Source organism: Bactrocera dorsalis, chromosome 3 (assembly GCF_023373825.1).
Source record: "Bactrocera dorsalis isolate Fly_Bdor chromosome 3, ASM2337382v1, whole genome shotgun sequence".
Lineage (NCBI taxonomy): Eukaryota > Metazoa > Arthropoda > Insecta > Diptera > Tephritidae > Bactrocera > Bactrocera dorsalis.
The window spans coordinates 50,465,125-50,582,999 of NC_064305.1; the positions used below are offsets into that span (position 1 = coordinate 50,465,125).

Sequence of the window (117,875 nt, forward strand, 5' to 3'; positions counted from 1 at the left end):
CCGCTCGTTTAGGCTGTTTTGTCTAGTCTTAGAGAATTTTGCTGGTGTCGTATAAACTTTTAAGCTCAGGGCCACTATATCGATTGACATTATACCTGATATAACGCTAACAGCTTCGTACGATACTATCCGGAATGCACTGACTGCTCTGATGGCACTTAGTCTGAATAGAGAGAACACCATTTTGACATATATTTTATAGATTAACGCCAGCGCCCATACCTGTGCCGCATATAACATAACTTATTTCAGCTTTGGCTAAAAGCGACCGTCTGTCTTGGTTTGGTCCACCTATGTTGACCATAATTCGGGATAAGGCCGATATGACTCGTGCAGCTTTTCACAGTTTTTTTCAATGTGCATCTTGTAGTTGAGTCTCGCGTCAATTATTACACCTAGGTATTTTAGTGATGGCTGTGTTGTAATTGTATACCCGTCAATATTTAGATTAATGGTCTAGTTTAGCCACAATATTCGTTGGACAATATATTCCATATAATTGGGTCCAAAACGGACCCTTGTGGTACCTCACCAGTTACGGTATATCTTTTGATTTCTTCGTCAGCGTCGTATAATAGCAGCCTGTCGGGCAAATATTTTTTTATCATCCGCAAAAAATATTCCGGAGTTTTAAGGTTTGTAACGCTCGTATTACGTGAGGCCAGTGCGTAGAATTGAATGAAATTTTCACATCAAATGTGATAATTGCACCATCTTTTTTGTACCTTCAATAGCTTTATCTGCTAGCTTTTTTATTGCGTCGACAGTGGAGCGCTTACGGCGGAAACCATCTTCAGCTTCTTTCCGACGCGTGAAGCAACATTTATGACCTCCATGTCTGTAATTATCGGCACAGCCATAGGCTCTGATTCTTCGGGAAAACACGAACTTCCTCCTGCATGTCCTGCGTTAGAAAAAGTGTTTCCACAACATTTTGTACAAGTGCTGTACAGGTCAGCGTTTTCCTTTTGGGACCTCGAACATTGGACATGACCAGCTTGTACGCACCGCCCCACGGATTTTCATCGAGTTTATTACAAATCTCTTTGAAGCACATAGCTTCAGTATTTTTTATAGCTTTTTTCAGTTCCTTGCGCTTGGTCGTGAAGTTTTCACGTAAACCCTCATGTTCTACCGTACCTGCTTAGAAGCTTTAAACAATCGATTTTTTTTTTGCTTAAATCTCTTTAAAAATTATCTAAAAATATTTCCCCAAAGTTAGAGATTGGAATTCGAAATATTGTCGAAACTAAAAGAGAAATAGTGACCGAGCGTCTAACAGATATATGAGCGCTTGGGCAAAAAGCAAAAAGTTTTACATTTTTACGATTATTCTTAATTGGCGGGCAGGATAGAAAAAAAACTAAACATCGTATGGAATTAGGGCAACGTTTATTATCATTGGCATAAAATTATCTTCTATTCAAACTAAAAAAAATTAAGAAAAGTCAAGTTTGAACATATTTTTAAACAACATAACGTACAATTTTTTTGGTCAAAAACCACTTTTTTTCAATTTAAAAAAAATTGAAAAATTTTACACTTTTTTTTGAATTTTCTTAGTTTAACTAGAAGATAAATTATTAAAAAAAATTAATCTCTTTGAATTTTTTGTTTCCGAAAGAAACTTATCGGGCAATTACTTCCCAAAGGCAGAATATCAAAGATTTCGTATCCAAAAAATTTTGAAAAGATGTTCAAATATATAACTATAAAGCCTAGAAATTTCGATTGAATCAATTATTTCTTTCCCTCCCAAAAAAATCCTCGAAAAAATTGATTTTTTGAAGCCTCTAAAGCGGGCTCTCCCCTTAACACTTGCCATTGTTCGTCCGCGATCTTCACTGTTCGGCGACACGAGAGAAATGAGGTTTTGTACGCAGACAACGCAAATCCAACATTTTCGCGAACATGGATCGGTACGCGCACAAGCCCATACATGAGTAAACCCCATGTGTACGCATTTGTGTGTCGTGTATGGGCTCTATTACGGGAAGGCTTACATCTATAACAATTTAGAAATGGTCACTGGGTGTGCACGTGTCACACTCCTGCCATTCTGCTGTTCGAGCCAGAGATTTGCTAGCAAACGTAATACGAGTATCAATAATAGAACCGCGACCGTTTTTTGTTCAAATGCATTTTACATCCTGTGTTTAGCAAAAGCAATATCGAGTAGCCCGAAGGCTTTGAGTAATGCAAGCCCTCGCTGATTTATGCTTTTATTTCTCCATTCTAAGGCCCATGCGTTGAAGTCTTCTGCTAGAATACAGTTTTTCAAAATCTGTCTGTTCGAATAGAGTTTTTCAAAATCTGTCTGCGGAAAGCTCGGTGGCAAGTAACAACTGTAGAAATGTATTCCACAGATTTTTACGCTCGTGTAAAAAGATTTGTGTGTCAGTGGTTCATTTTGAATAGTTTTAGGCCTTGCTTTTTAGTGTTATCAGAAATCCACGTATTTGAACTAAGGTTGTGTACTGCTCACATATTAATACGACATCTATTTTCTTTTCATCTACGGATTGCGTTAAGAGTTCTTGCGCGGCTTCGCAGTAGTTTAAGTTTATTTTTAATATTTTTATTATTTCTTCTTTTTGCAGGCTTCAACGAAAAAGGAACATTTTCGATTGCTCATTTGACAATTTGGATTTGTTCCTTATTTGCTTTTACCCAGGACGCAGATTGGTTCTTTTCGGAAGTTTCTCCACTTTCTTCGAGAATTCTGCAAACTACCCAGCCAATCTTAATATTTCAAGCGCCTGGAAAAGGCATTGAATGCTGTACTGGGAGACTTATTTCCGCCTTTTGTGTACATGCGTATGCCTTTTTAAAGTGTTTTATATTATCACCGCAGAAGAGGTTCACCTCTTTGTAATTTCAATCGCGAGTTTCAACAGTCAGCTCATGGGTCAAAGTTCTTATCTGGGCTTGATCTCCTAATACCCTATCTATAACATCACGGTATTCATATGTACATACGTACTTCCTGTTTGTATTCTTTTTAGCTCGAGCAGGATCTCTCCCTTTGCAGTCTTTCTTATTCGCAATACGTTTTATCCAAGCTGCTTAAGGCTCTCCTCCTATTCACTGTAGGACATGTCTCCAGTTTTTGCTATTACCAGAGCATCCGGTCGCGGCGGCTGTGGTGGCTTGGCTTTTCCTTCTTCACCATCTTACTTTTAGGAGTTTTGTGCTTAACCGTAACCCAGGCTTCATCTCTCGGCCTTTCTTTCCTTCTTAAAATAATCGGAGTTTCGCCTGTCCTCTCAATCCTTTCTGCTTATTTTGAAATTCTTTCTCCATGCGACCTTTTGGTCTTTTTTAGTAGATTTTTCGGCAAGCTTGCCTGTCATCATGTAACCTCTTCGGTATGGCTTCTACAACACTCAGTAAGACTTGGTTTTGTGGACCGAAGTTTTTGAGCTGAGTGAAGTCCTTTTAAGCGCTCGCAGGCAGCTTCGCGATAAAGTAAGGAGTTCTCTCATGGGGTTATTTATAGAGCGCTGTTGGAGACTCATTATGTTTACTAACTTCCTTATATTTTCTCCCAGTTCGAGCATATGATCTTATACACTTGCAGTATCAAGATTTTCATTTGCAGTGCGGGTAGAGATAACTGTGCCCGTACGTGTTTTTCAACAAGCGTTTTCTCTGGCGATCGAGCTAACTTTGGTGCTCACATAAAGGGATCAATATTTGCACATTTGCTTGTACTTGTGGTTTATCTGATGCATATCATTGCGGTCGCTGGATATCGATGGCCGGGAGCCGGGAACCTCACCCCCCAAAACCGACGGCACTGGGCTTTTTACACCCTGCACCTTAACTTTGTATTTTTCTGCAGTGTTCGCCACGGCTTATTCTTCCGGGATCCTACCCCTACCATTTTATACGTACTGGGTGGTGTTTAATTCAGCCGCTCCCCTGCCAACCACGGCTACCCATTTTTGTCAAATATTTTAATACTACTATACATTTTTTTTCTATGCACTAACACCAACGCACATTTTTGGGTTTTTTTGTTTACCTAAATGCGATGAAAAAAATTTCTTGATTTATTTGAATGAGTGCGAAGGAGAAAACATAATTGTCAATAGTGCCAAAAGAAAATCCCAAAAAGGGTAATAAAAAACGATTGAAAGACGCATGTCGTTCGTGATCGTAACAACATAAAGGAGGCTTGTACAACAAGAAGGTAAGTAAGTAAATTTTATGTGATTTTGTTTCAATAATTTGCAAATAATTACTTCATTTGTTTATATAGCATTGGAAATCAGAATGAATTGGAAATAGCAGTTGTTAAGTAAGTATGTGAAAAAAAGTGTGTGTACTTTGAAATTGAACTGCGCAGTTTAATATAATACGCAAAAATAAATACATACAAATGTACATAAGTATGTATTTTATGCGTTTAAGGCGGCCTGCACAATCCAATATAATATGTGAAAACAAATATTTGTTTTATATTTTAAATGATCAAATAATATTTATCTTTTCTTTCAGATTTAATTAATTTTTGCTTGCAGAGTATATTCTATTTGTATTTAATTGTGCAATTCACAAGTCTCATAAAGTTGTAAGTTATAACGATTCGAAAACATAGCATTGAAAATTGTAAATGTGTAAACTCATTTTTGTATGAAATCCAACAACAATTTTTTTAAACAAGTGTAAAAATTTATAATTTTACGATTTTACGATGCTTTACGACAGGTTGTGAGTACCCCAAATATATTTTATTTTTTCAGATGATAATTATTATTTTTTAATAAAATATATTGTGTAAATAATAATGTTAGCTTTAATTTATTTAATTATATTAAAATTTATGTAAATATGTATTAAAAATAATAAATAAATTAATAATTAATTATTAATTAAATTAAAAAGTTTTGTTTGAAATTATAAGAAATTTTTAAAGTAGGAATCAAAAAATGCAACCCTGCATCAGCCGTCGATTGGGGATATTAGAGCAGGACAGACACACTTTTTTATATGACACTGCTGAATGAGCGCAACATGTATACCTACGTATAAGGGGCGAAGTGGGTAGAATCTTCACGCGACTTGTGGCAATACGCGTTTACCCACTAGTTTACTCACTGGTTTTTTACCCGCTTATGGTTGGCAGGGTCACTGAGTCAGACGCCTGCGGGATGTTGCTGATTTGACACTTAATTATGGGTGGTGTTCACGGGGGGTTGATGTTATTAGAGCAACTTCATTGAGCAAATATAACTTTTTACGTTACACCCCCTATCTCTGCTTCTTTGGTCGGGGACTGCTTATTCAATATTCGCAGCTAACCTGTATATCTGGAGGCCGTTCAGCTATTCCTCACCTGCTGACCCCCATAGTAGCTCAAGCTAGCCCTGTGTCCATAAGAACGTGTTTATATTTGACAGATGTCGCTTGAAGTCTGTCGCCTCCTCATGTCGCATATACAAGTTAAATACAAATAAGTTTAACACTTGTACAATATCCAAGTGGCTGTTACACTTGAATATTCTGAAAAACAAGAACTAAAATTGTAAAGAATTGCTGCCGCTTAAAACTACAAAGAACTGCTGCCAACCCCAAGGAATTCCTAGGAATATAACACATTCCAGGAATGTCCACAGTTCTGCCACCTTCGCCAGCAAAACCAACGTCGCTGCCGAAAACCCACTGTTAGATCAGGGTATTGTTAAGAATTGTTAAGAAAAGAAAGATCAGTTCTGACAGAATATTCAATAAAGAAACTTCTCAATTTTAAAAGTTTTATTTTAATTTTAAAAATATTAACTGGCGCCCGAGCAGGGACCAACAGAGTGTGAAACAATACTGTTGGCCAACCAAATTAATTATTAGGAATGTTCTAAATATTGGAATGGAGACATATTAAAGGTCGGTAACCAACAACTACTGACCCATCGGTGGATTGCACGTTTTGTCAGGTCAGCCCGCAGAACATCCTCAACTGAAGTGTGTGTTACAGGATCCCAAGTAGAAAGCGAAAAGGAAGACGTCCGGACCACCAGGCGGAGCAGCCACATCAATAAGTTAATATAAGTTAGTGAATAAAAATCCAAAGTGAACAAAATTAACGTAAATAATTTAAGTGCAAGAGTTACAGCAAATAATTGAATAATAGAAAGAAATTTGATAGTGAAGTGACCAAAAGAATTTACTCAAATTTAAGCAAAGTTATTTTAATAAATAAAATATTTTGAAAAAAATACACTGAGAAAATTTGCAAAATCTAGGTAATAAATAAATTCTTTTAATGATCAAACTTAACATTAATAATTTTAAAAATTAAAAGAAAACAGAAAAAGATAAGCAATTAAATTTGTAAATTTCAAATTACATAATAATTTTTACATTACAAATAAATTACAATATTCTCAATTATTACTAAGTGTAATCCTCAGAATTTACGATATAAGCCATTTAGTGCGCGGACTAAAATTAAAATTTCGACCTTCAAAAATTTTAAAATCAATGCCTAACACAGTTAACTCAATCAGGCAGGCTTTTTTAAAACCACAAAAAGCTCAACAACAATATAGAGTAATACAAAGGCAGGAAGTTCACCAACAAAATAGAAATATGGCAAATGCTGAAATTCAAGAAACTGTTAGACAAATTTTGGTCGAACAGCTGCCAAATTTGTTACGTCAGACTCAAACCAACACTTTTGATTTTACTAATACAGAGAGTCAGGGCATTAATGTTGAACATTTAAGAAATTTAGATGACTTAGAAAAGCCTAAGCGAATTTTCAGGCAACCCAGCTGAATTTGGGTCGTGGAGAAAGGGAGTAGATAAGATTTTGCAAACATATGAGCACATTATTCGCACATAATTCGCAATAAAATGTTCAGCAATACCGATACTGCCTTAGAATCTTACAATGTTCCCTTAAGCTCAACTGCCATATCTAAATGCCTCACACTACACTTTGCAGATAAAAGAGATTTGAGCACTCTAGAATACCAAATGACTACAATAGTTCAGGGCCCTAACGAGTCTGTTGAAGACTTCCACCAAGCCGTTTATAAACATCTGTCATTAATATTAAATATAATTAGTTGCATGGACTTAAATTTAGAATCTCAACAACTCATGACCAAGATAAAGAGATAAAGCTCTAGACACCTTTGTCAGAGGACTACGTGGAGACTTGTCACGACTTTTGGGTATGAAGGAACCTACAGGCTTACCAACTGCACTACATCTTTGCTTGAAATTAGAAAATCAAGCTTCCAGGTCCAATTGTGCTATGAATACGAGTAAAGAGCAACAATTAAATTTCCATCAAACGCATCAATCACCACAACGACCCCTACCAATGCACAGGCAAACCCATATCCATAGTAACCCAAATTTACAACCCAGACCATTTTCCTCATCAAATATGGCTCCTCAGCCAATCCCATTCTTATTGCCAAGATAAAAAAAAACTAAATTTGGACATATTCAACAAAGACCATTCTTTCCGAATGTAGGCAGTCAATTTGGACCGATTCCTCCATACCAACAACCCCATCCTTTTACACCTAAACCACAACCAAGGCCAGAGCCGATGGACATTGACAAGAGCATTCACACTAAACGAATCAATTATATCAATAGACCACCTCCCTTAGAGGCCGCTAAAAGACCCCCTATATCACTAATATCACATAACGAGCTGAATAAAAGGCAGAGAAACTTCAATATCGAAACATCCCAGACAGACTCGACTTCAGACATAGAAGAACTAGAAATGTCTGAGTATAAACAGAATGTAGCTGCTCAAGAAGACCAAACTGACTTTGACCAGACGTTAATTGAATACACCGAGCTAGTAGAAAACAATGACAATGAATACCAATACATATGTATATCAATTTTTTCGATTAACGGACTCCTCACTTCCATATTTTGAATGTAAGTCGAGGAGTGGGCAAATTTTAAAAATTTTAATTGACACTGGGTCAACCAGAAATTATATTCAATCAAAATTAGTTTCCAATCCAATTCTTAATAAAAAATCTTTCGATGCTGTCTCTGTTGGAGGTAACACTTAGATAACCCATCATAAACTAGCTAACTTGTTTGGCGACTCCAACTCAATAATAAAATTCTTTTTACTACCCACTCTTAAAACATTTGACGCGATACGTTATTGGGAAATGATATTTTGAAAGAGCTTGGTGCTGTAATTAATATACGTAATAAAACAATGTCTTTAAAAAGTGGTAAAATAATTTCAATTAAAGAAAAAAAAATTTGAACAAGTAAATGTTATAATTCCCAGAATAGATCATCTTTCAAGCAATCTAAAAACAGAACTAAATAGTTTACTAAAGATATACCCAAGCCTATTTTCCGAACCTAATGAAAAACTGACCTACACCACAAACGTTAAAGCAGAAATTCGTATAAGTACTAACACTCCTGTTTATTTAAAATTTTATCCATACCCATTGTCCTTAAAAGACGAAGTAAATAAACAAATAAAAGAACTATTAGTCAATAATATTATACGACCATCCCGGTCACCGTACAATTCTCCTGTGTGGATCGTACCAGTGATGCCATTGAAAAATTTTTTTTGTAAACATACAAATTCAAAAAAGTAAGCAAAATGGGGAAAAAGTGCACAACTTAACATTAAGAAAAAAGGTAAGCACTTTTGCTTACAACTAAGCAAAACGGCAACACTGGATCGTACCAAAGAAATTGGATGCCTCAAATATAAAAAAACATACAAATGGTAATCGACTACAGGAAACTATATATCTATCACAATAGCAGACAAATATCCCACACCAGACGTACATACATGGAGTACTTTCACAACTAGGAGATAACAAGTTATTTTCCGTGTCGGGCCTCAAGAGTGGGTTCCATCAAATTGTTTTAAAAGAAAGTGATATTAAGAAAACAGCATTTTCGATAAATAACGGAAAGTATGAATTTACAAGACTCCCATTTGGACTTAAAAATGCTCCTCCCATTTTTCAACGCACTCTTAATGATATTCTCAGAGAACTTATAGGTAAAATTTGCTACATCTACATAGACGACATAATTGTTTTTAGTAAGGACGAACAAACACATTGTAAAGATCTTGATGTAATATTCCAAACATTAAACTCAGCAAACATTAAATGTCAATTAGATAAGTGTGAATTCTTTAAAACTAAAGTTGAATTTCTTGGATTCGTTATATCAAACAAGTACATAGAGACAAATCCCAACAAGCTAAAAGCCATAGCTAATTACCCACGCACCAAGACCCTTAAGGAATTAAGATCTTTCTTGGGGTTATCAGGATATTATATGAGATTTATTAAGGGGTATGCAACAATTGCCAAACCGCTCACAGCATTGCTGAGAGGAGAGACGGACGAATATCAAAAGGGGCCTCATCAAAGAAACTAATACAACTTAATGACGAAGCCTTAAAAGCGTTTGAATAGCTGAAAAATATTATAATTTCTGACGATGTAATCTTACATTATGCTGATTTTACTAAATAATTGATACCCCGATTAATGCATTTAAAAATCAGATATTTATTCATAAAGAAAATCCACCCGACTACAAGTTTACACTACCCTTCCCAGCATTTCACAGACACGTAATTTCCAAACCAAACTTTTCTGACACTGAATTAATTGAAATATTTAAAAAAAATATCTTAATCCGTCCGTCATAAATGGAATCTACACAACAGAAGATTGAATGGGCAAAATACAGAGAAACTATATCCACACTTCCATTAGAATAAGATTCACCCAATCCAAGGTCCAAGATTTAATAACAGAAACAGAACAAGACGAAAGCATTATAAAAACCCACAATAGAGCCCATAGAAATGCTGAAAAAAACAAGATACAAATCTCAGAGAAATATTACTTTCCTAAAATGAAACAGAAAATAGCCACTTTATTGAAACAATGTCAAGTTTGTGAAGAAGAAAAATATGATAGAAAACCACATAACCCAGATTTGAAAGAAACCCCAATACCAGAATATCCAGGACATATAATTCATATTCACATATTCTCTACTGAAAAAAATTATTACTCACAGCAATAGATAAAATTAGCTCAAGCCAAGATTATAAAATCGAAAGCAATAGAACATATTAAGAAACCCCTAAATGGCTTACTCTTTCACCTTTATGATGAAAGATCAGTTAGGCATAGAAATCTTTACAGCTCCGCCTTATAAAAGCGCGGTCAGTGGTCAAGTCGAGAGATTCCATTCTACCCTGTCCGAGATAATAAGGTGCTTAAAAACTATGCTACAGCATCGTACGTTTGAGGACTTACTAGATAGGGCTGTCTGTGAGTATAACTATACAGTGCACTCAGTAACAAAAAAAAAAACCATTGGAAGTATTTTTTGGCAGAAATATTACCACCGATCCCGAACAATACGGGAAAAGTAGACAGAACAATATCGATAGACTTAAACAGAAACAACAACAAAGCCTAAAGACCCATAACAAGGAACGTAAAGAAATCAAGACATACACACATACTTATGTGCCAGGGCAAGAAATATTTGTTAAACAAAATACAAGATTAGGTTCCAAGTTATCCCCACGTTATAAAAAAGAAATATGTACATAGTTAAAGAAAATAGAAATACAACCATCGTTACAGAAGCAGATCGAATTGTTCACAAAAGCAATATAAAAAATACTTAAGTCCGAAAATTGCCAAGGGAGACATGTCAGTCTGAAAAAACAAGAAAAAAAAATTCCTTTAATATCATTAAATAACAAAAAAATCTTCCTTTAATATAAAAAAAAAATCTCCTAACTCTAATGAAATACTCGTAGCAACAAGTCTATAAAATCAACTTAGATTAATGCAAGAAGAAATAACAAAAAAATATGTTATTTAATGGGCAAAGCTTAACCCAACAAATATCATTCTTTGAAATGAAATAGAAATCGATGAAGTTAAAAAAAAAACACTCAAATGGTTTATATCGAAAAAATTCCGGAATTATATCCAACCAACCATCACTTTTTTTTAATAGAACCTATTGGAAAAATAAATGAATATTTCATTTTGAAACAACTGAAAGGTTTGTATCAAAAAACGAAATGTTTAATGTACCAAAGAATTGTTAAACTGAAAATGTATAATATAAGAGAAACAAAATGTATTGTAAAACCAGTTCAGGGAAAGGAATCGCTGTGTGACTTCAGAAAGGTAGGACATATTACAGCAATAGAAGAAATAGATAAAAGCTTAACAATTATTTAACGGCAGTATATTCCCAAATAATAAAACATGCATATAATTTAAGCCAAATCAGAAAAATGACTATATATTAATAACATTCCTTACTTCTAACGCCTACTTGAGGACAAGCAGGAATTTGAGGGGGGGGGAGTTAAATACAAATAAGTTTAACACTTGCACAATATCCAAGTGGCTGTTGCACTTGAATATTCTGAAAAACATGAACTAGAATTATGTATAAAGAATTGCTGCCGCTTCAACACATTATAACACATTCCATCAATGTCCACAGTTCTGCCGCCTTTGCCAGCGAAGCCAACGTCGCTGCCGAAAACCCTCAGCTAGATCAGGGTATTGTTATATAAGAATTGTTAAGAAAAGAAAGATCAGTTCTGACAGAACATTCAATAAAGAAACTTCTCAAATTTAAAAGTTTTATTTTAATTTTAAAAATATTAACTTATGTACATATGCACATCAGTTGTAGGCAAAAGCGAACGCACTTGCACAAAAAAGAAATCGATGTCGCTTTGTTGGGTGTTATTAGTGTTGTTTTTTGTTACTTTCACATCGCAAAAGCAAATACTGATGGTTTGAATCGTTAATTACCATTAAATTGAAAGTGTATTTTGGGAAATCACCGAACTATGCAAGTTACAACTGGAATCATTGCCATTTCTCACATTTCTAGCAGTCGCAATCAATTCGCTGTTGAGGATATTGACGAAGCAATGCTGAAATGGGTATTCACCGCACGTGGTAGGAATCTTCCTTTGTCAAATTCGCCACTGAGTATTTGAAGCAAGTGTAGGCTCGCTTGAAAAACTTAAAAATCGTCACGTCGCACATTGGGATATCTGTGGCCGAAATTCAAAAATTTCATGTTGTCTGATTTGAATGAAAATTTCACAGTTTGTTACCAACTATCTATACATTATTTTCCCAAAGTATTAGGATTCTATCTGCATTAGTTTTTTGTCCAGAAATACCCAAAGTTGGTGAATGTAGAGAACATCAAAATTAGCAAAAAATTTACTCAAAAGTCAAATCATTGATAGAATAAAACAACTATTGAAATTCAAGTTTATTATTATTTTTCATTTATAATATGTATCAAAGAAAAAATTTGCATCAAAATCCATTGAAAAAAATAATGCATACAAAATTTTGTGGAACAACATAATTTGGACGTCAAAATTTCAATGTTCTTCAAATTCAAAGTGGTGCATCTTTTTAGCGCTGTCTACCGCTGTCGACATACATATACCGAATTAAAGCCTGAAGTCTCAGCTAAACGATAAAAAAAAATTCAGCTGCCCCAAATTGCCCCCCTTGAAAAAAACAATATCAGAATGTCACGAAGATGTAAAAAAGTTGCTAAAAGAGACTTGATAAAAGAGAATTTAGTTGTATGGGAGGTGGGCGTAAAAGTGGGCGGATATTATTGAAATTTAACACCAACATATATAATGTCATAAAAATGCTATGTACCAAAAATCAGTGCTCTAGGTCAAAAATTAAGTTTCACCTTATATGGGAGGAGGGCGTAAAATAAAATTTTTTAAAAAATTTTTTTTCATTTTTTTCTTGATTGGAATCCAAAACAATGATGTACCAAATGTCATTGTCCTGCGACAACTCCTTATATTTTTAGCCGCAGTATGCACTAGCAGAAACCTATGCATGTGCGTCGTCTTTTTAGAGTCTTCATTTAAAACAGTTGCTAATAAAGGGTGATTTTTTAAGAGCTTGATAACTTTTTTTAAAAAAAAAACGCATAAAATTTGCAAAATCTCATCGGTTCTTTATTTGAAACGTTAGATTGGTTCATGACATTTACTTTTTGAAGATAATTTCATTTAAATGTTGACCGCGGCTGCGTCTTAGGTGGTCCATTCGGAAAGTCCAATTTTGGGCAACTTTTTCGAGCATTTCGGCCGGAATAGCCCGAATTTCTTCGGAAATGTTGTCTTCCAAAGCTGGAATAGTTGCTGGCTTATTTCTGTAGACTTTAGACTTGACGTAGCCCCACAAAAAATAGTCTAAAGGCGTTAAATCGCATGATCTTGGTGGCCAACTTACGGGTCCATTTCTTGAGATGAATTGTTGTCCGAAGTTTTCCCTCAAAATGGCCATAGAATCGCGAGCTGTGTGGCATGTAGCGCCATCTTGTTGAAACCACATGTCAACCAAGTTCAGTTCTTCCATTTTTGGCAACAAAAAGTTTGTTAGCGTCGAACGATAGCGATCGCCATTCACCGTAACGTTGCGTCCAACAGCATCTTTGAAAAAATACGGTCCAATGATTCCACCAGCGTACAAACCACACCAAACAGTGCATTTTTCGGGATGCATGGGCAGTTCTTGAACGGCTTCTGGTTGCTCTTCACCCCAAATGCGGCAATTTTGCTTATTTACGTAGCCATTCAACCAGAAATGAGCCTCATCGCTGAACAAAACACGCGCGCGAAACACATTTCGAACCGAACACTGATTTTGGTAATAAAATTCAATGATTTGCAAGCGTTGCTCGTTAGTAAGTCTATTCATGATGAAATGTCAAAGCATACTGAGCATCTTTCTCTCTGACACCATGTCTGAAATCCCACGTGATCTGTCAAATACTAATGCATGAAAATCCTAACCTCAAAAAAATCACCCGTTATTAATGCCACACTAAAAGACTACATCAATGTTGACCCTGTACTAGAAAACCCTGTATTAGAAAAATATATTGAAGAAGAATAGTGGAAAAATGTACTGCAAACCAAAATAACCGACTACTACAAATAAAAATGTTAAAAGAAAGAAAATTGTTTTTTGTTTCTATAGAGCGAATTTTCTTTACGTCGAAGTAAATATCCAGCCCCTTGAATTCGTAATAGAGGGTTTCCACTATAATTGGAAAATGTCTTTTTTGGATCTGAACTGTATAATTATACAACAACTACTGATATGAAAATATAAATTATTGTTTAAAAAAAATGCGTTCAGAAATTACTGGTTTGACGCAGACAAACCAATTTTATCGGGTTTTCTATCAGAAACAAAGCAAGAAGATAGTCGATGTGTAAGTAAAGAGATCAATTTATTTTATTGTTACGAATTAGTTCATCTTTATTTCTATAGCTCGCCTATAACATAAAAATAAAAGACAAAATGTCATAATTATAGAGTTTATGAAAAAAAACAGATATTTTAAGATTTTAACGATGAGCTGCGCGGGATATACGATGACATTGACATAGTTTAGGGAAAGCAGAGGAAGACGTCCACTCCGTTCGATAGAGAAGAATCTGGCTACACTTGGATTCTCCAATTGGCGCCAAACAGTAAAAAGGAAGAAGCGACTGGCGCGCTGTTGTAAACTCAGCAATAACCGCGTTAGTGGTGTCTACGGCATTATAGAAGAAGAAGAAGCATGTACACGAGAATACAAGTGCAAGCTATGATCTTCTAAAAGCTTCCCTTTAATTTTTTCCTTGCTTTCTTCTTCCAATAAAGTTAAAGCTAAAATAACGGAACTCATTACAAGTTGTATTAGAATTGCTCCCAAATTTATTACTTCGCAAGTATTGTGTCACTACTAAACAGCTAATTCGAATATTGGTCTATGCAAATCTGTCTTAGATCCCACATCACTCCTGTACAGCTTTGCATAAGCTTTACTTTCAAAATAATCTTAAATTCATTGCTTTCAACACTTTTCAACAGGAATGAGATTTAATTAATAAAAAAATGTGTTTGAATAGTGAGTCCAACCACTAACAAGAGGGACTCGGCGCGGAAATTTGAAATTTTACGTTTCAATTTATTTCGATTTGTCGTTAGGTTCCACGGCTGATGCTCGAGACTTTTGCTACTTCATTTACTCCTTTGTAAAGCCATAAGAATAGAACAACTGCATACGATCTTTTAAGGCGAAAAAGAGTCCTGAGGTTAAAAAAATGTACTACTTCTTTACTGGTGTAGGCACCGCATAAGCGATTATAGTCGAGTTAACAACAGCACGCCAGTCGCTTTTTCTTTCTGCTACGTGGCGCCAATTGGAAATTCCGAGCGCAGCCAGGTCTTTCTCTATCTGGTCTTTCCAAAGAAATGGACCTCTTCCTGTGCTTCCCGCAGCGGGTACTGCGTCGAATATTTTCAGAACTGGAATGTTTTCGTCAATTCGGACAACATGACCTAGCCAACGTAGCCGCTGTCTTTAATTCGCAGAACTATGTCAATGTCGAATCCGATACGCACAAAGGGCCGTAAATCTTTCGCAGAACTTTCCTCTCGAAAACTCACAACGTTAACTCATCAGTTCTTGTCATCGTCCAAGCCTCTGCACCATATAGCAGGACGGGAATTATGAGTGACTTATAGAGTTTGGTTTTTGTTCGTCGAGAGGACTTTATTTCTAAATTGCCTACTAGGTCCGAAGTAGCATCTGTTGGCAAGAGTTATCCTGCGTTGGATTTCCAGGCTGACATTATTGGTGGTGTTTACACTGGTTCACAAATATACGAAACTATCTACAACTTCAAAGTTAAGACTGTCAACAGTGACGTGAGTGCCATGTCGCGAGTGCGACTGTTTGTTTGATGACAGGAGATATTTCGTCTTGCCCTCGTTCACTCCCAGACCCATTTACTTTGCTTCCTTGTTCAGTCTGGAGAAAGCAGAACTAACGGCGCGGGTGCTGAGGCCGATGATATCAATAACGTCGACATACGCCAGCAGCTGAACACACTTATAGAAGATTGTACCTTCTCTATTTAGTTCTGCAGCTCGAATTATTTTCTCCAGCAGCAGGTTGAAGAAGTCGCACGATAGGCAGTCGCCTTGTTTGAAACCTCGTTTGATATCGAACGGCTCGGAGAGATCCATCTCGGTTCTGACGGAGCTTTTGGTGTTGCTCAACGTCAATTTACACAGACGTATTAAATTTGAGGGGATACCAAATTCAGACATCGTGGCATAGAGACAGCTCCTTTTCGTGTTGTTGAAATCAGCTTTGAAATCGACGAAGAGGTGGTGCGTGTCAATTCTCCTTTCACGGGTCTTTTCCAAAATTTGACGCATTGTGAATATCTGGTCGGTTGATGATTTTCCAGGTCTGAAGCCACACTAATAAGGTCCAATCAGTTTGTTGACGGTGGGCTTTAATCTTTCACACAATACGCTCAATAGAACCTTATACGCGATGTAAAGGAGGCTTATCCCACGGTAGTTGGCGCAGATAGTGGGATCTCCCTTTTTGGGGATTGGGCAGAGCACACTTAAACTCCAATCGTTGGGCATGGTTTCGTCCGACCATATTTTGCAAAGAAGCTGATGCATGCTCCTTATCAGTTCTTGGCCGCCGTGTTTGAATATCTCGGCCGGCAAACCATCGGCCTCCGCTGCTTTGTTGTTCTTCAGACAGGGAATTGCGAATTCGAACTTCTACATGGTCGGGCAATGGAACGTCTGCTCCATCGTCATCGATAGGGAAATCGAGTTCGCCTTCTACTGGCGTTGTGCGTTCACTGCCATTTAGCAGGCTGCGGAAGTGTTCACTCCATAATTTAAGTATGCTCTGGGCATCAGTAACTAGATCACCTTTGGGGGTTCTACAAGAGTATGCTCCGGTCTTGAATCCTTCAGCCTTTTCCAAGATTAGGGGCATGGTGAAAATGTGGTCAATTGCAGATTTTTCAGGTATAAAGCCACAATGATAAGGTCCAATCAGTTTGTTAACATTGGGCTTTAGCCTTTCACACACTATGCTCAATAAAACCTTATATGCCATATACTTATACCAAGGTAATTGGCGCAGACAGTAGGGTCCCCCTTTTTGTGAATTGGGCAGAGCAAACTTAAATTCCAATCGTCGGGCATGCTTTCGTCTGAATATATCTTCAAAGAAGCTAATGCATGGTACTTAACAAATCTTGGAAATTCGTCATGACCGGACATTAGAACGTTTTTTCCATCCTTATCGATTGGGGGATCGGGTTCACGATTTCCAGGTGTTATGCTTTTACTGCCGTTCAGTAAGTTGGAGAAGTGTTCTCTACATAATTTCAGAATACTTTGAACTTCAACTACTAGAGCACCACTTTGGGTTCTACAAGAGTATTCTCTGGTCTTAAAACCTTCCCTTAGTTGCTGCATCTTTTCGTAGAATTTTCGAGCATTACCCCTGTCGGCCAACTTATCAAGCTCTTCATGCTCACGCATTTCGGTCTGTTTCTTTTTCTGTCTGCAAATGCGTCTCGCTTCCCTTTTCAACTCTCAGTATCTATCCCATTCCGCACGTGTTGTGATCGACCGTAACGTTGCGAGATAGGCAGCCTATTTTCTCTCCGCTGCAACACGGCACTCCTCTTCGTACCAGCTGTTCTTTTGCATTTTCCGAACACCAATGGTTTCGGTTGCAGCTGTACATAAGGAGTTTGAAATGCGGTCACACAGTTCCCTTATCTCTCTCAGAGAGCAGGAGTGCAAGTCGAGTAGAAAATCGTTCGGCTATCTATTGTGATTCCAACGCCAAGCACGAGATCGTGGCGGGGGCAGCTCTCGTAGGTGTGCTCCAAACGCTTATAGAAGGCATCTTTGGTCACATCGTCCTTCTCTTCCGTCAGGGCGTGGGCGCAAATCAGCGATATGTTGAAGAACCTCGCTTTGATGTGGGTTGTGGCTAGACGTTCTTTCACCGGAGTATATGATAGTATCGACGGATTCTCTCTCCCACCACGAATCCAACACCAAACTTTCGCTCCTTTATATGGCCGCTGTAGTAAAAGCCACAAGGACCTACTCGTCTCAGTCCTTGTCCCGTCCATCGCATTTCCTTCACTCTAACGAGGACATCAACCAGCTGGGCAGCGGCACCTTCCTTCCTAAGGGACCGGACATTCCAGGTGCATGCCCTCAAATCATAATCCTTAATTCGTTTGCCATGGTCGTCATCAAAGGGGGGGTCACTCATCCGAGGATTGTTGTTTGGAAGTGTTTTTTAACGTGGCGGGTTCCGAACCCAGCGCACAACCCTATGTTGGGGATGTTTCGCCTTCTCACTTTAGCTCGCTTTGAAACGGATGTTCTTAGGCTACCCAGAGGATTCTTGGTCAAAGACCGGAAGTCGTGAGCTGCTTGAGCCATATGTAAAAAATCGTTTCTGGCCACTCCCAGGTGAATGTCGATCAGAGAACTCTACTCACTTGCGTGAACTTCTACACAGAACTCCATCCTCTGCACTTTAAGAGTTTGGTTTTTGCTCGTCGAGAGAGGATTTGAATTCTCTAATGCCTACTTAGCCCAAAGTAAAACTTGTCAGTAAAAGTTATTCGGCGTTGGATTTCGAGGCTGACATTGTTGTTGCTGTTAATGCTGGTTCCAAGATATAACTGTCAACAGCGACGTGGCGCTGCTTGTTTGATGACAGGAGATATTTCGTATTGCCCTCGTTCGCAGCCACACCCATTTTTTTTGCCCTTATACAGTCTGGAGAAAGCAGAACTAACGGCGCGAGTGTTGGGGCAGCTTTGAAATCGGCGAAGAGCTGGTGTGTGTCGATTCTCTTCTCACTGGTCTTTTCCAAGATTTGGCGCATGGTGAATTTCTGGTCAGTTGTTGATTTTCCAGGCCTAAAGCAACACTGATAAGGTCCAATAAGTTTGTTGACGGTGGGCTCTAATACTTCACACAATACGCTCGATAGAACCTTATATGCGGTGTAAGAAACTTATCCCACGGTAGTTGACGCAGATTCTGGGGTCTCCCTTTTTGTGGATAGGGCAGAGCACACTTAAATTGAAATCTTTTTATGCTTTCGTCCGACCAAATTTTACTAAGAAGCTGATGCATGCTCCTTATTAGTTATGCGCCGCCGAGTTGGAATAGCTCGGCCGGCAATCCTTCAATCCCCACCGATTTGTTGTTCTTCATGGTCGGGCAATGGAACGTTTGCTCCATCGTCATCGATTGGTGAAATTAACTTAGACATTTAATTTATATTCCCACCAACTGAGTGAAAGTGTCAACTCCTAAGTGCTTAAGCTTTAGTCTCGCCAAGGCGGGACAGTAAAAAAAGAAGTTTTGAGCATACTCGCACCTCTACATCGTAAACGTCGTTAGGGCAATAACCTGTTAGAACTCCCACAACTCGGGAGAGACTATCCTTACTGATGGGAAGAGCTTATTAGATACGCTGTGGCCTTTCACCCACACAAATCCTATCACAAAGTGACCGCATGAAATTGAGCTTTGATTAATGATCTAATAGCGTTTTCTTTTCTCAACGAAAATGTTGCTTCATTATATGGCAAAATTGTACAAATGTTCCCATACAACCTGCAAAAATGTTGCACTCTAAATCAGGTGTTGCATTCTTTTTGTTCATAATTAGTACATGCATACAATACAATACATTTTTTAAAGCGTAATTTACGCTTCTCTTTTACTTCACTTTCCTTTCCCCTTTACGTCTAAGTAAACATTCACAACGTCTTCTATGAATTATTTCACCTTGGGTAGGGAATCTCTTTTAACAACTGTAACCCGCATTCCATTTTCTGATGATGATGATGATAATGAATCGAAAACTCATTTGCAATTTTCAATAATGATTTTACTTTGTGCAAAAACATCTTTAAAATATTTTGGAACCTTCAGAAACCATAAATAAAATTTCACGGGGCAATTGACACTCTTTCATAATGAAAGTGGTAGAAAATGTTGCACTTTTGCCTATTCAGAAGACAACCCTTTGAGAAAAGAACTATTGAACCTGAAAAAATGTTGAGAATAGAACACCCATCTTTGACAGCCCGGGCAGCATAAATGCAACATATTTGTGAGAAGAGAAATCGCTATAAGAAAGCTTTCCTTCATTACCCCTTAGTCAAGGTCTTTTACAGCAATAACGGAGGTTGCTAAACCTCATCGTCGTGTGGGATCCTTTAATTCATTTGGAACCAACAAACAGGTTGTTTAGGAGAGTAGGGTTAATTGTGTCTAAAACAAGGCAATTTTTATGAGTCTTTTAGATGAAACAGTTAAAATCAATTTTTTAACAAGGAAGGAAGATCTAAGTTCGGAAATAACCGAACATTTAGCTTTAGAATTTGATTGTTATAGACGGATGGACTGACAGACAACAGTCAAATTCTCCAGCGTTACCTCTTAATTTATGTATAAAATAATAAACAATCGGTGCAGTAGTTTTGAAGTTATGAGGGTCCTGGTTTTGGAAAACGTGAGTTATGGGGAAAACGCTTTATTGTTTTGAAATCTGATGTAAAATGTTCATAAAACAGGTATTCTCGTTTTTAATGCTTCCATGATGCGGCTTGCCTCATTCAACTGATTAAAAACAGTTCAAAATTATTTACATTAGTTTATTTTTGCGTTCTCCATATCGCATTAATATATTTAATTTAAATAAACTGCACGACTATGAAAAAATTGGTATAAAGCATTGGAGCTCTTTATATACTAGTCAAGTGGCAGTGACAGTCAGTGTTGCCACTGACAAAATATTTTCTGTATCCAAAAGTGTAGCAAACCGAAACTTAATGTAGCCATACATTTTTACACCTAAAAATTGTAAAAGACAGTTATTTTATAGAATTTCTTTATTCATATAATTTTATTGAACTCAAAAAAATAGCCACTTTGTGTTAACATTGTTTTCTATGTATTTAAAAATTATTGTATTAAACTTAAAGGAACACATTTGGTGATAAATATTATATAATTAAATATCATTGTTATTATAAAAATAATAAAAAAAACAATTCTTGTGTTTAATTGACAAAGTTATAAAAATAATGAAAATCTTTTTTTGCTGACCAAACAATATTTCTATTCGTTAGTTCTTTACAGGTCATTATCGCATGTAAAGTACTTACTTCCAACTTATTTCTAATGCTGGTTTTAATTAATTTAAGAGAAGAGAATTTTCTCTCTGCCACTGCAGAACTGTGAGGCAATGACAATAAATTAAATACAAAGCCACTTAGATCTGGAAATTTTAAGTCGCCCAGTCCATCTTTCATGGAAGCGACTTTCTCCCAAAATAAGTCTATATCCAAATTACTATTTAAATTGTGATAACTTAATTTAAATAAAGTCCATTGCGTAATGATTTTATCACAGTCACATTGAAATAAGTCTGCTTATTCCAAAACTAAATCTAAAATATTATTGTCATTTGCTGACATCACCTCCTCAGGTGTTATTAATTTTAAAAGTTCTAAATCCTTCCTGGAGAAATCAAATCTTAATTTTGTTTGATCTAAAAGCTCTATGTAAAATGCCAGGATGTTACCTTTCATTTCATTTATTTCATCAGCTGTTGCCTTTTTTTTAATAGAACTTGTGCTTTTGTACCAATAAATATTGTTGGTAGTTCAATATGATTACAAGTGCTTTTATAGTTAATATTTACGTGAAGTTCTTTGTTCTTTGCAATAAAATTATTTAAAATTAACAAGAAATATGATTTCATACTCGAATAGAGATATGGAAGACGACTTTTTTCTGACTGAAACTCTTTGTTCAAATTGTTAATCAAAGGCAACGCATACGAAAGAAATAGGAAATAGGATTTTGTTTTATTATCTTCCATTTTTTCTGCCAATTGGTTTGATTGAATTGCATTGACTTCTAATTTTGCATATATAAAAAAAAAATATTAAGGCGTCCCATTGCTCATTTATTCGGGAAACAACTCCCTCTAAAAACAGCCATCGTGTTTGACAAACACCTAATATTTTATGTGGTTTCACGGAGCAATACTCCTGAAATTCCTTAAAGTCATGAACTCGTTTAGGGCTATGCGAAAAGAAGCTATGTATATATACATATTTCGACATAACCAATGGACATCTTCGGGTATTTTTTTAGTGGCATAACTCACACACAAATGCAAAGAATGGCAAGTACATTTCAAATAAAAAATATTTGTTTCTGACTCCAGTAACGCCTTTACGCCATCTGTTGCCATACCTATAATATTTTTTAGCGGAATATTGTTGTCTAACAAAAACATTTTTACAGCTCCAAATACTGAAGCTGAATCACACTTTGGTAGCTCAATAAGTGCTAAAAATCGATCCTTTGCAATAAAGTTCACAACGTATCTCACGACCATTACCAGACATTTTTTAATTGAGATATCCGTGGTTTCGTCAATGATTATTGAAAACTTACAGTTCTTTAACGTTGAAACAAGCCCGGATGTTGTTTTGCTAGCAATTTCCTTGGTTATGTTTGTTACTTTAGTTCTGACAATTTGCAAACGTTTGGCCACTTCAGAGTCCGGGCAACATTCAGCTAACAGAGCAGATAAAACATCCATTAATAAAAACGGCAAGTTGTGCGTTATAAGAAACATGACGAGTGTAAATTCTGCATATTGAACCTTTTTGCTCATCTGGTCTTTTTCGGTATCCAAAAATGTCTCCATCGATAATTGACTCTTTTTGGTTTCCATATTTTGTACATAAGAAGAACAACTGGCGTGTCTGTTAAGATGTGACAATATATTTAAAGAGTTCTTGTTGCACGCGTTGCAATAAGCGAGACCATTTTTGTTTTCCAGGGGAACTTTTTCAGCCACTCAGTTCTGAACTTTCTCGTTCTTTTGCTCTTTTTACTAAATAAAACAAAACATTTTTAATAAAATTCTGGGTTTGGCAAAATTCTAATCACATACGGCTCATTGTTATTTCCTTGTTCTTCTTCTTCAGTAATGTCTTCTTCAGTAAAGTTTTCTTCATTTTCCTTTTATCAATCCGTGACTTTTTTACTATAAATCTGAAATATAACATTTTTAATAATTCCTTCTTATAATTATTAACATTAAAATTAGCTTACCTATCCATCATCAATGGCAACACTGGTGACAGTGCAGAAAACCGTAATACTACAAAAAAGTTTGACAACTCTGCAACTGAAAATCTTCCGATTGAGTTGATATCGATAATACCGAATTTCAAAACTTCAAACAAAATCCAGTATTTGAGGTGCAAAGTAGAAATACATTTTTATCCGTTTTATGGAATCCATTATTTGGGATTAAGTTTTTTGATTGTTTCTAAATCCCTACTTGGTATTAAAATATAATATTTTTGGCGCCTTAAACAAAGAGTCGCCGAACATCATAGATAACTTGATCAGAATCTCTTTTCTTGCTCTCTCGCTTGTCATCTGGCAGGGCACCCTGATCTGTTTTCTGAGCTGGCAACAAAACACAATCAGGGTGCCGTCAACCAGCAGTTAGTGAAAAAGGCGGGATGCCAGAAGAGCAGCGGCATAATTACTTGACGAAATTAGTGTGAAATTAATTTTCATTGAACTGTGCGAAAATATATTGACAAAATAAATATTTATGTAAATTAATTAATGATTTTGCATTTTAGAATTTATATATCTATGCATTTTCACAGTGTGTGGCATCATTGGCAAATGTTATAAAAAATGCGAGTTTTGACAGCTCTCTCTCGAACCAACGAGTCTCGTATCAAGTTATCTATGGCCGAACATAGACTAATTGTCACATGGAGATAAATTTTTACACGAACATGAGTCGGTTTGCGCGTGCATTTGACCAGTCATCGTCAAATTTTATACAGAGGTACATACGAGTATATGTCATAAATAAAGACTTCATAAAGATGAAACAAAAGAAATATAACATAGGTTTCAGAACGAACCACAAACAGTAGCACTTTTCGATTTAATAGAAGTATCAACATTTATAATTACATAAAATTTAGTTTAGTAATTTAATATATTATGTATTTTATAAATAAAAATACTTGAACGAACCATTTCATAATGAAAAGTTAATTGTTCGTAGCCAAGTAGTATTACGAAATAACATATAGTATGTGTATTTACATATACGAGTGTAGAAAAATATAAATTACAGATAAGTAACAGTTTTTATTAAATCATTTCGGAAATGCAAAACATGTTTTACAAATTTCTTAAATTGTAAGAAGGATGCAGCAATTCTAAAACAACCCAACAATCTTTATAACTATTTATTTAACCAAGAACATGCTTATTAATTTTTTACAAATGCGCCAGTATCTCGATATGGTCTCTACTGCATGAGTCTCTTTGCGAGGAACCATCACTTTTAGATATCGTGATAATTGTAATCTGCTCCTTCTGTGCCTTTGAGCTTACAGCGTTCGTATTTTCCACTTTATTTGTTTCTTGATAAATTTTGCCATAATTTTGGCTTCCATCGTTATTTGAGGCCTCTATTTCCACAATCGCCGAGGTCCACGCCTGACTAATTTGTGAATGGGTTGGCTGTTCAGTGTTTTGGGATACCTCACACACACTCCTGTTAGGTTCTGATAAGGTTAAAATTGTTGGGTTGCATCTGTTGCTGTCCAATTGTTGCGTGGTGGACTGTTGTGGAATGTCCTCGCTGGACAGCAAACGATTCGATGTGGCAGTGTCTACGCTGCGTTCACTGCAAATCATAGCTGACGTATTGTTCCGTGATCTATAGCTTGGCGGGAAACTAAATTCGGAAGTACCAGCAATGCTGCCGCTCGGACCGGCACATCTACTTGTTGTTGTTAGCGGTGCTCTGAAAGAAATATTTGAGTTTTTTAATTCAGAAAAATACAATTTGTTTGCATCCAGTTTAATTAGTCAAAAAGTTCTAATTTCAATAATAATTACAATATTGTTGATAATTAATAAATAATAAATTGTTCTTGTCCGCTTTAATACACCGTAAAGAGTTCACCAAAAATGAAATTTATTACCTTGAGTTTATAAGAAATGAGGCAACCAATGCAAAGATTTTGACAAAGTCATTTTATTGGGCTTGCGAGGGGTAGGAAAGTTTTAAGTCGATTTTCCGATCTAAACCGTTTTTATTTTTACGTGTGAATTATTATTTGTGCATTTCATTTCCAACAAATTTGTTGTGCTGTATTAGATATACATACATATGTATGTATGCAGGGTCGGATCCAGAGTAGAATTTGGGGGGAAAACTATATAATTTTGTATTTGCAACTCAAAGTCCTTCTCTTCGCGGAGTGTCACTTATGATTGATAAAAGTTTTGAAGGGAAAACACTCCGCAGTTATTATTTCTTTTTAATTTCACAGAAAACCTCTATCAATGTCAATGTGCGAGAAGGTTTTAAATTAAGTTCAAAGAGGTATTCTGTTAAAAGTTGTAAATAAATTTAGCTATATGTTTAATTCTTTTCATCACATTCTGGGTAATAATTCGGTCATATGTTTGTTTCTTCTCTTTGTGCCCGTTATGAGTAGACAAAGTCATAAATTTGGAAAATACAAAAGGTTTACTTGGGTAAACAAATAGGGTTTGTTAAAAATGTAGGATATGCTTAAGATGACACTTTTATGTACAAAGTTTACAATTTCCATAATATCATAAAACAAATGTTTCTAATTAGAAGCCATTATGCGATCAAAGCGGCAATTATCATTCAAAAAGTAACTCATTTCTGGTTAGAAATAAAAATTAATTACATAATATTAGGTTGTCAAAAAAGTCTTGCGGTATTTTCGCTAGTTGGCGCTGAAAGCGCGTAGTTCTGTTTGTGTTTGATTGATTGTCGTTTCTTTTAAGTGGTTCGTGAGTTATAGCGTCGCAAACATGGAGCAAAATAAAGAGAAAATACGGCATATTTTACAGTACTACTACGATAACGGCAAAAATGCATCTCAAGCCGCCAATAAAATTTGTGCAGCTTATGGACCCGATACAGTTTCCATTTCCACCGCACAAAGATGGTTTCAACGTTTTCGTTCTGGTGTACAGGTGGTCGAAGATGCACCACGCTCCGGAAGGCCTGTCATCGAAAATTGCGATAAAATCGCTGAATTGGTCGAAAGAGACCGGCATAGTAGCAGCCGTAGAATCAGCCAAGAGCTGGGCATGAGTCATCAAAAATTCATTTCAATTTCAATAAAAAAAAAAATCAATAAAAATACCGCAAGACTTTTTTGACAACCCAATATGTCACAGGCATCGCAAATTATGCTATCTACCTTCGCCATTTGAAAATTAATGTACTCAACAGAGAGCTGCAACGAGTATGATAAAATCAGAACAAACACTCGTGCCAAAAATACAATCAAATCAATTCAGTTCAGCATAAAAAAATATTGTTGATCAATTCGAGTACCGTCAACTGATCTGATGCAACACGACAATCACGATCGAGTAAACGGTATGGCTAGCTTCGGTTCCAATCGTATCATGTCAGTTCATAGCGTTGCGACGATTGTTTAAATCGATGTGAAACTTCGGGTAAACTATAAGTAAATCTATGAGTTCAGCAAACAACAACAATTTTCTGCTGGACTGATTTGAATAGTGTGTGGCAAAAATGTATCAGCTTTGAAAATGTGCGCTATTCTATGGAGTACGTACATACATATGGGGTATTCCATACCAAATCGACCACTTTTGAACCCGACCCGACCCGGAGTGGGCCGATTTTTTTTATATTTTTTGTATTTAAAAAATGAAAAAATTTTTTAAATAAATAAAAAAAAATATTAAAAAAAGTCGGCCCACTCCGGGATTAGCAGGGATAGTTGTCATTTTAATTAAAGTTTTTTTTTTGAGAACAAAAAATGGCGAAATTCCAAAAAAAAAAAAAATAATATGATTTTACTTAAAAAACCCGTTAATTGATCGCGTTAAATTTTTTTTTGAGTATTTTTTGAAAAGTTCATTCAAAACAAAAAATTAAAAAAAAAATGGTCCCCAAAAGTTATGGCTATTTGAATATAAAAAAGCCATTTTTTAGCAAAAAATAGCAAAATTCATAACTTTTTTGAAGTTGGACAAAAAATTTTGAAAAAATTGTCAAAAATGTTTTTCAAAAGGTAGAAAAGGATAGATAAGTTTCAGCAAAATCTAAATGGGTAGGGTTCAAAAGTGGTCGATTTGGTATGGAATACCCCATATACATACATATATGTACATACATATATACATTTGTTGTTTGTATGTACTCGATGGAATTTCCATTATACATATAATATACATGTATGTATGTACATATATACAAATATATGTATTTGAAATAGAACAGAAGTGCACGACTAAATCAGTGTTTAGGGGGTGACAAACCGAACACTGTCGATCATTTCAATCATTGAAGCATGAGTTTGCATCACTCCGGGTATTTTCTGCTGATACGAACGTTCGTAAACAAATCCGGTATAAGCTAATCGCTAGTGATTCAAAGTTGTTCTCTATAGCTGATTTGAAGACAAACGGTTTGCTTCGTATACATGAACAGAACTGACAGAATCAGACAGAGTAACGGTTCAGTACTTACATAAGTATAAACAAAAATTTATTACTCGTTGCAGTTCTCTGGTATTCAACTAACTAACCAACACTAATTCATGCTGCAATCGATTCAGCTGGTTTTTACTTTAAAAATTAATATAATATTACTAATATTTTTCAATAGGAGTGGTATGATTTCCAACTGTCGTTTCGGCCATTTTTAATATGACATGTTCTGTAATTTTTATACTCTTGTAACGAACGGTACTGTTAAAAAGTACTAAAAACGCGATAAATCAATAACTAAATACGCAGAGACATTCAATTTTACCAACGAGATGGTAGAAGATAGCTTTATGGGAGCTGGTGTGGAAATTAAACCATGGGCGTGGCACCGCCCACTTTTTGGTGAAATCCCACATCTCCGGACCTGACCTACCAGTTTCGACAAAATTTAAAACGTGACATTCATCTTACATTTTTTGTCACATCGGACACCAACCACCTACTTCCTAAATAGCACAATTTTAAATTCCACTTGATTCGTTCAGTTTCCAGAACACAAATCAAGAGGCAATTAATATAACGGGATAAAACTTTGTACGAATAATGCTTTAAGTGGTTGCCATGTTATAATTTCAAATTAATTTTGTTTAAATCTAATAAAACCTGTTCAAGGCCCTAGGTATTTAGACCCCAGTACCCAAAGGTGACTTTTGATCGAAAATGTCGGTCAATATGAGATCATTCCCTTATAACGGTATGTCTGTGTATCAAAATTGGGTTGAATCGAACCAATACTTTTCTTAGTTCCCATATACTTAATATAAAGGTTTTAAAACTTCGGGGTGACTTTGTACCGCATATATCGGCCAATATGTGAGTTATCCCAATCTAAATAAGAGAGCATGCTTTATTCATAACAATGCATCTTTGTGATTAAAATAAATAAATTTGATCGAAAACTTGGCCTAGTCCCTATATAACAAATATCAGTACCGGCTGACTTTACTCCGTTATATTGGCTTTACACCCTAAAGTATTTCCCTGGCTTTGATTCTTAGCCCTTCCTTACTTGTTTTTCATTGTATTCAGCAATGTTTAAAATTTCATCAACGTTTACAAATTATTTAATTCTATTATCAAAAGTATCTATTTCCAATATCTAATAATCTCACAAAATAATCCGAATGGTGTGGTAAATTAACAAAACTGTCGATTCTGGTGCGAAGAAAATCTACAAATTATTTAAGAACAACATTACATTCACCTAAATGGACAGTTTGGGCTAGTGGAATTATCGGTCCGTACTTCTTTCGAAGTGGAGCTGGTAGGACAACGTTACTGTCAATGGAATCAAGTATACTCAGATCGATGATAACCAACTTTTTATGGGCCCAATCAACAGGACAGGGGCACGTGCAACAACCGCATTATTTCGGGAAAAGTTTGCAGTTATTTGAAGGCATTGGTCTTTTCTAATATAAACCAGACTCTTTTAAAGCTTTAGAAGTCAAGACTGAACGTGCTATTCACGACATACGACTTGATTTAGTGGAAAAAATACCCGAAAATTGGGTTCATCGGATTTGTTCCTACAAAAGAAGTCGTAGCCTCAATTAGAACGATGTTATATTCAGAACAGAACTGTATCGATTGCATTTCATTTAAATAAACAGCATTTAAATTTCCTTAAGAATTAGAAATCATATACATAAGCGCAAGGCCACAAAACAAGCAACATGATTTTGCACGTTGATAACTGTCGGATATAAGTCAGGATATCAAAGCTCTAAAATATGTAACAAATCCACAACCTTTTTTTTTATAAAACACCAGCGGACCCCGCAGGCGTTGTCTTGCATGAAATTATGTGTTTTGAAATGAAAAAGAGTTGAATGTACTATATTTTGTGTTTAAATCTTTTATTTGCGACAGATTTTTTTCAATGTAGCGCAGATTGATAAACAACATTTTTTGGTTTCTGTTCCGGTGCGTAAATGTATAGACAAGTTGGGTTTCGAACTTATGAACACACCGTACAGTTCACAGTACGCAATGACTCAAGTGAAGTTGAACCGCGTACATTAATCAATAGCAACCGAAGGAAGCGAAAATTAACTTTTATCCACACAATTTTGTTTTTTTATTTTTTTGTTTGGTTTTTCAATATTTTGATTTGTAAATTATTTGAATCGTTCAATTTCGGTCGCTTGCTTTTTTATTCCGTCTATTCAAAAGAAAAATTTTTGAACATTATTCAGTGAAAACCTTATACGTGTTTCACACAAAGTGATCAATTTCAGATTGAAATTTGTTACGAAACCACGAAGAGGTCGCCGTAATATCAGTCGGCGTATGGCAGCCCAAAACAAGGCAAGGCAAGAAGTACTCCCAGGATGCGGTGACATACATACAGCCAGTGAAAACACCGCCAGCAACAAAATTAACATTGACGAGTTTTTTCTCAACTTCCGTCAGTGATCCATTTGCGAGGAAATTCGGAAATACCCCGATGGAATGCATCGTCGAAGAAATAATTACGCAGAATGCAACGCCAACCAGTAGATGGACATCCAGGTGTTTTAAAAAGTAATGCATTAGGATGAATTCACACAATTCACCCAAAAAAAGACGATTGTTTCTACCTTCGGTTGCTATTGATTAATGTACGCGGTTCAACTTCACTTGAGTCATTGCGTACTGTGAACTGTACGGTGTGTGCAACTTTTTGAGAAGCAAGCCAGCTATTACAATTGCTGGAAAATTATAATCACAGGAATCAAAAGAAGGCCGACGTGATAGCTACTTCGAATGCCACTGAAGTTTGCACACTTTTCGCGATGTAATCATCGCCTTCAAATCCGCGTCAATTATGGGATACGACCAAAAATTACATTGCCGAAGGCATTTTACATCGTATACGCTAAGGATTGGAAATGTGTCAATACCGGTTGATACTTCCGATAGTTTGATATCAATTCCATCTGCCGTTTATCAATTCACGAAAGATGAACTCATCACAAATGTTCGGACATTGGCCAAATTATCTTAACTACGATTCCTTGAGTGCACGCGCAACTTTAGCTGCCAAAAATACCAATGTTGTTGACTTAAACTAGAACATTCAAAGTCAAATTCCGGGAGACTTGCGCTCATACAAATCGATCGATCGTCTTGACAATGAAGACGACGCCGTGAATTATCCTTTGGAGAGGTTTGGTATGCCACCGCATCATTTGTGCCTCAAAGTCGGATCTGTCATTATTATGTTTCGCAATATACAAGCGCCGAAACTGTGCAATGGAACCTGACTGATTGTGACACAGCTATCGAAAACAAAGGGGCAGAGTGCTTGATTCTACGAATTCATTTGAGTTCTCACGATTTGCCATTTCAGTTCAAACGGATTCCGTTTTCAGTCAAAATTGCATTGAAGATGACAATCATCAGGACATAAGGAAAGTCGCTAGAAGTGTATGGCATAAATTTGGAGCTGCTATGTTTTTTACACGGCCAAAAATACGTCGCGTGCCCACGAGTTGGAAAACTATCTTCTCTGTACATTTACGCACCGGAACAGAAACCAAAAAATGTTGTTTATCAAGCTGCGTTGCATTGAAAAAAATTTAGAAAAATCGAAAATAATTGATTTTTAACACAGCGTAAACTCAACTTTCTTTTCATTTCAAAACACATTATTTCACGCAGGACAACGCAGTTTTATATATATATTTAATAATTTGACAAAAATATTTGTTTAAAAATTCAATAAAAATTTATTTAATGAATTTGATATAAAATATTGAAATTTTTAGTTTTATAGACTAAGATTCCAATTATAATATTTTACGTTAAGCGAATGTATACGAATAAATACTTGGTTCTGGCGTAAGTTCTGTTACAAGTTCGGACTGTTATAAAATTAAATTACCTACATTTGACCCCCTTTTGCGCGCTTAACTGTGGCAGTAAATTATTCGTAAAAGTGAGAATTTACATAATTAAAATTCTGTAGATTTTCATGGTATTATACATGTATGTATTATTGTTAAAAAGAACAAGGAAAAGCATTCTGGGAATGGTAAATCATTAATCGCTTTGTCTTCTTTGCCTTTACTTCTTCATACAGGTAGCATACTCCTTCTTACTTCTTAATTTACTTGGTGCTGAAATCTTGCAGACCGTTCTGTGCTTGAATCCAAGTTGACGATACAAAAATAATACTTTCCGATACACACCTGTTGGTTGTGGGAATTTTAAAACATAATTTCTAAGCAACCTTAAAAAATTTAATATAATGTATAGAAATTGTATACATAGAACGTAGAGACTTCCATGAGCATAAAACCCTATTGACTTAAAAAATATTATATTTTGACTTGAGATCTTTTGATTGAGAATTAGGGTCTTGTCGTTATTACTGCTTTAAAATTCCCTTCAATTTCTCGACCTCAGATCTTCCCTAAATATTTGTTATTTTGTCTTTAGTTTCCGATCTGTTTCATCCTACCATGACTGTACAAATGAGCATCCTCCCCCGGGCATCCACACACGCAACACTGACACGCACCTTCATCACACCCACGTCACAAACCAGCAAAACTTACATTCCACACCACACACCAGCTGATTCCACACACAAGCGCAAAGAAAAGGGGACCAAAAGGACAACTGCAACTCACTTCGCTTTTTTTCATTCTCCGCAGCAACAAGTACGCGTGGGCGCGCCATATTTTTTAATAACGTTTCATCATCCTCGACATCCAGTCAAAAGTGCGCGTGTGCGAGCCATTTTTTGGAACAGCGGTTTCATCATCCTCAGTTTTTTCATTTTATATATATTCAGTCGGAGTTGCGCGTGTGCGAACATCTTTAAACGGCGTGTGTGCCAAAACCTCAGTTTTCCAACATTTATAAATATATATCCAGTCGGAGTTACGCGTGTGCGAACATCTTTAAACGGCGTGTGTGCCAAACCTCAGTTTTCCAACATTTATAAATATATATCCAGTCGGAGTTACGCGTGTGCGAACATCTTTAAACGGCGTGTGTGCCAAACCTCAGTTTTCCAACATTTATAAATATATATCCAGTCGGAGTTACGCGTGTGCGAACATCTTTAAACGGCGTGTATGCCAAACCTCAGTTTTCCAACATTTATAAATATATATCCAGTCGGAGTTACGCGTGTGCGAACATCTTTAAACGGCGTGTGTGCCAAACCTCAGTTTTCCAACATTTATAAATATATATCCAGTCGGAGTTACGCGTGTGCGAACATCTTTAAACGGCGTGTGTGCCATCCTCAGTTTTCCAACATTTTATATATATTCAGTCGGAGTTGCGCGTGTGCGAACATCTTTAAACCTCCAGTTTTGCAACATTTATATATATATCCAGTCGGAGTTGCGCGTGTGCGAACATCTTTAAACCTCCAGTTTTCCAACATTTTTATATATCCAGTTTCATCCTAAGTCGGAATCCTCAGCCGACACTCATTTTGTAAAGTGTTTAAAATTGTACCTAAGATAAATACAAACGCAATATAATTATTTCCTTGTGCATATGCGTGCACTAGTGTAGATTCCATTTTTTTCATTTTGTTTCTAAGAAATTTGAGGTGCCTTGGAAAAAGTGAGGTTGTGGTTTTTATATGGTCCTTCGAGACAAAACGAACGGCACTTTGGTGAAACGGTACAATATATATATACATATCTATATATATATGCATATACATATATGTAAAACAACAACAAAAAGTTTTACATATGAAAGTGAAATTTAAATGGTGAATTCACACCAATCTACATATGAGAAAACAAAAAGTGTGGTGAAAGAACCAAGAAAAAAAAAAGGGTGCACAAGTGCAGTGAAATAATATATACATACATACTAAATCTAAAAGTAAAAGTGCACAAAATTGTGTGATACCCTAATTAATAAATAATATTAATAAAAGTCAACCAAAGTGGGTGCAAACTAAAACTAAATAAAATTCGGGCGCGAAATTATAACAAACAAATAAATAACAACAAAATACAAATAAAACAAAAGTGGAAAAAAAAAAAGAACCATCAACACAGCAAGCGGAACGCCGGCGTTGGAAGGAATTCCCATCGAGACAAGCCAGGAAACGCACCACGGTTAAACCAAAATAAATTCCCAAAGTCCCTGAGGAAAATCAGGGTGAGTGTATCCATTTCACTTTTGATTCTATTTATTATATGTATATATGTATGTAGCGTTGCGCAAACGGTCAATTTAATAGAACCGCTAGAAATTAAACCCGTTTTATAAAAACGGTTTGGAAAAATTTCTAAATCGGCGGCAAATTTAAGTACCGGTAGAATCCAATACGGTACATAATATATATGTATATATGTATCCACAGTATATATATATATATATATATTTAAATATATTTAACTAAACAATAATTATTCCTTGCTTTTTACACTTACCTTCGTGTATACAATACACACAATTCCCACAGAGAAAAAATTCAATATTTTCAATTTATTTTCAAATTATTCTGGCAATACCGCTCCAGCTCATTAACTGTGAGAGGGACACTTGCCAATTATACGAACAATACCTCTTCAGCTTATTAAGCTGTGAGAGGAATTGCTTCCAAAAAGTAAGCAAAAATCGCAAGAAGAATACAGCATAAAAGGGAATAAGTACAAACATACATATATACATATCCTCAAGCGGATTATATACATTATATAACTAAAATTGATATATATACATACGTACCATATATACATATACATACATATATATTATACATTAGCGCTTTTGCGCATATTTCTGAACGCGAGTACACAATCGCGAAATATTTCGATATTGCCTTATATTCTCACATGCGTATACCTATAAAAATAGGATACAAATAATCAAGAGATATTGGGAAAATATATTTGGGTGCGGAAAATCAAAAGAATTTTGGTTCAGAAATTAAATATTGCAATCTAATTACATACCTTTGTACATACATACACACATATATTGAAAGTCCAATTTTGGCGATTTCTAGCATTTATCTTGTTCCTTGTCACACAAGAACAAGCATAATTGCACATATTTTATTTAACGCATACTATATGCACATAAAATCCACAAGTATGTACAAAGGATATTGACCCAGTTTCAGTGCGCACTGATACAAGGGCATACGAATAAATCCAAAAAAAAAATAAATAATAATATTTCGAAAATAAATAAAAAGAAAAAATTTCGACAAACGATATAAATACAATCGATACACGCATTATTGTATTCTTTTGCGGAAATAAAAGCTCTTATTTTTTGAAAAGAGCGTTCGGTAACATACTACATATTTTAATAATCCAATATTTCGGCAATATTAACTCTTATTTATTAAAAAGAGTATTCGGTGACACAAATTTCAATTATAATAAAATATACTTATATATTTTATTAAATACAATTTTCTGAATGGACACAGATTCAAAAGAATCAAAAGCAGAATTCTTAAAAATTCCCAAAATGGTTAATGATGACAAAAGTCCATGTACACCTGCAGAAGCTACACGCTCAAAGCAAGGTGTTACAAAGCAAAAAAGGGGGAAAGACATTTCGTATATGAAATTCATTTCTGAGAGTGATAGCTTAATTAAATACTGCACTCGATTTGCATCTTCACCGATTCAGGACAACTCTGAATCGGTACTAGAAATAAAAAATAAATCTATTGACAATTTTTGTACACGCCTCCAAGCTGCATACGACGCAATAGTAAAAACTGATGATTCAAATCTACCTGAAAATTTCAAATCCTCGGCTTACGCCAAATACGAAAACTGCTTAGACCAGCATGAAGACACAAAAGTAATGATATCAGATCAATTAAAACTTATAAAGTCAATTGCACCTACTCCCCACAGTAGAGTAGAGTTACCACAATTGAAAGCCCAAGATGCAAATTCAGGCATTCATCTCAAAGTGCCAGTGTTTGATACGGAAATATTTCATGGAGATTATGAACAATGGCCGTCCTTCCGGGACATGTTTACAGCCGTGTACATAAACCATCCCAAATTGTCACAAGCGCAAAAATTGTATCACCTCCGATACAAAACTAAAGGTCAAGCAGGCGTAATAGTCAAGCAGTTCGCATTGAATGACGACAATTTTAATTTAGCTTGGGAAGCTTTAAGACAAAGATATGAAAATGAGAGAATATTAGTTGACAAGCAAGTGACGATACTTATGAACTTGCCTAAAATTCAAAGAGAAACCAGTGAAGAGTTCATGAAACTAGAATCCACTGTTTCCAACTGTTTGTCGGTTCTATCGACACAAAACATTCCCACTCACAATTGGGATCCTATTCTGGTAAACATATGTACCGCCGCCTTGCCAGAAAAATCATTACTTTTGTGGGAGCAATCGCTCTCATCAAGAAGAAAATGCCCAACGTGGCAGCAGATGAAAGATTTCTTAACTACCCAATACGAAATTGCGGAAAGGGTAGACAAAAAAGTAGTCAGAACTAAAAACGTTCAACAAGACTTAAATCGAAGCTTCAATAGACCCCAAGCCGGAAGCAACAATAATTTAAACAGAAGCTTTTTCAAAGCACAATCGTTCACATCTGAACAAAGTAAATTCACGTCATGCGAACTATGTTCTGGAGGGCATAAGTTAAAAGCTTGCGAAAAATTTAAAAAAATGAATGTCACTGAAAGGAACAACTTTGTCAGGTCAAAAAGACTCTGTACAAACTGCTTGTCCCACTCACACAATCTTAATACTTGCGAAAGCAAATTTAATTGCGTATATTGCCACAAAAGGCATCACTCTATGTTACATCTCAATAACTTTCCCAACTCATCTCATAGCAGCGCTTTTTCAAAAAAAGCCACGGGTTTAGTTGCAACAGCAACTCCCGAAACAAAACCTCAAGAAAATTGCCAAGAGACACCATGTTGTTCAAAGGCATTAAAAACTCAAACGCTACACAGCGAAAATCATAGTAGAGTACTACTACCCACAGCAGTTGTCTCCATCGAACATCGAGGAGAACTGTTCAAACTAAGAGCCCTAATAGACCAAGGATCGCAACGATCATTCATAGCGTCTAGGGCACAAAATAGGCTAAAACTGCCAACAAAACATGCCAACTATGAAATTACGGGAATGGGCGGACGAGTAGTACAAAACTCACATAAAATATGCCCCATTACCCTAATTTCCCCCCAAGCGGATAAGCGCATTCAAGCAAATGCTATTGTCTTACCGCAACTAACTAACATGCTGCCAAGCTATCAAATAAATAGCAAGCAGTGGGATAAGATTTCACATCGCACTCTAGCAGATCCCAACTGCAACATATATATGTATGTAGCGTTGCGCAAACGGTCAATTTAATAGAACCGCTAGAAATTAAACCCGTTTTATAAAAACGGTTTGGAAAAATTTCTAAATCGGCGGCAAATTTAAGTACCGGTAGAATCCAATACGGTACATAATATATATGTATATATGTATCCACAGTATATATATATATATATATATTTAAATATATTTAACTAAACAATAATTATTCCTTGCTTTTTACACTTACCTTCGTGTATACAATACACACAATTCCCACAGAGAAAAAATTCAATATTTTCAATTTATTTTCAAATTATTCTGGCAATACCGCTCCAGCTCATTAACTGTGAGAGGGACACTTGCCAATTATACGAACAATACCTCTTCAGCTTATTAAGCTGTGAGAGGAATTGCTTCCAAAAAGTAAGCAAAAATCGCAAGAAGAATACAGCATAAAAGGGAATAAGTACAAACATACATATATACATATCCTCAAGCGGATTATATACATTATATAACTAAAATTGATATATATACATACGTACCATATATACATATACATACATATATATTATACATTAGCGCTTTTGCGCATATTTCTGAACGCGAGTACACAATCGCGAAATATTTCGATATTGCCTTATATTCTCACATGCGTATACCTATAAAAATAGGATACAAATAATCAAGAGATATTGGGAAAATATATTTGGGTGCGGAAAATCAAAAGAATTTTGGTTCAGAAATTAAATATTGCAATCTAATTACATACCTTTGTACATACATACACACATATATTGAAAGTCCAATTTTGGCGATTTCTAGCATTTATCTTGTTCCTTGTCACACAAGAACAAGCATAATTGCACATATTTTATTTAACGCATACTATATGCACATAAAATCCACAAGTATGTACAAAGGATATTGACCCAGTTTCAGTGCGCACTGATACAAGGGCATACGAATAAATCCAAAAAAAAAAAAAAAAAAAAATAAATAATAATATTTCGAAAATAAATAAAAAGAAAAAATTTCGACAAACGATATAAATACAATCGATACACGCATTATTGTATTCTTTTGCGGAAATAAAAGCTCTTATTTTTTGAAAAGAGCGTTCGGTAACATACTACATATTTTAATAATCCAATATTTCGGCAATATTAACTCTTATTTATTAAAAAGAGTATTCGGTGACACAAATTTCAATTATAATAAAATATACTTATATATTTTATTAAATACAATTTTCTGAATGGACACAGATTCAAAAGAATCAAAAGCAGAATTCTTAAAAATTCCCAAAATGGTTAATGATGACAAAAGTCCATGTACACCTGCAGAAGCTACACGCTCAAAGCAAGGTGCTACAAAGCAAAAAAGGGGGAAAGACATTTCGTATATGAAATTCATTTCTGAGAGTGATAGCTTAATTAAATACTGCACTCGATTTGCATCTTCACCGATTCAGGACAACTCTGAATCGGTACTAGAAATTAAAAATAAATCTATTGACAATTTTTGGACACGCCTCCAAGCTGCATACGACGCAATAGTAGAAACTGATGATTCAGATCTACCTGAAAATTTCAAATCCTCGGCTTACGCCAAATACGAAAACTGCTTAGACCGCTATGAAGACACAAAAGCAATGATATCAGATCAATTAAAGCTTATGAAGGCAATTGCACCTACTCCCCACAGTAGAGTAGAGTTACCACAATTGCAAGCCCAAGAGGCAAGTTCAGGCATTCATCTCAAAGTGCCAGCGTGTGATACGGAAATATTTCATGGAGGTTATGAACAATGGCCGTCCTTCCGGGACATGTTTACAGCCGTGTACATAAACCATCCCAAATTGTCACAAGCGCAAAAATTGTATCACCTCCGATACAAAACTAAAGGTCAAGCAGGCGTAATAGTCAAGCAGTTCGCATTGAATGACGACAATTTTAATTTAGCTTGGGAAGCTTTAAGACAAAGATATGAAAATGAGAGAATATTAGTTGACAAGCAAGTGACGATACTTATGAACTTGCCTAAAATTCAAAGAGAAACCAGTGAAGAGTTCATGAAACTAGAATCCACTGTTTCCAACTGTTTGTCGGTTCTATCGACACAAAACATTCCCACTCACAATTGGGATCCTATTCTGGTAAACATATGTACCGCCGCCTTGCCAGAAAAATCATTACTTTTGTGGGAGCAATCGCTCTCATCAAGAAGAAAATGCCCAACGTGGCAGCAGATGAAAGATTTCTTAACTACCCAATACGAAATTGCGGAAAGGGTAGACAAAAAAGTAGTCAGAACTAAAAACGTTCAACAAGACTTAAATCGAAGCTTCAATAGACCCCAAGCCGGAAGCAACAATAATTTAAACAGAAGCTTTTTCAAAGCACAATCGTTCACATCTGAACAAAGTAAATTCACGTCATGCGAACTATGTTCTGGAGGGCATAAGTTAAAAGCTTGCGAAAAATTTAAAAAAATGAATGTCACTGAAAGGAACAACTTTGTCAGGTCAAAAAGACTCTGTACAAACTGCTTGTCCCACTCACACAATCTTAATACTTGCGAAAGCAAATTTAATTGCGTATATTGCCACAAAAGGCATCACTCTATGTTACATCTCAATAACTTTCCCAACTCATCTCATAGCAGCGCTTTTTCAAAAAAAGCCACGGGTTTAGTTGCAACAGCAACTCCCGAAACAAAACCTCAAGAAAATTGCCAAGAGACACCATGTTGTTCAAAGGCATTAAAAACTCAAACGCTACACAGCGAAAATCATAGTAGAGTACTACTACCCACAGCAGTTGTCTCCATCGAACATCGAGGAGAACTGTTCAAACTAAGAGCCCTAATAGACCAAGGATCGCAACGATCATTCATAGCGTCTAGGGCACAAAATAGGCTAAAACTGCCAACAAAACATGCCAACTATGAAATTACGGGAATGGGCGGACGAGTAGTACAAAACTCACATAAAATATGCCCCATTACCCTAATTTCCCCCCAAGCGGATAAGCGCATTCAAGCAAATGCTATTGTCTTACCGCAACTAACTAACATGCTGCCAAGCTATCAAATAAATAGCAAGCAGTGGGATAAGATTTCACATCTCACTCTAGCAGATCCCAACTGCAACACCCCCGCTCAAATAGACCTTCTATTAGGCAGCGATCTCATATCGCAAATTATACTAGAAGGTGTTGAAAAAATTTCAAAAACACTACTGGCGCAAAATACCATTTTCGGATGGGTCCTAAGTGGACTAGTTGCGGAACCAGTCACAGCCATGACAACTCAAGTTGAGGAAATCTCCAACGAGTACCTCAATACACAATTGAGAAAGTTTTGGGAGGTAGAAGAACTCCCCCCCGTTCCAATTTCAACACCAGAAGATCAGTATTGTGAAGACTTTTACAAAGCCACAACTACTCGATCAGCTAATGGTCGGTATGTCGTACGACTACCAATAAAACAACAATTTCCAGACACACTCGCCTTAGGTCACTCTCGCACCTCTGCAATACAGCAGTTTCTAAGTATGGAGAAAAGCCTACTTAAAAAAGGTGATCTTAAACAAGTTTATGATGGTGTCGTGGAAGAATACCTTCATTTAGATCACATGGAGGAAATAAGCCCATGTGAAAAAATCATAAAAGGCAAATATTACTCTTTCTACTTGCCACATCATGCAGTAGTAAAGCCTGAGAAGAAAACAACAAAAGTTCGAGTGGTCTTCAATGCATCACGATCCACGAGCTCAGGTAATTCCCTAAATGATATTCTATTTACGGGACCCACACTCCAACCAGATTTAATGCTCCTCATATTGAACTGGCGTATATACAAATACGTGTTCAATGGGGATGTCGAAAAGATGTATCGACAAATACTGGTTCATAAAGATGATCAAGATTTTCAGCGGATTATTTTCCGAAAATCCGCCAATAGTCCGCTACGCGACTTTAAATTGAAAACCGTTACCTTTGGCGTAAACTGTGCCCCTTATCTAGCCATTCGTACACTACACGAACTGGCAGAAGACACAAAGCCAGAATTTCCACTGGCAACACAAGTCTTAAAAACGCAAACGTATGTAGACGATATCCTGTCTGGAAGCCACAGTCTTCCACAAGCATACGAGACCTTATCACAGGTAATACATGCCCTCAATACCGCAGGGTTTCCTTTAAAAAAGATTACTGCCAATCACCCAAATATTTTAAAAAATATTCCTAAAGACCATTTGTTGGATACTAATTTCCTTATATTTGAAAAGGATAGTACAACAAAAACACTGGGCATCCAATGGAATGCGATATCGGACCAGTTTTCATACACGACTGAGTCCATATCCGCATTATCCGCCATTACAAAACGCCAAATTCTCTCCTCGGTGGCAAAACTTTTTGACCCCGCAGGATGGCTTTCGCCAATTATGATACAAGCGAAAATCTTGATCCAAGAATTATGGCTAGACGGAACCGACTGGGACGAACAAGTGAAACCTATTCGGTTAGAAAGATGGTCCCAGTTCGCTAATAACTTGAACGACATCTCAAAGATACAAATTCCACGGTGGGTCAACTATTCCCCCGAATACAACGTGGAACTACACGGCTTCTGCGACGCCTCTGAAAAGGCATATTGTGCCACTATATATGTGCGTACACAAACCGATGTCGCAACTACAAGCCACTTATTAGCGGCAAAAGCAAAAGTTGCGCCTCTAAAAACGCTAAGTCTTCCACGACTTGAACTCTGTGGCGCTCTGCTACTAGCTTCAATGGTGCAGACCCACTTACAAATGGCGAAATACAGACTATATTTATGGTCCGATTCCGAGATAGTTCTAGCCTGGTTAGGAAAACCACCACATGCGTGGAAAACTTATATTTCTAACCGAACGTCTGAAATACTTGACCTAGTAGGATCAGTCACTTGGCGTCACGTAGCCAGTGCCGACAATCCTGCTGATCTAGGTACAAGAGGATGCAAACCTCTGCATCTCGCCACCTCTACCCTCTGGTGGAATGGCCCCCAATGGTTAACAGAATCTCCCGATTCTTGGCCACAATCGCCCATGCGCAACGTACTCGCCCCAGAAAGTCGTAAAATCGACACTTATCATGCAACACTGGATGACATTGACATCCTTGAACGATTTTCATCGTTCCCCCGAGCCCTCCGGGTAGTTGCCTATATGCTCAAGTTTTTAGAGCGGCTTAAACTTAAAGTTAAAGGAGCAACTTATCTCCATTGCGATAAATTGACGCACCAAGACTTACAAAAAGCAAAGGTCGCTCTTATCGCATCAACCCAAACGCGCTATTTCAGCCGCGATATAGAATTACTAAGAGAATCGAAACCTATCGATAAAAAGAGCTCACTCTTAGTCCTAAACCCATTTCTAGATACGAAGGGTTTACTTCGTGCGAATGGTCGGCTTGCTAATTCAAGCCTAACGTACAATGAACGCCACCCTATAATCATACCAGAGAGGTGTCCGTTTGCCACTTTATTTATTAGATATATCCACATACTAATGCTCCACGCCGAACATCGCCTCATGCAACATATGGTCCGCCAAGAGCTGTACATACCCCGACTGAAGCCCCAAATAAAGAAATGCATTTTCATGTGCAAAATCTGCACTATGCATAAGCAGAAAATGCGATCGCAGATTATGGCAGCACTTCCACCTGAACGCTGCAATTTTGCTCTGCCTTTCACCACTACAGGTGTAGATTTTGCTGGGCCTTTTATGATAAAGGCATCCATGCTAAGGTCTCCTACCCTCATGAAAGGCTATGTGGCTGTTTTTGTCTGTTTCACGACAAAAGCAGTACACCTTGAGCTTTGTACGAATCTGACGACGGAGGCTTTTCTTGCGGCTTTTGCTCGTTTCGTCGGACGACGAGGTTTTCCATCAAAGATCATGAGCGATAATGGTAAAACATTTATCGGAGCGCAAAGAGCTACCGAAAAACAGTTTGTGGACTTCACCAGACAAGTCTCACCGGAAATTGTCCAAAAATACGCTCCCCAAGGTATCAATTGGCAGTTTATCCCCCCAAGCGCCCCTCACATGGGCGGCTTATGGGAGTCAGCTGTAAAAAGCTTCAAATCTCATTTCAAGAAGCTAGCTGGCAACTATAAATTCAATTATGAAGAGTTCACGACACTCTTAACTAGAATTGAAGCCGTTCTTAACTCACGGCCTCTCGCTGCACTCTCGCTAGACCCCGCAGATTTTACTGCCCTCACGCCAGGGCATTTTCTTAAAGGAGCGCCCATTCTGGCCACACCTGAGCCAGGCATGGAGTCGCTTTCCTTATTAAACCGTTGGGAAAGAATTAAGATTCTCCATCACGACTTCAGTCGCCGATGGAAAGATGATTATTTAAAGGACCTCCACAGAAGGTACCGATGGAAAATCACCGAAAATGCGCCTAAGCTTGGAGATTGTGTCTTAATCAATGACGATTGTCTCCCCCCTACCGAATGGCGGCTTGGCCGCATAGAGAAGCTCTACCACGGCTCCGACGGTCATATTCGCGTAGTCGATCTCCGTACACAATCGGGAACGCTAACTAGACCGCTCGTTAAATTATGCTTTTTGCCAACCGCAGATAAAATCCAAACGTAACCGCAACCAATAAACAAAGAAATAAAGAAAAAAAAAAAATTTGTATGTATATGTATATATAATAGTAAACGCACCCACTATGTCGATCCGTACGACGACTCAATCCTGCCACATTACGTGCCACCACCGGCTATATGATATATACACATATATATATGATAATTAAAAAAAAAATCCTATTTCTTGACAGGTCGATATGGAAGCCGAGATGCCCAATACTCCAACGCCCTCTGTACGTTCGGCCGTGACTGTTCCGCGCCCTAAAGCTACCCCTGTAGCAGCGCCGCGAACAACCATAGTTCCCGCAGCCCACCGAGAGCTTCCGACAGCTCCGCGTAGAGACACGCAAGCCCGGTCTCCGGAACCAGCACCACTTCAGTGCGCGCTATGTCGCCGCCGACATCGATTGCCACATTGCGGTATATTCAAGGGGATGACGCCTCAGCAACGCCAGCAGGTCGCCCAGGCCCACGGGCATTGCTTAAACTGTCTGGCGCCTACCCATCTAACGCGCGAATGCACCACCGGGTATCAGTGCCAGGTGTGTATGGGTCACCATCACACCATGTTCCACCGCAATGCTGGACCCGACGTTGAGCGTCGTCATCCCCCTCGCGGCAGTACTGCCAGCCGACGACTCCCGCGACCGCAACCGCGAAGGCAAGCCTTCCCGTCGGAAGAGTCCCGCGCCTGGCGCCGTCATCATCATACCACCTCGCATCGGAGGCGCCATCCTAGGCCGCAGGCTCGTCGCAGGACAGGTCTCAGCAACGTTGTTGCAACACTGCAACAACTTCAGAGGTTACTAGGCTGAATACTCGCCTAGGGGGGCCAGGATGTACAAATGAGCATCCTCCCCCGGGCATCCACACACGCAACACTGACACGCACCTTCATCACACCCACGTCACAAACCAGCAAAACTTACATTCCACACCACACACCAGCTGATTCCACACACAAGCGCAAAGAAAAGGGGACCAAAAGGACAACTGCAACTCACTTCGCTTTTTTTCATTCTCCGCAGCAACAAGTACGCGTGGGCGCGCCATATTTTTTAATAACGTTTCATCATCCTCGACATCCAGTCAAAGGTACGCGTGTGCGATCCGTTTTTTGGAACAGCGGTTTCATCATCCTCCAGTTTTTTCATTTTATATATATTCAGTCGGAGTTGCGCGTGTGCGAACATCTTTAAACGGCGTGTGTGCCAAACCTCAGTTTTCCAACATTTATAAATATATATCCAGTCGGAGTTACGCGTGTGCGAACATCTTTAAACGGCGTGTGTGCCAAACCTCAGTTTTCCAACATTTATAAATATATATCCAGTCGGAGTTACGCGTGTGCGAACATCTTTAAACGGCGTGTGTGCCAAACCTCAGTTTTCCAACATTTATAAATATATATCCAGTCGGAGTTACGCGTGTGCGAACATCTTTAAACGGCGTGTGTGCCAAACCTCAGTTTTCCAACATTTATAAATATATATCCAGTCGGAGTTACGCGTGTGCGAACATCTTTAAACGGCGTGTATGCCAAACCTCAGTTTTCCAACATTTATAAATATATATCCAGTCGGAGTTACGCGTGTGCGAACATCTTTAAACGGCGTGTGTGCCAAACCTCAGTTTTCCAACATTTATAAATATATATCCAGTCGGAGTTACGCGTGTGCGAACATCTTTAAACCTCCAGTTTTGCAACATTTATATATATATCCAGTCGGAGTTGCGCGTGTGCGAACATCTTTAAACCTCCAGTTTTCCAACATTTTTATATATCCAGTTTCATCCTAAGTCGGAATCCTCAGCCGACACTCATTTTGTAAAGTGTTTAAAATTGTACCTAAGATAAATACAAACGCAATATAATTATTTCCTTGTGCATATGCGTGCACTAGTGTAGATTCCATTTTTTTCATTTTGTTTCTAAGAAATTTGAGGTGCCTTGGAAAAAGTGAGGTTGTGGTTTTTATAATGACTTTGTTGGTTTTCAAAAAAGTCAAAAAAAAAACATACTGTGAGCGTCAAAACTAAGTAAACAGCAGTTCTATCAATGCAACAATAAAAAGTTGTATTACAGAATTCAAGGCTTATATTATAAGAGTTTAACTTAGTATAAATAATAAACAAAAACTAAACACAGCCAAAAATAATTCACTTAAATTAAAAATACTCTCGTTTTTTCGCGTCAAAAAAAAGTAAACAGTGGCGACAACCGTTATTTGTTTATAATACTTATTTCGGAAAAGCGACAAATATTATTTGGAAACGGTTACTATTCAAGCTAGTGAATCTGTTCTATCTGTTCTAGTTCGGTGTGGCACAGGTTTTCATTATTCAATCGCAATGATGTCTTTTATAAATGCTAGTAAGGTCATTCATATAAAATATAGAGGGTGGGATTTAATTTTCAAAACAAAATATTTTGGCATAGACCTTAAGACACTCTAATGTAATGTGAAGCATACAGTCTTTTTTCTTTATCTCTACAGTAAACTCTTCCCATTACTAAAAGTAACCTTTGTATGTGCTAACCAAAGTGTCAATTACAACATTACAAGCCCTATGTCGATATATAGGTTTTACACCGTTTCATTGGTAGCCTGGCATAATTTTAATTTAGCCTTAAATGTTTCTAAATAGAACTTTGACTAATAATTAAGTATATTTATTTATATCTTTAAAAACTCTCAAATATTTATAAATACAAAGCTTGTTACCGAAAATATTAATTAAATACTGTTTTTCATATTTACCTTATTAAACTGCCGGTATATGAGCGATATGTTGGTGGTGGGGAAGTGCCGCGAATGTCATTTTGCCTGTCTCGATCCAACAGTAAGAGTCTGAAAGGATATACATATGTAAGTACATATAACATATGCTTATATTGTAAATAAAACTGTTTATTCTCATATGGCATATCTATTCGGCCATAAGTAAGGGTATGTCGCGGAAAGTTTTATTGCTCATTATCAGGAAATTTTTTTCTGATGTTGCTCATTGCGCAAACATAAGCAACATCAGTCCGGTAACTCGCAATTTCACATCTTTTCGCATTTATGTATGAATCTCAATCTCAAATTCTTGTATGTTTTATTTACGCGATGCAAATATTTTTCATTAGCTCATTTTTATTCTTCACCATTTTCTAAAATACATCTATTAAATTATAAATTATTGTGTACATATATGTATTTGCATATTACAAACAAAAAAATACATATATGACACAAGTAAAAGTTTCGAAAACATTGTACATAATACTAATTTGAAACCGATCGCAATTGCCACCACGAAAAGGATTTCAAAATGAAAATGAAGTTCGTGAAACAAAAGTTTTCACACAAAATAATGCGAAAATACTCTAACACAGCAACTTGGACATGAAGAGTTGAGAAACTACAATTAACTATAAATACTCGAAAAATTATTTCAATTGAATGTATTTGTTTAATTAAAATTATCATTCGAATAATGATAATACTAAATACAAGATATGTATTTTTGGGAACTAAATATTTTCTAGCAATCAAGTAAAATGGTAGCTTGGAACATTGAATTATATATTTTAATCTACAAAAGTATAAATTTTATCAAAATCAGTCCTGTATATTTTTGGAGTGAACAAAAGCATATCCTTATATATCGATTAGTTTAAACTGTTATATACAACCGTTAGGTGATAAAAATAAGCTACGAGATATAAATAAAACCCGCTTCCCTCAAACTTCTAATGCTTGAATATAAATTATAGCGTTTTTTCACAAAAATGTTGCAGTTTTGGTGTCCTACATTCGGGCTGTCAAAGGTACGTGTTCTTTCCTCAATATGTTTCAGGTTCGGTTGTTATTTTCTCCAAGTGTTGCCTTCTAACAAGGACAAGAGTTACATTTTTATTAATGGTTTCAAAGCCTACTAATCCAGTTTTTGCACAAAGCGAAATGGGTTGGTAAATTTTATTATAACCATTAGAGGATTTGCAAATGAGTTGGTCGATTTTTCCTCGTCATCAGAGAATAAAATGAGGGTTTTAGTTGTTAAAAGAGATTCCTTACCCAGGGAAAGGTTTCATAGAAGACGTTGCGAACGCTTACTCAGACTCAAAGGTAAAAGAAACAAATAAGGAAGGGCTAAGTTCGGGTGCAACCGAACATTTTATACTCTTGCAACTTGGAGGAATCAATGTCAGAGAAATACCTTGAAGTGTAAAATGTCAATTTTATATATGTATACACTAGAGGACCCGTCCACGTTTCACTGTGGCTGATACATAGAAAATACTACTACTACCATCTATGTATATGATTTCTATTAGTTGGATTATAATTATTAGTTAATGAGATATAGCATTTCTGTGTAGCAACTTGTGTTAGTTTACAAAAGAATGGATCATAGAGCATTTCGTGTATTAATAAATCATTGCTTTTGGGAGGAAAAAACTGTTGAATTTGGGCTCAGGGAAATCCACCGATAAAAAGATGTTTGCTAAGCTTAAAGAGGGAAAGCTCTGTGCAAAGTGGGTGCCTCGCAAGTTCATAATCCAACAAAAACAACGAATAACTGATTCTGAGAAGTGTTTGAGTGTTCTTTAGTCGTAATAAAACCGACGTTCAGTGTGTGACAATAGAAACGTAGCATCATCATTTCCCACTGAAGTGCAATCGGGAGTCATTCTAGTGGACTGCACCAGTTCTCAAGCGTGGAAAGACGAAAAGGTCGGCTACAAAGGTTATGACATCAGTCTTTTGCGATGCACGTGGTATAATACATACTCAATGACTGATTACCGAGCCAGTTATAATCTATTTCACTGCATATTTGGTTGCACTTCTTTGCTACAATTCCAAATACTTAGCAATAGTATTATTTTTGAGGACGAATCTGTTTAAAATTGTACGTATATATTCAAATGATTTCTACAAACATGAGTTTTGAAATTATTATTTTTTCAGCCAAATCGGTTCAGCTGTTCTTGACAACGTTCTTTTATATATACAGTGGTACTCCAATATAACGAATGATATAATGTTATAACCGTTCGTTAAACTGAAATATTCGTTATAGCGAAAACGAAAACTAAATTAATATTGGTACATAAGTATATGTTTAAAAATAACTATTTAATCATGAATTCATAAGCATTGGTTGAAATAAATACATATACAATGGAAAATGCATACAATAAAATTAATAAAAGTTGAATTTTATATATATGAGCATTATTCAACTAAAAAGAAATTTGTTATTGTCATTTGCTTTTGTGGGCGAGAAATTTTGAGATCCTGTGCCTTTTGATGTAGGCTTTTCAATAAAAATATTTTTCATGTTCCACGTTGTTTTCTTCAGACCATTTGATACACTTCTCAAAGCAGTCGATGGCATCAGGATGCTTTATTGGCGGCACAGCTACAACTGCAGCGGTATCACCTTCCTCCTCCTCCGAAATTTCTATAGCTAGTTCATTTTCAGCACTGGGCTCTCTTCTACAAGTACATTGTCTACACTGTTCCATGCTTCCAAATCATCTGTGTTGAAGTTTGTCTAAAATTTTATTTTAATATTAATTTCAATTATTTCTACAAAAGCATAAGTTAAACCGTACCTGGGGAAACATTGTATGTATAAGAGAAAGTGTGCTCTCCATAACAGAAAGTCTTCTCTGAATCGCAAATCTGCTAGAGGTGTATTGTCCTCATCATCATCATCGTCAGGTGTGGTTTTATTAATTAAAATGTTTTTCCAATACTTATGAAGAACAACCCCTGAAACTTTTTCCCAAGCTGCAGCAATAAGTTGAACTGCATTGAAAAGGGTGAGGTCCTTTAACGCTGTGTTTATATTTTCTTTTTGGTGAGGCGAATCGCGTTGTGGTCCATTGGTTGAATTAGAGCCGTTACATTCGGTGGCATAAACACTGTCCATATTTTTCCATCTGGAGTCACCAAATCGTCTTGTGGTGGATGACTAGGAGCGTTATCCAGGAGTAATATTGCTCGCTTTGGTAGATTTAGACTTTTAAGAAAATCTTCAACCTATAATTAAAAGTATTATTAAGGAGTTTTGAAGTGAAAATTGTTGTAATATACAAACCTAAAGCACGAATTTACTAAAAAAACAGTTTTTAAAAATTTCAATATTCATCCACGCGAATTTTGAGTGCGCATAGTCCACGGCAAGTGTTTTGTTTTTAAAGGAACGAGGGTTTTTTGATTTTCCTATTACAAGAGGCTTTAATTTCATTGTTCCCGTTGCATTTGAACAGGCAAGAATTGTAACTCGTTCCTTGGATATCTTTCGGCCAGGTGCTCTGTCTTCATTAGCGTGAACTAGTGTTTAGTGGTTCGGCAACATCTTCCAGTAAAGTCCAGTTTCATCAGCGTTGAAAACTGCATCAAGACTTATGTCATTTTTTACGATAATTTCATTTAATTTTTCTTTGAACGGTGCCACTAAATCAGCTTGGGAGGACAGCTTTTCGCCAGATTCTTTTAAAATTCGGATCCCAAACCGTTTTTTAAATTTACAAAATTAACCATTACTTGCCTTAAAAATCTCATTGGGAAATTTTGTATTATGGATTTGCACAGCTTTGGCTTTTAAAATATTGCTGTTAATAGGTACGTGCTTTTCACGCTGGGAGACAAACCACTTAAATAAAGCCTTTTCCATCCTTTGATATTCGCCTTTTTTTAACGATTGTCGTCTCAATGTGCCAGCATGTGTACCTTTAACACTTCTTATCATTTTCCAGCAGTTTTTTAAAATTGTGCAAACACTCGATTTTGGAATACCATATTTCAAAGAGATTTCTTTCTTTTTTCCCCTTTTTATTGTCGTCAGTTATTTTTAATTTGTCACCCAAGCAAAGCCGTTTTCGAATTGAAGGCATTTTTAAATAATTTATGCGATATCCTCACTTTACCCTTTTGAACTCACAACTGATATTTCGTGCAATGAAGCGTGCATAAAAAATAAATAGAATTCATTAAAAAAAAGTAGCTCAATAATAACAAGAACTAACGGGTATTTAACCGCCTGCATTGTTTTTTGTTGTAATACAACCAAAACCAAATACAAACGCCATACATTCTTAATATCGAGTTCATCAAATTTCCAGCTTTCGTTATATAGAGTCATCAATGTATTGAAAAACAGCGTTCGTTATATTGAACATTCGTTATATCGGCGTTCGTTATACTGGGCACCACTGTATAGATAAATTCTATACTTACAGATACATAAGGTTTGTTAGAAAAACGAAAACGATTATATGGAAGTTGGGGTAGTACTCGTATCGACCAAATTTTATCCACTTTTCCCAATATAACATACTATTAACATGTCACTTACTACAAATTTAAGCATATAGAGTAAGGTCAGCCGGATGTTCGAAAATTCTGATATTGGTTATGTAGGGTAAGTCAAGTTTTCGCTCAAATTTATCTATTTTAGGCACAAAGATACACTGTTATGAGTAAAACACACTAGCTCATTTTCATTGAGATAATCCCATTTTCAACTTTTCTCGTCCTGATCGTTTATTTATATACATATATATATGTATATATATATATACCCTATATCTATCTCAATTATTTTTAGGTGAAACGTATAACCGTTAAGTGAACAAAACTATAATACTCTGTAGCAACTGGTTGCAAGAGTATAAAAATAAAATAATAATAATTATTTAAAATAATTTCGTAAATAACAGTTTGAAAACTTTATGGTATTGTATGTACGAAAAAATACATCAGCTGATTTATAACAGGGTGCAATGTTTTTTTTCTTTTTTTGTCATTTAAAAAATGGAAAATTTTTTCAGGCTGTAATGAATAATTTTGTACAATGATCGTTTGTATAATGAGGCATTTTCCTTGAGAAAAGAATACACTATTTGTCTTACTGTTGAAATGTCGGGTAACAATGATTACAAACATACATCCTTTTAATTCGATAAGTAAAATTTCTAAATTGTATATAACGACAGGCAAATAAATAATAAAATTAAAATGAGGAATTTCTTAGATCAATTTTTATTTATCCTTCAGATTCTTCATTGAGTTTACACTTACCTCAGTCTGTATTCTTGCATACTGGCCTGATAGGAAGGTGGTGGTGGCCGATGCTGAAACTCTGGATAAAGTAAACCATGCGCATTACCTCCTCCTCGACCACACGGTCGTCGGCCACAACGGGCAAAGTCAACTGCTGAACCCAAGCCCAGACATGGTGGTCCACCCGGTGCCGTCATTCGCCATGCTACACCGCTCACAGTCACTAGGACAATTCCTACACCTAAAAGTTGAAAAATGTTAAACACTGCATTATAAATGTATGTACAAATGTATAAGTACTACAAAGTTCGGAAAGCAGTACATATTAAGAGTCAAAAACAAGTAGGACAGGCTGATTAACATCATTTCTAAAATATCTACACATTTGTCGACTTTTAATTTAGGTCACGTTTCCATCTTAAAACTTTTATAAAAAAGCGTAGCCCACTTCAAGATCCCAACTCTACATTGATTGTTGTGATTAAACTTCTCAAAAACTTCTATTATTCACAATACGTAATCATCCTTTTTAAGACAATTTGAATGTGATATGAAAGTATAGCATTTCTTCCAAAACGGCATAAACCATGCTATTCAAAAACTTGTATATTCCTGCAAAACTTTTTAGCTTCCCAATGTCACTAAATATTACTTTAATAATTGAATATAATAATGTCAGAGCAGTAAGCCAATATGTAGTTTATTTGCTTTTATATAACATATTATGGCACGTAACCATAAAAACAGAAACGGTAACAATGAAGTTTTGAGGTTGCGTCATCTACATATAACAACCTATTCCTTTCTCGCTTCAACACATTATCGTGAATGACCAAATGAATGACAGTCAGTACGAGTATAATTGCCAAGATTTAAGTAATTGACGCCTAAATGAAGTGAAGTCACAAAACGTGAGTGAGATGTTATACGATCTACTTAATCGCTCTACAGAGAGGCGAAGACGAAGCTCGAGACGAACGTTTTGTTGGTCGACTAACAATAAGACACAACTAAAAGATACGCCAAATATATTGCATTATAACTTTTGTAGTTGTCATATGAAAATATGCATTCAGTGCAAAAAGGTATATGAATCTAATAGAAAAAAGTTTTGCGAAAAATGTTGAGCTAATTACCACATCACTGCCTTGAATTACGTTTATTGGAGCGCCCAGCAATTAAGCTGACATGGTGTCAGAAAAGAGTAGTACAGCATAACCGTCCTTGATCAGTGTACTGTCTTGGGTCGCTATCCAATTTTTTGTGAAAATGTTTAAATATGTTTTGGTGGCTAATTTATAGAAGCTCTGCTGAATAACGGCTCTTTTCTGTTACGATGGATATACGTAAATTTCACAAATATTTTGGATATTATCGACAGACCGTTATTACTGGAATTATTAAGGAATTTATGACCGCAAACTAATATTCACGTGCATTGGCTCTATGAATTCATGACAAATTCAAAGCACCTTCGTTTATATCGCGCTTTGTTATTTATTAAGTTTATCACGAGTAAAATGTGTATATGGTATGAATGGTCTGCGTGCAACGTTGAGTTCATTTAACCATTTCCATCCCTCAGTTTTTGAGATATCGTTTTGAAATTTTGCAATTTTTTCGGTGTGACCTGCCGAGTAAGGTGGTATTAGTAAGGTGCTCTAGTTTTTTCCAACCTCAAACAATTTTTGTATGCCGGTCAATATTTTAATAAAATTAAGTGGACATGGCTTTGTATATAGTACATAATATAAATGTTCCTAGAACTTCCGTACTTGTTTATATACACATATATGTATGTATGTATATAGTATATACCGTAAGTAAATACATACCTATCATGAGAAGTGCAGCTGTAAGGTGTGAAGACGGAGGTCCGGCAAGGCTTGTCGCTCCTAACGCTGCTCCGCTCAATGCACAAGCAATTCCGCCCAGAGCCACTACTGCAATCAATGAACGCAGCGGTGGTCCGGCAAACCATTGACCACAGCAACCTTTTCCAGAACGTTCCGAGGGAGATCTGAAAGTAGGGAGTAATTAAAATTAATAGAAATATAGTAATTATAATATTTTCAATTAATATGTGAATTGAATTATTGATCAGCAAGCTAAAAAACATTATTTACAAGTATTGGTTTTATTTACTGAGTATATAATAGATGTATTGGATTTGCGAATTCTTTCTTCGCGTCTAACAACAAAGTAATCGAGTTGAATTCGTGCAAGAGAATATGTGGGTACTCTATTATGCCTTATATGCCAATCGGGTGCAAGGCACTTTTTTTGTTAAATCCATATGTCCTCATAATTTTTATCATAAAATCAGTAATCGTACTGCCTTAAGTATTAGCGTGCCCAGAAAACGTCCTCAAATTCATGTCGCGTTGCCTATAACTGAATGAAAACCATGGCTGAATGTCGAACCAGCCATAGATTGTATCAACAATTTCCTTGTTTCCTGCAGCCAGCTTCACTTCTTTATGCGCCGTCAAAATCAAATTTTTAATGGTCAGCGTTTATTTCAGAATGCGCCATATAAAATCTATGGGCGGAGCAGTTTTTGACAATTTGCCTCTGCCGCTTTTATTTCGAGACAACAGTTAAAGTGGTATAGCCGTTATCCGCGACCAAGTTTTGCTTTGTATATTTTAGATACATTTTTCTACGTGTTTTAATAGAAATAATAATGTCATCATTAAGAAAATGGCATAACATTATTACGCATAACTCAGACGATCTGTTATAGTGTTTTCGATTCGCTACTCTCCAACCCTTGGCGAATCAAAGACAGCTTATATAAGTTTGAGGGAGCAAAAGCCTTTAAGCCTACTGCTACTCTCACTCTTATCAAAAATATAGAAAGATCGTTTATAACTGCTGATACATATACTGAGATATCTACTGATCATATATATCCCAATGCGAATAAAATTACCAAAATTGGATTTAAAGCTTGTAACTGAAAAAAGGCAGTCTAGAAATAAATGACAGGTAAATTACTAACCTGAAATTGAAGTCTACTAAACGTAAATTAAGTAAAAATTATGCCGCCGGCTGCCTATAAGGGGCTCAAAACAATTTCCTTTCCAAATCACCTAGAGAAGCCTAACTGCCAACAAAACGCTTTTAAGCAGACTGTTTTGTACGACACCGTTAAACAGTCGCTCTAATAGGCTTCTAGTTGGATTAGAAAGATCATAAAATAAATGAATAATGTTCTTGTTTTTTATACTCTTTCACCTGTTACTACAGAGTATAATAGCTTTGTTCACCTAACGGTTGTACGTATCACTTAAAACTAAACGAGATAGATGATGTAGGGTTATACACACATCGTCACCTAAAATGCAAAATAACGTAACAACATTTTCGAAAATTTACAGTGGCGTGAATGAAACACGAAATAAAATGGAACAAGAGAGACAAAATTTTTAATATTGATTAAAACTGGTTCATATATGAGCGCAGAACCTGAAAATGTTGGACATATCGCTCATTTGCCGCAAGACCGGCATAAATCAAAAAAAGTGATTTTTGAGTTAATGCTGCAGAATTGTTCGCTATATCATACTTCATGTTGAGCGAAAAATTCATAGGAATACCTCTTATATGCTCCGCTTGAGAAGAGGTGTAAGGTTGGAGTCACCGTGTAAGGTTGTAGTCAGTTGAAAACTTTAAACGCGTTTTCTGGAAAATCGATTTTTTTGACTTATGCCGGTCTTGCAGCAAATGAGCGATATGTAATATTATGTATGTAATTTGAAGTAATGAATCGTAATCAATAAGATACTCAATTTCGAATTTTTTGATGATACGTTATTTAGCATTTTAGGTGACGATATGTAAATTTATACACTCGTGGCCATACAAAGCTTACCACTATACTTTCAAAAGCTTTTTTCCGACTTTTTCGTTCGTTCGGAATTTTCTTCAGTTTTATTTTTTTATGTTTTTAGTAAGTATAAGTAAACAAAATTATATTGTCTAATTATAATATTACGATTAATGTGTAAAACACAAACTAGCTTTTCTGTGGTTTTACAAAATCGGCAGATTTTATTGTTTTTAAAGTAATAAAACGACTAAACGTCGTGTTTCAATTAAAGAAAAATAAAAGTAAATATTAATTTAATTTATAAAGTAAATGAAAGTAAATTAAAAAAATAAAAAAATCAGTTTTTCATCGCATGTCAGTTCGCGCACATTTTGTAAACCTTACTAACTTCCAAATAATTTTGTCTAGAGCTGAATGTGTTATGTTTTAAGTTTTAAATATTTTTGAGAAATAAGATGCCTTTAACTTATTTCTAAATAAAAAATTTCAATTCCCCAAAAAGTACCGTTGTTGTCAAATATGTATACACAACACTTGAAAATTTGCGTGGCCACGAGTATTTAAAATATCAAAAAGTCTTGCGGTATTTTCGCTAGTTGGCGCTGAAAGCGCGTAGTTCTAGTTTTATTCGTCGCATCGGGTCATGCTTTACCTTTTTAGAAAGCTCATTTCACGCGTGTTTGATTGATTGTCGTTTCTTTTAAGTCGTTCGTGAGTTATAGCGTCGCAAACATGGAGCAAAATAAAGAGAAAATACGGCATATTTTACAGTACTACTAGGATAACGGCAAAAATGCATCTCATGCCGCCAATAAAATTTGTGCAGTTTATGGACCCGATACAGTTTCCATTTCCACCGCACAACGATGGTTTCAACGTTTTCGTTCTGGTGTAGAGGTGGTCGAAGATGCGCCACGCTCCGGAAGGCCTGTCGTCGAAAATTGTGATAAAATCGCTGAATTGGTCGAAAGAGACCGGCATAGTAGCAGCCGTAGCATCGGTCAAGAGCTGGGCATGAGTCATCAAAAATTCATTTCAATTTCAATAATAAAAAAAATTCAATAAAAATACTGCAAGACTTTTTGACAACCCAATAAAACTGTAATTTAACACAGGAGATTGCCGTAGTAAAGGACACTTCTGGACAACATTTTTTTAAAAAGTGGACGTCGCCCGCCAACTGATAAGCATATGTAATGTACAAATCTCCTAAACTACTAAAGTTCAAATATTATAAGAACTCCTACCGACAGTGTAAAAATGGATGAAATCGAAACATAGCCCCGTTTATTCCTCCTATAACGGTGCTGTTCAAACCTACTAAAAGCGCAATAAATTAATAACTACTTACGCCAGAGACATTAATCGCGGGATTCTGTAACCAGTCTCTAGTCTCTATTTGAGACATTTTGAGGTAAAATCTCAATTTGAGACTAGTTACTATTCACTGAACAGTCTCTAGCGTTAGTCTCAAAATATTGAGACATTTTAGATTGCAAGTCACAAAACTAAAAAGAATTCTTGTCTGCCATTTTGAACATACTCGTACTGAATAGAGATCATCATAGATATTAATCGATTGTCGTTTTTTTATATTTTGTAAGCAACTCAAACACGAAAAGGTTAAAAATAAATCAATTTTACATAAATTTCTTAAACAAATTAAACATATATTTTTTTTATGGATAATGATGTTTTTTAACTATGTTAAAGACAATTTAATATTTGTTATCGACATATTTATTTTCATTCAAGTACAAAAAAAGCAAATACATCTCTGAATAATGAAATGTAATAGATTTTGTGACTTCACTTACAGAATAGCAAAATCGTCTCAAGTCTCGAAAATTGCCTCTAACTCAAAATCTCAAATTTAGAGACTTGAGACTGTATCACAGTACAGAATCGCACGGTAAGTTTTAGCTCCGAGATGGTAGGAGAAGGTTTCATGGCAGCCGGTGCGAAAATTGAGTGATGGGTGTGGCTCCGCCCGCTTTTTACTGAAATTACATACACCTCGGGACCCCACCGACCGATTTCAACTTAGTACGTGGCATTTTTCCCTTATTCTTATATGACGGTGTGAAAATGAGCGAAATCGGACACAACCAAGCCTTCTTCCCATATAACACAATTTTAAATCCATTTGATTCTTTCACTTTCTAGTACATAAATCAGGAAGCAATTGATATAACGGGGTAAATCTTTGCACTAATATTTCCTGTAGTATGTCATCTTACGACCAAAAATTCTCCAAGTCCCCCAAAAAACTGCTCAAGCCCCTAGTTACTACCTCAGCTCTCAACTATGTATAATGATTTTCGTTTTTCTAACAAATCTTATGCCGAATTTGTCGGTCAGTTATAATTTTGAATTAAACATAATGTACATATGTACTAATATATACAATTGCTTTGATTCCGATCCTCTGGTTGACATTTTTAGTCTTAAGCTATTTCTCTGGCGTTGATTCTTGCATGTTGCAAGGGTATAAGATATTGAATGCAATCTTCACTTTCGGATATTATCCAAATTCATGATAAAAGTCGCAGATAATCATTATAGATAATCCAGGGAAAGACTTAACACAGGTCTCTGCTTACAGACCAGAGCATACTCTTGTAGGACCCAAAGTGGTGCTCTAGTAGTTGATGTTCAAAGCATTCTGAAATTATGGGGAGAACACTTCTCCAACTTGCCGAACGGCAGTAAAAGCATAACACCTGGCAATTGTGTAAAGAAGTAAAGATGTATTTAATCATGAAAAAAAATAGTTTTTATTAGAAGTCGAATAGCTACTTTCGTAAATTTTAAGGACATAGCTATACATACTTGTACATTCGGTGGCAGATATCTTCAGAGAATTTAGATATCCGCAATACGATTCGATTGTTAAAAACTTTACATTTAAAAACTCTTGTGTGAATGTGAATAGAAAATTATTAATTTCAAAACTATTATATTTATTTGCGTTAAATCATATATACATGTACCATATGTATTCGGTTTTCACAACTCAATGTAAACAATACAAAAATGGGTGTTACACCTTGCAATGCAGTGCATAAACAGACAATGTTTGCTCAAAGTCAGCTCAAACGGTGATGTAATTAAAATTACATTAATTAATACATACCTTCAATTTGACGAAGCGCCAATGAAACTAGACAGGTTTGGTTAGGCGAATGTTATGAAATCGACGCCCTTGAACCACATACCTACACACAAGTTAGAATGTCCAGTTAACGCATTTTCACGTACCTCATATAGTCTGTTTTCGATACGCGAGAAAAGTGTTTCATACATAGTGAAGCACCAGACAAATACGAAACAAGGCGCGCAAAAAATTGAGCAAATTAAGTTAACATGAACTTTTGGCAGTCCGGTATTTATTTAAAGAGTTTTAGTTATTATATGAGATTATGCCTGGAGTGGTTTTAAATAATTATACGGGTTTCCTTACTGTATTCATGATTTTTTTTTAAACAATTACCGTGAATGGATTATTATTATATTTTGTATATTATTAACTTACATTACACGTTTTGTTTCACATCCGAGATATTTATATTTAAGACAACGTAGTTAATTTAAATGAGATATACATAGGCTAAATTATTATATTGACACATGTCTAGGGCCCACATTACATAATTTCCAGACAATTTTATGAAGATAGCTCACCCACTGGCCATTTCACACACTTTCTATTTAAAATATATGTTATACGTTTACCAATTTTCTTAAGATATCTTACATATTGACTCATACCCTATTTACGGTACAACACGAACCAGAAGTTTAAAATTCTTATATTATGTTGATAAGGGCTACGAATACGGATGCAATTGTTGCCACGCCTCTAATAATTTTAATGTACATATCTCCTAAACTATTAAAGCTACAACAACTAAATGTTCTCAACACAAATATTATAACAACTCCTAGCGACAATGTGCAATCGCAAGCGCAATCTATCAACAACTAATTACGCCAGAGACATTAAATGGCATGAGGATAATAATTCTTTTAAAGTATACCCACGTAAGGCGAAATCCAACCAAACCTGTTCAAGCACCTAGGTACCGAATATGAGCCCCAGTACCTATAGTGGGCTTTGGCTGAAAATATCGTTCAATGTGTGAGATATACATTTGAAATTCAGACAGAATCCTTTCCTGACAATACGAGGTGTGTTCAAAAAGTATCGCGAATTTTGTGTTTTTTTCAAAAATATACGTAACCCGCGAAAATTCAAAATTCGCGATACTTTTTGAACACACCTCGGTACCATATTAGTCAATACAGCAACAAATCAATTTGCTAGAAATACCAGGGCTTGAAGACTAAACATTTTTAAAATGGAACATTGCATTAAAAATGCGTGAAAGATTATATTTCGTTACCGATCCCGTACAACTCGGCGTGCTCTTTTATGTATACATATGCATGTATGTATGGCCAATCCAGAAAGTCATTTAAAATTGTTCACATGATCTACATATCTAAGCAAATCTTCTTATAAATTTAAAATCCACCAAGGAAACATATTTATTACCACCGACAACATATGTACATATACTATATGAAACAACATATCAAATATGAAATTAATTGCCATATTTCACAATACTTCATTTTGTTCATGTAACGGTTATAAATATAGATTCGGGAAAAATTGATTTCGCAATGACTACTTGTGTATCTTATTAATACTTAAGATTACCATAAATGTCATTCTCCCAAGTTATTGTACTTATACAAGTATATGTATATTTGTACGGAGTACTATTCTGAGGCTTTGCTAGTGCGGTCAGATCGAATCGAACTGCAATGACAACCTTTACCCATAAAATTCTTTTCCTTATTTTTATAGTTTATATAAAAATATACATAAATGTGTGAAAGGTATCAAATCGAAACATTGCGAGAATATTTCTCTCGACTTGATATTATATCGGGATTTCCAAAAGGGATGATATGATTACTAAGGAAAGATATGTATGTATGTGCAAGAATAACTTTTACAAATTGTTCAATTGTGTCAAAGTACTTGTAATAATAAATAATTAATAAAATCAGCTTATCCGATGAGGCTCACTTTCAGCTATGTGGTGTCGCAAATAAACAAAACTGTCGATTCTGGTGCGAAGAACATGAACATGAAAAACCATTACTTTCACCTAAATTAACAGTTTGCTTTGGTTTTGGACTGGTGAAATCATCGTTCCATAGTACTTTCGAAATGAATGAACGGTGTCACCAGTTACCCTCAATGGAAACAGGTATAGATCGATTATTACTTAAGTTGTAACTTGAGTAAAAATTAGGATATTTTAATAAAACTTGGAGATGGAGAAAATAAAATTAGAACTCTAATTTGGCACGGGATATACTTTCCTTAGCCCACATATAGTTAATATAAAGAATTTAGAACTTTCGGGTTTCCGGATATATCAAGAAATATGAGTTATCTCAATGAAAATAAGAGAGCATTTTTTACACATAATATCCCCCATATAACTAATATCAGAATTTTCGAACATCAGAAGACTTTACTCCGTATGATTAATGATTGTATGCGAGGTATATATAGTAGATGAAACCATAGGAGCATTTTACTAGTCTGTCACATGTTAACGAGTTAATACTACCCCCGACTACCATGTGAATATTATTTATATATAAACTTATTTCAAAATATGACCTCGAGTATACCTGAGCAATGTCAAAAGTAATACGATCAGCCCGACCCTTTCTCTGCCCCATAAAATGATTTCCGTCTTTCCATCTGTATTTGAACCGTTCATAATGATCTAAATGTTTAATATTTTAATGAAACTAAATGCACAAGTTTCTTTAAATATTATGTGGTAAAACACTGAATTAGAATGTTCCAATCCTCTAGTTTACGGTTTCTATATCAACTCGCTATATTAAATTTGTTCGTAGACAGTAGCGCTTTTTTGGAAAACAATCTATGCCAAAATTCGTAAAGGTACCTTCTCAAACAAAAAAATTTTCATACAGGTACTTGAGTTTCAGTTTGTATGGTAGCTATATTCGATTCGCGGTTCCGAGAAATTAGCAAATGAGCAGCTTCATGGACAGAATATGGCGGCTCAGGAAAGTATCGGCCCGATTTGACCAATTTTTGGCATACAGACATACCATTATAACAAAAGGGTTATCCCTTAATTTCAATTATATATGTATGTCAAACAGTGATCGTATTGATCGAAAATTGCTCTGCTTTAAGAGAATTATTACTGCAAAATTTTATTCCATTATATTAATTACTTCTTAATTTGAGTACCGGAAAGTGAAAGAATCAAATGGATTTAAAATTGTGTTATATGAAAAGAATGAGTTCTAGTTCGATTTTGCCTATTTTCACACTGTAACATATGTAGAAATGTTAGAAAAATGATACGTGCTCAATTTAGTCGAAATCGGTTAGCCGGGTGCCGAGATATGGGATTTCACCAAAAGTGGGCAGTGCCGCACCTATTGCCAGCTTTCACACCAGCTCTCATAAAGCCTTCTCATACCATCTCGGAGGGAAAATTTAATTTCGCTGGCGTGGTTAGTAAAAGTTTTATTGGGCTTTTAGTAGTTTCAAAAAGTACTGTTATATGGAGAGTGAGAGGGGTTATTCTCTGATTTCATCCATTTTCACACTGTCGGTAGAAGTTCAAGTTAGAGAATTTGGCTGTAGCTTTATTGATTAAGAAGATATGTACATTTCACATATTAGAGAGCGTGGCCACGCCCAATTTTTCAAATTTTGCTATTGTGATCCCCTGTGACAAGTTAGAATTTTATAATTTAATTTAGTTCTTAGTTATGGCACTTTATATGTTTTCGGTTAATGGCGATTTGTGGGTGTGGCAGCGGTTTCATCACACATGCACACCAAGTTTCACCAAGATATCTCAGTTTTTACTCAATTTACAACGTGCACGAATGGACGGACAGACAGACAGTCATTCGGATTTCAACTTTGCTCGAATCATGACCATTTATATATAAATGCATATGTACATACATGTATACATATAACCCTATATCTATCTCAATTAGTTTTAGGTGATACGTACAACCGTTACCGTTATGTGAACAAAACTACAATGCTCTGTCGCAACTGGTTGCAATAGTATAACCAGCAAACCACTTAGCGAGCAAGCGACCGAACACGGAACCTCTGGCGCCATCGAACAGTGTTTCAATAGATGCAAAGAGCAATCAGAGTATCTCGAGCTGTTCTCGATTGAAATATTTGTATCAACTACCATATAATTATAGATACTGGTATAATAACTGCCGAGGTCATACCTATTAAACGCATGTACAATCACACATAAGCGTATATTTTTATAGAAAATTTTAAATTATACAATTTCGGAGCTTAGAATGTCTGAATTGAAGTCTGAAGTTTACTGATATTCTTCTTCTACACGGTTATAGCCGAGTTAACAACAGCGCGCCAGTCGTTTCTTCCTTTCGCAATGTGGAACCAATTGAAGATTCCAAGCGACGCCAGGTTTTTCTCCACCTGGTCCTTCCAACGGAGAGGAGGTCTTCCTTTGCTTCCCCCAACGGGTTTTGCTTCGAATACTTTCAGAGCTGGAATGTTTTCTATTCGGATGACATGACTGTGTAGCCACTGTCTTTTAATTCGCTGAAATATGTCAATGTCGTCGTGTATCTCATACGTATGTATATCTAATCGAATACGATATTCGCCGTGGCCAACGGGCCAAAGCCACTTTTCTCTCGAAAACTCGCAACGTAGACTCATCAGATGTTGTCATCGTCCATGCCTCTGCACCATATAGTAGGGCGGGAATAATGAGTGACTTATAGAGTTTTGTTTTTGTTCGTCGAGAGGACTTTACTTCTCAATTGCCTACTTAGCCCGAAGTAGCACCTGTTGTCAATATCCTGCGTTGGATTTCGAGGCTGACGTTGTTCTTGGTATTGGTGCTGGTTCCAAGATAGACGAAATTATCTGCAGCTTCGAAGTTAAGACTGTCAACAGTGACGTGAGTACCTAATCGCGAGTGCGACGACTGTTTGTTTGATGACAGGAGATATTTCGTCTTGCCCTCGTTCACCGCCGGACCTATTTGCTTCGCTGCCTTATCCATTCTGGAGAAAGCAGAACTAACGGAGCAGTTGTTAAAACCAATGATATCAATATCATGAGCATATGCCAGCAGCTGTACACTCTTATAAAAGATTGTAACTTCTCGGTTTAGTTCTGCAACTCGAATTATTTTCTCCAGAAGTAGGTCGAAGAAGTCAGACGAAAGAGAGTCATCATGTCTGAAATCTCGTTTGGTGTCGAACGGCTCGGAGAGGTCGTACCCGATCCTGACGGAGCTTTTGGTGTTGCTCAACGTCAGCTTACACACCCGAATTAATTTTGCGGGGATACCAAATTCAGACATCGCGGCATGAAGGCAGCTCCTTTTTGTGCTGTCAAAGGCAGCTTTAAAATCGACGAAGAGGTGGTGAGTATCGGGCGGGGGAGAGAGAGAGTAAAAACTCGTCCGGCTATCTGTTGTGATTGCAGCTTCTCGACGTCGAACTTTCCTTGTTTGTGTTGAAGTGCTTTTTTGATGCACAGAGGCGGGTGCGAATCTTAGCTGCAAGAATGTTAGGACCTCGGAGCGTACGCACGTCTAATAAACTGGAGACGTGTCTTCTGTCTATCACAAAATGATCGATCTTGTTGGTGGCTTTTCGATCCAGAGACAGCCAGGTAGCTTGATGTACAGTTCCCTTATAGTTTAATAATATTACTATATACATATATACATACTTAAAAGACAGGATAAAGACGTCATTTATCTTATTTGGCTTCCTAAAAGCGGTTTGAAGTACTTTCCTCATATTGCTATAATATTTTTGTGTTTACCCGTGAAAAATTGGAATTGATGGAATATTACTTGTTTTTATTAAACGGTACTTAATGGAGACTAATATCGGGAATTGCTTTTTTGACAATCCAAATAGACTTATTAATGGCATAGCTGACCACTCAACTTTCGCTTTACGCAGCGTGGGACCTTTAGTAGTTTCGCAGAATAACGTTGACTAAGCATATCGTAATAAAATTGTACGAAAAATTCCAAAAGTTTAGAATATTTTTATTATTCTACTAGCTGACCCCGCAGCCGTTATCCTGCATGAAATTATGTGTTTTGAAATGAAAAGACAAAAATTCATATTGTGTTGATAATCATTTATTTGCTATTTGTCTACATTTTTCTTCAGTGTAACGCAGCTTGATAAACAACATTTTTTGGTTTCTGTTCCGGTGTGTAAATGTACAGAGAAGATGGTTTTCCAACTCGAAAGCACGCCACGTATATCTGGCCTTGTGAAAAACATAGCATTTCCAAATTTATGCCACCCACTATGCGACTATCCTGTTGAACGTCATCTCAAATTCAATTTTCACTGGAAACGGAATACGTTAGAACTGAAATGGCAAATCGTTAGACCTCAAAAGAAATCCGTAGAATCAAGCATTCTGCCCCTTATATTTGATAGGTGCGTCACAATCAGATTGCGAAACATCATTACGACAGATCCAACTTTGAGACGCAAATGATGCGGTGGCATACCCTCTCCAAAAGAATTTAGAAATTCCTACTCTCCAAAGAATTTAGAAATTCCACTGGATAATTCAGGGTGTCGTATTCATTGTCAAGACCAGGGATGGGCACATTTTTAGCCCGCAAAGTTAGCAAAGTGCGCACGGGGGCTAGATGAGGGGAATATCAGTTTACGGAGAAAAGGGCATAACAAGTTGAGAACAATTGCGAAAAATTAATTACATTCCTCCGTAACTTGATGTTCATCGCAGAGTGGTTGCGGCAATACTGACCAAGAATGATAGAATACAAGATTACGACACTAGTTTACCGTTAGTTTTTTTCGGTTTAGCTCTTGACAATTCTTACAAAAACAAATACATTGTGCAACAATTTCGTGACGACACACTTCTGCGTTGAGAAGAACAAGCATAGAAATGCATACAAATTGTAAACAGAAAAGTAAACACTTTTGGAAATTCCCAAAATAATATTAATTCATTCGTCTTTGCAGGAAAAAATTCAGTGGAATGTTTAGAATATTGTTGCGAGAAAAGATATACATAAGTAGTTTTAGGCACATCCACAATAAATAGAGTAGCATTTGTGGAAATTGTTCAAATGAAGAAAACCAGTGAAAGTGTACGGTTGTATTTATTTAAATTTCTAAGCAAAATATATTAATTTTTTAAAATGAAATGTGCGGCGGCTTGTTGTAATAATTATTATGCAATTAAAGGATCGAAAACGAGTTTTTTCAGTTTTCCGGCCGATTTAAAAGTTGCCAAAAAATGGGTGTTATTTTGCAAAAGAAATGATATATTTAATACTAAATCCTCTTTAATGAATTAATTTCACAATTCTTTTATCATAATTTCATACATCTGATACATCTGAACTTATAATATATGTATATATTTATATACAACACAAGAAACGTCTTCTCCATTTGAATCACAACTTAATAGACAATTTTATTATCAATAGGCCGATATATTTCTTTAGAAATGATTCAAATCTTTTCACTCAACAATATTCAATCGCTTCACTAAAACTTTTTATTAAAATCGAAAGAATTAATAATATTTTGCGAATTTACAAAAGTGTTCACTCTTCTGTTTACAATTTGCAAGCCATTTGACAGTTTTTCACTCTTGTTCTTCTCAACACGCAACTATGACGTATCATAATGGCGGTTGTCGTAATCTTGTATTCTATCATTCTTGATACTGACATTCTACACAAATTTAAGGGTGGAAGTTTACTTCATATCGGAATTGTACAGTGGTGTGAACAGGGGTAAACATAATTTGCAGAGTTTAGAGTTTCGCATTAAAATTTGTTTTTATTTACCTTTGCATGGTGGGAAATTTTAATCACTGTTAGGAAAAAATACATATATGTTATGTTAATAAACAAAAAGCATATTTTAAAACTTCACAACACCTTATGGTTGTTCCTATTTTGTTCACACCACTGTACATGTGATAGATCAGTCAATGGTGGTGGAAATACGTTGCTCTCATTTGCAAATATGGAGTGGTAAAACGTTGCTCTCACTTCCCTCTTCACGTTTGCCCGCGATGATCCCCTCACCTAGCCCTCAAAATGTGCACTCGTGCCCGCACGGGCAAAATGCCACTGAGGGCTAATGTGCCCATCCCTGGTCAAGACGATTGATCGATTTGTATGTCCGCAAGTCTCCCGGTTCCAGTTCCAGTTTAAGTCAACAACATCGGTATTTGTGGCAGCTAAGATTGCGCGTACACTCAAGGAATCGTACTTACGATAATTTGGCCAATGTTTGTATAAAAATTCGTGATGAGTCCATCTTTCGTGAGTTAATAAACGGCATATGGAATTGATATCAAACTACGGGAAATATCAACCAGTATTGACCCATTTCCAATTCTTACCGTATACGATGTAAAATGTCTTTGGCAATGTAATTTTTGGTCCCATAACGCGGATTTGAAGGCTGATCATCGCGAAAAGTGTGCGAACTTCAGTGGCATTCGAAGTAGCTATCGCGTCGGCCTTCTTTTGATTCCAGTGATTATCATATTCCAGCAATTGTAATTGCTGGCTTGCTTCTCAAAAAGTTGCACACACCGTACCATTCACAGTATGCAATGACTCAAATGAAGTTGAACCGCGTACATTTATTAATAGCAACCGAAGGGAGAAGCAATCGTCGTTTTTCGGGTGGATTGTGTAAATTCGTTCTAATGCATGCCATATGCTGGTTGGCCCTGCTTTCTGCGTAACTATTTCTGCGATGATGCATTCCATGTATAATATCAAGGTATTTCCGAATAGAGCAATGTTCTCGCAAATGGATCACTGACGGAAGTTGAGAAAAAACTCGTCAATGTTAATTTTGTTGCTGGCGGTGTTTTCACTGGCTGTACTACATACATACATATACATATACTCTGGGTTGAAATACACTCTTTGGGCATTCTCTAAATTAACTGCGAGACGCACAACAGTCGGAAAACGTTCATGATTTGCAAAAGTAAATATCCTACAAAGCCCTTTATTGCAGTTCACGTATCGAACGTGTCGTTCAAAACCAATAACCGCTATCTTGCTTCCTTTGGTGACGTATTTACAAACCTATTTTATCGATTACACGCAACTACAATATGGAACATTGACATGACTTTTGAATGTGAATTAGACAACAATGGCGAATATGGTACGATCCATGTGTTGTCAACTTTGATGTGTTGTTAACTTCGATATTTACGCCTCTAAATTGAATGCTAAATGTTACCATTGTCGTCTCGTGAGCGACGCCGATAGAGTGGATATCCATCATTTCCAGTTGGTGTTTCCGAAAGAAAAGCACGTGGATAGAGTTTCGTGCATTTATTGTCAGACATACAAACCGAAGTGGGATTGTAGTGTCCGCAAGGTCCATGAACCATATTGCTTTTCATCACTTCGTATAATACTGGATCTTTCTCTGCATCAGGAATTTCCGCAGAAATGAGTTAATCAATTTGATCTGGTGTAACAACATCAACCATTCAAAGATGAATGTGTACGTGCGACAAACCTTTCTTTTGCCACTCAACAGAGTACATTTAGCATCTAACAGCACGTACATTACTCCAAGATAAAGTCGATGAAACATCGTAATTGTTGTTTGAAAAGTCATGCTGTAGCATCGTGACGATCGCTTGCTGATTGATCGCGATCCATAATTCCGCACGTATGTCACCGCATCCTGGGAGTACTTCTTGCCTTGCCTTGTTTTGGGCTGCCATACGCCGACCGATATTACGGCGACCTCTTCGTGGTTTCGTAACAAATTCCAATCTGAAATTGATCACTTTGTGTGAAACACGTATAAAGTTTTCACTGGATAATTTTCAAAAATTTTTCTTTTGAATCTTCTTCTTCTTTACTGGCGTAGACACCGCTTACGCGATTATAGCCGAGTCAACAACAGCGCGCCAATCGTTTCTTCTCTTCGCTACGTGGCGCCAATTGGATATTCCAAGCGAGGCCAGGTCCTTCCACCGGAGTGGAGGTCTTCCTCTTCCTCTGCTTCCCGCGGCGGGTACTGCGTCGAATACTTTCAGAGCTGGAGTGTTTTCATCCATCCGGACAACATGACCTAGCCAGCGTAGCCGCTGTCTTTTAATTCGCTGAACTATGTCGATGTCGTCGTATATCTCGTACAGCTCATCGTTCCATCGGATGCGGTATTCGCCGTGGCCATCGCGCAAAGGACCATAAATCTTCCACAGAACTTTTCTCTCGAAAACTCGCAACGTCGACTCATCGGTTGTTGTCATCGTCCAAGCCTCTGCACCATATAGCAGGACGGGAATTATGAGCGACTTATAGAGTTTGGTTTTTGTTCGTCGAGAGAGGACTTTACTTCTCAATTGCCTACTTCGTCCGAAGTAGCACCTGTTGGCAAGAGTAATCCTGCGTTGGATTTCTAGGCTGACATTGTTGGTGGTGTTAATGCTGGTTCCTAAATAGACGAAATTATCTACAACTTCAAAGTTATGACTGTCAACAGTGACGTGAGTGCCAAGTCGCGAGTGTGACGACTGTTTGTTTGATGACAGGAGATATTTCGTCTTGCCCTCGTTCACTGCCAGACCCATTTGCGTTGCTTCCTTGTTCAGTCTGGAGAAAGCAGAACTAACGGCGCGGGTGTTGAGACCGATGATATCAATATCATCGGCATACGCCAGCAGCTGTACACTCTTATAAAAGATTGTACCTGCTCGGTTCAGTTCTGCAGCTCTAATAATTTTCTCCAGCAGCAGATTGAAAAAGTCGCACGATAAGGAGTCGCCTTGTCTGAAACCTCGTTTGGTATCGAACGGCTCGGAGAGGTCCTTCCCGATCCTGACGGAGCTTTTGGTCCCGCTCAACGTCAGTTTACACAGCCGTATTAGTTTTGCGGGGATACCAAATTCAGACATTGCGGCATAAAGGCAGCTCCTTTTCGTGCTATCGAAAGCAGCTTTGAAATCGACGAATAGGTGGTGAGTGTCGATTCTCCTTTCACGGGTCTTTTCCAAGATTTGGCGCATGGTGAATATCTGGTCGGTTGTTGATTTTCCAGGTCTGAAGCCACACTGATAAGGTCCAATCAGTTTGTTGACGGTGGGCTTTAATCTTTCACACAATACGCTCGATAGAACCTTGTACGCGATGTTGAGGAGGCTAATCCCACGGTAGTTGGCGCAGATTGTGGGGTCTCCTTTTTTATGGATTGGGCATAGCACACTTAAATTCCAATCGTTGGGCATGCTCTCATCCGACCATATTTTGCAAAGAAGCTGATGCATGCTCCTTATCAGTTCTTCGCCGCCGTGTTTGAATAGCTCGGCCGGCAATCCGTCGGCCCCTGCCGCTTTGTTGTTCTTCAGGCGGGCAACTGCTATTCGAACTTCGTCATGGTCGGGCAATGGAACGTCTGCTCCATCGTCATCGATTGGGGAATCGGGTTCGCCTTCTCCTGGTGCTATGTGTTCACTGCCATTCAGCAGGCTGGAGAAGTGTTCCCTCCATAATCTAAGTATGCTCTGGGCATCGGTGGCTAGATCACCTTTGGGGGTTCTACAGGAGTATGCTCCGGTCTTGAAACCTTCTGTAAGTCGCTGCATTTTTTCGTAGAATTTTCGAGCATTACCCCTGTCGGCCAGCTTATCAAGCGATTCATACTCACGCATTTCGGCCTCTTTCTTCTTCTTTCTGCAAATGCGTCTCGCTTCCCTCTTCAACTCTCGGTATCTATCCCATCCCGCACGTGTTGTGGTCGATCGTAACGTTGCGAGGTAGGCAGCCTGTTTTCTCTCCGCTGCGACACGGCACTCCTCATCGTACCAGCTGTTCTTTTGCACTTTCCGAAAACCAATGGTTTCGGTTGCAGCTGTACGTAAGGAGTTTGAAATGCCGTCCCACAGTTCCCTTATACCGAGTTGTTGACGAGTGCTCTCAGAGAGCAGGAGTGCAAGCCGAGTAGAAAATCGTTCGGCTGTCTGTTGTGATTGCAGCTTCTCGACGTCGAACCTTCCTTGTGTTTGTTGGTCTATTCTTTTGAATAGACGGAATAAAAAAGCAAGCGACCGAAATGGAACGATTCAAATAATTTACAAATCAAAATATTGAAAAACAAAACAAACAAAAATTGAAAAAAATTTGTATGAAAAAAGGTTCCTTTTTGGAATTGTCCAATTTTCCGACTTTTCCTCACGAAAAGCATACGGGTTTTTTTATTTCCAAACCTTCTCTGATCTACAGAGAGCAACGTCTGAAAATTTCATCAAGATTGGTGCAGCCGTTCTCTTAGCGTTACTAACGAACAAACATTCATTCGTTTGTATGGGAAAAAGAAACGGGCTGTTTTTAGGGGTTTTCCGGCAATTATTCGAAATTTCCTTGCCGTAAAAACCATGCTTGAACCTGGACGAACATTTTGGAAAAAGAATCGACCAAATTGGTGGAGGCGTTGTTGAGTTATGCGCTTACCAACACATTTTGCGATTCATTTTTATATATAAGAGGTACATATGTACATACATATATAAGAATAAAATTTGAAATGTTATTGTTTTCCTTTCACATAAAAAGATTAAGATATTACACACTGTCACCTATGTTGTAGTTGTTGACATTCTCAGCCCACTCCGCTGTCCGCTTTTAACAGAATTGTACATACATATGTATGTATATAAAAACATTTTCACACATTACTGACCCACAAACTGATGCCAGATTTTATTATTTTGTTGGAACCACTTGTTTTTACGTACGGTCGCCTCATATTTGCTGATGTTTATTTGCTCTCTCTCTTCATACTTTGCAGTTTGAAGATTGAGTTGGGCGCTTCTTGAATGCGAACACTCACCTACTATGTGAGTAACCGGTTTGGCAGTATTTTTTTTGAGTAATGAGGTGACAATGGCGAAGTGAGAACTCTTGTTAAAGAAAAGAAAAGAGAAACGATGTCTTTTATTGTTCAGATGAACAAGTTGGAGCTTGGCTTCACATATACACTCAAAACAAACTCTTTAATTTGTGGGAGTTATGCCGACCTCGGGGTTAGAGGGAAAGTCTTAGTGATGGCATTGTGAATAAACAAGTTCAAAATAAAAAGAAAGCCGGAGCTTTGGTGTGTAACAAATAGAAAAATGCTTACCGTCTACAACTAAAAAAGGTAATGGAAACATGCAAGTTTATTGGATATTAGTAGAGTTTCAGGAGAAGATCTACGTCAGAAACAATGCATTCAGCCGTAGAGGCAGTAGAGGAAAAGCCGGTTAATAAAGCTTATACAATTATTTAACCCTTTCAACCCGCATCTAAACCAACTATTTGAAAAATTAGTTTTTTGATATTCTTTCTTCAATTGCCTCAATTAACTTCCAAAAAATTTTAGCTCTCCGACTTTACTAGATGAACATCAAATTTTACGAATTTTGAAAGAGCGAATGCGGTTTTACAATGACGGCATCGTCCTTTTTCTCTCACACAATCCAATGGGCATTTTCCTCATATCGCTTTAAGTTGAGAGCATATCGAACAACATAATGGCGTTTCAAACTAGGCGCTTTCGAGTCAGCAGGTAAAACCGGGATAGAGTCGGTTCTACATTTTTCATAACAATTGGGCTTTGGAGTAGAACAGGATAACTTCAGCGTAGTGCTTAAGAGCTCAGTTCCGATATCCATCTGAAATTATATAAGTGGCACATACTTAGCGTTTGGAAGCGGGGCTATTAAACATGTCGGATAGATCAACTCCTCCTAAGTTTTGATGATTTTTGGAAACAAAAACCAGTCTTTGAACTTCAACATGTCCCGATTGGTTAATCTCCCACAAATGTGTAGAATAATTGAACTGATCTAGTATAGCTTCACATTTCATATCATATACTTCCCTGCCAAGCTTTCTCAAATCTTTTTTTTTTTGTTTCAATATCTTTTTATTTATTGAATCTGCTTTTTGTGTGTTTAAAGCCTAACAATAAGTAATAAAATCTTAAACCTATTAAAAAACTAGACACGCTCAAGCAAATGATTGAGGTGTTTTGGTGATACATTGCTCCTCAGTACGCGGGCATATCTCTTCTTTTAAGGCGTGTTTCATTGCAGGAATGTACCAAAGCATTAGCCAAAGGGTTTGGGTGATCACGGAGTTTACATATATATTTAATTCTGCTGTCTTCTACTTCTTTCCTTACCATAGAAATACCAAGGTCTTTATGGATATTCTCATTACGCATGTACCATGGTGAACACGTGATTGATCTAAGCATTTTTGATTGGAACCTTTGTATTATGTCTATATTAGTTGCACAGGTCGTACCCCACAGTTGAATGCCATACATCCAAATCGGCTTTATGACCGCATTATATAAAAGCACTTTGTTGTCTAGGCTAAGTTTGGAGTTTTTATTTAATAGCCAATTTAAATTTGCAGCTCTTATCTTCATGCAAGTTATTTTACTAGATATATGTTTTTTCCACGTAAGTCTTCTATCTAGGTGAATACCAAGATAGGTTACTTCATTCGCTTGGGGTACTAAAATATTGTTAATTTTTATTGCCGGACACATTTTTGGTCTAAGCGAAAATGTAACATGCTTACACTTTTGTTCATTTACCTTTATACGCCAGTTAGCTAGCCATTCTTCGACAAACTTTAAGTGCTCGGCTAATATTCTTGATGCTATTATGTGGCATTTGTTACGGCTCACTATAGCTGTGTCGTCCGCAAAAGTAGAAGTTAATACATTGTTAGCTGTTGGAAGATCTGCTGTATATATGATGTATAGTGTTGGGCCTAGAACACTGCCCTGGGGTACACCAGCCCTTATGTGTCTTTCATCAGATATGAAATCTCCCACTTTTACCATAAATTTTCTATTTTTTAAATACGATTCCAATGTTTTATATAATTTTGAAGGCAGAATATTTTTAATCTTGTATAAAAGGCCCTCATGCCATACCTTATCAAACGCCTGAGCCACGTCTAGAAATATAGCTGAACAGTACTCCCTGTGCTCAAATGCTCTTCTTATTTCGTTAGTAATTCTATTTACTTGCTCAATCGTGCTATGTTTTTCACGAAACCCAAATTGGTGCATTGGTACTATATTATTTTCGTGGAGGAAAGGAGTCATCTTTGATAGTAACAATTTTTCAAATATCTTAGAAAGACAGGGTAGAAGACTGATTGGTCTGTATGAAGACGGCTGTGTTAAGTCTTTCCCAGGTTTGTCTATCAAGATGATCTGCGACTTTTTCCACGAATTTGGATAGTGTCCGAGATTAAGAATTGCATTGAAGAGCAAAGAGAGCACCTTTACGGCAATATTTGGTAACTCAATTAGCATTTTTGGGGTAATATTATCATGTCCAGGTGATTTTTTGGGGTTAAGCTCTTTTATTCAACGCAGGATAACTCTTGCCAACAGGTGCTACTTCGGACTGAGTAGGCAATTGAGAAGCAAAGTCCTCTCTCGACAGACAAAAACTAAACTCTATAAGTCTCTCATAATCCCCGTCCTGCTATATGGTGCAGAGGCTTGGACGATGTCAACAGCGGATGAGTCGACGTTGCGAGTTTTCGAGAGAAAAATTCTGCGAAAGATTTATGGTCCTTTGCGCGTTGGCCACGGCGAATATCGCATTCGATGGAACGATGAGCTGTACGAGATATACGACGACATTGACATAGTTCAGCGAATTAAAAGACAGCGGCTACGCTGGCTAGGTCATGTTGTCCGGATGGATGAAAACACTCCAGCTCTGAAAGTATTCGACGCAGTACCCGCCGGGGAAGCAGAGGAAGAGGAAGACCTCCACTCCGTTGGAAGGACCAAGTGGAGAAGGACCTGGCTTCGCTTGGAATATCCAATTGGCGCCACGTAGCGAAAAGAAGAAACGACTGGCGCGCGGTTGTTAACTCGGCTATAATCGCGTAAGCGGTGTCTACGCCAATTAAGAAGAAGAAGCTCTTTTATTATTCTAGTAACTTCAGAAGTAGAAGTCCTAATAGACACATGCGACTCTTTTGCGGTATTGGGCAAGGTTGGCAACTCAAAGTTGTTCGTTGGGCAATTGGGTTGAAATACCTTTTCTAGGTGATTTGCAAAGCAATTTGCCTTGTCCTCATCACTACGTGCCCAATTACCATTCAACTGTCTTAGAGGCATGTTGGAATCTACTGGTGGCTTGAAAGACTTTTGTGCTTTCCAAAGAGAATTTTGTTTGCGAGAATTTGGACACAGTTTCTTTATATAATTTTCAGTGTTGTGTTCCTCTTCGCATTTAAGCGCTTTTTTTAACTTTCGTACAGCAGATTTCAGTTGAAGCAAAGTTGAAGGGGATCGACTTAACTGCCATTCCCGCCTAGCTCGCCTTTTCTCATTTACAAGTTTCTCTATTTCATTATTGGTGATCTTTCTAAAACCAACTGGTTTGTTATTTCTTTTTGGTGTTGCCAATACAGCTGCATTAGTTATTACGTCATTAATTTCTCTTATATTTTCATCAATGTCTCTTCCTGTATTTATTTTGCAATCAATATTGATGTGGGTGCTGATATACTTTCTATATTTCAACCAGTTAGTTTTATGTGATGTTAGAGTAACTTTTGGCTCAAATATCATGGGCTGTTCGTATAACTTTATTAGTACAGGAGAATGATCAGATGATAAGTCTGTACATGTATCAGCTGTCATAAGCGATCTATCTATATTTTTGACTACAGCAAAATCTATTAAGTCTGGTATTTTTCTTCTATCACTGGGCCAGTATGTCGGCTTACCAGGAGATATTATATCCAGCTTATTATTCTTATTCATAATAGTGTAGTACAACTGTCGTCCTTTCGGATTAATAAGACGTGAGCCCCAGTACGTGTGTTTTGCGTTATAATCTCCACCTGCTAGAAATCTTTGACCTAGTGTTCCAAAAAAGTCTTTAAATTCGATTTCTGTAATTTTAAAACGAGGTGGACAGTATATAGCAGTAAGGTTTAAGTCACAACCCCGATTTTTGAGTGAAATTGTTGTAGCTTGTAACTGACTCAAATCTGACTTAGACTTTAGTTTACACTTTTCAATTAGACTTTTCGGATTTGCAAAATATTGTCATTTCTTTTAGTGCCACAACAAGGTTACATATGTATGTGAACCAATTATCAAAACTCAGTTCGCAACCTTGAGATACTAGAGCTATGAATACTAGATATAATACAATGTCGGCTGATATGTCGAGTCCATATGAACGGCAAGTTCCCTCAAGAACGTAGAGCGTAAAATCATAAATAATTCCCGACGAGTCTGCCCGGGTGAATCCATATTTTCAGTCCCCATTTGTGGGCTGATGATCTTCCTGAAATATGCAATTGTTATCAGTTGATTTATCAGATTGTTGATAACGTAAAACTTTTGTTTGCTTTGTACACTTTGTACACTCTAGTAAATCGATTTCAAATTTTTCATCCTTGTCTAAAATCTCTTTACATCCTTTCTCCAGAATCTCGCCGTCGGCTTCGTCACAGTTTTAGTCAGAAGATTTGTCCCAGTTTTTCTCCAAATTCTGATGCATATCTGCATCACACAGCCCTTTGCCTGATTTACTCATCTTAATATTTGAATGGCCTAAACGGCCAAAATTGCTCATAAACTACTTACACAAAAAAAAAAATCTGGTAGTACAATAGAAATTTATTTTGTAGTTTGTTCACTTGTAATTCTTTCTTTCACTATTTCTTTCATTATTTTCGTGATATTTTTTTAAGTATTTTAATTATATTTTTATATACTACGCCAAAACGTCCGCACGACCGACGCAATCAACTTCGCTTCATTAATTGTCATAACTTGGTACGTTTTTAAAATAACCGATGCAACCTTTCATCGCTATCACAACATGAACAGATCTGCTGTCGAACTCATTATTTTAATATACACTTTTTATTTAATACTGTAAACAATGTCAAGCTGCTATAAATCTATTCAATCTACTACTACTAAGAAATTTTAGAACTTATTCAAAATTAAAGTTTATGTTTTAAACTTTAGAGCGCCTAAAGCCAACAATTTTTATGGTTTTGAAATTAAAACTTAAAAACTTATTAAAAGTAATATAAATAATGTTAAGAAAAAAGTGTCATACATAAATATAATACGTATGTACATATATGCAAAGTTGCGTGTAAGTTAGTACCTAATAAGTTTTCCTTTTTTCACACATTTCGTCGAGCTCTGAATGGCCATAAATTAAACTAAATTTGCATATCTCTGCTTAAGAGAAATAACTTCTTACTTGTAAATTTTACTCATATAGTACATACAAGAATACCACATAATATACCACAAATCCATTCATGTTTGTACGGTTTTTACTCAGGTAATCTCCGGCGGGAAACCGCAGGGCCATTCGTATGGTAATTTCATTTTGTATTCCATGCTTTGTGTTTTCTCTTTCTATTCTGTTTTTAAATTCGCTTTCGTTTCTGCGTTTATATTTTGCATACAAATATTATACATACATATGTGTATACAAATGTACGTTTGTCCATAATATATAATTTTCTCAGTTGCTTTCGTTTGACTTAATTACGTGTCTCTTCCTAATAAGTATAACCCCGTGCGATAATTATGAAAGCCAGTTAAAGGCCCACGGATGCATATACATACATACTTCCTACATATGTATGTATTTATGTACATAACGGGTGATTTTTTTGAGGTTAGGATTTTCATGCATTAGTATTTGACAGATCACGTGGGATTTCAGACATGGTGTCAAAGAGAAAGATGCTCAGTATGCTTTGACATTTCATCATGAATAGACTTACTAACGAGCAACGCTTGCAAATCATTGAATTTTATTACCAAAATCAGTGTTCGGTTCTTTTCTTTTTTATCGACAAATTTTGTTCAGCGATGAGGCTCATTTCTGGTTGAATGGCTACGTAAATAAGCAAAATTGCCGCATTTGGGGTGAAGAGCAACCAGAAGCCGTTCAAGAACTGCCCATGCATCCCGAAAAATGCACTGTTTGGTGTGGTTTGTACGCTGGTGGAATCATTGGACCGTATTTTTTCAAAGATGCTGTTGGACGCAACGTTACGGTGAATGGCGATCGCTATCGTTCGATGCTAACAAACTTTTTGTTGCCAAAAATGGAAGAACTGAACTTGGTTGACATGTGGTTTCAACAAGATGGCGCTACATGCCACACAGCTCGCGATTCTATGGCCATTTTGAGGGAAAACTTCGGACAACAATTCATCTCAAGAAATGGACCCGTAAGTTGGCCACCAAGATCATGCGATTTAACGCCTTTAGACTATTTTTTGTGGGGCTACGTCAAGTCTAAAGTCTACAGAAATAAGCCAGCAACTATTCCAGCTTTGGAAGACAACATTTCCGAAGAAATTCGGGCTATTCCGGCCGAAATGCTCGAAAAAGTTGCCCAAAATTGGACTTTCCGAATGGACCACCTAAGACGCAGCCGCGGTCAACATTTAAATGAAATTATCTTCAAAAAGTAAATGTCATGAACCAATCTAACGTTTCAAATAAAGAACCGATGAGATTTTGCAAATTTTATGCGTTTTTTTTAAAAAAAAAGTTATCAAGCTCTTAAAAAATCACCCTTTATATGTGTGCCTAAGTTTAACGAATATGACTAATGCGAATCGTATCTGCATAAAAGAAAAAGCTCACTTGCTCAATTATTAAACACATTTACCTCTAAGTCTGCTGAATACGCGTTGCTTAGTAAAACCAATAAAAATTCGAACAATCGAAAAGTGAAAGATTTGCAAAGTTCATAAACTACGAAAACGAGTCAATTATGCAACGGCCGCCTAAAGCACCAGAACCTAATACCAAGCTAGAGTGAGAGCTACATATGTATGTATATCAACTGTTTAATATCCCATTGAGTTAATTTTCCTTTAAATCCAAAAAAATACACTTAATCCTTTAATATACTTGGCCAAATATTTACGTGGTGATTACATGGTGAACTGAAAATTTAATGTGTAACATCAAATTTACTGTTTATTAAAAATGTGGAAGTAATCAATCACACATTTCTCAATTCTCCAATTTATAGCAATAATGTAGCAGTAGCCACTTTTATATTGAACATTTTTATGATGAAATTCACATAATGATCTAACATTTGCCATAAATAAACTGAGTCTGTAACACCTATTTGCTTTCAGTCAAAACGACTTTTAATAAAATCGAATTGATGAATTTATAAGGACCAGCTACAGGGAGAAAATCCTGAACGGTAATATTTTCTAAACTTCAGATAAGTTCAAAAGTTTAAAAAAAGTTTGAACCTATCTATCTCAGCGTTCATAGCTTAGAAGTGCTATAGATGATAATATGTTAAGGAACTTACGGATTCGATTTACATCATCAACATATTAATGTCACACCAGACAAAATCTTCATTTTATGACCTAGTAAAAACAAAAAACTTCTTATTTACCGCTGTAGAAACCGCTTATGCGTTTATAGCCGAGTTAACAACAGCGCGCCAGACATTTCTTCTTTTCGCTATTCGACGCCAATTCGAGGTACCATGTGCAGCAAGGAGTGGAGGTTTTCCTTTTCCTCTGCTTTCACCGGCGGCTACTCAATCGAAAGCCTTCAAAGCTAGAGTGTTCAATTCCAACAGCATGACATAGCCACAGCAGCAGCTGTCTCTTATCTTTAACTCGTACAGCTCATCCTTCCATCGACCGCGGTACTCGCCGTTGCCAATTCCCAAAGAACTATAAATATCGAATCCGGCTTTAAAATCGACGAAAAAGTGGTGTGTGTTAATATTCCCTTCACGAGTCTCTTCCAAGATTTTCCGCATGATAAAATCTGGTCTACAGTAGATTTTACAGGTTTAAGCCACACTGATAAGGTACCATCAGTTTATTTACGTTGCGTAAAAAAGGGAGGCTTATAACACCGCAATTGGCGCAGGTTATGGAGCCCCCTTTCTGTGGATTGAGCAGAGCAAACCTAAGTTTCAATCATTGGGGATGGTTTCATCCGACCATATCTTGCAAAGGAGCTGATGTATGCACCTTGTCAGTTCTTCTCCGACGTATTTAAATAGATCGGGCGATAAGGAGGTGTAAATGCTAGAAACTTATCATAGTCGAGTAAAGGAACATCTATTCCATCGTCATCGATTGGGGAATCGGGTTCAGGAACTTCAGATGGTACTTTCACTGCAGTCCACTAGGCTGGAGAAGTGTTCTCTCCATAACTTCAGTATGCTCTGAACATCAGCCACTGGATCAGCACTTTGGGACCAACAAGAATATGATCCGGTCTTGAAACCTTCTGTTAGTTGCCGCATCTTTTCGTAGAATTTTCGAGCATTACCACTGTCGGCCAGCGTCTCAAGCTATCAAGCTTTCTTGTCCTATCTGACTAATTAAGTTACTACTTTACATTTTTTGAGATTTTTGAAACACAAAAAATCAAATTAGGATGACACCCATGTTAAACGAAAGATACAAAAACAAGTAAAGAAGAATCGCTTAGGCTGTATCCGAAATAAATAGCTTGAGGTGTTGGCTAAACTTTATAACAAATAAAATTTCGACAGAATTCAACATTCATTATTTGACGAAAACGTCAATTATATTATAGACATAGACTAATTAAGTTTTACTGCAATACTTTACTTTGCATTCGCGAAAATTATTTTTAAATTTTCCTCAAGTTAGAAATATGTGATACAAATTCAATAGAAGAAGCTAAATTTAATATGTAGAGTTTATGTGGAAAAGGATAGATACTGTGCCCAAAAAAAAGGTGACATTGTATTTATTTTGAAAATTCTTTAGTTATTATTGTTATTAATTTCATCCCCTTCAAAGTAATCCCCTCCCGATGCAATGCACTTATGCCAACGGATTTTCCAATCTTCGAAACACTGGTTGTAGTCACTTTCCGGGATGGCCTTCAGTTCCGCCTTCGCTGCGGCTTGAATCTCCTCTATCGTATAAAAACGGTGTCCCCGGAGCGGTCTTTTGAGCTTGGTGAACAGCCAAACGTCGCACGGCACCAGATCAGGTGAAAACGGTGGTTGCGGAACGATATGAATTGAGTTTTTGGCGAAATGATCACGAATTACGAGGGCAGTATGGGATGGTGCATTATCATGGTGTAAAAACCAAGAATTGTCTTTCCACAATTGCGGCCTTTTTAGGCGGATAGCGTTACGCAAACGACGCATAACGTTCAAATAATATTCCTTGTTGACTGTTTGACCGGTTGGAAGGAATTCATAATGCACCACGATAATCGAAGAAAACAGTCAACATGACCTTGATTTTTAAACGACTTTGGCGGGATTTTTTTGGTCTCGGCTCTCTTTTGGCACGATATTCGCTCGATTGATCGGTTGTTTCGGGGTCGTAAGCATATATCCAAGTCTCATCTCCAGTTATAATGCGTTTCATGACACCCTGGTAGTCGGAAAGCATCGTTTCACACACTTCAACGCGACGCCCTTTTTTCAAAAAATTCAATGTTTTCGGTACCAGTCGAGATTTGACGCGCTTGAGGCCCAAAACATCCTTCAAAATGGTATTAGCTGAGCCTTTCGATATGCCAACTTCATCAGCAAGGTTTCTAATTGTTAATCGACGGTTTTTCAACACCAATTCTTTGATTTGTTGAACGTGAGCTTCGTCGGTTGAGGTTGATGGTCGCCCTGGTCGCTCTTCGTCTTCGACACGTTCACGGCCGGCTTGGAACTCACTATACCACTTGTAAACATTTTTTTTAGACATAGCCTCATCACCAAAGGCTTTTTGCACCATCCTCAACGTATCCGCAGCAGAAAATTGATTCCGTAAACAAAATTTAATACAAATTCTTTGCTCAACAAATTTCGACATCGCAAAAAACGAAAAACTCACTTTTAGCAGCTCACAAAACGACACGTATCTCAAACAGCAATAAATATTTTGACATGAAATTTGACATAAATGTGACTGACAGTACTACCAACCTAAAAAAAAATTAATTCTCCAAATCCTTCGACGCGCGCAGTTTATATTCAAATGTCACCTTATTTTTTGGGCACAGTAAGTGTATGAGGGATATATGTAAGTATGTAAGTAGTAATGGCTTTTTTTATATTCTCGCAACAAAGTTGCTAAGGAAAGTATTATAGTTTTGTCACATAACGGTTGTTTGTAAGTCGTAAAACTAAAAGAGTCAGATATAGGGTTATATATACCAAAGTGATCAGGGTGACGAGTAGAGTTGAAATCCGAATGTCTGTCTGTCCGTCCGTCCGTCTATCCAGCCGTCCGTGCAAGCTGTAACTTGAGTAAAAATTGAGATATCATGATGAAACTTAGTACACGTATTTCTCCTCTCTCCGAAAACCTATAAAGTGTCATAACTAACTAACTAAATAAAGATATTAAAGTGAAATTTGACACAAAGGATCGCATTAGAGAGGGGCATATTTGGACGTAATTGGCCCCGCCCCCTACTAAGTTTTTTGTACATATCTCGGAAACTACTATAGCTATTTCAACCAAACTCTATGGAGTTGCCTTCAGGCATTTCCATAAACAGTTCAAAAATGGAAAAAATCGGATAATAACCACGCCCACCTCCCATACAAAGGTTATGTTGAAAATCACTAAAAGTGCGTTAACCGACTAACAAAAAACGTCAGAAACACTAAATTTTACGGAAGAAATGGCAGAAGGAAGCTGCACCCAGGCTTTTTTTAAAAATTGAAAATGGGCGTGGCGTCGCCCACTTATGGACCAAAAACCATACCTCAGGAACTACTAATCTAATTAATTTTACAGCAAAATAAAAAAATAGGTAAATGACGGATAATGAAATCTCGATTATCACTTTATCATGCGAGAGTATAAAATGTTCGGTGACACCCGAACTTAGCCCTTCCTTACTTGTTGAGATTGCAATTATTAATTGCAATTCTTTTTTCAATTTTTTATATTAATTAATTTTTCAGCTTATAGTAAAAGTTAATTTACAGGTGCTGATTAATAAAATAATTTTTTTATTTATATCTTTAAATTTGTCTATTTAAAACTGACTTCAAAAACTGACGTGCCTTTCAAAAGCAAGTTTAAATAAACCTATTTCAATTCAGCCCATGTAGTTGCACGTCAAATTTTGCTGGAGAACCGGTGCATTAACAGAAAAACTTAGTTTGTCTTTAAATCGTGGTCGCTTCTAAGAGTAGGCTGATGATCGAATTCGGTGTCGTGTATGAATGAAGCGTCACTTTCACTCCCAGTATTGTCTTTTCTATTCTCGATTTCCGTCAATTCTCGTCTTATATGACGCATTACTGCAGAAAAAGCCAAAAGCTTCAAAACGGTCTAAAGTCAACTCGAGAACATACTTTTTAATCATTATTTGTAGTATAATTCCACATATTTCCGGCATTAAACCATGTTATATATATTACCAATTCAGTTAATTTTGATTAGATATCTTACATATTGATCTTATATACTCTATAGGAGCATACAAACCAAAAAACTTGGTTATTTATATTTTTTAGATAAATTTGAGGTTATGTGAAAAATTTGTTCTATGGGATTGGCGCAGATTTGCCGGAAAACGGAAAAAAATAAACCGTTTTTAAGCCTTAAGAATTCAACCACAGCTCCTCTTAATACCTATATATATAATATGGGTTTATAGTGTTTAACATTCTCCGTAAACCAGGCGTTACACGATCAAGAAATTTTTTCCAGTTTCGACTACCACACTCTCACTTTTTATCCGTTTTGATATACATTTTTCCATTTCAGTAGTGGTTCAAGTTGAGGCTCAAGTGAAATCAACTGATGGCGTATGTAGTTACAAACATTCAATTTGTCGGGAATATGAATATTTCGCTATACAAGTATTTCGATACCAATTCATAAATACTTGTATAAGTATTTATTTCATTACATTCCCAAATTTCTGCAAAATTTTTAAGAATTTTAAATGGTTCCCATGACGATGGCATCTTGAAACTATTATTACTAAATATATAAGACACGTCTTTAAAATTTCATTAATTTTAACAACTAGTTCGTGTGAACAGCCTAAAGTCTTTTTTGACTTGCAGCTGATCAGTTTATTTATGAAAATATTGAATGTGTTCTTGATACGCTTTCGTTTCAAAAGTAATTCGCCTGGACTACTCAGAAACCATGATGTCGCTAAATATCCAGATATCGCTACAATCTACCAAGGGATGTGAATATTAGAGTGAAACATGTTCAACAAAGTTTTTTTCAGAAAATAAATTTAAAACGTGATCAATTTAAGAATGATAAAACAATTTGTCAAAGCGTTAGACGTGGAAAAATATTATTTTAGTGACATTTCTCGAGAATTTGTAAAATCTAAATGGTGGAATATTTGATACAGCAAATACATAGAGATACAGATTTTTATCAAAGTTAGGCCTGTTTTGGAAAATGAATCGTGATGAAGAAATTGTGCTAAAGTACTATCTTAGTAATCATCTGGATAAATTTTCGAATATTTTTGGAAATAATTAGTAAGGAACAGAGAGTTCGGTGCGACCAATATCTAAAAGGGGTGGGATTATGGTATGAAGGTTGTTAAAATCGTCATAAGATGGCAGATTGCTGCTGATCCTTTAAAAGACATTGTCACTTATAAAATTGTTAAAGAAAAGTCCATAAAAGACGTTTTATTGAAATATAACACACGTTTGTCTTTTTGTTATACCCTGAACAGGGTATATTAAGTTTGTCGCGAAGTTTGTAACACTCAGAAGGAAGCGTCGGAGACCCTATAAAGTATATATTTAAATGATCAGTACGTTGAGCTAAGTCGATTTAGCCATGTCCGTCTGTCTGTCTGTCCGTCTGTCTGTATATATACGAACTAGTCCCTCAGTTTTTAAGATATCGTTTTGAAATTTTGCAAACGTCATTTTCTCTTCAAGAAACTGCTCATTTGTCGGAACCGATATCGGACCACTATAACATATAGCTGCCATACAAACTGAACGATCGGAATAAAGATCTTGTATGGAAAACTTTCACATTTGACAATGTATCTTTATAAAAGTTGACACAGATTATTTTCTAAGATAATAATGTAATATACGAAGAAATTGTTCAGATCAGCTTACTATAGAATACGAATATAGCTGCTATACAAACTGAACGATCGGAATTTTGTGCTGGTATGGTTTTGACAAGATATATTCACGAAACTTGATATGAGTTATGGTTCATAGAAATAATGTAATATCGGAAGATATTGTTCAGATCGGCTTACTATAGCATATAGCTGCCATACAAACTGAATAATCGGATTCAAATGCTTGAATGGGAAACTTCCTCATTTCGAAATCCTCTTGACGAAATTTGACATGGATTACTGCTTAAGGTAATAACATAATCTCCGAAAAAATTGTTCAGATCGGATTACTATATCATATAGTTTCCATATGAACTGGACACATAGTTACTAAAAAAATGCATCTGTGAAGGGTATATTAGCTTCGGTGCAGCCAAAGTTAACGTTTTTTCTTGTTTACTTTTGTTTTCTAAACAAAACTAAGGTCCATATGAACTGGACACATAGTTACTAAAAAAATGCATCTGTGAAGGGTATATTAGCTTCGGTGCAGCCAAAGTTAACGTTTTTTCTTGTTAACTTTTGTTTTCTAAACAAAACTAAGGTTTCATATTTTCAGATTTTTGTAAAGTAAATTGCAAATTCAAGGTTTTCGATTCAGTATCTGCCGGTGAAAGACCTTCTTTTCGTTGGAGAGATCAAGTAGATAAGGACATAGCTGCACTCGGTATCTCGAATTGGCGCCATATAGCGAAATGATGAAACGACTGGTGCGCTGTTATTAACTCGCCTTTGACCGTGAAAGCTGTGTCTACACCAGTAAAGAAGAATAAAATGTAAATAAAGATTTAAAAATAATTAAGAGCAAATCTTACAAAACCATTGATAGTTTCATGAACTGTGGGCTCGTATTTGCATATATACATATATACATATGTATGTGTGTTTCAAAGTATTAATGCCTTACCCATTGAGCGATTAAAAGATATGATAGATTAGGTTAGGATATACTGGCCGGTTGTCAAGCCATATATGATTCTACTGGTCCTTAGTAATGTCAGATGGATATTCATTTTAATTTAAGCTGAAGTATGAAGTATTTTGATACTTCATTTAGTCCCTTTAGCTGTAAAGCTTCTACATATCTAAGACGAGTTCCAGCTGGGTAGAACTTCGGAGTTGTTCCAGCTCTCTCTCATGCCTGATTTCTTGCAATTTCTGCATACATATAATATATAGTCTTTACTTGTGCCCATCCAGGCACATTATATGTGATTCCCTTCGAGATCGTGTGAGTAAAAATGATGTGTATTTCTCTTCGAGTCTATAGCACAAGATCTTGGCGATCCTGCATGTTCGCCTATTTCGTTTCCCGGAATTTCTTTAATTAAAATAAATATGTATACAAATTTGGGGATCCGTAATGGACAAAAGTTTAGATATGGTTTCGTTACAGGAGGATGAGGCGCTGCAACTATTCTGAATTTATCTTTATGTAACAGGTACTCGTTAGTACTTGGGGAGTACTAACACCCAGTTTTTCCTACTCTTACAACAGACATAATACAGAGCAATATACATACATATGTCATATATGTACGTACTACATAGTTGCACTTCGTAGCAGCATACTACATACATATGTAATCCGGCTTTAATATCTGTTGCTTGAGCTTCGTAAACCGCAGAACCTACTTGCTGCTTGGTTAATGCAGAGAAAATCAGATACATTGGTTAGACTGTTGCGATCACTCAGTTGCTTCATTCGTTTCAAGCGATATATTACCCAATCAACCATATGTAACAGAATCCCAAAATGAATGGCTACTTTTGGCAACGTTTTATTATTATTATTAATGTCGGTATTTTGCGTGAGACGGTACTCAGTATAGTAAATTCACCTTAGCCATCCTCCTCAATTCTAGCAAATCAAAAATAGTAATCCAATTCAGTCGATAAGAGAAGTCTAAGGGTATGTGTGTATGAGTATACTTACATGCATAAAACAAAAACGACAGCCTGAAGGCTTATGCTATTTTTGGTTTTGTGGGTTATTCAATACATTTGACGAAAACCGGATTTATTTATTTTCTCCCAGTCTTTTAGCGATGAATCACCAACATTTTGTCGGTATTATGTAGGTACATATGTATGTACATACATATATGTTTATTGTATATTTACATATACCCCGACGGAAATATTTAAATGAAACCGAAATGGTAAAATTTTGGACTTGTTTACTTATAGCTTATACACTAATATACATATGTACATATATATTTCATTTTGCTTCTTGGTTAAATTTTTTTTCTTCTAAATTTGTGGGTTAGAACGCGTTAAAATAAGAGCAATAAACATGCAAAATGCCAGTCTTGAAAAAAATCTATTATCTTCCGAAACTACTGAATCCCAAACATATTTTAAGGCAATAAATGTTGGCTATTAGCACATCGGCCAATTTACCAACAACAGGAAACCGTAATACACTTATTGTACACATGCATGTACATACATATGTGCATATTCAGATAAGATTTTATTCATTTAACATTGCGGCTTGCAATGTCTCGATGTAGCTCCGGTTTCATCTTACCAAATACAAATATACAATGAGTCTTATTATATATTTTGCCACAGAGAAAGTGAAAGTGTGAGCTGATGTGGTTAAGATGGCAAGCAACCACAGCAACCATTATCTGCGAATGAGCACGGCCTCATATGAACTTTGCCAACATTATCACTCACACTTAAGTATATTTCCAAAAGGGTCACAGGAACAAAAAACATATGTTTTATACACTGTTGATGTTTGGCATATATGTATACAATAGATTTTTTTAATAAAATTTTTAATACTTTTTATTAGGTCTACAACTTTGCTTCCGCCGTTTTTTTTTGTAAATTTAATTCTTTATTGTATAAAAACGTTTGGACCGTTTTCTTTTATTCCTTCAAAAAGCAATGCTTAATTAACACACGAAATGCTTTATGATCCATTTTTTTTTTGTAAACTAACACAAGCTGCTTTACAAAAATTCTATATTTTTTTAATACCTAATAGAAATCATATAACGGGTGATTTTTTTGAGGTTAGGATTTTCATGCATTAGTATTTGACAGATCACGTGGGATTTCAGACATGGTGTCAAAGAGAAAGATGCTCAGTATGCTTTGACATTTCATCATGAATAGACTTACTAACGAGCAACGCTTGCAAATCATTGAATTTTATTACCAAAATCAGTGTTCGGTTCGAAATGTGTTTTATCGACAAATTTTGTTCAGCGATGAGGCTCATTTCTGGTTGAATGGCTACGTAAATAAGCAAAATTGCCGCATTTGGGGTGAAGAGCAACCAGAAGCCGTTCAAGAACTGCCCATGCATCCCGAAAAATGCACTGTTTGGTGTGGTTTGTACGCTGGTGGAATCATTGGACCGTATTTTTTCAAAGATGCTGTTGGACGCAACGTTACGGTGAATGGCGATCGCTATCGTTCGATGCTAACAAACTTTTTGTTGCCAAAAATGGAAGAACTGAACTTGGTTGACATGTGGTTTCAACAAGATGGCGCTACATGCCACACAGCTCGCGATTCTATGGCCATTTTGAGGGAAAACTTCGGACAACAATTCATCTCAAGAAATGGACCCGTAAGTTGGCCACCAAGATCATGCGATTTAACGCCTTTAGACTATTTTTTGTGGGGCTACGTCAAGTCTAAAGTCTACAGAAATAAGCCAGCAACTATTCCAGCTTTGGAAGACAACATTTCCGAAGAAATTCGGGCTATTCCGGCCGAAATGCTCGAAAAAGTTGCCCAAAATTGGACTTTCCGAATGGACCACCTAAGACGCAGCCGCGGTCAACATTTAAATGAAATTATCTTCAAAAAGTAAATGTCATGAACCAATCTAACGTTTCAAATAAAGAACCGATGAGATTTTGCAAATTTTATGCGTTTTTTTTTTTTAAAAAGTTATCAAGCTCTTAAAAAATCACCCTGTAGATGGTAGTAGTAGAGTAATCGTATTATCTATGTACATATGAGTCAGCCTCAGTAAAGCGTGGACGGGTCCTCAGCCGCACTTTTCTTGGAATTAAAAAAGAAGAGCAAAATTTCCTGCAAATGTCGAGAATTCGGCTCAAAAAGTGACATTTTCAGTTGAGAATAAGTTTAGGGTGCAACAGATCTTTACAAATATTTTGTTGAGTTAATGTTGACACAAATGTCCAAGATCGATATAAAACGATTTAATCGATTTAATCTTTTTAATTATCACCGTAAGCAATAAACATACATTCTTTACGTTACGTAATACTCGTAGCATATGGCCACTATACCTACAGTGAACTAAGTACTATTTTGGTTCCCATCAGTTCTAAATATTTAATTCAATTACTAATAAAAAAATAATTCAATTACAAAAACAGAAAAACGAAACCCAGGCAAATAGAGACGGATTATTGTATTAAAACCATACCACCGATATACATCAGTACATGAAAATATAAATAAATTAGGTGGACAAACAAAGTGAAACCAAATTTTATGATTTTTGCCTGAAATTACTATTATTATTTCCTTCCGACTGACTTTGCGCCCTCCAGCGGTACTTACATATGTATATGTTTTCAAATGTATGTAGTTATGTGAGAGAAAATGCCAAAATACACCATTCTTATTTGCATTTGCAATATAATACATACATAAGTATGTGTACATATGTATATGTTTATACTAACCTTCTTATGAACGGAAGCGGTAGAGTGAACCGTCCATCGCTGACCATAGGCGGAGAAATACCTGGCATAGGAACCGTTGATATCACAGGCGGTAAAAGAGTTGTGCCAGGTGGTGGTGGCGCAGGTCCTACTATTGTGGGAGGCGGAGGGGTAGTTAACGCTGTCGTCGCACAACGATTCATCGGCAGCGCACTGTAAGGTGGTGGAAAATGTCTATGCAATAAATCCGGAAGCATTGGATGTAATAGTGCAGACATTGCCGCTGGCATGGTTGTTGACGATGACCTCAATGTATGATGAACTCCAGACTGTAAGTGCAAAGCCGTAATACCCTGAATGGGTGCAGAGCCTGGAGGCATGGAATGTCGATCTTGTGGACGGCGCAGCTGTCCCGATATGTGAAATTGGTGCGAATGCGGGTGCGAATAAGAGGCGGATAATTGCTGATGTAGATGGCGACGTTCACGTCTGTCGCGCCGTCTATGTACACGAGACAAAATCGGGGAAACTGGAACCCGATCAAGTCGTGATTGCGTGGATAATATTTCATCAGTCTGGCATTCAGTTGAGGTAAAAGTTCGCGATTGTTCCGAAGTAACGGGGGACATACAAGTAGTTTGTCGAGACGCACCATTTACCTGAGATGATAATAGGCGTGGCGATTCCGATGTTGTAAGAGAAGTAGGCGTGCTTTTGTTTGAATGCTCGACATTCGTTTGTTCACTATGCGATTCAGCACTTATGCTAATTATGTTGATGCTATCGGAAGCATTAAGTTGTTTCATTTCATTTCCATTAAAATCTCTTTGAGCAGAACTTAGATTCACAATATTATTATTATTATTATTATTCAGCCTATTCTCTACTTTGCAGATTATATTAGGTAATGCACTCACTTCACTAACACTGCCCACTTTATTGAGTGCAGTTGTACTCTTTTTACAAGCACTTTCGTTGTTAACTGGGTAAACACTGGGATAATTGCAATTGACCACACTTATGCGATTGTCTTTGACAGCACTTTTCCGTACTACACCGACTTCAACATTTACGGATGCGGTTTCTACGCTGACGATATTGTTGTTATTACAATTATTAGGTGAACTATGAAAATTTGTACAGTTTTTGTTAGTTGCACAATTGCTGTTGTTGTTTTTATCACTGCTTTCCGAATTCACTTGTATTGTCAGGCTCGGCTGAGTACCAATAGCCGATGCGTCCAACTCTGCGATTCTTGCGCTATTATTGTTCCTTTTGTCATTTTCAATGGCACTAACAACAACAACGTCATTTTTAATTTCTTGCTTTTCCACACTATCCAAATCATAACCGTTATTATTACCATGCTTCGTTTCATGCAATAGATTGCTATACCGATCATCACTGCTAGAGCTACTACTTCTCGGCCGGTCATTACTGGTCAGACAACCTGTGGTAGCACATTCGGAGCTGCTTAGAAAAACGCTGGTCGTGCTGCTAGCGGGCAATACTTTGAAAATATTAGCTTGCTGCACTTGTAACTCTGAAGTGGAAGAGCAAAACAAGGCATTCGTCGCGGCGGGTATGCTGAATCGCATGTTGTTCGGCGAGTCAACGGTTTCAGCGGTTGCAATGGTATTGGCGTTCAAAAGTTCACAATCATGACCATTATTGGTATCACTGTCTTTACTACTTGCATCACTTTGATTGTGGCTTAGGCAATGTTGCGAATGTTGAAAACTTTTACAATCTTCACCAGCATCTGTACGCCTGGCTGCAAGCGCACTTTCACTCGCTCGAAATTCAGCATACAAACGCTCAAGCTCCGCCAGACATTTATTCGGTATAAGTGAATCTAACGGTACTATATTTTCGGAACTTGACCGTGTCACGCGTTTAACTTTTGTTCGAACACCCCTTAGTGTTTTTTTCCATAGAAGCGAATATGAAGGCAGAGTAACAAACGACAAACGCGAACGACGCGCAACTGACCGTCTATGAGAAAAGCCCGACGCACACTGAGCGATCGCTTGGCCATCAGCCTCCGGTGAAATAGCTTGGAATACATTGTGGTCGTTTTCCAAATGAGCGCAGTTTTCTCTCTCAGCTGTAGTGGCTTTGTCGTTCCAAGGCGCAGCAAATAAGTTGGCACTTCCATTGGCTCTATCAGCGTTCATTCGTCTTCCACTGTTTGTACAACCATCATTCATCGATTCTGTGTTGAGTCGGATATCATAGTTATTGCTATTGTTGTTCTGATTGTTTACGAAAGCAGTGCGTAAACGTGAGCCTGGGAGAGAGTTTTTAATACAATCGGTATAGAAAACAGGTTGATTGACCTCCTCTCCCTTGCTGGATACAATTTTAACTCTATCCGTTTCATTTGTGGTCATATCCGTATTGCCTGCGATTCTTGTAGCTATTGCCTGAGTCACTGCAATTAATGGGGAACTGTTAGAGAGCTGCGATTGCATATGCAGTAGTTCTCCCAATATTTCATCGTCATCATCATTCTCTTTTTTATGAGTAATGTTAATAGTTGCATTGTACTTTTCGGTTTGTTGTGATCGGTCATTCGCTGATCGCGTTTTCCCGAAATGCATGATTTTTTCCGCTTGTGTCTTTTTGTATTTGTCGGGTGATGCAAAAATGATGTTATCACTATTATTCTCCAATTGCTCGGACGACTCATTGACAGCATTAGCAGTTGTTGGCGATAACAATCCTCCAAGTTCTAAGTTAAGTTCACTCGAGAGTTGAAGAGGACACTAAAGTAAAAAAATATAACTGACAGTGTTTACTAATAACAAAGAAAGAACAATGTTTAACTGGTCCTCAAGACCCTATAGGTGCATGAGGCAAATACATATATAAATACTTTAATTGAATACCTTAATCATGCGCTTATAAGTAAATGTAATTATTATCATTTATGTGCATATGTTTGTACGAACATATAAAAAATATGTATATATAAAGGTATATCTACATATGTATGTGATTTACTTGATCGCCGTCGTAAATTATGACTGAGGATATCGTAAATACATCCGTAGGAATAGAAGATCAAGTTTTTGGAAAAGTATTCAAAATGTACATAAAAAAATACATTATTTGCATTATGAATGATCCACACTAGAAGAGCAAGAGAGAATAATTAAAGAAAATAAACTTTGTGTGTAATACGTATGTATGCATGTATGTATTTGTGTAATACTATAAATATTTTCATTGCGATTTTAGGAATGTTATTAATGATTGGTAAGTTTTACCGTGCGATTCTGTACTGTGATACAGTCTCAAGTCTCTAAATTTGAGATTTTGAGTTAGAGACAATTTTTGAGACTTGAAATGAATAGCAATATTCTGTAAGTGACAGTCACAAAATCTATTACATTTCATTATTCTATTCATCTAAAAATATTAAAATTTGCCTTTGTTAATATACTTGCACATAATTTAATTAGCAATATAAAAGTGCTTACATCTGATGTCGTAAACGCAAGAGAGTCAACAGACTTCAAGCGACATCTGTCAAAAAATAGCAAAAGTCGGCCATTTTTGAGCAGTGTTGCCTACTCAAATTTGGTAAATTCAGCTAAATGCACGAAATTTTTGTGCATTACAAATTTGCATTAACATGGGTCAAATGCGCAAGTAAATTTAAATTAATCCCGCTAATGCATATTAGCGCTGTCGTCTGTCAGGGCTATATGCTTAAATAAGCAAAGAGATAAAAAGTTATTTCAGTTACGAAAGCACCACGCCGTGAGACGATAACCAAAATTGAATTATTATCAGCTCTAATATCAAGCTTCAGGAGACAATAGACTTTAGGAGTTTTCAGTTTTAGATAAAACATCGTTTACTGAAAACGCAAATACTAACAAAGTTCTTTCAACAACTAATTCGTCCCTCACGCACATTAATTTACTGCGTTATAGCATTCTTTCCTCACGGCAACCTATTTCCCTGTTGCTTTGTCTACCTTCATGGGAAGAAATCTTTCGAAACGTAAAATAAAAAAATATATAATTTTTGTCTAGTAGTTTTTGACCCTCGATAAGTAATCTTAAGCGTACAATTGTACTGATGTTTAAAATGAAAGAAAAGTAAATAACACAATTGAATTAAAAGCCAAAAAACTATATTTGTTTAAAAAAGCCGGAAAGTTTGGGGAGTTTCAAAGAATAGTACATTTTTCATAAAATTAGATATTATTATTTAACCCATTAGAAGGCGATAAAGCATTTACTTTGATCTAGTAATGTTTTTGTTTTATAGCCCTGACAGACGAGCAAAATTAATGCGCCTTAAGCAACGCTAATGCGAATTGAAATTTTATGATGACAGACGGCAGGCTTGTGCATTTAGACAGCTGATAGTGAAATTTGTTTCTTTATTAAAAAAAAAAAAAGTGAAGTAAAAATGAATAAGATAAATTATTAAAAGAAATTTTGGTAGTTTTGGAAAATCAATATAAATTTAACGAAAAAATTCGTTTATTATTATCTACGTTAAAAGATAATAGAGCGAAATTAATAGCAATAATTGATTGTAATCCGGAAAAAGTGTGCAAAAAAGTTAAGAATATTGGAAAAATGGATAGCAAAAGTGCGACATCTGTCAATAAATAGCAAAAATCGGCCATTTTTGAGCAGTGTTGCCTACTAAAATTTAGTAAATTCAACCAAATGCACGGAATTCTTGTGGATTACAAACTTGCATTGACATGGGTCAAATGCGCAAATAAATGTAAATTAAGCCCGCTAATGCATATTAGCGCTGTCGTCTGTCAGGGCTATTATAATTCGATTTGTTGTTTGCTTCGAAATAGCCCTCAGTTTAAGCACTCATTTTATTTTATTATAGTTATGGCACCTTATAGGGTTTCCCTTAATAGCAGTTTGTGGGCGTGGCAGTGGTCCGATTAATAAATTCTTTACACATGAACTTGTGTGCCAAGTACCATTCAGATATCTCATTATTTTACTAAAGTTACGGCTTACACGGACTTACAGGCAGTCAGTCACTCGGATTTCAACTTGTCTCATCATCCTGTTTATTTATACATATGTATGTATATTATGTATGACAGACGACAGCGCTAATTTGCATTAGCTTAATTTGCATAAGCTTAATTTACATTTACTTGCCCTTTTGACCCATGTTAATGCAAATTTGTAATGCACACAAATTTCGTGCATTTAGCTGAATTTACCAAATTTGAGTAGGCAACACTGCTCAAAAATGGCCGACTTTTGCTATTTTTTGACAGATGTCGCTTGAAGTCTGTCGACTCTCTTGCGTTTACGACATCAGATGTAAGCAGTTTTATATTGCTAATTAAATTATGTGCAAGTATATTAACAAAGGCAAATTTTAATAATTTTTAGATGGCAGAAAATAACAACGAACAATTTGCTATCCATTTTTCTAATATTATTAACTTCTTCGCATTACAATCAATTATTGCTTTTAATTTTACTCTATTATCTTTGAACGTAGTTAATAATAAACGTATTCTTTCGTTAAATTTATATTGATTTTCCAAAATACAAACATTACGATTAATAATTTCTCTTATTCATTTTTATTTTACTTTTTTTTTAATGAATAAACAAATTTCTCAATCAGCTGTCTAAACGCACAAGTCTGCCGTCTGTCAACATACAATTTCAATGCGTATTAATTTTGCTCGTCTGTCAGGGCTATAATTTTCTCATATTACCAGAGAATAATAATAGCGGGATTCTGTAACCAGTCTCTAGTCTCTATTTGAGACATTTTGAGGCAAAGTCTCAATTTGAGACTAGTTACTATTCACTAAACAGTCTCTAGCGTTAGTCTCAAAATATTGAGACCTGGTAGTTAGCCGGTCACAAAATTAAAAAGAGCTCTTGTCTGCCATTTTGAATATACTGAATAGAGATCATCGTAGATATTAATCGATTGTCGTATTTTTATATTTTGTAAGCAACTCAAACACGAAAAAGTTAAAAATAAATAAATTTTACATAAATTTCGTAAATATTATGAAACAAAGTCAACATATATTTTCATTTTTATTGATAACTATGTTTTTTGACGATGTTATAGAAAATAATAATATTTGTTATCGACATATTTATTTCCATTCAATTGTAAAAGTATCTCTGAATGATGAAATGTAATAGATTTTGTGACTGTCATTTACAGAATAGCAAAATCGTCTCAAGTCTCAAAAATTGTCTCTAACTCAAAATCTCAAATTTAGAGACTTGAGACTGTCTCACGTTACAGAATCGCACGGTAAGTAAAACCTGGTTTAAAAATGAAATTTTCTTGTTGCCCTGTGTTATACAAGTAGATGCTATGGCTAGTGGAATGCAATAGTTATCAGAATAAATTTCCTGATAAATGCGGTCGGTAATAAATTGTCATTTGTTCGAAGGCTTATCTAAAAATACGGGGATAATATAAATAAATACATATACACTGGTTTGCAATTCAAAACAATTTATTTTATTTACATATGTGAGTGGATAATAAAATATTAGGCATCTTATTAAATTACACTATAGTTACGGTGACCATAATTTCAAATCGAAAAAACAGAACATTTTTAAGAACAAATTTATTTAATTCAAGTAACAAAAATTAACATAAAAACATAAATCAGTTTCCTTTGACTTACATATATATATATATGTATGTATATGTATGTGTTTTAAAAAACTTATTTTTAAATTAAGTATTACATAAAAATATAAATATGCATTGAATGCAAATTAATTGTACTTTTCAGAGGAATAAATTTTTGTAATCAAATTTTCTTCGTTTTGTAAGGAATTTTTAAACTCTATGCAGTTCATTTCATAATTGCACTTGGTAACTAAAGTTGACTTCACAGTCTCAATTTTCATTTGCGATTTTTCGTTTGTCCATATATTATTTAAAATGGAAAATACCCTTTCTGTTGGAGCATTTGAGCCCGGTAAACATAAATTAAATTCGACTATTTTACAGATATTTTGATAAGGTACATATTGTTTTTTTAAATGTTGAAAAATTTCAATCCATTTTTGGTCAACTGGCTTTTTATTTTCCTCCGATTGAATAAGTTTATCTGGAGTTACATAACTTTTAACGCAGGTGAATTCATCAAACAATTCACTGTCATTAATATTACTGTTGCTTCTCTTTTCCATAATATACACTAAATTTTTTTCAACCTCATCCCAAGATGGCACTGTGCGCAGAATAATCCATTCCATTACCTCAACCTCTTTAAATGCATGATCCCGCGTCTTGCAGCTCCTCCAAAGTTACAATTAGTGTTATCTGCACAAAGAGCAAGTAACTTCTCACTTAATGCAAACTTTTTCATGAGATCAAAAATATAATATGTTAGTATATCTGACGATTCTCCACGGAGATCATTTACTTCCAATATTTTTAATTGCACACCCTTCTCAGGCACAAAATATCGAACAAGAACAGGACACACTCTCATACTTCCATGATTTGAGCAGTCGGAAAAAACGGCAATAAAATTGATAGCATTAAAATCAGTGTGATATGCCCAGTTGCCTTCATTTACGCTGCTTTTTCTTCGCTGATCGTCTATTGTACGTGTCCTTACAAAGCTCATCACGGGTTTGCTGCTAGAAGCTGCAATATCGGCTTTTCGATGTTTCTGAGATTGTAAATGGCGCAGCACATCGTGTTTACCTGCATTGGCAATAGAGAAAACTGCAGAACATTTTGTACATTTCACTGTACCGCTGTTAATTTCCTTTATGAAGGTGTATTCTTCTTGTAGTTGTTTATTAAAAACGCATTTTCTGCGGGAAGGAGGCATTTTGTAAAGCTAAAACAAAAGAATTTTTCCCAATTTAAGTTTTTAACACTATTGGCAATAAAACTTACGTAGTTGTTTGTCAATAGAACATTACAGAAAGCAAAATAATTCAAACCCGCAATCAGCTGTTCAAATCAGGGATGACAATTTAATACTGATAATACCTTAATCATTAAAGGGCTGTCCAGTAATAGAAACTTTTTAAACTGCTTGGTGCTAAATTTCAGAACAAAAAACAGTACGTTCGGAAAAAACAGAACATTTTTGCTAATTTTACAAAAAAAAACCGCAGAACATGTGCTTCAAAATCAGTTCAGTACTGCGAAAATCAGTACGGATGGTCACCGTAACTATAGTTCAAACTCAATATGTCTAAGACACACATCAGTATGAAGAATTACTGTGCGTTCAAAAGACTTTTTTTTTGGAAACTAACAATTATTCAATCCGGTCCGCTTTTTCGATATTCTGTCACGTTGTGTCTTGAAATAAGAAAAGTTTTGTTTAAAAAGAGATTAAAGATATCTCCAAATACAATACGGTACAGACTTCAAAGACTTTATCTATTTTAGCCAATACCGCATACTATTAACATGCCACATACCAAATAAATGCTTTCGGACCGATACAATTTACCGCCCGAAATAAATGTCAAATCGTGCGCTCATTCTAAGCATATTTTACCTAAACAACGATATTTTTAAGGGACATTTATTAAAAAAAGAAAACATTCATATACCAAAGGTTTGACATATACCCTAATTACGGTTTCCAATTCCAATCAGTTAAATTAAGTACATCTATTATTTCCATTACAAAATTCATTGGAAACTCTAAAATGAGTATTTCACAAATAATTAAACAGCTGATAATGTTCAAATGAATAATTAAAACAATTCACTTCTCTAACGAAAAATTTAGTAATTATTAGAATGATCATTAGCTCTGATTTATATTGCGATGAAAAAATGTTGAACCCAAAACTAATGTGCTGCGCATAAAAAAGGCCTTCGAGATGTCTCAAATCCATTGAAACTCCTTAAGAACAAGTAAGCCAAAGTTTTATTGACAATTAAAAAGCTTTTAAATAAGATTTGTTGCCGATTCGTAAGATATTCTATTAAGTAAGAAATCAATTTTTTTTTTACTAAATGAGATTAAGGAATATTACCACAAACTCTCCGTTTTCTTGCGTTGGTAGTTTTTAAGAATTCACTTTTTTTAATTTTTAACCGACATCAATGGTTGTCAAAAAGGTTTCTTAATATTATGAACACTTTAAATATTTGGACGACTGAAGAGTGACAAAGTGCTTCAAAATATTTAATTTTACTCTTTAGGAATAGTCGATTGTACCGACTCTTTATGATTTAAACACTTTCTACAGCCCTTAATTTTATTTTTTCTGTTTCAAAATTGCAGCTTGTCACGGTGTTTTACTCTAAACGCTCAAAAAATTTTCTGCCTTACTAAAAGGTTATTTTTTAAGAGCTTGATAACTTTTTTTAAAAAAAAAAACGCATAAAATTTGCAAAATCTCATCGGTTCTTTATTTGAAACGTTAGATTGGTTCATGACATTTACTTTTTGAAGATAATTTCATTTAAATGTTGACCGCGGCTGCGTCTTAGGTGGTCCATTCGGAAAGTCCAATTTTGGGCAACTTTTTCGAGCATTTCGGCCGGAATAGCCCGAATTTCTTCGGAAATGTTGTCTTCCAAAGCTGGAATAGTTGCTGGCTTATTTCTGTAGACTTTAGACTTGACGTAGCCCCACAAAAAATAGTCTAAAGGCGTTAAATCGCATGATCTTGGTGGCCAACTTACGGGTCCATTTCTTGAGATGAATTGTTGTCCGAAGTTTTCCCTCAAAATGGCCATAGAATCGCGAGCTGTGTGGCATGTAGCGCCATCTTGTTGAAACCACATGTCAACCAAGTTCAGTTCTTCCATTTTTGGCAACAAAAAGTTTGTTAGCATCGAACGATAGCGATCGCCATTCACCGTAACGTTGCGTCCAACAGCATCTTTGAAAAAATACGGTCCAATGATTCCACCAGCGTACAAACCACACCAAACAGTGCATTTTTCGGGATGCATGGGCAGTTCTTGAACGGCTTCTGGTTGCTCTTCACCCCAAATGCGGCAATTTTGCTTATTTACGTAGCCATTCAACCAGAAATGAGCCTCATCGCTGAACAAAATTTGTCGATAAAAAAGCGCGAAACACATTTCGAACCGAACACTGATTTTGGTAATAAAATTCAATGATTTGCAAGCGTTGCTCGTTAGTAAGTCTATTCATGATGAAATGTCAAAGCATACTGAGCATCTTTCTCTTTGACACCATGTCTGAAATCCCACGTGATCTGTCAAATACTAATGCATGAAAATCCTAACCTCAAAAAAATCACCCGTTATTATTCTATGTATATGAAATATTTTATTTACTCATTTTCTTTATTCTATTATTATTTTTTCCTAAATAAAAGCAACAATGTCCAACAACAACTGCTTGGTAGTACTTATTTGAAATTTTTGATACTCTAGACAACCCACTCATATAAAATTGAAAACCATAACACAACAAAGAGTTGACATTTAAAAACTTTTCAATCGACATATTTTTTTTTGACGGTTTGAGTTGATATCGATAATACCGATTTTTAAAACTTCAACTAAAATTCAGTTGAGCTGAAAACCGTAATAAATCAATCAGACGCAACTGTGCTCTGGCCCTTTATTTTCAATTGACAATACCGTCAATTTTTTCTTGATACTTTGTAGAGCGCGGGTAGGTTTTGATAAGTTTCTGTTTTTTGCACTAGCTACGGATACATGAAGTCTTAGCAAGACCCATATTGCCGTAAATAAAATTTGAACGATATGTTTTAATTTGTTTTAACAAGTTTAATATAAAACGTGCAGTGGTGTACCGTTATGAGCAGTTTTTCTACCTTGTTCTTTTCCTTCTTGTACATTTTTAAATAAATCTCTTGCATCGATATCCGTCAATCCATGGCGAATTCAAAAGTGATTGTGCGTGTAAAACTTTGCGGCTAATCAATATTTAATAAGAACCCAAAATTTTTGGTAACTTGTTTCAACTTTTGAATGGTTCAACTCCTTGAGACGTGTTTGGCCAAGAAAAGGAAAAACATTTATGGAGTGTTAAGAATGCTTCTCTGCTCATGGATTTGAAGTTTTTAGGTGCTTAACAGAAGTCCTGAACGCCGTTAGAATGATAAAATTGGATAAAAATAGTTTAGTAAAGTCAGTTAATATGCAGTCGCATATCTCCAGTGCTACCAATCACATTATGTCATATCATTTAGTGTTGGAAATGTGTGATTTTAAGCTTCATTCAATCAAAAATAAATAATTAAATTCGGGGAAGTTGAAATAATGAAGAAATTCGCTATGTTTTAAAATTTGTGTATATAAAGGAAAGAATGTTTTGCAAGCCACATGAAATTGGTGAAGTTTACGGAGACGATGCTGTATCAGTTCGTATAGCACAACAATGGTTCGCTCGCTTCCGTCCTGGAAATTTCGAAATTTCGATTTACATACATTGATGAAAGTTTTACACTGATGGAAACATTGCAAAAAGTGGTCGACCAAAATGGTACATATTTGTTTATTTATTTATTAGTATAAGTATAAAAAAATAAGTTGAAGTTTGATTAGAAATAAGAAAAGACTTTTTCGACTACCCAATAATAAAATAATAATGGCTATCATAGTAACCAGATGCTAACACAATTTTTGGGGCTTTAGTGAAAGCTAAAATATATAGAAAACAAATGAAATGACATTTGACTTTAAGGGCCTATACCAGTGTGACACATTCAAAAAAAATGTATTTGTTTTTTCGGTAGCTTATATTTCCATAAATATCCTGTGAAATCGAAGAAGATCCTATCTTGAATAGTTTTTGAATGGCAGCGTTCTAAAGAGCGACTGCTCAGAGGTGCAAACATATATAAGTATGTAAGTGAAACTTTAAACTCGTTTTTCTCGAAATGACATTTTTCAAAATTGTTGACATCATAACTCAACGAGAAATTGACCGGTCGACTTCATATTGAAACTGAGTATTTTTAAATACATTTACTATACAATGACCTACGATCTTTTTAAAAAATCACTATTTTTTTACTTAAAAAAAGATTTTTTTTTTCAAAATTAGGCCATTTTCTTAATTTTTCAAAGATCGTAGGTCATTGTATAGGAAATATCTTTAAGTTTAATAAATTTTTTAAATTTTTTTTGTTTCAGCTAAGTTAAGTTATATATAAAAGACGGAAAAATCAAGAAAATCTAAATAAATTTGGTTTAGTGAATCGTTTTTTTGCAGATATACATACATATACAGGGTAGGCCATTTAAAGTTGACCCATTTGTTTCTAAAAAAAAAGAACAAAAGAAAACAATGTTTTTTGTTCATTTCAAAAATAATTTATTTTGGTCCAAGGGGATTTGTTTCAGCTAATATTTAAAAATTAGATCGCGTAAATGGGCACCTTTAGCTTTGACAGCTAAATGCACTCTTTTTTCGACATTTTCCATGACTTTGGCCAATGTTTCGGATGATATGGCGGCTGTTTCACGTCGAATGTTGGCTTTCAGTTGAGCTAAGGTCTTTGGCTTATTAGCGTATACCTTGGATTTCAAATAACCTCACAAATAAAAGTCTGGTGGCGTCAAATCTGGTGATCTCGGTGGCCAGTCAACATCACCATTTTTCGATATCAATCGCCCGGGGAAAAATGGTCGCAATAAATTGATTGTTGGTCGAGCTGTATGGCATGTAGCCCCGTCCTGTTGAAACCAGAAGTTATCCATGTCATTTTCGCGAATAATGGGTATCACAAAATCCGTTATCATGGATCGATAACGCTCACCATTGACTGTTGTCGTGGCTCCATCATCGTCTTCGAAAAAATACGGTCCGATGATCATATTCGCGCAAACACCGCACCAAACTGTTACTTTTTGGTCGTAAAGATTCTGTTCTTCAATTAATTGAGGATTTTCGGTGGCATAAAATCGGCAATTTTGCTTGTTTACGCCTCCATTCAACGAGAAATGTGCCTCGTCTGACATGATGAGTTTTCGCCAAAAGTCAAGTTCGTTTTCAGCCATTTCGATGGCCCATTTGCCAAAATTAAGGCGTCGCGGATAATCAGCTGGGTTTAGTTTTTGTGCCATTTGAATTTTATATGGAAACATCTTCAAATCTTTATGAATTATGCGTCGGAGAGTGGTGCGAGAGATGTCTAATTCCTGAGAGCGGCGATAACTCGATGTCGATGGAGTCTCCTCAATACTGGCTCGTACAGCTTCGATATTTTCATCAGAACGTCTTGTGCGTTGTCTGGATGCATGACTGGCATTACTGAGATTACCGGTGTTCACAAATTTTGCGTATAAAGACTTAATTGTGTTCTTAACTGGAGCACTTTTCACTTTATTTTTTTTGCGAAACGCACGTTGAGTTAACACAATTGAAAAGTTATTTTGAATATAAAGCTGAACAATTTCAGCGCGTTCTTTTGGAGTGTACTGTTCCATGGTATAAATTGTCTTCGAATGACGCTTCTAACGCGGTATGACATTAGCCGATTTGTCAACGCTGTTAAAAGTTACAGCGTTGCCAGATGGGTCAACTTTAAATGGCCTACCCTGTATATAGTACGCTACGAATGCATCTGCTCCTATTAAAGTTAATGATGGATAAAGATTCCAAAGCACACCTAGTTAAATTTTAAGAACGAGCAGATTTATATCTTCACATCCTTGCATCAATTCTAATCTTGTCAACACGTAATAATAGCGTTTCTCCATGCCCAATTCTTGTAAAATAAAACTAAATAATTAGCAGATAGTTCTTTAACTTGCCTCAATTTCCAACGAGTCCTCCAAATTATTTTTACAGGTCCGCTTCTCGATCACTTCATTGTTGGGCGCAGTGATTGCATCAACTTTACCAACCTGCAAACTAGGGATTAAAACATCCGTTGTTGGTCGATCTGATGTGGCCAAAACTTTCGTGTAAAGGGATTCATATGAAGGAAGTTCTGTTGAATTCTTCAATGGGGCCCAAGATTTGTTTAGGCAAGGAATGGAGCCATAATAGGAATATGAAAACGGGAAATTGTGATCTCTCAATGAGTCCGTCATCTTATGATTTGAACTAATCTTTATAGAATTACTTTCATGACTGCTACTAGCATCATTGTTATTCATATTCTTGTAAAAATTATTGGAAAAAGGCACATAAGGTGTTGATTGCATGGTATTAGCTACATTATCTGGCAATGACGATTTGGTTATCGCAACAGGCGGGCACAATTGGTGTTCTCCACATTTGCTCGTTGTGGTTCGTGGTTCATAGGCGATTCCATGATCATAGGTGCTATTAGATTTACGTAGTCGCTTGGCTTGATCCGGTCCATCATCTTCGCCCGAGGAACTATCGGTCCATGAACGTTCGTATGGCGTCCATAGCATAGATGAGAGCGCCTCTTCGACGTCAGGTGGTCTTCGTTGATGCGGAAAAGTTCGATCTGTGCTCATAATTTCGACGCTTTAAATAAATGATACATTTGCTTTGAAATAGCATTTCATTGGTGGATATTGTTGTTTTAAGTATAAGGGACTATTTCTAATGTTCCCAGGTTATCAACAGTAGGTAAAACCTATAAGTACATAAAACAAATACGCATTATCACTATAATGTATATATTTTTCTTTGCATAATATGCAATTTTATTTATAGTCTGTCTTATTATTATGATGACCATAACTAAATATACTGTCAAAACTAATGATGTTGGAAAACAATGAAAAATATTTTGAGATCAATTGAATGAAAAGGGGAGACCTAATGGTTGTTATATTTTTAGTCTCCTAAGTTGTCGACTTTTATCCAGCAGTTGGATCCCAAGTACGATATAAAGGTTCTCGAGGGAGGTAATGACCATCATCAAAATGATAAATATAAAAATGTTTTCTAAAATAAATTTTTTTTTGTCCTAAGTATCTTTTTAAAAGGAAAAATTACAGTGTTTTTATGTTTATAGCGTCGCTTACTCCGTTGCGAGGTACATATATGTAAATCAAGAGCAAGTTCTCAAGAATCAAGACTGCATCATAGTGTCATAAGGAAAACGAATTGTCAAACTTTCAGGATATTTCTCCCCCTTTCGCTCTCCAATACTGTTGAACCTGTTGCAACCTTTATTCTGTCATTCGGGCATTAATTAAACCTGCTTTTATTAGAGACAATTACTTTTGTTACAGAGTTTTCTTCTTATTTTGAATTGTTTCACATTTACTTCTTTAAATACAAATTGTATGATAATAGCTTGGATTAAACATGAGATGTTTTTATTTATTTTTTATTGCATTTTACAATAATATAGTACAAAAGAAAGACTATAATTACATAATTACTAAAAACTACTCTGAGAATATTGGCTTGTTTCAAATCGTCTTGGTGATCCATATCCAGAAGTTAACATTAACATAATATCTCCAGAGTTGTGAAGCTTGAACGCCCTGAGATTTTATATGGTCTCCTTTACAAGGTTTTGACTTAACACGGTTTAAAAATAAAACAGTTTTTAATTTACAAGGAGATTTCTGGAAAACGGGAGTAGTTTACAAATATTAATTGTAAATATGTGCCAGAATTTAATCAGGGTACACAGAATTTTATGTCTGAATTCATTGACAATGATAAACATAGCAAAGTTGATCTATCTCTTTATGGAGCAATATTTTTGTTGAATTCTAAAACTGGTTTATAAGAATGTTACTGTATACTTTCTTACTATACAACTTTAGCTGGTCTAATGACCCGAGTTATTTACTTGCAAACTAAGTTATATGTATGTATGTATAGTATATATGTATAACTATAAAAACTGTATCCATTAAAGTTTTATTTTCTTAGACAATAATAAATATGTACGTATTTTCAAAGAAGAAAGTGGGATGAGATCACGATTTCTTTCGCACAGTGTCCATAAATTTAAAGAAACTTGTTCACAAGTGAATAAACTTGAAAACTTTTAAGACATCCGTATGGCGGACTGAAATAAATCTTTAAATAGAGTGTACGCAAAAAACGTTTACTTTGCTTTTATTTTCCTGTACATGGCGGGCTAAGTATTTGCCTTCCTCCCTTCAAACTCTGGCAGATGGGGATGTTAGGCACTCGTTTTATGGACAAGTTTTGGTTAAGCTTTTACTCCAAAGTTAGATGTGTGAATTTCACCAATCTCACAAATTCCGATTTAAATATTTTAAAGGAATATATGCCAATTGCAAGTGGAAAGTGAACTAAAAAGCATTAAATAATACGAGTCCATGTTGATGCCATATTTTTCGAGTTATATTAATACAATATCAAACGCCATATTAAAGACTTGTAACAAACTTATAATGAGTCCCATCTCTCCACTATGGCAAAGGAACCATCTCTTATGATCTCAGTGTGACAATCCGAAAAATCACTGATTTTTGCGATTTTTTTTTAATGTTGAAATTAACTAGCCGATATTTTTTATAAATAAATACCTTCATAGCAAAAACAAAATTATTTTTTTTATTTTTACTTATGGGGTGTATAATAGTTAAATAAATTGTTGAAATGACACAGATTATTAATCTCTAGGAAAGACGCTATCGCCCTTTGGAGTTTCTTTTTTTTTTGAAATTTGACAAAATGGCGGCGGTTTGAACAAAAAGTAACGAATTTGGCACAGTCAGTTCTCGTCAGTCGACAGTTTTTCGTAGAAAAAATAGGAACATACAAAAACAAACAGCTTTCATAGCGCGATAGCGAATGACGTTAAAAATGTTGTCTCCAAATTGGAACTCGATATCTTCAAAACTCTTCGTTTGAGAGTGAAACCGCTATGTTCGCCACTGTGTTCCTTTTCTACAGGAAACGTTGTAGCGACCGTACTCGTAATAATTTGAATTTCGAATGTTTGAGGGAATGTTTATTACAGAGAATGCTATCCGATAACAATAACAAAAATCGACTTTTGGAAAATTTCACACTATGACGATCCCTTAATAATTTAGTACTCTTGCATAATTCTTAAAAACAATACCATATTTTATAAAGCATCGAGCATGTGACTAAGATTTTGATCTCAACCGGTTATTGTAGGGATTTTATGTGATTTAGCAATTACATATTAAGATTCTGTTTTTTATGCTCCTCATTTATCATTTCAACGCATTCTGTAACCGATTTCATTTTCCGAAGCCTGAAGTATTTACTCAATCAGTATTATAGTTTAGTTCACATAACGGTTGTACGTAACACCTAAAATTAATCGAGATAGATATCCGGTTGACTTTCTATCTGTCTTTGCCCGTCCGTGCAAGCTATAACTTGAGTAAAAATTGAGATATCTCGATGAAACTTGGTATGTGGGCTTCTTAGTAGAAAAAAAAATTCGAGTTCGTAGTAGGGATAGGAAAGTCGACTCTGACTGTAGTCAAAAATCGATTTTTTAATAGAAATAAACGACTTTTTAGGATCGATTCAAGACAAGCTTGAATCGATTAAAATCGACTTTTACTCGACGACTTCGACAATTGACGGAATTAAGATAAGACCTGCACGAAGTAACTATAGTTGTTTCAATTTTATCGCAAAATACTTATAACAGCAAGAAAGAGAACCTACGTATCTTTATACAGCTTCCTACTGTACTCATGAAAAAATACACTATCCTATAGGTATTAATGTTCCCCATTGTACTTAGTATCTGATGGTAATATAGTTGGTAAAATTTTTACTTCTCGTCTTACTTTTAAAAGCACTATACAAAGTACCAATTATAATATGTTAAAAACTCAAAAAATATGATTGTACGCTCATAATTTAATAAAATATTGATATATCTAACGAATTTCGTGTACGAGTTGCTTAATTTATAAAAAGTCGACTTAAGTCACAAAAGTCGACTACGGGGGTTGATTAATTGACTTCCAGAATCCAAAAACTAGAAGTCGATTCCTAGTTCGTAGATGGCCGTAATCGGTAATTTGGTATAGAGAATCCCAGTAGCAAGACAAAAATTTTTGAAAAAGTGGGTGTGACCCTGCCCTCTAACAAGTTTTACCCATCCCTAAACCACTTAAGCTACAACAACCAAATTTGCTTAGTACAAATTTTATATGAATTCCTACGGACAGTGTAAAAATGGATGAACACTTATGTTCTTAAATCACATTGTGAAAATGGACGAAATGGGACAACGATCACGTTTACTTCTCATAACAATTTTAATTTACTATTCTACTTGATTCGTTCAGTTTCCAGAACACATATCAAGAAGCAATTAATTGAAAGATAAAACTTTTCACGAATGTATTTAGTGTGTGCCACTTATGACCAAACATTTTTTAAAACCAATAAAAACTGTCCTAGATACCCAATATTTAGACCCCGGTACCTATAGTTGACTTTTTATCGAAAATATCGGTAAATGTGCGATATTTATAACTGAAATTAAGTGATAATTCTTCTCTTATAATGGTATGTCTGTATGTCAAAAATAGGTTGAATACTTACATTAGCCCCCGTATAATTAATATAAATATTTTCGAACTTACGGGTGTCTTTGTACCGCATACCTATGTATATCCCAATGAAAATAAGAGGTGTGTTTTATTCATAACTGTGTATCTTTATGCCAAAAACAGATTAATTTAAGCGAAAACTTGCCCTAGCCTCTATATAATTAATATCAGGATTTTCGAACGTCCGGGTGACTTTACTCCATATGATTGGTTTTACTCGTACATCTGAATTTTGATTTGGCTTTGATTTTTGCAAGTTGCATTTTATAGTTCGAGTGCACCCGATCTTAGCTCATCCTTACATGTTTATATAACAATGTTATAAATAATTTATATCGTTGGACTTTTTTATTATTTCTATACAAGTATGTACCTGTAGATCTTACGAAATTAATAGAATTAATAACTTTTATCGTTTGCAAAAAAAGTGCCTATAATAATCTTCGCGTTTCGTTCACTCGGCTGAAATGTAAGTGACTTTTTAAACGTGGAAAATGCTGCTGAATGCGGTCGATAAAGCATAAGTTCATAGGCTGAAAGCCTTGATGACGGCACGACCTTTCGAGGTTCCTACTATCTTGGGCCTTCAATCGGCAGTTTGTCAATATGAGGTTTCAAAACCAGAGTCTAATCATCGATATTGTCCTTATTCCATTTTGCTAAAATCCACTGACAAGACAAAAACATCTTATCGTTTCGACCGAAAATCCCTTACTTTGCAGTTCTACTACCGTCCTCGAATTGTAGCACCTTTCTAACGACTTATATTCCATATGCAAATTTGCAATGTGTGAAGTCTTGAGATAGAAAGAAATTTAAGTAGCCATAAAGCCGAGAAATCGATTTTTCCCGAATTTTTTCTGAGAAAACTTTTAAATTTGTTGTTCCAAAAATTTTTACACAAAATATGGTAAGACTTAGTATAAAGTAAACATTTTTTATTTAAAAGGGCACTTTGAGCTCCTCTCAAAAAAGATGTACCACTATACTATCTCTGACCTGGATCCTCTGAAATTAGAAAACAAAAAAGATTCCGTTTAAGTAATGTTAAATCTAATAAAGAAAATCTAAAGAATAAGCCAAACAAAAATTTTTGATCGAAAATTCGGTTTCTCAAAAAAAAAAATCGATTTTATACCAAAATTTCGGCCTTAAATTGTTTATTAAAAAAACTTTATACGTCTTTTAAGTACTAAAAAGTATTTAAAAAGCGCGTGTCGAAATGTGAGACTTTTCGGTTTAGCCGTTTTCGAGTAATGTTGATCACTGACTTTGAAATCACCAGTTTGAAAAAAAACGCGTTTAAAATTTGGTATTGTACTTCCAAACACTCTGAAATCTCTTTTCAAATTTGCGTGTAACTTCGAAAATATTAACCGGGACAATATACATTTTTTGTGTGTAAAAAAAATCGATTTTTGAAAATTCTAACTGTATATAACCGCTTAAAGTGGTAAGGTCCAAACGTTTTATTTGCTATGAGCACCGACACCAGAACTAGTTAATTACCACTTAATGAGCTGTTGTGCCGATTCCTAGTAAAATATCATGACAAAATTTCTTGTGAAATCCACTGCCATTTTACGAGTTATTATGTAATAGTATTTTTATCCTTAAGCGCTTAGTTATAGTCCGGTCAATTTAAGCATAAAAATAGTGATCAAAGAAAAAAAATTCCGGTATAGCTGAATTTTTTTAGAGACCTTAGGTTTACCATTAAAAATAAAGTGTCAAAAGATCCCATCGATCTCATTATTCGGGGTCAAAGGTCAAATTCAAAAATTTCTGAATATTGAGCAACAGAAAGAAGAAGAAGACGAAGAAGAAAACATGATTGTTGAAGTTGAATATAAAGAATATGATTCAGATTAAAGAAACAAAAAGAAATTAGGACGACAGTGAAACTCAATAAACAATATCAATAATTTTAATTCAATTAAATAAGTATTGTTCCTGAAAATAACTTCAAAAAGGTTCGTGGAATAGGCCTACCGGGGAAACCACGTTAAAAAAAACGCGCCTTGTACACTATCTCACAGGTGGTGCGGAAATCTTGGAAATGGTGAGTCTTAGAAAAAAAAACATAGGGACTATTTTTACAGAGAATTTTAAGATCTACAACTTTGCTCTGGCGTACTTTTTCGATAGAATTAACCGAAAAATCCAAAAAACCTAAAATTTTGACCATTGGCCCCGAATAACTTCTTTAGCACACATGGGATCGATGGGGACTTTGACACCTTATTTTTTATGGTAAACCTAGGGAATTTTAATTATTTCAATTGTCCAAATTGGCCGGACTAGTATTATCTTGCAAACTTATACATACATATGTATGCATATTTCGATGTGTGAACTTTATTCATACACTACGGTAAAACTCTTGTATCCAACATACGACTACATATGTACATATAGTAATTTTGTGTTTATGTTACCAAAGAGTCGACAAAAAGTTTCTGCGGATTGGCAATAAACATCAGCAGTTTTGTAGCCTCAATCATTAGTACATACAATGTGGACCCTAGTGGAAGTTTTTATCTGACCTTTACGATCCATACACTCATCATAGGATGGACACCATTAAGATTATACAAATGCGGTTTTGACTTAGGCAGGGACTGGACTGGTATTTTATTCGACGGCATTTCATGTGCATTGATGTTAGTTTAAAAACGTAATACTTAGTATTCAATCATATTACACTCCTGATATACATATGTATCAAATTTAAAGAACTTAACAATAAAATCTTGGAAGTCTTTTAAGATACGACTAGTATGCATAAGCATGTGACGAAGAGCTTAAGTTGAACACAGCCGAGCATTATATTTAAAAGAGTAAAAACTATTCCTAAATTATAAAAATTGTTGCACATGTATGCAAAATTTGTTTCAGGGTGAAAATTTAGAGGTTAAAATTCATAGGGATTACCCCTGTCACACAACTATGTTAAACAGGCTAGGACTGCTCAAAAACCGATATACAAGGTGCGTTCCTAAGTAAACCGGATTTAAAAAAAAAACTAAGGTTTTTTTCAGCAAAATTAATTTATTTTAATCAAAATAATCTCCTGCTTCAATACAGTTTTTTCACGGTCCAAAAACATGTCGAACGAGTGTTTTAGCTTGTTGGTCGGTATGGCCGCCAGTATGCCGATGCAAGCCTTTTGAATGGCCTCTACGTCTGCATAACGCTTTCCTTTCATGAGTAATGCATTTTTTCCGAAAAGAAAGAAGTAGCCCGAGCCATATCAGGTGAATAAGGGGAGTGTTTAATGGTTAAAATGTGATTTTTGGTCAAATTATCCGTCACAAGCGTCGATCGAATGTTGGATTCTGAGCAATTTTTGGTCGTCAGTCAATTTGTGCGGAACAAACCGTTCGGTCAAAATGCAATAAATCGATGTTTTGGAGATGTTCAATTCCATTTCCATGAATTTCAATGATGATTTCGCCTGATTTTTGATGAATTCACGCACAGTTTCGATGGAATTTCCAGTGATCACGGATTTTGATTGGCCCACATGTCACACACATGTCGTCATTTATGTTCTCACGACCACTTTGAAAACGTTGAAACCACTCGTGCACTCTGCTGCGGAATAGGCAATTATCGCCATAAGCTTGTTTCATCAATTGAAACGTTTCAGTAAAAGTCTTTCCAATTTTAAAACAAAATTTAATGTTGGCTGACTTGTTCGAAGCTCATTTTCGCACCGATAACACAAACATACTGACACTTAAAACGCAATAACTTCACTTCTATTCAATGAAATGTCATGAAATTCTGACTGGACAATCGATAAAGATAGGAGATTCTAACGCACCAGTCGACAGAGAGATGGGCCACCAGGGGCGCTAGATTTAAATAGTCCTGTTTACTTTGGAAAGCTTCTTGTATACGAATTTCGCGTTTCTTTCGGTCCCCTTTAAATCGCCCACTCTTTTAGTTATAAGGTATAGAATTGTATACATATGTACATATGTATGCATATGACCAAAAGATAATACTTCTAAAAAACAGTTAATCTTAATAAGGCAGTATACAAACAAATTAGTTCCTTCAATTGCAAAAATTAGCGTATTTCTAAAAACTCACATGTTCTGTTCGTAACGATGGCAATCCTAGAGAGCCGGATCAGGTGATTGCCATACAAAATTCCTCACATTTTTAAACTATAAAATTATGTTCAGTTAAAGGGAGTATTCTAATCTAGATGTCCGAATTTCGAAAATTATCGGCAGTTGATAAAAAAACATTTGATATTTTTATTATAAATTTGTTTCATTTGTTTGTTTATATTTGCAGAGTACAGAATATTAAAAAAAAAACATTTGAGTTATGCGTCCTTGAAGTAGATGGGGAAATAAAGCCGCGTCCTTGTCGCAATGATTTCAATCCTTGTGGTACAAATGTCGCTATGCTAAAAACCTGCAAAAATTAAAAAAAAATAATTCAAATTTATTCAAAATTATTCAAATTTCATTTAATCTTACTTTTCGCGAATAAATCGGCTGATTAAAACTTGAGATATTATGGCAGCTGATAGAATAGTACGTCCGCTAAACCGGTCCAGTTGCCACAACATTAGAACTGTTATAACTTCGAAAATTCGAAAAATCATATTTCTATGAAAGTATACTCTTGAATTTATAAAATAAAAAGCACGAAAGAAAGGGTTTGTACATATATGCATATGTATATATGTATAAATATATATACATTTATATATATTATATATATAGTATATATATACATACATACATTTATATTATATATATATCACAAGTGGCGAAGATGTAATAGCTCAGAATGTTGTGTCAATATTATTGATTGAATAAGCGACTTCCACTTTCACTTCCATTGCCAGAAGGGGATGAAGGAAAGATACTTAATATTGAGGCAGTGTGTATATTTCAATAGTTCATGTGAGATTCATAATTCTATGAACACTTATTTTAATATGGGTCATTAGAATTGTACACAAGTAACATACATATATGAGTAATTGCAAATGATAAAATTTTCTGTAGAATTATTCCTAGTAAAATTACGTACCCTAAAACGAAAAGATTTGCAAATATTGCACATGCATTCCTTTTAAACACATGCTTAGGATGTTTTGCATACTATAACTATAATCGTTGTAATTTTCGAAATTTCCAAATTGTAACATTTCAACAATAAAGCCAACTTACCTCCCAATATGCATCTATAATTATTGTTCGTCAACAGATTACTAAATTGAACTTTACGAGAGAATATCATCTAGATACCGCAGACAGCTTATAACAACTTATCTTATTACAGTAGGTTGAAATGTCAAAATCAGGAATTTTATGATTTCTTCAAAAAAACTTGTGCTTTACTTTTAACTCTTTTACGGACGTTTCTAACTGAATAATTTACCAAATTTGATCTTCAAAACAATTGTTGCTCTTTAAACACTTCACGAACTTTTTAAGTAACGCGGATATTTACTTTTACACTTTTTTGTTGTGAAAAACATTTTAAGAATTACAAATAAATTTTAATATTCTTTAAAATAACACACAGTAATTTAATAATACCACGACGAGCGTACAACTTGTTTCAATTCTGCTATACATACATATGTATGTAAATATTTTAATTTCTAATGAACGTCATTTTTTTCATTTGTTTTTTTTTCATTTCAAAAATGTTAGCAATTCTGCTAAAAACTTACATATGTTATAAAAGTACTTCCCAAAGTGAAAACTCAGGGTTGTTAGCTGCGTTTTCAAGTAGACTGGGATGTTAGTTAATCCCTAGTCAAACTCATTAACTCTGTGCTTTATTAAGCAACGTTTTCTAAAATATTGGAGAAAAGTAAAGTAACGCCAAATTTCAGTAAAATCTTATAAAAGCACAGGAGTTCCAACTGAGTTTCTAAGCGTAAGTTTACATTTAGAACAATCTAGACAACATGATTAATGTTAATCTAAGTTGCTAACTGAGAGAAGCTAAACGATAACTATAAAAATTTTAAAATGGCAAAATTTTGATGGAAAAGAGGAACAGCAATTACTCGTAATTCGGCTGGACTAGTTGTTTCATAGATTCCAACATTTAGGGACTAGGCAGGAATTTGTTAGTTGGAACGGGCATGCGATTCAAAAAGTGTTAAGTCTGACAGTTGTCCGATTAAGTATTCAAGCCAATAGCAAATATTGTATTGATATTTTACTGACTTTTAGCATCACGGGAACTAATAGCTCATTCTTAACTGATTTTAATACTGCGGGTTTATTTACCTCAATTTCTCGTTGACTGTGTTGAATAATTTGAGGTAAATATATCCTATTGTTTTAAATATGTATGGGTTACTAATAGTTATAAATTTTATGAATATAAATTTAGACATCTTAAGTGATTTTCGAAACCACAATCATACATATATAAAATTCATAATGGTAGGCTTCCTTATTTCTACTCTTTCTTTGAGCTCTGATGTTAAGAGTTTTGGCAGGCAGGATTCACTACTTGCGTTGCCTACGCTGCAAACAAAGTTTTATTTTATTTAACTTCACCCAAGTCTGACCTGAAATCATAACAATAATATGTCGTTGCACCTGCTATTTTGGACTTTTTCAAATAAAGTGTACTCACTTCACCTCAAGATGTTTTTAATGCTTTACTAATTAACTAATATATGCTAATGTTTCGAACCACAAACAAAAAACCACAACTGAAAATGAGGAACGTGGCAGTTTAGCATTAGGTAAAAAATTTATATTTGAACCGATTAGTCGTTAAGTAAAAAAACCTAGGTCTAATATCAGAAGAGATTTATACACATAATATGAGAATATGTTATCTGTGAAATATTTACCATTTTTCGTATTAACATATTTATGTTTGACACGTGATTTACACAAAACACACAAATCTTTCTAAAACTTCACTCCACACACTTCACTGATTTTTTAATTGAATATCTTCTCTGAATATCTAGAGTACATGCATGGGATGGTGTATTAAATTAAAAAAAAAAATTAATTATATTACTAACTTAAACTTTTCTTAGATTATGATCATGAATTTCAGATTTTTGTTCAACTAATTAATTGTTTTTCAACAACCCAACCGAACCCTGATGCAAGGATTTTACTTTCCGTGGAGCTTGTCATGTATGGGGAGGTGAGACAAACAGTACGATGTATTTTGTAGGACATCTCCATAGATGATAAAGATTCAATAAAAACCCCAACATTTAGCTATCTTTTAGAAACAGTGTGTCATATTGCGTAAATATGCCGTTGCAATGCGAAGGGAACACATCAGTGGTATTGTTAACTTTTTGCTCCGTGCGCCTACAAGCCCTGACGTTCCGTTATATTCTCTGACATACATGTATTCGGAGTACAGTACGAGTATGTGTACGGAGCTAATTGATATGTTAATTTGGGAAAATTTCGTCGAGCAAACACGGGAAGTGCATCGGATGCGGACGTCACTAACACACGAACACCAGTGGCTGGTCACGATGGCCTCTGAAGTGGAAGCTGAGTGAGTGTGACTGGACACTTTCAGAGATAATCATATTATGCGAAGCACTTTTAGCTTTGAACTTGAACTGTGCTCGTGCTACGAAAACAGCACACAGCGCTCTCGGCAACTAAAACCACTTCGCTTTAACAACGACGACAACTCGAATGAAGCGAACAACCGCACACATAAAATATTTTAACACTTGGACACTCACATATACAAATACCTTTCGGCCGGAAAATTCTGGCTCGACAAGCTCGTTCCTACTCATTTGATGCTCAGCGATATTCACATACACTGCCACACGATTCACACAATATATACAAACAAAATGCATACACTGATGCAATTCACGGCAAAAACATCAGATATGATTAACCGTATCCTGCTAACTATGAACAACGTATCCTTCGAGAAACCGAAACAGAACTGAAGCGGCGGTTTATAAGCTTGCCATCCGATGGGTCCGCAGTCGACATTTTCACCATCTTCAACACAATTGCCTCATCAATGCTATGTTGAGTGTGCGCTTTGCAAACTTTTTGATTTCGTCGGGAGATGAGAGTATAAAATGCCATTTAGTATAATGTGATGGTTGCCGACAATATTTTGTTTACGCTTCCTATCGTTGAAAAGCTGAATCCACCGTTAGTCGAGAATTAATCCGCCGTAGCGAAGCATCAGACTTTGAAAAGGTCCAATGGAACGATGTTCCGAATTAAGATGCGGTACTTTTGCGGAAAGTACTCGAAATGTACTAAATTATTTATTTTAAAAATCTTAAAGAATAATGCAATAGAGTAGAAAACTCTCTAGCAAGTGTAAATATGGAACCATGTTAACATATGTCTACATATGGACAGATGTGTGTCTATAAACTTATATGAAAAGTAGAGATTTAAAATGAAAATATCTTTTTAGGTCATACGAGTATATTTTTACATACTTGTATTTAAATTCTACTGGTTACAAATTGAATTTTGAATCATTTGGATAGTATCTAAATTCCTCTTTTTATGACAGTACAATATATGTAGTAAATATTAAAAATAATTTTATAAATAGGATCTTTTGCCAAATTCAACACTTTTGAAGAGTTCGTTTTTTCAGTTGAAAACGAAAAGCAATTAGAAATTAAGAGTTCGGTAATAAATTATCACTTTTTCGGATAGCTTCAATACAACCCTTCCTTATGTCAGTTCCCTTTATCTGTTCTGCACTTCAAATTTGTCATTTGTCAAGTCAAAGAGCTATAGTTCTTCTCTCTAATACAATTTCTAAAATAAACAAAAAAGGGTTAACATTGGCTGTTTCGACTCTATAATGACCTTTACCGGTGCATTTCTTATATTAATTAAGGTTACTAATACGAAAAAAACCTTTATGAAGATTTTTCAACACCATCAAACTGATCAATCAAAATAAACTTTTTTAAGCAAAAATTACCATTTATTTACCAAAGAAAGAATGCTTCCACTTTGGTGCAAACTTCAGGAGCTGAAATAAATTTAATAAAATTGAATTTTGTATAGGCACAAAGCAAACGAAATGGGTAGGAAATAGAAAAATAGTAAACAAGGTAGAGTTGCGCACTGCAAACAATGAGTTCGAACACAATACACAGTTCCAACCGCAACAGGGCATAGGTAAACAGAGAAGGTGCGCAATATAGCGTGTGTGGCTTGCGATGGTTATGAACGTTAATATGTTAGTATGTATAGAAGAATTTGGGACTCATAAAATAAATCATGAAGGAAAAGGTAAAATTGAAAGCGGAATTGACAGCCATTATTCGTACAAGGAAATAAGTTTATGCAACATTGCATGGAATTGACGGCCCACAGGTCTCTTGGGAAGACATGTCAAAAACAGCCCGTTACAAAATAAAATAAGAGTGAATATTTCAAGTAACACCTACAAACAACAAACTTACTTATAGACGTACGTATAAGTACTTACATACAGAGAGAGCATTTCCCTGTAGGGAATTGACCAAGTGACAAACTACATTATGTCTGAGTCAGATAATTGCTAGTCTTGACTAGTTAAATTGTACAAAAAATTACTCCAATTGTGACCGAAAACTTTTTATATAAAAAATTAGAAGTGAAAATAAAGCCTTAAATGTAAAAAAGTCTCTGTTAACTGTAAGTTCGGCAGCATCTGTGGGCTAAAATTTAATGTAGACCCCTCCTCTAATTGATTTAATGTACATATCTTCCAAATCACTACAGTTATATCAACCAAACTTTCCGAGGACAAATTATCACAGTACATCAAGTGCGAAAATGGATGCAATCGGATGTTAACTACTCCCATTACAATTTTTAATTCCATATTTTTTATTCATTCTTTTATTTTTCAGTGTATAATTGAAACACCAATAAAGTTATCGGAATAAAACTATCCCCGGATAGTTAGTTATCTCTCCGCTATAAACTGTCGTAATATTAAAGTGGCCATACACGACACACAAGTGCGTTCGATCTGTATG

At 35.8% G+C, this 117,875-nt stretch overlaps 1 protein-coding gene, 2 long non-coding RNA genes and 1 pseudogene across 3 annotated transcripts; all 4 read right to left on the reverse strand.

The window, feature by feature from the left end:
- Positions 1–24,141: 24,141 nt before the first annotated feature.
- Positions 24,142–116,410, reverse strand: LOC105233076 (serine-rich adhesin for platelets). Its single transcript, XM_049452924.1, has 7 exons — positions 115,609–116,410; positions 103,157–103,811; positions 89,432–92,178; positions 53,440–53,624; positions 51,623–51,845; positions 46,301–46,390; positions 24,142–24,825 (listed from the first exon to the last, which is right to left on the reverse strand). The coding sequence occupies exons 1-7, from the start codon at positions 115,716–115,718 to the stop codon at positions 24,294–24,296; spliced, it is 4,542 nt and encodes a 1,513-aa protein (XP_049308881.1). The 5' UTR covers positions 115,719–116,410; the 3' UTR covers positions 24,142–24,293.
- LOC125777694 (uncharacterized) lies at positions 32,428–45,516 on the reverse strand. Its single transcript, XR_007422353.1, has 3 exons — positions 45,297–45,516; positions 45,084–45,231; positions 32,428–32,753 (listed from the first exon to the last, which is right to left on the reverse strand). It is a non-coding gene; the product is annotated as an uncharacterized LOC125777694 (long non-coding RNA).
- LOC125777690 (jerky protein homolog-like) lies at positions 46,420–51,611 on the reverse strand (annotated as a pseudogene).
- Positions 96,468–97,543, reverse strand: LOC125777693 (uncharacterized). The gene is made up of 2 exons (XR_007422352.1): positions 97,322–97,543; positions 96,468–97,262 (listed from the first exon to the last, which is right to left on the reverse strand). It is a non-coding gene; the product is annotated as an uncharacterized LOC125777693 (long non-coding RNA).
- Positions 116,411–117,875: the final 1,465 nt, after the last annotated feature.

Bases quoted from the DNA above. Each gene is read 5' to 3' on its own strand.
- LOC105233076 (XM_049452924.1), bottom strand. From the start codon at position 115,718: ATGCATTTTGTTTGTATATATTGTGTGAATCGTGTGGCAGTGTATGTG. The intron at 103,812-115,608 runs GGTATTTGTATA...TCGAACTTTTCC, and splicing joins CCAGAATTTTCCGGCCGAAA to GCATCAACGAAGACCACCTG. The intron at 92,179-103,156 runs GCAAGTTAAAGA...TTTTTACTTTAG, and splicing joins AGGACTCGTTGGAAATTGAG to TGTCCTCTTCAACTCTCGAG.